The 130377-nt window shown below is 38.5% G+C and overlaps 1 protein-coding gene and 1 pseudogene across 5 annotated transcripts; one reads left to right on the plus strand and one right to left on the minus strand.

Annotated features, from left to right (window-relative positions):
- Positions 1–8577: 8577 nt before the first annotated feature.
- On the minus strand, positions 8578–118753 carry ELMOD1 (ELMO domain containing 1). Of its 5 annotated transcripts, XM_036859184.1 has the most exons (13): positions 118412–118753; positions 86143–86189; positions 72398–72499; positions 63983–64250; positions 55285–55430; positions 55119–55147; positions 54177–54274; positions 50953–51082; positions 29518–29651; positions 25462–25530; positions 21958–22008; positions 20723–20856; positions 8578–10987 (listed from the first exon to the last, which is right to left on the minus strand). In XM_036859184.1, the coding sequence occupies exons 5-13, from the start codon at positions 55427–55429 to the stop codon at positions 10815–10817; spliced, it is 963 nt and encodes a 320-aa protein (XP_036715079.1). In that variant the 5' UTR covers position 55430; positions 63983–64250; positions 72398–72499; positions 86143–86189; positions 118412–118753; the 3' UTR covers positions 8578–10814. The 5 variants fall into 5 exon arrangements, with proteins under 5 accessions (XP_036715079.1, XP_036715078.1, XP_036715075.1 ...); XM_036859183.1 differs by lacking the exon at positions 63983–64250 and having other exon boundaries at positions 55285–55468; XM_036859181.1 differs by lacking the exon at positions 63983–64250 and having other exon boundaries at positions 9785–10987; positions 118412–118752.
- Positions 109439–109946, plus strand: LOC118899056 (annotated as a pseudogene).
- Positions 118754–130377: the final 11624 nt, after the last annotated feature.

The following is a 130377-nucleotide window of genomic DNA, read 5'->3' on the forward strand; positions in this document are numbered from 1 at the left end:
ATTTGAGAGTGTTTCTCCCTCTGCAAATTTTTGGAAGAGTTTGAGAATAATCAGTGTTAACTATTCTCTAAATGTTTGATAGAATTTGCCTGCGAAGCCACCTGGTCCTGGCCTTTCATTTGTTGGAAGATTTTTAATTATGGTTTCAATTTCATTACTTGTGATAGGTCTGTTTATATTTTCTAATACTTCCTGGTTCAGTCTTGGAAAATTGTACCTTTCCAAGAATTTGCCCATTTCTTCGTAGTTGTCCATTTTATTGGCATATAGTTGTTAGTAGTAATGTCTTATAATCCTTTGTATTTCTACAGTGTCAGTTGTGATTTCTCCTTTTTCATTTCTAATTTTATTGATTTTCATCCTCTCCCTTTCTTTCTTGATGAGTCTGGCTAAGGGTTTAGCAATTTTGTTTATCTTCTCAAAGAAACAGATTTTAGTTTTATTGATCTTTGCTATTGTTTCTTCATTTCTACTTCATTTATTTCTGCTCTGATCTTTATGATTTATTTCCTTCTACTGACTTTGACTTTTCTTTGTTCTTCTTTCGTTGTTTTAAGTGTAGGGTTAGATAGTTTATTTGAGATTTTTCTTGTTCCTTGAGGTGAGATTGAATTGCTATAAACTTCCCTCTTAGAACTGCTTTTGCTGTGTCCCATAGGTTTTGGGTTGTCATGTTTTCATTGTCATTGGTTTCTATGTATTTTTAAATTTCTTCTTTGATTTCTTCAGTGATCTCTTGGTTATTTAGTAGCACACTGTTTAGCCTCCATGTATTTGTGTTTTTTACAGGTTTTTTTCCTGTAATTGATTTCCAGTCTCATAGCATTGTGGTCAGAATAGATGCTTGATACGATTTCAATTTTCTTAAATTTTCCAAGGCTTGATTTGTGACCCAAGATATGATCTATCCTAGAGAATGTTCCATGAGCACTTGAGAAGAAAGTGTATTCTGTTGTTTTTGGATGGAAGGTTCTATAAATATCAATTAAGTCCATCTTGTGTAATGTATAATTTAAAGCTTGTTTTTCCTTATTTATTTTCTGTTTGGATGATCTGTCCAGTGGTGAAAGTGGGGTGTTAAAATCCCCAACTATTATTGTGTAACTGTCGATTTCTCCTTTCCTTGTTGTTAGCATTTGCCTTATGTATTGAGGTGCTCCTATGTTGGGTGTATAAGCATTTATAATTGTTATATCTTCTTCTTGGATTGATCCTTTGATCATTATGTAGCGTCCGTCTTTTTCACTTGTAACAGTCTTTATTTTAAAGTCTATTTTATCTGATAGGAGTATTGCTACTCCAGCTTTCTTTTGATTTCCATTTGCATGGAATATCTTTTTCCATCCCTTCACTTTCAGTCTGTATGTGTCCCTAGGTCTGAATTGGGTCTCTTTTAGACAGCATATATATGGGTCTTATTTTTGTATCCATTCAGCCAGTCTGTGTCTTTTGGTTGGGGCCTTTAATCCATTTACATTCAAGATTATTATCGATATGTATGTTCCTATTACCATTTTCTCAATTGTTTTGGGTTTGTTTTTGTGGGTCTTTTTCTTCTCTTGTGTTTCCCATTTAGAGAAGCTTCTTTAGCATTTGTTGTAAAGCTGGTTTGGTGGTGCTGTATTCTCTTAGCTTTTGCTAGTCTGAAAAGCTTTTGACTTCTCCATCGAATCTGAATGAGATCCTTGCTGGGTAGAGTAATCTTGGTTGTAGGTTTTTCTCTTTCATAATTTTAAGTATATCCTGCCACTCGCTTATGGCCTGCAGAGTTTCTGCTGAAACACCAGCTGATAACCTTATTGCGATTCCTTTGTATTTTATGTTTTGTTTTTCCCTTTTTGCTTTTAATATTTTTTCTTTAATTTAATTTTTGTTAGTTTGATTAATATATGTCTTATTGTGTATCTCCTAGGGTTTATCCTGTATGGGACTTTGTGCTTCCTGGACTTGGGTGACTCCTTTCCCATATTAGGGAAGTTTTCAACTATAATTCTCTTCAAATATTTTCTCAGACTCTTTTTCTCTTCTCTTTCTGGGACCCTATAATTCAAATGTTGGTGTGTGTAGTGCTGTCCCAGAGGTCTCTGAGATTGTCTTCAAATCTTTTCATTCTTTTTCTTTATTCTGCTCCTCGGCAGTTATTTCCACCATTTTGTCTTCCACCTCACGTATTCATTCTTCTGCCTCAATTATTCTGTTATTGATTGCTTCTAGTGTATTTTTCATTTCATTTATTGTGTTATTCACCTTTCTGTTTGTTTTTTACTTCTTCTAGATCTTTGTTAAACATTTCTTATGTTTTCTCAGTCCATGCCTCCATTCTGTTTCCGAGATTCTAGATCATGTTTACTATCATTACTCTGAATTCTGTTTCATGTAGATTGCCTATTTCCTCTTCGTTTATTTGGTCTTGTAGGTTTTTACCTTGTTCCTTCATCTGTGACATATTTTTTTGCCGTCTCATTTTTTTTTTTTTTTTTTTATGAGTGGGATTGTATTCTTGTCTTACTGGTTGTTTGGTCTGAGGCTTCCAACACTGGAGTTTGTAGGCTATTGGGTAGAGTTGGGTGCTGGTGCTGAGATGATGAACTCCATGAGACCTCACTCTGATGAATATTCCCTGGGGTCTGAGGTTCTCTGTTAGTCCAGTGGTTCAGATTCGTATCTCCCACTGCAGGAGCTTCTGCCTGACCCTGGGCTCATGAACCAAGATCCCACAAGCCACCTGAAGTGGCAAAAAAAAAGAAAAGAAAAGAAAAGTAAAATAACAAAGTAAAAAATAAAATTAGACTAGGAAACTAACAGACATGTTAGAAAGAATAGACCCCATGCCCATAGGTGGGGAGGGCCTATGCTTAGGACCCACAGGGCTAGAAAAGGCCCTGGGGACTGTGTGGGTGGGGGTGGGGCTTAGGCTCAAGGAACAGAAGGGACCCAGGCGTCCCCCCACCTCTGGTCTCATAGGGCAGGGGACCTCACCTGGGAGCCCAGCAGGCTTCCTGGGCTTGAGTGGGCAGGGCAATCGCACTCCTCTCCTCTCCTGCTCCTCCTGGATGACTCGTCCTGCCTGCCTCTCCTGATCTCCCCAGCCTCCCTCCTATGCCCCCAGCACCCACACGGCCTGGATGGGGCTTTGGAAGAGGGGTACCGGCTTGGGAGCTCAGCGGGCTCCCTGGCTCAAGTGGGCCAGGCAATCGCCCTATGCTCCTCTCCTGCTCTTCCCAGAGAGTCCCTCCCACCTGCCTCTCCTGATCTCCCTGGCCTCAGGGGCACCGATCTTGTCTGGCCTCCAATTCTCTCCCCCCTCAGTCCCCCTACATTCTACCGGTTCACTCTGGGGTTCCTCCCATCTCCTTGGGCATCAGAGTCTCCCACCAGTGGCTGACAAGTGCCCTAGTTGTGGGGAGACACTGACTCCACATCTTCCCACACTGCCATCTTGACTCCACTTCCCCTGCATTATTTTGATTGTCATCCTCTTGGTGCTTTCAAGCTCCTGGGTTCGTTCTAGGCTCAGACTTCAAATAACTTCTCTGATAGTTGCCAAGTTGCAACTAGGTGGTTTCTATTCAGGTAAGAAGTTTGGTTAGTAAGTGAAGACTTTATTTGTTTTCTCCATCATGTAGGAGGTTGGCCACCCTGACTGACACCTTGAGAGAAGAAAACTCTTTGAGAATGGCCATCAGTGGGAGTGTGCTTCTGGGGCAGCACCAGCTTTGGCTACTGTAGGAAGCTTCTCAAGAAGCATTTGGGGTGGGAGGGCAGGCCATCCACCTGGGACTTGTGTCCATATTGATGTCAATTTTGGGGGGCTGCTATAACAAAAATACTATGGAATGAGTGGCTTAAACAACAAACATTTGTTTTTCACATCTCTGGAGGTTGAAAAGTCCAAGATCAAGGTGCATCTTTGGTGTCTGGAGAAGACACTCTTCTAGGTTTGTAGATGGCCATCTTCTCACTGTATCCTCACAGGGCAGAGAATGAGAGAGAAAGGGAGAGGGTATGAAGACAGAGACAGAGAGAGCGAGAGAGAGAAAGCTCTATCCTGTCTTTTCTTATAAGGATAAGAATCGGCTCTAAGGGCTTCCCTGGTGGTGCAGTGGTTGAGAATCTGCCTGCTAATGCAGGGGACACGGGTTCAAGCCCTGGTCTGGGAGGATCCCACATGCCACGGAGCAACTGGGCCCGTGAGCCACAGTTACTGAGCCTGCGCGTCTGGAGCCTGTGCTCCGCAACAAGAGAGGCCGCGATAGTGAGAGGCCCGCACACCGCGATGAAGAGTGGCCCCCGCTTGCCGCAACTAGAGAAAGCTCTCGCACAGAAACGAAGACCCAACACAGCCATGAATAAATAAAAAATAAATAAATTTAAATTACTTAAAAAAAAAAAAAAAGAATGGGCTCTAATAAGGGCTTTCTTATAAGGGCTCTAATCTCATTCATGAGGGTTTTACCCCCAAAGGCCCCACCTCCTAATTCCATCACATTGGGGGTTAGGATTTCAACACATGAATTTGGGGGGACACAAACATCCAGTCCATAACAGCCCTCCACCTTCTCCATACTAACTCCTGTTTGTTCCTCTGGGTGGATGACAACAAAACATGTAGTCCTTTGTTAGAGGTGGGCACAGGGTCAAGTTATATTGACAAAGTAAGTTGAGGGAAAACAAAGGAAGTGTTTGATTTACTTCTAAACTATTAAAAATTGAGACTAAACCTCAATATCCTCTAGAGCAGTGCTTCTCATTCAGTAGGTCTGGGAGGGGGCTTCAATGATTCATTTCTAACAGTGCTCATGCTGGTGGTCTAAAGACCAGGCTTCAAGAAGCAAGACAGTAGATTTTGACTCTGAGGTCCATGAGACCAAGGGCACCATATTCTTTTCCATTTTTTCCCCAGACTTGCCATGGTGCCTGGCACAAAAGTAAGTTCTCAATAAATGCTTGCTGAATCAAATTAATGGGGGACACGAGCTACAGGGATAAATTTTATAGCTTAATTTTCTGTTAGAATAAGCTCACAGCCAAAAACCAAATAGATAAAAGCCAACCATAATTAGACATGTGTTTAACTAGTACTTTGGAGTTTCCCAAGCACTTTAATTAATGATAGCTTATTTGATTTTTACTCTTACAATAATCTTCTGAAAGTGAGCTGTCATTATTATTTTTCCATTGCAGATGGTAAAAGCTAAGTCGGAGAGGGTAAGTAATTGGCCTAAGGAAGCTAGCAGCACATACACTGGAATATGGGTCTTCTGCTTGCTAGTTTTTTCCTGCTGTACTCTGCATAAATAGTAAAAACCCTTGTTATCATACTGCTTGAGGCTGTTGATGTTCCTGTTCCACAGTAATTCCTACATATTTGACACAGAAGAGCTAATACATCTCGAATTAAGTGTATGTGTGTGATATGAGATTTGGCAAAAAATAACTCACAAGCTCTCTCTGGGCTTCTGGGACAAACCAGATGCTCCTGAAGGCTCTTATCTCTCCCAGCAAAAGGGGTTACATCCAAGCTCAGCTTCTCTGAGGACCAGAGATTTCCTTCTTCAAGGTAGTATCCCATAGACCCCAAAGTCTACAGGACAGGGCAGCTGGCAACCAGATCCAGACTGTGTGGCTAGAGTGTACCGATCAGATCATTCCCTCTGCCAAGGTTGCTTTCTGGTTTGCCCCCAAAGAAATGAGAACAGTAAGGGGCAGGAGCTCTCCACCTGAACCCAGACCAGCAGTGTGTCACAGCACACTGGCCCTGGTGGCCTTGGGACAATGGGAAGCATTCACACCTTTTATTCTCTTACTAATCCTTGCTTTAGAAACTTTCCTAGTAAAATCTATTCCAAACCCATGTCTTGGGATGATGTGGAATTCACTCGAGCCCTTGTATGGTAGGTGGCAATCATGAAGGGACTCCCCCCCACCCTCAACCCCGCCTTAACTCACCTTGCATGACAGAGGGGGTTTAACTGTTGTTTTACAAATTTAATCTCACCTTTCTCTTCTCTTTGCCACACTTTCCTAGTTGCCATCAACTTTCTTCTATAGCCTCTTTTGCAAGGCAGACCACAGTGCTAGGTACATAATAGATAAAATAATAGAAAAGTACCAAGTCAACATTTTATTTTTTGCTACTCTACCCTGGTTTCCGTGAAGCATCCCAGGGATGTTAACAGATGACATCACACATGTTAGTGTGCCTATGAGTAATAGCATTCTGGAGGCTAAGTCAGGTCAATGGGGCACAAGAATCTTGGCAGTGAAAGGAATGTTTTATTTACAAAGAGTTCACATGTTTGAAGTTCTATGAGTTTCTCTTTCCACAGATATGCCCTGAGTATATCGCAGCCAGGCCCTGCAAGGCCCACCTTGCTGAGGTTTCCCACAGTGGGGGCAGAAGGAGTTATGCAGGCTTCCATTGCTCTTGGGGGGAGATAAGGATCAGGAATTCAGAGCTCACAGTCTTGTCGGAATTGTTCTTTCTGTATCAAGGAAGAAATTCTGACCAAAAATGTGGGAAGTCCTGAGGGACAGTATGGCAAGTATGAATTCATCCTACAGACATCTGAGCAAGAAATGTTATTTACATATAGAATATTATCACTTGGGGGGGTAGTTGTGTACATGTGTTTATAATCTACACTGGACAGTAGAAAATAATTCCAATTAGGTAGATAGCATAATGATTAAGTCAAGGCTTAAGGACCTGGGTTTAAGATCTTGCTATGCTGTCTTATCTATCTCTATTATCTATCTATATCTATCATCTATCTATCTATCTATCTATCTATATCTATAATCTATCTATCTATCTAACATCTATCTATCTATATCTATTACCTTTTGACCACCTTCACCCATTTGGCCCACCCCACACCTCATGCCTCTGGCAACTACCAATCTGTTCTCTGTATCTAAAAGTTTTTTTTAAGATTTCACATATAAGTGAGATCATATGGTATTTGTCTTTCTCTGACTTATTTCACTGAGCATAATGCCCTCAAGATCCATCCTTGTTGTTACAAATGGCAGGATTTCCTTCTTTCTCATGGTTGAATAATATTCCACTGTGTATATAAATATATCATGTTTTATCCATTCATCCATCAGTGGACATTTAGGTTACTCCCATGCCTTGACTATTATAAATAATGCTGCAATGAACATGGAGGTGCATGTATCTTTTTGAGTTAGTTTTTCTTTCCTTTGGATAAATGTCCAGAAGTGGAATTTCTGGATCTTATGGTAGTTCTTTTATTTTTTTTAGGAACCTCTGTACTGTTTTCCATAGTGGCTGCACCAATTTACATTCCCACTGACAGCGTACAAGAGCTCCCTTTTCTCCACATCCTCGCCAACACTTGTTATTTCTTGTCTTTTTGATAATAGCCATTCTAACAGGTGTGAGATAATACCTCATTGAAGTTTTCTTTCTCTTGAGACCTTTGGTAATATATTTTAAATCTCTAAGCCTGTTTGTCTAGAAAAGCAAGCATGCAATCTCATTTTGTATGTTGTTGAGGAGATGAAATAATGCAAGGAAACGGCTAGCACAGTCCTGGCACATGGCATGAGAACTCACTAAATGTTAGCTCTTGAAAAGGAATCCATACCAGTATCTCTTTCATCTTCTAGGACTTGATGTTATACTTTGTTCTGCTTTTCTGCCATTTTGTTTCTAGATTAGAGCAGTTACTTCTGTCAAGCTCCCTGAAGAGTCAGAGGCACTGCTTTGTTGGAGTACGTGTCACTACAGCTCAAAGTTTCCTAGATGTTGTTATGGGCCTAGCTGACACTTTCCATTTTGTCTGTCTCTTTTTTTCTTCTCTCCATCTCCCATCCCCTAGCCCCACACTCCACCAACCCTGATCCCCTCCTCATTCCTGTTCAGTTTGGATGGCCCCCTATGTTTATGGATCAAGATAATTTGTGGCCATGGAGTTTGATGGCCAGGTTTTATTTCCCCATTGCTGACTTCCTATAAGCCCAGCCTGTTCAGCTGACCTTCCATCTCAGACCAAGCCCATAACTCTGATGGGTCTTTAAGATTTTGGGTAGTATACATCAAAATGTCTATGTCCCTATGATGTATTTCTCCTGCCAGAAGTTAGAAAGTGAAGAAATTAGGTTGCATTTGTCTAATTGAGTGGTGGGTGGATGATCCCTACTTATGTCTGTCTCTTTGTCTCTCAGTCACCTAACATCTCAGTTTCCTCAAACTGTCCCAGTTCACCCTATTGTCCTAAAGAAATTATTAACAACATCTTCTTTTTCTCTCAAAAGTGTCCTGGTTTGGAAGATATATCTTCCAGACCTATCTTTTAGGTCTGGTATATATTTAAGCTTCATTTCAAATAGAAAAGATGGTACGTTACCAAGCAAAAAATATTTTTTTCTGTACAATAACAAGAACTGTGAGAAGGAAAGTCAGATTGAAGTCATAATTTTCAGAAATGGTGCTTCAAAGAGTTTTCTTTCTGTAGTGCAAACTGGAATGTGTTTTTATCATAGCAAGTAGTATTTTGAAAAACTTGGTAGAAGCATGCTACATAATTTACATTTTAGGTGGTCAACTCTTGTTCAATGAAGTATAAGCAAACTAAAAATGCTCAAGGGAAAAACACAAAGACATCACACTTTTTTTAATGGCTTGAAAGCTTCTCCTCTTTTTTTTTCTCACCTCACTTCATATTACAGGATATAATGCATCTTCCACAAAGAGATGCAAACAAGAAATCTAATAATACTCAGAACTAGAAGGAGCTGGCAGAGTTTGTTCATCCTAAAATTGTGCAGCCATGTTAAGATACAATAGAGAGAAATCATTCAAGGAGCTGGGAGGGAAAGCTCCTAGCTTTGTTACCATCAACTATCTCTACTTGAACAGAAGAGACATGAGCTGGTATAGATGCCACATATTATCAAGCCATGTCAGTGACACAGGACCATAGTGGATAGGAAGAGGCAATGCATACATGCGGCTTCAAAGGCTGTACTGAACATGGAAGAACACCTTCATATATAGCAGCTACAGCAAATTCAGGGCTCTCAAGACAGGCCATTTACTGGGTTCACAAATTCTCACTTACTCTGGAGAGGAATATATATTCTTGTCACTACTCATGGTATATATCATGCTTTAACCAACTCCTTCCTTTCCCCATTCTAAGAAAGGACACAGGGCTATAAAAGATGCAATGCAAAATCCTGCCACCTGGCATACAGCTGAAAGGGAAAGAACAGCAAAATCCCAGAGGAGCTAGAATGGACCAGGAAACAACAGGCACCTTAATGTTTTCTACATCAGCTGTCTAGCAGTAGACAAATCAGGCTTCAGAGGAAGATGCAAAGAAAAAGCTTGATCTTATTCTTTCATTAAAGCAACACCAGGCCTCAAGATTAGTTAAATAAAAGCAGTCTCTCAGACATGACATACTGTAATTCACACCTGATTACTCTGAACGATGGCATGATTTATATACAGCTTCAGGTTGTCTGTCTTTGACATTCTACCCACTCACATATCTGCATGTTCAGAAGCTGTACAAGCACAAAAATATTAAAATGAAATCCACTATACATTATAGTAGAATGACATGTAATTTATTCATAACTGAGTTAGGCAGTACTCAAAATTCACTTAAATAAGCAAGTGAGTACACAAACATCTAATAATACTAAAACTGATAGCCTGAAGGTATAAAACACCATGGGTATGAAATGCCATGGTAAATACTATTCAACAGACTACAATCATAATTAATTCCAAACTAAATCTTGGTTTTTAAAATGATTTTAAGCAGTTTTGAAATGACTTGATTTTGTTCTCCTTCCAAGCAATTTATTTCTTCCACTGATAAAAGACAAGGTCATTAGTTTCAAGAAATATTACAGAATGACATAGCTCAGGTTCTTCTCTTGCAACATATTTTCTTGCAAATTGTTTTTTATTATTACCTCTTGACATAGACAACAAACCAGACAGCACTCAGTGCCCCAAGCAAAGATGCCTAGATCAGAACAGTGCCAGGATGTAACTCTGAGTTCAGCAAGAGGCAGACAGTGAAAAAGCTTTTGGAGCTTTTGCAGTGTGCATGCTTCTTTTCTGAGGCTCCAAGCATCATAAACATATTTAGGCATCCAAGCCAGTAAAATTATGGGAATAAAATAATTTGATGTCCAGATGACTATGCCACAATTACAACTGGGGGTAAATTACAATATAATTCTGTGGTACTTCAAAAAAAACAGCACCTACCTAAATTTGCTTCTTGTTAGCCTCGTTACATTTTCATGAAGTGCAGCAGTATTTGCAAGAATGATTTGTCTTATCATGTGTCTGTTTGTATTATTTTCAAGTCATACTTTATTGGAATGAGGTCCAAGCCTGGCTTGAAGAGCTAGCAGCTATAGTCATGAAACATATCAATAAATTAAAAGGCTTTCACAGAACAAAATTCAGCTAAATCTTTTACATATAAAATACAGCTAGAGAAATACAATTCTTCAACACTAAATTATGAGGGAGAGGAAGCCAATTTAAAAAAATAGAAAACTCTCTCCATACCAGGTGTCAAGGCAAGATGTAACACTGCATGATGCCACAATATGAGCAGTCACTGGGTGACAGATACTGCAGAAATTGTGGTATTTGGGGATCTGGTAATTATGACGAAGATATGAAAACACTGTACCAACAGGCATGCATACAATCACTGTGTGCATTCAGTGTGTGAGCTGGGACCTAAGCAGAGATCTAACACAATAATGAGGCACTGTCCTGGGGTATCCATTAAAACCAGTGTGGGTGATTATATGTTGATTAAACCTTCTGAGGCAGCAAAGTGTGGGCACAATGCCATGTCTGGATTCTGCAGCTGTTTTATGATCCTCTTGCGGAATTTCTCCCGCACACGATTAAATTCCATTATGTCCATGGGGTCCTCTTCAATCCAAAACTTATGAAACTCGTGCATCAAATAGCCTGTTAGAGATAAGACAATGACAAGAATGCAAGGGAAAAAATCTTTAATCATATTCAAAATCACCCTGAATGCTGAAAAAGATGTCAGACCAACTAACAGCAACCATGTTACTCAAAGACAAGATCAAAATACAGCAAATACTACTGTTAAAATTACTTTTTAAAACCAGTGCAGTAGAAGTTACCAACCTGCAAGATTTTTGCAATTGGTCCTAGAATTATTCTCACTCTGCTCAAGCAGGAAGAAAAATCAATTCTGCCATTTCTAGAATATGAATAACAACTGGAACATATTTTGAAAGGTTGACAGTAACTACTTCATTCTTCACCGCCTGATTAAATTAACACAATGGTGTGATTTTTCAAAAGTACTCCACTCAGCCTTTTTTCTCTTGATATTTGATTTGAGTAAAGTTTTAAATTACCCTGACAAATCAAAAGAATGCATTCTGACAATCTATTCTGAGACAATAAAAACTGTAAATCAACTCTGAACAATAGAGTGGTCATTAAACTATATGCAATTGTTAATAAGACATCTTTGCTCTGAAGCATAATTTCATATTCAAATACTTCTTTGTCTCAAAAATGTTATGTGGATTGGGAACATTTTTGGAATAAATGTTAAATATTTGATATGAGAACCTACTTATCGTATTGTTTCCCCACTGTACCCCTCCCGCCTCATTTAGAATTGAAATGTGAATAGCTTTTTAAAAGACAATAATAGGTATTTGCATGTAGTAAAGCAAAAGCAAGCTCAAGTGTCTCTATAATAAGAAAAAAAGTATTTAAGGAAATAATACTAGTTAGAAAAATGGAAACCAAACATTACATAAGCTTTACTTTGTCTTAACATTAGAAGGCAGTAGAAGATAGTTCAGAGGAAGGATTCTGGAGCCAGAAACCTGGTTTAAATCCTAGCCCTTCACCTTCATGGGAAGGAGTAAGCAGCAGAGATGACAGAGGGCAGGGGAAGAAAACTTTGGAACAAATATACTCAATTCTAATAGTAAAAAGAAATTCAATAGCTGTTGTTTTTCTGTTAACTAGCTACTTATGGGATAACCTTTAACATAGTTCCACACGCAGATTTTTTAAAGCCTGTATTCATATCTCACTGTAATACAAAATTAGAAATGAACTTCCTTCCTACCCCCAACACACACTGCCAGATGTGAGTCTAATTCCACAGACTTACCTGGTTACTCATTCATTACATTGTTAAGTATGCTTGTACATCTTTAAGTATACGGTCTTTCTCTTCAACTATAGGAGGAAGGGTAGTAAGGAGAGAGAGAATTTATTTTATTTTTTCTTTGGGTTGACTCATTTCCTCTAGGCTTGGACTGCCTCTGGGCTCTCTACACACATTAACACATTTTGTTAATCTGTGTTAACACAAGTTAACATATTGACTGCTTTTAACATCTCAGATGGGAACACATACCAACCCTCACCCAAATGCCTCTGGGCTACACCAGCCAGGGCCCACTGCCACTGTAGTGAGAACGTGACCATATCAGAGAAGCCCCAGATCAGAGGTATCAGCAATCCCAGGAGCCATCCATCTGTCTCTGATCCATCTGATGCTTGGATTCCCTGTGGCAGCACCCAGTCTTGAACGTTTCTGATGACAACACTGACATTAGCCTGGTCCGTGAATGAAGAACCTGATTCTTTAGAGGTGCTTTCTCACACTGGGCCAAAATTTCTTGCCCCATATTTCTTGGAACAAATTCAATCCTTCTCCAACTCAAGTATCTGAAGTGCCCTTTATGCCATGAGGTTAAGCATCCTCATTTCTTCTTACCATTTCTCATATGCCATGACTTGGAGTCTGTTTATCATCCTGGTTGCTTCAGCACACACCAACAGAAATTCTTTCCTCTCATCTCAGTATATTATTCAACCAAAAGAATTCAATCATCTATCTATCCTAAAGTATCCCAAGAATGGCATGAAGTACTTGTAAAAAATGAAGACCCTCCCAGATTCAACCAGACATCGCAGTTCAGTAAGATGAATCTCATGTCACTGAAGTTTGAGATCCATTGGTTTAGAAGATGCTCTCTTTTTAAGTTCCCTTGGTTTCTTTCTAAATGTTATAATTTTTATGGTTCTAAATAAAATCTATGATCATTTATAATTTCTTCTTCCTTGCTATATAAAATACACACATAATTTTCCTGACTTTGCTTCTGAGCTCAAATAAACATACCTGACCTCTTTTGTATATAGAGTCAGGTTTCCAATACTGATGAATTAAAAGCATCTCATTGGTATCTCATGATTAATAAGTTATTTACCCCTATTGACAATAATATGTAGGCACTGTGAAAAATACTTTAATGAGAAATTCACTTTCCACAATGTACATACTCACTCTAGAGGTGATCTAGGGTAGCATAGTTTTAGAAGAATACAGATCCCTTTGGTTTCACCATTTTTCTACCTTACATGCAACTACAGGAAAACATTTTGAAAGGTTTAAAAGACAGGCTATGAGAAGAGTAGAAGGGAGAGGCGTGGTTAATAATCTAACACCATTCTCCTTCCTCTCAAGACTACAAAAGTCAAGGTGTAAATCTTGCAAACTGATTCCCTAGGACTCTCTCTATCCCACCAGAAAAATAATTAGACACTGTATAACATGATTTTAACCAAAATGTAGAAGTGGTGGCTTGGCTTCCAGGGTACATATCATAATCATAAAACTCCACTCATTTATATAACATTACAGAGTGTTCATAAATTCATTTGGCCAATTGATCAGTTGGCCCATGTGCCAATTAACAAATATGTAACAGGTACAAGAAAAAGGTAGAGTTCTTATGCCCCCCAATTCTCAGTTTCTTGGAGAGGGACCAGGGTAGACAATTTCAGATGATGATTTGCTAGCTAAGGAAGCTAACAAAATGGCATGAAGAGCAGAGGGAGGAAAGAGGGGTCAGGGTATTGCTTATAGTCTCTTATTCTTACAGCAGCTTTATGGAATAGGTAATGCAGATGAGGACATTGGGTTTAGAAGAGATATTTGAATGGTGTACAATCACACAATTATAGCTGGAAGCTGGAAGCCAGTACCTGAAATCAGCTGCCTTTTCCAGTGTACTCTCTTTTTCTGGTTCTTATTCCTACTGAATAGTTCCTTCTTTTGAAGGTCAAAGAAAAACTAATTCTTTTTTCTCTTCTTGCTATTGTACTTCCTTCTGCTCACTACACCTAACCTTACTTTATTTCAGTGCAGCTGCCTGTTCAGTGGAGCTTTAGATTGAATGTGATTTTCATAGCATACTGACTTGGCAGGGCAGTGCTCACTGAATAATACTGTAAAGTCAAAATGATAGACCTATTATATTCTTATATTCTTTCACCTAGATGAAATACCTGTTTGGAATAATAATTTGGCTTTCCAACCCAAGACTGCAGCATATTTGTTGTTGCTTGAATGTGTCTTGGTTTTGCTTCACTGCATTCGGTTAGTAGACTGCAGAGACACAAGGACACAGGTAATTGCAAGAATATTACAGAGAAGAGGTGCAAAACTGATCATGTCTGATAGATGAACAACGAATTCAGGGCACAGTTTGCTTCTTCTAGAGAGGCCTGAGTCCCTCTGCCTCACCCCAATCCACAGCGGGATTGCTGCTGTTTCTAAAACCTGGTGAGGGCCTTAAAAAAAAGTAATCCCACTGCTTGCTTACTCACCCAGGTTAAGATTCTCTTGGAAGCCTATCAATTCAGGTCAATGCCAAATTTTTCCAGAGTAACTAGACTTCCTTTCTCCTGAAAAGGACACCAGCCAATATTTTTGCCTCCCATCCATCCATCCATCCATCCATCCAACAAATATTTACTGAGCACTTATTCTGTACCAGGTTCTGTGCTGTGGATATAGTCGTGAACAAAACAAACATTCCTGTTCTTATATGTCAATTCCTATGATTCTAACTTTGAGTCTCTCCTGCAAGAGCTCCCCACTGTAGGCTCTGATTTTCTCCTTAATGCTAATGAATCCCAAATCTGCCCTTGTAATTCTTCAGAGCTCCACAACCTTATATTATAATGCTCACTATTCATTAGAATGCCCACTATTTCCAAAAAGGAACCCACCCCTGGTATACCTAAAACTAAACTCATTCTATTTTCCCTCAGAATTGCTTCCCTGGCTTCCCTAAGGAGCATGGTAACTATAGAATAGGCTAAGTATGAGGGGTAGAGAAACAAAGCAAGGGATCCTATTTATCTACGTTTATGCTCTTTCAAATGGCTTACAAAACTCTTTCAAGATATCCCCCTTCCCCATTCCTGCTCTTACTACTGTCATCTCTAGACACCCCTCCTCCCACCCCAAATCCTATGCTCTATTCCTTGAATCCACCACACTGTTTGTCTTGTGGCCTTTGCCTGTGCCACTCCCTCTCTCTGGACCACTAGGCCACCACTGCTATATTTCCTGCTACCTATTTTTCAGTTCTCATGGAAAGTGGAATTTGCTTTAGGAAGCTTTCCCTGACCCCCAGACTGAGTGAGATTTTACTTCTTCAATAACAAAATTCTCCCCCACCGTGTTTTAATTATTTGTTTAGATGTCTGTCTTCCTCAACACAGCATCTGATCTGTAGTAAAACCTCAATATTATTTGCTGGAAATGGTCAGAATTGTTACAGGAGTAAATATAATCATCTAGTTGTCAAAGTAGGAGCTGTAATCACAAATGTAGGGGACTTACATTTTCCATTAACAAGTCATAAAGATGTATATATTTTAAAATTTGCTTTTTCATTCAACTTAAACATAATTTATTTTATTTAATTTTTATTGACGTATAGTTGATTTACAATGTTAATTTCAGGTGTACAGCATGATTCAGTTATACATATGTATGCCTATTCTATTTCATATTCTTTTCCCTTATAGGTTATTACAAAATACTGATTATAGTTCTCTGTGCTATACAGTAGGTCCTTCTTGGTTATCTATTTTATTTATAGTAATGTGTATATGTTAGTCCCAACCTCCTTATTTATCCCTCCCCACCTTTCCCCTTTGGTAACCATAAGTGTGTTTTCCATGTCTGTCGTCAGTCTATCTCTGTTTTGTAAAAAAGTTTGTTTGTATTTTTTTGTTGTTGTTAGATTCCACATATAAGCAATATCATATGATATTTGTCTTTCTCTGGCTTACTTCATTTAGTATGATAATATCTAGGTCCATCCATGTTGCTGCAAATGGCATTATTTCCTTCTCTTTTTATGACTGAGTAATATTCCATTGTGTGTGTGTGTGTGTGTGTGTGTGCGTGTGTACATATATACATATATATCACATCTTCTTTATCCATTCATCTGCTGATGGACATTTAGGTTGCTTCCATGTCTTGGCTATTGTAAATAGTGCTGCAATGAACATTGGGGTGCATGTATCTTTTCAAATTATAGTTTTCTCTGGATATATACCCAGGAGTGGGATTGCTGGGTCATATGGCAGCCCTATTTTTAGTTTCTTAAGCAACCTCCATACTATTCTCCACAGTGGCTGTACCAACTTACATTCCCACCAGCAGTGAAGGAGGGTTCCCTTTTCTTCACACCCTCTCCAACATTTATTATTTGTAGAGTTTTTGATGATGGCCATTCTGACCAGAGTGAGGTGATACCTCATTGTAGTTTGATTTGTATTTCGCTAATAATTAATTATGTTGAGCATCAAATTATACATAGAGTCAAATAGTTTAATAAGTCTTGTTACAAAGAGCAAACGAAAACCCAGCAACACTTCCTGTCCTAATTCCTGCTTCCTTAAAACAGCATTTCAACTCTTCCAGCTGATTCTTTGATTATTGACCTCCATAGCTCTAAATAACATATTTTCCATTGCTTGATTTTTTGACTTCCCTCATCTTGAAGATTCTCTTCTCTTTCCTCTCCTATCCTCTCCCCTCCCCTCTTCTCCTCTCCCCTCCCCTCCCTTCCCCTCTTCTCTTCTCTTTTCTTTTTTCTCTGATAGATTTCCTGCTTTCTGTACCTCACTTATTCCTCTTAGGATTACTCTCTTATTTTATGGAAAAATATATTTCAGGAGCTTCCTTATAAAGGTACAAGAAGGTAAAATGTTTAAGACCTTGCACTCAAAAAAATGTGTTTATTCTACTCCACACTTAATTGGTAAGTTGGACTGGGTATAGAATTCAGAATTGGAAATCATATTCCCTTAGATTTTAAATAATATTTGGTTAAATTTTTGAAGACATTATTCCACTCTCTTCTAGAATACAGTGTTGTTGTTGAGAAATCCAATGTCATCTTGACTCCCAATTCTTTATGTGACAGATTTGGACATTTTTAGAATCATCTCTTTCCTATGTATTAAAATTTCACAATGATATGGACCTGAGTGTGAATCCATTTTAATCTATTATCCTGGTGCTTACTAGTTTAAATATGAAAAGTCATCTTTCAGTTCTGAAAATTTTTCTTCATTTATTTGTTTGATTCCCTCCCCTTAGTTTCACTGTTCTTTTTTCTGGCACTCCTTTTATAAGACTTCCAAGAATGGTCCTTTAATTTCTCAACCTTTATTTTCTATTTTTCATCTATACTTACTGGAAGTTTTCAACTTTATCTTCTAATCCTTCTTGGAGATTTCATTTCTGTTATCTGATTTTTAATTTCTAAGAACACTCTTTTATTCTCTGAATGCTCTTTCTATGGCACCTTGTTCTTGCTTCATAGTAGCAATTTCTTCTCTTATCTCTTGGGGATATTAATGATACATATTTTTGAAGTTTTCTTCTCTCTGCATGGTTTCTGTTTCTTTATAGTGGCTTTATTTCTGCCTGTTTTAGACTCTCTTTCATGTCTGAGGCTTTCTTTACTGTCAGTCAGATTACCTACGTATGATTGCTCTGTATGTCCTGGACTTTTTCACAACACAGAGGCATCAGATACCTTACATGGTGGCTCATGCTTCCAAAGGCAGTTCAATCCCTGATCTCTACATCAAAGCCTTTTCTTTAAAAAAACTTTTTTATTGATGTATAATTGTTTTACAATGTGTTAATTTCTGCTGTACAGCGAAGTGATTCAGTTACATATATATATATATATATATATATATATATATATATATATATATATATATATATATATACACACACTTTTAAAAAATATTCTTTTCCATTATGGTTTATCATAAGATATTGAATATAGTTCCCCATGCTATACAGTAGGACCTTGTTGTTTAACATTCTATATATAATAGCTAACATCTGCTAACCCCAACCTCCCACTCTATTCCTCCCCCAACCCCCTCTTCCTTGGCAACCACAAGTCTGTTCTCTATGTCCATGAGTTTGTTTCTGTTTCATAAGTAGGTTCATTTGTGTCATATTTTAGATTCCACATATAAGTGATATCATATGGTATTTGTCTTTCTCTTTCTGACTTCACTTAGTATGATAATCTCTAGTTGCATACATGTTGCTGCAAATGGCATTATTTCATTCTTTTTTATGGCTGAGTAGTATTTCATTGTATACATGTACCACATCTTCATTATCCACAGATGAAAGACTTTTCTAATGTAGCTCTAAAAGTCACATAGTGTCAAATCTGCTTATTCTCTTGGTCAACCAACTGGTCAGCCCAGTTGGGCTGGGTGAGAGGAACAAAAAACCTACCTTTTAATGGGAGGAGTATCAAAGAATTTGAGGACATGTTTTTAACCATCACACTCAAACATCTGGTAATACTTGGCTACCTGTAAATATTTTTTACTAAATAAAAAGCCAACTGGATTAAAAGCTGATTGGAAGCTCTGAGCACGTAGGTAGGGTTTGTTGATGGTGAGCATGACTGTAGAGTGATATGACTGGGCTGCTTCACTGAGGAGACCCAGAGGTCAGCATCTTCAGCTATTTTCTCTTGGGATGTTCAGATTTCAGAGAAGGCCCTTGTCAGTCTCTTGCCAAAGTGATAGGAATTGGGTAGGAGAAGGAGCCTGGGTCTCAGTCTTCATCATCACTTTCAGTATGGTTTGCCATCAGCTGTACCTGATTCTCATCAGACCAGAGACTCTATTTTTCTCTCCCTGTAAAGTACACCAGCCTCTGCTGAGGAGGGGGAAGGACAGAAGCTGTCTCCTGGGGAAGGGGATTTAAACCTCTAAGAGCTTCTTAACGTATTTTCAAGCAATCTTGCTATTTTTGGTCTTATTATGTTAACCCTCATTTCTGAAATATCTAATGCTGCCAATTCTTGAACCTTTTGGGGAGTCCTGTGGAATAAATCAGGTTGCTTCTTACCTTTCCATGCCACCTGTTAGGGATTTGCTCTCTCAAGACTACTAAATCATTTACCACTTAATCTGTTTTCCAGCTTTAAAAATGAGATTTTCTTGCTTTGTTTCTGATTTTTATCCTTGTGGGTTTATGCTTTCTTAGGAAAATCCCTTTCTATTAACTTTAGTGGAATTTCAGAAGGGAGCATAATGCATACACTAATTATGTCATCTTTAACTGGAAGTCCTGCTTAAGCAGATGTAAAAGAAGACAGAATCCTAGATAACATAATCACTATTAATTTAGGAATTTAGATAAAGTAAATGGCTGTTAACTTGTGACTTTATCACATTTTAAAATTGAACTGGGGAACAACACTCTCCTGTGGTAGATTTGGGGTGGAATGATTGTGTTTTAACCATACTTAGAAAGAGTGGCAGACCTGTTTAGCAACATAACAGCAGAAAAAAGGCTGAAAGAAACATAAGGAGAAGAATTTTGAAATTTTCTTGCTAAGAAAGCTCAGGTACGAGGCCCTCAGTGCAGTAAGCATGGTTTAAATGGTTTAAAAGACATTTCTCCTTTAAATTGCTTAGGTTGCTTGAAGACTTGGTAGACTATCATTCTATGTTCCTCCAAACCAGTTTGTGTCTGACCAGCAAGGATCATAATGACACACAGCTACATTTTAGAATTCTGCCTCTAAAATTAGAGAATAGCATCTGAGGGCTCTACTAAACGGTCTTGGTCTTTATCTTCTGAAACCTCAGCACAACAGCAACCCCAAAGGATACCCCTCAGGCAAGGACAACATAAGGCTCTGGTTCAGGGTCAACAATACTTCCCTCTACTAGCACCTACACTTAGAAAGGGCTGCAAACACTACCCTCTGTAGCACTAGTAGTGGTAGCAGTAAAAGTAATACCAATGACAACTCTACCACCATCTATATCACCCATTAAACCACCACCTTCTCTTTCTAATGTTCACTGAGCAGTAACTATGGGACTAGCTAATAAAAAACTTTTTATCCTCATCTCATTTTACCTCCATAGCAGCTCTATGAGGAAAGGACTCCTTTTATAGATGAGATAGCTGAGGCTTAGAGATGGTAGTTAACGTAGATCTGGGAGTCAACTCAGGCTGTCTTCAGAGCCTGCACTCTTAAGTGTTATGCCATGTTGGATCAGAGGAAGAAAGACATCTCTGATGTCTTTAAGTTAGATGGGAAGTTGATACATTGAATATTTATTAGGCAAGAGCTGGGAACGAGGAAAGATTCATGATGCCTGAAAATATGTGTAGGTTGTGAATGAGAAAACAAAATCAAAACCAAAGGAGGAAGTTCAAAGGCTCCAATGCAGCCAAATCACAAAGATCTCTCAGCTTCAACCCTTGTCTAGAGTGTTCTATAGAAACCTATATCAATAATTAAGCAACAGGACACTTACAGAATGTTTGCTGGAAGTGAGATAATGTTGGAGCTTCTGGAGCGATGTTGTAGAAATGAGTTTTTAGAGCTCCACTCACCAGTAGATTATATGCCAGATCAGTTATATTGATGCCCACAATTGCAAACGAGTACCTGTAAAGTGCAAGCCACACCACTTGTTTATCACATATGAGAAGTTAAGCATTTCAAAAAATGATAATTTGATATTTAAATTGCTATTATCAGAGTGTTAGATTTCCCTTCTCTCCCCAACTTATCAAAACCCTGAATCTTATAAATTACCAGAAAATTTTAATAATGTATGCCAAAAGAATTGAGAGTTCATATGCTTTGACTTGGTAATGCCATTCCCAAATATATGAGAGAAAAAAACAGAAAATGACAAAGCTTTATATGCAATGATAGTCATTACAGCATTATTTATATGACAAAGACATGTAAACTATTCATATATCCTAAGGAAGATGATTGGTGAAATAAATTATGGTAATCTCATATAACATATTACAACTAGTAAAAACCATACTCCTAAAGATTATTTAAGCAGGATATAAAACATTATGTATAGAACAAGCCAAGTTTTATTTTACACACAAATGTGCAGAAAAACTAGAGTGAAATTCCACAAAATATTAATATGGGTATATTAGAGTAATATGATTAGGGTGATTGTTTGGTTTACTTTCCTATATTATTGAAATTTTCTATAATAAACCTTATATTACCTTTAAAATGAGGAAAAATTTAACCAGTATCTTAACACTCAGGGTATATTTTCTAGTCCATTTTCTACATGTCTATCTAAAATTAAGTGAAACTGAGTTCTTAAGTCCTCTCTGGTATTATAAATCCAGCACATAAAAAAAAAGGAGTTCTCTGCTCAGAACTATTTTTGGATGAAAAGGGGCATTATAAAAAAAGACCTTCTAAAGTAAACTTTTAACTAATAGCCTGATACTTGATAGAAATCCTTAAAAGAAGACTAGCAAATACAATTCCAAATTATGATTTTTGAAAATCATTTCCATACAGTTATAACTTTCTAAACTTCATCACTTGGTCACAGGCAAAGTAGTATCATATAATCATACAAGTTAATACAAAAACATATAAACAGGTCCTTTCCAAAATTCAACTGGATTATGTATTTCCATCAGGACAAGTGCATTTTCATCCTTGTCATTTTTTGCAGTGCTCTTCTGACAACCTTTATATATGAAGTCCCACACTCACCCAATTGCTTTATCCATCCTTTTCTTCTCCCATTCTGCTTTGCTGAATTTGCTGAATAAATGAATGAATGAATGAATGAGTAAATAAATAAATAAGACTTCTCTAATTGATACCTGTTCTCTTTTAATGTTTTTGTTAAAACTGTTGACTAGATGTGGGGATGTCTGTAACTCAGTTATCAAACACTAATCAATTTAAATGTTATTAACTAAAAAGCCACAATACAATTTATATGGAGCTCAGGAATGGAATTATTTAAAGCCATGCTACTTATCCTTTATTCACTATCGTACAGCAGTGAGAGACAGACCTAAAGGCCAAACATACTCTTTCATATTATCCATTAATTATCAAATAATACTTCCTCCTCTAGCAAGATGCTACCTCAGTCATGATTCCCCACTGCATTTCGTTTGGTTTTCCCTCATGGAAATTATCCTACTCAGCCTTATTTGTGATGTCTGGCACACAGCAGATGCCAAATAAATGTTTACTGTTAAATAATTGAGTTAGTGAAAAAAAGAAAGAAGGAAAGAATAAAAGGGAGAGAGGGAGGGAGGGAAGAAGGGAAGGAGGAACTTATAGGTTTTAAAAATTCTGTTCCAACAGGTGCTGTGGCATTTCCTCTGGCTCAGCTAAGACAGCTAAATCATAGTAGCTCCATTTTAATCCATTTTTATAATTTGAGTTTCTGAATAAGACTGAAGAAAGGGTTCTATAATAAAAGCATTCTGAAAATACTGACTTGCATTCTATTACTTCGTGTACTTTCTTATTCCCCCTATTCTCACCTACTTCCATACTGCCAATATCTTGTAGGCAGGAACCATGTTGCACTCTTCTTTGTGGCCAATGTGAACTTTCCTTCAGTGTTCTACACTAAAAATTGTGGTTAGCCTTGGAATTAAATAAAATTTTAAAACTAGAGTTATTATGAACATTTAGCTTCCATCTAAGTAGGAGAAAGGAGAGTTCTTTATAAAACAATGCAAACACTACATTAAAAGACACACATGTAACACACACACAGCACAGGCCCACAAAAACATGATGCAAAACTGTTATTTTACTATACTTACTTTCTACTCTGTAAATGACTGGCTCTAATTCAAAGTAACTGTCTTTAATTCATGTTAAAATAAGCCACTTCTTTTTAAAGTGCAACTGCCAATTAACAAACCAACAAGTCAGCCAAAGAGGCATCAGGAGATTTTTACCTTAAAAGACTCATTCCAAACTAAAATGAGTTAGGTGTGAAATTTAGAAATTTTATATAAACAAATTTATAAGCACCTATTTTCTCTTCAACAAAGCTTTGTAAATACATAGTATCTCTGTATTTTGTTAAATTAAATCTATCTGCATTGGAAATATAAGAAAAGGCCAAATGACCTCCACTCATTTGATTACTTATAGGATATCCTGGTCCAAACAGAAGGAATTCCTCTCTTCAGGAAACACACACACAACAAACAAACAAAAATACAAACTCTCAAAATTCTTCTCTTAAACTTAAACCTACTTTTATCTCTCAAGTTACTTCAGAATTCAATAGATTGATCTTCACAAGAGCAATAACGTATAATGCTTGCTGAAGGGTAGACAGGAAAGAACTTTCCTTAGTATGTATGGCTTCTCCCTATTCAACACCTGAAATATTCAGGGCCTGAAAGAACCTATGTTGATATCACTATGGGTTAATATATATTTCTTTCAGACATTTGTGAAGGACAGTACCGTTTTCAAAACATTCTGATTTGTATTCAATGACATTTACCATCAATTTGAAGTGATTAATACTTGAACTTCATCTAGTCAATTTTATTGTAGCTTGAGGGACAAAGTGTGTGCGTGCCCACACAGACACACACATACACACACACACACACAAATACCAGTCTCTTCTTAAATAAGAGTAATCACACCCTCAAATAATTCCTCTCTGGTGGCCAACACAGGATATAAAATTATAAAGCCTTTCTTTGAGAATGGCTCATAGACAAAATCAATCCCTCTCCAATGGTTAATAAAAAATATATATTTTAAGCTTATTGTCACTTCCTAAGGACCATGGAGGATTCATGTCTTTTAACTGATGCTTCTCCAAGGAATGTCAGTGCACACAGACTCCCCAGCCAATTTTAATCAGAGAGGTTTCAGAGTTTCTACATTACAGAAACATGTAATTCAGACAATGTAGTTAAAAAATTAAAACAGTTTGATTTTAACCATGTGATATATGAAGAAAGAGTTATGATTTTAGTGCTTTTCTCAAAGTAAATAAAATGTAAAGAAAATGAAAATTTAAACTTATAAAAAGATTATAATTATAAATTTGGGAAGTATAGGATAATTTAATGAATCTTAGCCAATTGAAGCTAGAATAAGTATAATAGTAAGATGGGAGGGGAGCCACAAAGTCAACCTGTTTATAGATTTTGAGAGTGGTATGATGAAATTTGGGACTTATTTAGCAAACATGAACACTAACAAGATAACCTGTCATGCTGAGGAGAAAAAAGTGATACAAAACTATGAGTACAAAATAGAAGAACTCCTTATAATAAGAGTAACTAAAGCATGTATACACTCTTTATAGTAATACAATTAGAAATACATTAATAGAAGAGGAGATTTGCTCTGTGCAGCATAATTCCCAGATGAAATGTCCCTCTCTTGGAGTAGATGGGGGCAGAAATGTGTGGTAATGTGTTCAGCCTTTAGGTGAAGTTTCAAAATGTTTCTCCAACAGACATGGCTGTAGAAAGGCTCTTTGACATTTTCTATCAGGTCAGTCTAATCTGGTTTTTCCTTCATCAAAACACAGTCCAAACGTAACGAACTATACTACATAAAAAGTTGGGAAATGTTTGCTTTTTGAAAATTTTTCATGAATTTATATTACTTTAAATATTCTTACCCATACTTATTCTAAAATAACATAAAAGCAAGAAAAAACAAAAGCAAAGAAAAATACCTTATTTCCTCTTTAGTGATATCCCTAATGTAATCAGTTAAAGACAAAAATTTAGAAAGGTAAATGAAAATGCAAACAATTTAAAATCTAGAATTTTATTAAGAAAAACAAAAAAGAGCCTCAGCAATTTTAGACTTTCTCACTTGGTCCCTGACTTCAAGACTTCCATTCTTCCCTCTATTCCCCCACTGTGGTACCTTGTCTCTGAACTCTTTCTTCCATACTCTGCTTTCTCCTTCTTCTATGCCCACCTCCTCAATCTTCCTAGACACCAGGGATGTTATCAACCCCTCAAGTGCACATCTCACTTGAACAGTGCCACTTTACATCCTAAACCCTGTAACAAGTACCTGACATTATAACCTTCCTATTCAGCATTTGTCAAAAGGGCTTGTTTGAAAGAGCTTTAAGCCTCACTTCTGGTGGGTTGACTCTCTTGAGAATCTCATCAATAGAGCCATATAGGAGATGAAATTAATTCTACCTAATCCAAAAAGCCTAATCCACCTTTCCTTTTCAACAATTACCTGCATTTTGGATGAAGAGAATCAGATAGGACCTGCTGAGCTGCTGCAGCATCCCTTTCTGCAAAATACCTGCAGTTGGAGGGAAAGAAAACCATAACTCCATACCTTTTGAATACATTCATTTCAATCCAATTTGAGGCCATTTTGGATTCAGAGATGGACACCAGCATAAGCATACAACCTGTGTCAGCTCCTCCAGAGAATGAACAGCTTTTCATAATAGAGTTTTCCAAATATAATGACAGTATATAGGGTAGTTGTAAAACCCACAAAGATTTAGGAATGATTCTAGTAGGTTTGAAAATTTAATTATGAACTTTACCATTCCCTAGCGAGCCAAAGATATTCTTATTAATGAGGGTTATAGATTCTTATTAGGAAGGCTGGATGAGGCCCCTCAGAAGGCAGAAAAAACTTGGATGAAGGGACATGGTAAGAGGCTGTGACAGCCAAAGGGCAGAGAAAGGATGAGACTAGAGGAGGTGATAAAAGTTCAAATGTACTTTCTTGGAGAATATTCACGGGGTGTTGTTAGAATTATGAAGGAAAATATCTTATGGAGCTTAGAGATGTTTAAAAAATTCTGTTCTGGGAAGAAAGGGGCAATAAAGTTTCCCTTCCCACATACAAAAATCTTACATACCCTCAAAAATATATCATAAAAAATACTTCATAGAGACAATTATAAAATACAACTACATATAGCATGTATTATTTAATTTGATGTGGATTTCCTGCATATATCTAAAGGATAAAACAACCTCTTAAATTTTCTCTCAGAAAAGTTCAAAGCTAGTCAGCAAATTTAGTAAACATGTTTATGATTATTAATGAAATTGAGTCTCTTCATACTTTTGTTGGTCATTTAGGTTTCTTCTTTTATAGCTTTTCTGTTCACATTTCTTGGTCCAGTATATCTAAAAATGTCCTCAAATAAATAAGATAAATAAGCCTACAGATAATAATATACTGGATACGGATCCTTTATCAGTTATGTGAGTGTCAGTCTTGGCTTTCTTTTCATTTTATTTATGGTGGCTTATAGAAGGTTTTGATGTTAATGTGTGAGATTTATTGATTTTTCTTTTACAGTTTGTGCTTTTTTGGTTTTTATCTTTAAGACATCCCTCCTTACTCACATATCTTAAAGATGTTCTCCTAAAAGTTGTAAATATTTGTTTCTGACATTCAATTTGTAAACTGAGGCAAGGTAGAGATTTAATTTAATTTAATTTTCAAATGGAAGGTCAATTGCCCCAGCTCTACTTATTTAAAAGCTCATCCTTTACCCACTTATTTGTAACACCACCTTTGTCATCAAAATTTACCTTTTTATTCATTCACATTACATAATAGTGTAACATTTAAAACATTTACCAGTGGGGAGGGGGAGCAGGGAAAAAATAAGAGTGCGGGAGTGGGAGGTACAAACTATAGGTATAAGATAGGCTACAAGGATGTATTGTACAACACGGGGAATATAGCTAATATTTTGTAATAACTGTAAATGGAGTGTAACATTTAAAAATTGTATAAAAAATTTACCATCTTAAAAAAAAAGCATGGGCGATTATTAAACTTTCTAAATTTAAAATAAAAGATCTTAGGGGGAAATGGGTGCCATTAAAAATGCCATTTTTTCTTTTAAAAATATATCACTATCCTCACTAGTAGGGTAGTGTCAAAGGACACAACAACCAACCTAAAAGGACTCCTTTTTTCTTGAAAAATAATGGCTACAAATGACCCAATTTAAGCATGAAAAAAATAATGAGCACAATTATTAAATCACATAAACATACAAAAACCAGGAGTTAAAGTGATAATTTAAAAATATAAAGCAAAAAAAAAAAGTTTGATCACTAACAAGGGGACTAGGGCATCAATTCCTCACTCTGAAAATTGGCAACTTATTTACTTGAGCAGCTGTCCTGCCTATATTTTAATTTATTTATTTTATTTATTTAAAAAAAATTTTTTTTTGGCTGTGCTGTGCCTTTGTTGCTGCGTGTGGGCTTTCTCTAGTTGGCGGTGAGCACGGGGCTACTCTTCATTGCAGTGCGCAGGCTTCTCATTGCGGTGGCTTCTCTTGTTCAGGAGCATGGGCTCTAGGCATGCGGGCTTCAGTAGTTATGGCACCCGGGCTCAGTAGCTGTGACTCGCGGGCCCTAGAGCACAGGCTCAGTAGTTGTGGCACATGGGCTTAGTTGCTCTGCAGCATGTGGGATCTCCCTGAACCAGGGTTTGAACCCATGTCCCCTGCATTGGCAGGCGGATTCTTTTTTTTTTTTTAAAGATTGATTGATTGATTGATTGATTGCTATGTTGGGTCTTCGTTTCTGTGCTAGGGCTTTCTCTAGTTGTGGCAAGTGGGGGCCACTCTTCATCACGGTGTGCAGGCCTCTCACTATCGTGGCCTCTCTTGTTGCGGAGCACAGGCTCCAGACGTGCAGGCTCAGTAGTTGTGGCTCACGGGCCTAGTTGCTCCACAGCATGTGGGATCCTCCCAGACCAGGGCTCGAACCCGTGTCCCCTGCATAGCAAGCAGACTCTCAAACACTGCGCCACCAGGGAAGCACTGGCAGGCGGATTCTTAACCACTGTGCCACCAAGGAAACCCCCTGCCTATATTTTAGAGAAACCAAATAACTGTATTTAATAAAGGAAACTGTCTTTACAGAATTTTAGGCAACAACTGTGGGAAGAATAACAGAATTAGAAAAGCACTCTTTGCACAATTAATTGGTTCAGTGAAGATAACTGGAGGAAATGGTTAGATAAAGGGCTGATGGGGACTTTATAACGGAGCCATCAGGCTGTGATTCCTCTGATCCATCTCAGCATAAGACTGAGAGTGGGGATGCTGCAGGCCTCCCACCAAGATGTTAGCATGAACCTATTCAAGCCTTTCCAAGTACCTCTGATTTTCAGGGCATACCGGGGATGGGTACAAATGAAAACAGACAAATACAGATTGTGGGATATTTTATAGGACAGTTGACCTAGAATCTTGCATGAATTAATGACATGATGGAGGGGCAAAAGGAGAGGACAGAGGGGGAGAGACTGACTTAATTAAAAAGGACCAGAGAGCAAAGTAGAAATAGAGACTCAGAGGTAGAGAACAAACGTATGTCTACCAAGAGGGCAAGGTGGGGGGTGAATTGGGAGATTGGGATTGACATATATACTCTATTGATACTATGTATAAAATAGATAACAAACGAGAACCTACTGTATAGCTCAGGGAACTCTATGCTCTGTGGTAACCTAAATGGGAAGGAAATCCAAAAACGAGGGGATATATGTATACATATAGCTGATTCACTTTGCTGTACAACAGAAACTAACAGAACATTGTAAAACAACTATACTCCAATATAAATTAATTAAAGAAAAATAAGATGACAAAAAAAACCAAAAAAACGAGAGAGATATAATCACTAAGTGCAATGCATAGATCTTACATGGAACTGGATCAGATCAAGCCAGCTGTAACAAGACATATTTGAGAGAATTGGGAAATTTGAATATGGTCAGGATATAGATGATACCAAAGAATCATTGTTAATTTTGTTAGGTGTAATAATGTCATTGGGGTTAATGTAAGGTAATATTGATGTCTTTTAGAGCTATATATTGAAATATTAGGGTGAAACAACAAACAGTATAGGATTTTCATTAACACACTTCTACCAAAAAAACAAGTGTTGCAAGTATTTCAAAATCGCAATAGTTACTGAATCTGGGTGATCAGTGTAAAGGGAGTTCTTTATAATCGTTCCTCTGTTTTTGAATATAATTGAAATTTTTCATAATAAAAAATTAAAAATAAATTTGAGATTTGTTTAAAAGAATCCATGAAGTTTGCCAGATAAAAGGAAGATGGTAGTAGCTTTTTAAATTTTATGAACCTGAGTTCAAGTCAGAGGACTTGAATGTTTTCCTAGAGTCTCCTGGTAAGTGGCTTTTGGGACTAATAAATCAACTTTGACATTTCAGTATGAGGAGACCAGGACATCACTTTAAAACTCAAACATTCTTCATTTTACTTACTGCAAATTGTACAGTCCCAAAAGTCCCATTCCTCGAAAATCTGTTTTAGGATCATCACCTTGGAAACCAATTTCACACCACTGCTTAGAAATCCGGGATTCCAGCGGAGTATTGGGCTTCAAGAATTTCCATAACTGAAGAAAAGAAAAAAATTAGCCTGTTGATATACACAAATATAATACTCTTCCTTATTGACTGAAATTTAGTAAACTACATTATTAAGAGGAACTTTGGAAATCAGAATATATGCAAATACATTACAATTGAAGATTTGAGCATCTTTCAATTATCTATGACAGCAGCTCTCAAAGTATGATCAAAAGACTCCTAGGAGGGACCCTAAGACCTTTTCAGAGAGCCTGGGAGGTTAAAAACTATTTTGCAATAAAACTAAGAGGTTACTTGTCTTTCACTCTCATCTTCTCATAAGAATACAGTGGAATTTTCCAGAGGCTGAATGATATGTGATGATCTCATTGCTCTGAAGGCAATGGAATGTACACTTGTATATTTTGGTGTTTTTAATCTTTCTGTTTTAGCTCGTAAACAGAAATGTGTGTGTGTGTGTATGTATATATGTGTGCGTGTGTGTGTGTTTGTGTGTGTATATATATATATATATACACACACACACATACATATGTATGTATGTATAAATATATACACATACACACAATCTTCTACAAAAGCTCTTTGGAGTCTTCAAAAATATTTAAGAGAATAAAGGGAAGGGGAGAAGAGGAAAAAATTTGAGGGTATGCATTATTCAAATCCTCAGATGATTATCTCACTTTATAAACAAAATTTTTAGCAGCATTGTTAATAAAAAGAAAAGTGAACTGATGAGTTTCATTTCTCATCTATAACAAGGATAAGAGTAAACAATCATCATATAGCTGAATAAAGAAAGATCAGTAGGGAGACCTTCAAGAGGGCAGAAGAGTAAGACGCGGAGATCACCTTCCTCCCCACAAATACATCAGAAATACATCTACATGTGGAACAACTCCTACAGAACATCTACTGAACGCTGGCAGAAGACCTCAGACCTCCCCAAAAGCAAAAAACTCCCCACGTACCTGGGTAGGGCAAAAGAAAAAAGAAAAAACAGAAACAAAAGAATAGGGACGGAACCTGCACCAGTGGGAGGGAGCTGGGAAGGTGGGAAAGTTTCCACACACTAGGAAGCCGCTTCACTGGCAGAGACAGTGGGTGGTGGGGTGGGGGGGTGGAGCTTCAGAGCCATGGAGGAGAGCACAGCAACAGGGGTGCAGAGGGCAAAGCGGGGAGATTCCCGCACAGAGGATCAGTGCCAACCAGCACTCACCAGCCTGAGAGGCTTGTCTGCTCACCTGCAGGGGCGGGCGGGGGCTGGGAGCTGAGGCTCCAGCTTCTGAGGTCAGATCACAGTGAGAGGACAGGGGTTGGCTGTGTGAACACAGCCTGAAGGGGGCTAGTGTGCTACAGGTAGCCAGGAGTGTGTCCGGGAAAAAGTCTGGAACTGCTGAAGAGGCAAGAGACTTTTTCTTGCCTCTTTGTTTCCTGGTGCGCGAGGAGAGGGGATTAAGAGCACAGCCTAAACGAGCTCCAGAGATGGGTGTGAACCGCGGGCTAGAAGCGCAGACCCCAGAGACGGGCATGAGATGCTAAGGCTGCTGCTGCAGCCACCAAGAAGCCTGTGTGCAAGCACAGGTCACTATCCACACCTCCACTCCCGGGAGCCTGTGCAGCCCACCACTGCCAGAGTCCTGTGATCCAGGGACAACTTCCCCGGGAAAGCACATGGCGCAGCTCAGGCTCTTGCAACGTTATGCTGGCCTCTGCCGCCACAGGCTCGCCCCACATTCCATACCCCTCCCTTCCCCCTGCACCCCCCCGCCTGAGTGAGCCAGAACCCCCTAATCAGCTGCTACTTTAACCCTGTCCTGCCTGAGTGAAGAACAGATGCCCTCAGGTGTCCTACACGCAAAGGCGGAGCCAAATCCAAAGCTGAACCCCAGGAGCTGTGCGAACAAAGAAGAGAAAGGGAAATCTCTCTCAGCAGCCTCAGGATCAGCAGATTAAATCTCTACGATCAACTTGATGTACCCTGCATCTGTGGGATGCCTGAATAGACAATGAATCATCCCAAATTGAGGTGGTGGACTTTGGGAGCAATGATATATATATTTTTTTCCTTTTTCTCTTTTTGTGAGTGTGTATGTGTATACTTCTATGTGTGATTTTGTCTGTATAGCTTTGCTTTTACTGTTTGTCCTAGGGTTATGACTGTCCTTTTTTCTTTTAGTATAGTTTTTAGCACTTGATATCATTGGTGGGTTTGTTTTTTGGTTTGGTTGCTCACTTCTTTCCTTCTTTCCTTCTTTTTTTATTTTTAATAATTATTTTTTATTTTAATAACTTTATTTTATTTTATTTATTTATTTTTCCTTTCTTTCTTTCTTTTTTTCTCCCTTTTATTCTGAGCCGTGAGGCTGACAGGGTCTTGGTGCTCCGGCTGGGTGTCAGCCCTGTGCCTCTGATGTGGGAGAACTGAGTTCAGGACATTGGTACACCAGAGACCCCCCCAGCTCCATGTAATATCAAATGTCAAAAATCTCCCAGAGATCTCCATCTCAACGCCAAGACCCAGCTCCACTCAATGACCAGCAAGCTGCAATGCTGAACACCCTATGCCAAACAACTAGCAAGACAGGAACACAACCCTACCCACTAGCACAAAGGCTGCCTAAAATCATAATAAGGTCACAGACACCCCAAAACACACCACCAGACGTGGATCTGCCCACCAGGAAGACAAGATCCAGCCTTATCCAACAGAACACACGCACTAGTCCCCTCCACCAGGAAGCTGACACAACCCATTGAACCAACCTTAGCCCCTGGGGGAACTACAAACCTGCAGCCTGTGAAAAGGACACCCCAGACACAGTAAGTTAAGCAAAATGAGAAGATGGAGAAACACACAGCAGGTGAAGGAAAAAGGTAAAAACCCACCAGAGCAAAACAATGAAGAGGAAATAAGCAGTCTACCTGAAAAAGATTTCAGAGTAATGATAGTAAAGATGATCCCAAACCCTGGAAATAGAATGGAGAAAGTACAAGAAACGTTTAACAAGGACCTAGAAGAACTAAAGAGCAAACAAACAATGCTGAACAACACAGTAAATGAAATTAAAAATGATCTACAAGGAATCAATATCAGAAAAACTGAGGCAGAAGAAAAGATAAGTGACCTGGAAGATAAAATAGTGGAAATAACTACTGCAGAGCAGAATAAAGAAAAAAGAATGAAAAGAATTGAGGACAGTCTCAGAGACCTCTGGGACAACATTAAACGCACCAACATTTGAATTGTAGGGGTCACAGAAGAAGAAGAGAAAAAGAAAGGGACTGAGAAGATATTTGAAGAGATTATAGTTGAAAACTTCCCTAATATGGGGAAGGAAATAGTTAAGTCAAGGAAGTGCACAGAGTCCCATACAGGATAAATCCAAGGAGAAACACGTCAAGACACATATTAATCAAACTATCAAAAATTCAATACCACGAAAAAATATTAAAAGCAGCAAGGGAAAACAACAAATAACATACAAGGGAATCCCCATAAGGTTAACAGCTGAACTTTCAGCAGAAACTCTGCAAGCCAGAAGGGAGTGGCAGGACACATTTAAAGTGATGAAAGGGAAAAACCTACAACCAAGATTACTCTGCCCAGCAAGGATCTCATTCAGATTTGACAGAGAAATTAAAACCTTTACAGACAAGCAAAAGCTAAGAGAATTCAGTACCACAAAACCAGCTTTACAACAAATGCTAAGGGAACTTCTCTAGGCAGGAAACATGACAAAAGGAAAAGACCTACAATACGAAACCTAAAACAATTAAGAAAATGGTCATAGAAACATACATATCAATAATTACCTTAAATGTAAATGAATTAAATGTTCGAACCAAAAGACATAGACTGGCTGAATGGATACAAAAACAAGATCCATATATATGCTGTCTACAAGAGACCCACTCCAGACCTAGGCACACATACAGACTGAAAGTGAGGGGATGGGAAAAGATATTCCATGCAAATGGAAATCAAAAGAAAGCTGGAGTAGCAATTTTCATATCAGACAAAATAGACTTTAAAACAAAGACTATTACAAGAGACAAAGAAGGACGTGACATAATGATCAAGGGATCAATCCAAGAAGAAGATATAACAATTGTAAATATTTATGCACCAAACATAGGAGCACCTCAATACATAAGGCAAATGTTAACAGCCATAAAAAGGGAAATCGACAGTAACACAATCATACTAGGGGACTTTAACAACCCATTTTCACCAATGGACAGATCATCCAAAATGAAAATAAATAAGGAAACACAGGCTTTAAATGATACATTAAACAAGATGGACTTAATCGATATTTATAGGACCTCCATCCAAAAACAACAGAATACACTTTCTTCTCAAGTGCTCATGGAACATTCTCCAGGATAGATCATATCTTGGGTCACAAATCAAGCCTTGTAAAATTTAAGAAAATTGAAATCATATCAAGTATCTTTTCTGACCACAACGCTATGAGACTAGATATCAATTACAGGAAAAATCTGTAAAAAATACAAACACATGGAGGCTAAACAATACACTACTTAATAACCAAGAGATCACTGAAGAAATCAAAGAGGAAATCAAAAAATACCTAGAAACAAATGACAATGAAAATACGACGACCCAAAACCTATGGGAAGCAGCAAAAGCAGTTCTAAGGGGGAAGTTTAGAGCAATACAATTCTACCTCTAGAAACAAGAAACACCTGAAATAAACAACCTAACCTTACACCTAAAGCAATTAGAGAAAGAAGAATAACAAAACTCCAAAGTTAGCCGAAGGAAAGAAATCATAAAGATCAGGCCAGAAATAAATGAAAAAGAAATGAAGGAAACAATAGCAAAGATCAATAAAACTAAAAGCTGGTTCTTTGAGAAGATAAACAAAATTGATAAACCATTAGCCAGACTCATCAAGATAAAAAGGGAGAAGACTCAAATCAACAGAATTAGAAATGAAAAAGGAGAACTAACATCTGACACTATAGAGATACAAAGGATCATGAGAGATTACTACAAGCAACTATATGCCAATAAAATGGACAACCTGGAAGAAATGGACAAATTCTTAAAAAAGCACAACATTCCAAGACTGAACCAGGAAGAAACAGAAAATATAAACAGAACAATCACAATCACTGAAATTGAAACTGTGATTAAAAATCTTCCAACAAACAAAAGCCCAGGACCAGATGGCTTCACAGGTGAATTGTACCAAACATTTAGAGCAGAGCTAACACCTATCCTTCTCAAACTCTTCCAAAATATAGCAGAGGGAGAGCACTCCCAAACTCATTCTACGAGGCCACCATCACCCTGATACCAAAACCAGACAAAGATGTCACAAAGAAAGAAAACTACAGGCCAATATCACTGATGAACATAGATGCAAAAATCCTCAACAAAATACTAGCAAACAAAATCCAACAGCACATTAAAAGGATCATACACCATGATCAAGCGGGGTTTATCCCAGGAATGCAAGGATTCTTCAATATATGCAAATCAACCAATGTGATACACCATATTAACAAATTGAAGAATAAAAACCATATCATCCTCTCAGTAGATGCTGAAAAACTTTTGACAAAATTCAACACCCATTTATGATAAAAACCCTCCAGAAAGTAGCCATAGAAGGAACTTACTTCAACATAATAAAGGTCATATATGACAAACCCACAGCCAACATCTTCCTCAATAGTGAAAAACTGAAACCATTTCCACTAAGATCAGGAACAAGACAAGGTTGCCCACTCTCACCACTATTATTCAACATTGTTTTGGAAGATTTAGCCACAGAAATCAGAGAAGAAAAAGAAATAAAAGGAATCCAAATCGGAAAAGAAGAAGTAAAGCTGTCACTGTTTGCAGATGACATGATACTATACATAGAGAATCCTAAAGATGCTACCAGGAAACTACTAGAGCTCATCAATGAATTTGGTAAAGTAGCAGGATACAAAATTAGTGCACAGAAATCTCTTGCATTCCTATACACTAATGATGAAAAATCTGATAAGGAAATTAAGGAAACACTCCCATTTACCATTGCAACAAAAAGAATAAAATACCTAGGAATAAACCTATCTAAGGAGACCAAAGGCCTGTATGCAGAAAACTAAAGACACTGATGAATAAAATCAAAGATGATACAAACAGATGGAGAGATATACCATGTTCTTGGATGGGAAGAATCAACATTGTGAAAATGACTGTATTACCCAATGCAATCTACAGATTCAGTGCAATCCCTACCAAACTACCAATGGCATTTTTCACAGAACTAGAACAAAAAATTTCACAATTTGTATGGAAACACAAAAGACCACAAACAGCCAAAGCAATCTTGAGAGAGGAAAATGGAGTTGGAGGAATCAGGTTCCCTGACTTCAGACTATACTACAAAGCTACAGTAATCAAGACAATATGGTACTGGCACAAAAACAGAAATATCCTGTTCAATGGAACAGGATAGAAAGCCCAGAGATAAACCCATGCATATATGGTCACCTTATTTTTGATAAAGGAGGCAAGAATATTCAATAGAGAAAGGACAGCCTCGTCCATAAATGGTGCTGGGAAAACTGGACAGCTACATGTAAAAGAATGAAATTAGAACACTCCGTAACACCATACACAAAAATAAACTCAAAATGGATTAAAGACCTAAATGTAAGGTGTATAAAGCTATAAATCTCTTAGAGGAAAACATAGGCAGAACACTCTATGACATAAATCACAGCAAGATCGTTTTTGACCCACCTCCTAGAGAAATGGAAATAAAAACAAAAGTAGACAAATGGGACCTAATGAAACTTAAAAGCTTTTGCACAGCAAAGGAAAACATAAACAAGAAGAAAAGACAACCCTCAGAATGGGAGAAAATATTTGCAAATGGAGCAATTGACAAAGAATTAATCTCCAAAATTTACAAGCAGCTCATGCAGCTCAATACCAAAAAAACAAACAACCCAATCCAAAAATGGGCAGAAGACCTAAATAGACATTTCTCCAAAGAAGATATACAGATTGCCAACGAACACATGAAAGAATGCTCAACATCATTAATCCTTAGAGAAATGCAAATGAAAACTATAATGAGGTACCACCTCACACCAGTCAGAATGGCCATCATCAAAAAATCTACAAACAATAAATGCTGGAGAGGGTGTGGAGAAAAGGGAACCCTCTTGCACTGTTGGTGGGAATATAAATTGATACAGCCACTATGGAGAACAGTATGGAGGTTCCTTAAAAAACTAAAAATAGAAGTACCATATGACCCAGCAATCCCACTACTGGGCATATACCCTGAGAAAACCATAGTTCAAAAAGAGTCATGTACCACAATGTTCATTGCAGCACTATTTACAATAGCCAGGGCATGGAAGCACCTAAGTGTCCATCAACAGATGAATGGATAAAGAAGATGTGGCACATATATACAATGGAATACTACTCAGCCATAAAAAGAAACAAAACTGAGTTATTTGTAGTGAGGTGGATGGGCCTAGAGTCTGTCATACAGAATGAAGTAAGTCAGAAAGAGAAAAACAAATACCATATGCTAAAACATATATATGGAATCTAAAAAAAAAAAAATGGTCATGAAGAACCTAGGGGCAGGATGGGAATAAAGATGCAGACCTACTAGAGAATGGACTTGAGGATACGGGGAGGGGGAAGGGTAAGCTGGGACAAACTGAGAGAGTGGCATGGACATATACACTACCAAACGTAAAATTGATATCTAGTGGGAAGCAGCTGCATAGCACAGGGAGATCAGCTCGGTGCTTTGTGACCACCTAGACAGGTGGGATAGGGAGGGTGGGAGGGAGAGAGACACAAGAGGGAGGAGATATGGGGATATATGTATATGTATAGCTGATTCACTTTGCTATAAAGCAGAAACTAACACACCATTGTAAAGCAATTATACTCCAATACAGATGTTAAAAAATAAATAAATAAGTAAATAAACAAACTAAAAAAGTAGAAAAAAAAAGAAAAATCAGTCATGTTCATGAATAAACCTCCAAAGTTATTATCATCTTTAAGAGTTACCTAAAATAATTTTAATTATGATCAATTATATTTTAATGGACAAATAGAAATTCTAAACAATATGCTCTTCACTGCTTAAGAAACTGATTGTACTTTTTAAACTTTGTATAGAAAGATAGACTCAGCACATATCATTACTTGAGAGAGGGAGAAAGTCTGAGACCCACAACTGTATAAACATGTAATTTCAAAACATAAGTTCTTTCTAGTAAATAAAGACAGGCATGTAAACAAATTTACTTTTTAGACTATTAATAATATTTTATATTATATCTTCATTATCAACAGGGACATATATAAAATTTCCTATTACTACTTAAGACATAATTCATCTTTTTTTTAAATTTTATTCTTTTATTTTTTTTATACAGCAGGTTCTTATTAGTTATCTATTTTACACATATTAATGTATATATGTCAATCCCAATCTCCCAATTCATACCACCACCACCACCCTCTCCCCACACCGCTTTCCCCCCTTGGTGTCCATACGTTTGTTGTCTACATCTGTGTCTCTATTTCTGTCTTGCAAAATGGTTCATCTGTACCATTTTTCTAGATTCCACATATATGCGTTCATATACGATATTTATTTTTCTCTTTCTGGCTTACTTCACTCTGTATGACAGTCTCTAGGTCCATCCATGTCTCTACAAATGACCCAATTTCGTTCCTTTTTATGGCTGAGTAATATTCCATTGTATACATGTACCACATCTTCTTTATCCATTTGTCTGTTGATGGGCATTTAACTTGTTTCCATGCCCTGGCTATTGTAAATAGTGCTGCAGTGAACATTGGGGTGCATGTCTCTTTTTGAATTATGGTTTTCTCAGGGTATATGCCCAGTAGTGGGATTGCTGGGTCATATGGTACTTCTATTTTTAGTTTTTTAAGGAACCTCCATACTGTTCTCCATAGTGGCTGTATCAATTTACGTTCCCACCAATAGTGAAATAGGGTTCTTTTTTCTCCACACCCTCTCCAGCATTTGTTGTTTGTAGACTTTCTGATGATGCCCATTCTAACTGGTGTGCGGTGATACCTCTTTGCAGTTTTGATTTGCATTTTTCTAATAATTAGTGATGTTGAGCAGCTTTTCATGTGCCTCTTGGCCATCTGTATGTCTTCTTTCGAGAAATGTCTATTTAGGTCTTCTGCCCATTTTTTGATTGGGTTGTTTGTTTTTTTAATATTGAGCTGCATGACACAATTCATCTTTTAAATTGCTAATTCTACGTTATATGGATTTTAAAGCTTAAACAGAACAGTAATACACAAACATCTTGCTTTATAGTGAACTGTCACATTTGACATAGTATAAAGCAATGTCCAAGACAGGAAATACTAACCAAAAAAAAGTTGTAATTCATCAAAGTTATTTTAGGCAGTAATCCAAAATTACTTATTATTCAAATGATACAATATTTTATGTTTTAGCACAATAGGTAAATTCAATCTAAAGGATGAGAGAAAAATTTCAGAGGAAAGAAAGTAAATCTATCATGCTTGAAAGCAAAACATTGGTATAAGAAATCTCTTTTTATATTGTACATATAAGAATTTGCCAGTGCTCTGTATTCTTCAAAACAGAAAAAGTTTTAATTCATCAGAAGAGTACTAAAAACTGAGAAAAAATGTCTCCTTTAAAAAATCCTTTGGGAACTGATTTGGTTACTGCCACAATGAAAACAAAACAAAACAAAAGGAAACAGATTGCAAAGCTCATCACATTCACCTGAACAATGATTGGAAGTAATCTCAGGGCCCTACACAGTTTAAAAATATCTGGTCTCATCAAGTGAGTGGAGTAAAATGGCAACAGCAAGCATTTCATGTCTACAACTAAGTTATAAACCTCCTTCATTCAGGGAATACTTTGGGAGAGTAAAAGGTTTGAATAATAAAATACTTCAAAAATAAATTACAAAAAAGAAATTCTATTTTAATAATTTCATGTACCACAACAAACTAGATGAATGGCTAAAAAGTGTTCTTAATAAGTTCTTAATACTGTCTGCTTTAACACAGGTCACTTTCATGGAAAATGAAAGTCGATTATGCTAAACCACTTATATGAAATACTACCAAGTATTACATTTCCTGTAAGAATTCTTGAGTTACTGGATTCTCTTCTGATAGATAAGTTCTTCCTTGAAAAATGAAGGGAGGAGGGAGGGTAGCTCTGAAAGGTAAGGTCATTTCTTGTACCTAGGAAGCTGACTGGAAATCTGAACTAAGGTGGTGGGCCTCTGGTGGGGGGATCTGAGGAGTCTAGCCATCTAAAGCTGTACTACTGGGAGTAGAGTTATTACCAAGCCACCTGCCAAGTGCAGGAGATGAGAGCTAGGAAGGGTGATTCCCATGGCAGGTGACAAGCTACAGATGTGGAGGCTGCACGCTGAGTCAGCCCATCATCCGTCATGGCCTGTGCTCTGTTTAATTCTCTTCTCTTTTCATTCAGTGTTTATCTCAAGCTTATTTAAACACTTCTGCCCTGTCTCAGGTCTGCTGCAGAACAGAAAGAGCAAGGGCATTTGTCCTTCCATTCATTCTAGGAGAAGCAGCTCTACCCATCAGGAGATCTTTTAATTCTGGATTATATTTTTTTCTATTAAGTACTTGAATCCACCTAAATTTTTACCTTTACTATTAATTTGGTTAGAAAACATTTAATAGAAATGTCCATTTGAATAAATCATATGGACAGTGCTACATGAATATAAAGTGATGTAATCAGTTTTATCCCAGCCTATGTTTAAACGACCATAAAATCCAGGTTTCTTTTTCATAGTTTGTAAGTAGAAACACTGATAATGGTCTCCTATGTTTATATAAATGAAAGCAATTAAACAATATGGCAATATATCACCCAAGCCTCTAAACCAGGGGTCAGCAAACTTTGCCTATAAAGAGCTAGATAGTAAATATTTTAGGCTTTGTTGGCCATAAGGTCACTGCCACAACTACTTAATTTTGCCAATGGAGTACAAAAGCAGCCAAAGACAACATATAACTGAATGAGCGTGGATGTGTTCCTATAAAACCTTACTTAGAAAAATGGATGGCAGGTCAGATTTGACCTACAGGCCTTCATTTGCTTACCCTAGCTCTAAACAATTTTATGAAGTAGATAACAAGGGTATAATTACCCATTTTAAAGATGAAGAAGCCTAAGCTCAAGAAGTTAAATACAAACCATGGGCCAGCCTCTGGAAATACAAATGTGAACAAGACATGGTTTTTCCCTCAAGAGATAGTGTAGTGCAGGAATTAAGAGCCCTTTCTAACTATGTGAAAAATGAGGATAATACCAATATCTCACTGCAAGGTTATTGTGACAATTAAATGAAATAATGCTATAAAACACTTACTTTAACAATTGGCACATACTAAACACTCAATGAATGTGTTATTATTATTGATTTTATTATCAGATGTGGAATTTGAATTAACAGAAGAGAATAAAGATCTCACTCCTGAGTTTGCTAGAGAAGATTTCAAAACTCAATGAGTAACAATTTTTTAAAAAGAGCCAGATTCTACTGTGAGAATAATGGGTAACAGGGAACCGCATGAGCAAATACCTGGGTATATAGGATGGCATGGGTCATGGTGAATGACAGAGCATGGAGGAAACAGACTGTACATAATGGGATAGAGGAGAAATAGCTTAAAGAAATAAACTGGAAAGGGTCCAAAATGCATGCTAAGATGCATGGGTTTTCTACGATCAGACATAGAGAACCTGAAGTTTGTAACCTAGAGAATAACATGACTAGATAATCCCTCCGGTGGTACTTTAGAAGATGGAAGGGAGGAGGCTAATGGTTAGTGGCAGAATTAAAAGGCTATTTTAATAGTTCAGGTTGGAGATTATGGCTAGAATAAGGCAGTGGGAACAGAAAACATTTGAGAGGTATTTTGGAGAAGCTCTATGGATAAGATTTAGTGATTTTTGTAGATGCAGAGTACCTCCCCAATTAGACTGCAAGCCACTTGAGGGTAGAAAAGATGCCTTCCCTCAAAGTGCCTATTGTAGGGGTGAAGAGTCCTGGCTTTATAATATACTAGCTGTGTGACTCAGAGCCTGGACTGAAATGCTTGTAATTTGCTTATCTCTAAAGTAAACATACCCAAGGTTGACCAAGATGGCAGAGTAGAAAGACCTTGATCTCACTTCCTCTTACAGGCACACCAAAATCACAACTATCAGCATAACAACCATTGATGAAAAGGATCAAAACCTACCAGAAAAGATCTTCTACAACTAAAGATAAACAGAAGGAACAACAAAAAGATGGTAGGAGTGGGTGGAGTTGCAATATAGTCAAGTCCCATACCCCAGGTGGGTGATCCACAAATGGGAGAATAATTACAAATGCAGAGGTTCTCTCAAAGGAGTGAGAGGCCCAAGCCCCACATCAGACTCCCTAGCCTGGGGGTCTTGCACTGGGAAGATGAGCCCCCAGAGCATTGACTTTGAAGGCCAGCGGGTCTTTCTTTCTGAAGTCCCAAGGGGCTGGGGGAAATAGAGACTTCACTCTTAAAGGGCACACACAAAATCTCACATGCTGCAGGACCCAGGGAAGAAACAGTAATTTGATAGGTGCCTGCTGATCTTGGAGAGTCTTCCAGAGAGGAAGAGGCAACTGCAGCTCACCCTGAGAACACAGACACTTATGTTGATCTTGGAGAGTCTCCCAGAGAGGCAGGAGACAACTGCAGCTCACCCTGAGAACATAGACATTTATGGCTGCAATTTTGGGGAGTTCATTCTACCACATGGACAATGGTGCTGGCAAGCACCATTGTAGAATCCTCCCTCGAGCTAATTAGACCCAGGAACAAGCCTTGCCTTGGCCCAACAGTCTGTAGGCACCAGCACTGGGGTACCTCAGGCCAAGGAACTGACTGGATGGAGACACAGCCCCACCCACCAGCAGATAGGCTGCCTTAAGACATCCTAAACCAGCAGCTGCTTCTGGATATGGTCATGCCCACCAGAGAGCCAAGGATCCAGCTCCACCAACCACTGGGCAGGCACCAGTCCAAAAATCACCTGGACCCTGGCCCTGCTCTCCAGGGTACCTGTTCTAGCTTCCAGAGAAGCCTCACCCACCAGGGGAGCAGACAACAGCCACAAGAAAACCACAGTTCCTCAGCCTGCGTACCTGGCCTGCCTACCAGTAGGCCAGGCCCCACACTGGGATCAGCTATGAGCAGGCCAATACAAGCTTCAGGATGCCCCAGACCCTGCACCCAACTGTATCAGGAACTGGCCCCATCCACCAGCAATCTGACACCAGCTCTAGGACCCCTGGGCCCTGCAACCAGACTCTTGGACCTTGACTCCACTCAGCAGTGTGCCAGCACGAGCCTCAGGGCCACCCAGGATTCTGCAGCCAGCTGCCTTCTGATCTAGTCCCACCAACCAGCAGCCAACAGCCCCCACACAAGGCAGAGTCTGGCAACCAACCAGATCAGTGGCCAACCAAGCCTACCAGATTGCCCATATAGTCAGCTCACCACAACAGAAAGACCCAGGCAGTCCTCAAAGGGGGAACCCCTAGAGCATATATAGCTCAGGTAAAGAGAGGGAAGTTTGCTGCTGGGATACATAGGACATCGCCTACAAAAAGCCATGACTCCAAGGTTGGGAAATGTAACTAACCTATCAGATTCATAAAAATAAAAACAGCAACCAAGTCACAATGAGGTGACAAAGGAACATGTTCCTAATGAAGGAACAAGACATAGCTCCAGAAGAAGAAATAAGCAAAGTGGAAATAGCCAATCTACTTGAGAAGATATGCAGGCTAGTGATTGTAAAGATGATCAAAGAACTTGGGAGAAGAATGGCTGCACACAGCAAGAAGTTAGAAGTTTTTAACAGAGAGTTGTTAGGAAATATAAAGAAAAACTAGAGGTGAAGAATATAGTAGCTGAAATGAAAAATACACTAGAAGAAATAAACAGCAGAGTAAATGATACAGAGGAATGGATCAGCAAGCTGGAATACAGAGTGTGTAAATCACTGATGTTGAAAAGACAAAAAAAAAGCATGAAAAGAAATGAAGACAGTTTAATGAGGACCTCTGGGACCTCATCAGGCACACTAATATTTGCATTATAGGGGTCCCAGAAGGAGAACAGAGAGAGAAAGGGGTTGGCTGAGGATATATTTGAAGACATAATAGATGAAAACTTCCCTAACCTGGGAAAGGAAACAGTCACCCAAGTTCAGGAAGCACAGAGAGTTCCATACAGGATTAAATATTAAAAGCAGCAGGGGAAAAGCAACACATTACATACAAGGGAACTCCCATAAGTCTGTCAGCTGATGTTTCAGCAGTAACTCTGCAGGCCAGAAGGGACTGGCATGATATATTTAAAGTGATGAAAGGGAAGAACCTGTAACCAAGAATACTGTATCTGGCAAGGCTCTCATTCAGATTTGATGGAGAAATCAAAAGCTTTATAGACAAGGAAAAGCTAAAAGAGTTCAGCAGCATCAAACCAGCTTTGCAAAAAATGTTAAAAGGACTTCTGTAAGTGAAAAAGAAAGGGCTACAACTAGAAACATGAAAATTACAAGAGGAAAAAGCTCATTGGTAAAGGCAAATGTACAGTAAAGATGGGAAATCTACACACAAAGACAGTGGGAAGGTTAAAAGGCAAAAGTAGTAAAATCATCTACATCCACAATAAGCAGTTAAGGGATACAAAAACAATTAGATGTAAAATATGATTTCAAAAACGGTAATCATGAGGGGAGGAGAGTACAAATGCAGGGTTGTTAAAATGCATTTGAAATTAAGAGATCAGCAACTTAAAACAATCAAGTGCATATATATAATACATAAAATATAAAAACCTCATGGGGACTTCCTTGGTGGTGCAGTGGTTAAGAATCCACCTGCCAGTGCAGGGAACGCGGGTTCAATCCCTGGTCCGGGAAGATCCCACGTGCCGCGGAGCAACTAAGCCCATGTGCCATAACTACTGAGCCGGCACTCTAGAGCCTGCGAGCCACAACTACTGTGCCCATGTGCCACAACTACTGAAGCCCGCATGTCTAGAGCCCGTGCTCTGCAACAGGAGAAGCAACCACAATGAGAAGCCCACGCAAGCAATGAAGAGTAGCTCCCCCTCACTGCAACTAGAGAAAGCCCGCACACAGCAACGAAGACCCAACGCAGCCAAAATAAAATTAAAAAAAAAAAAACAACAACTAAAAAACAAACAAAAAACCTCATGGTAACCACAAACCAAAACTCTATAATAGATACACACAAAAAAGAAAAAGGAATCCAAACATAACACTAAAAATCGTCATCAAATCACAAAAGAAGAGATCAAAGAAGAAAGGAACAAAAAAGAACTACAAAACAACCCTCAAACAATTAACAAAATGGCAAAAAGAACACACTTATCAACAATTACTTTAAATGTAAATGGAATAAGTGCTCTAATCAAAAGATATAGAATGGCTTGGGCTTCCCTGGTGGCGCAGTGGTTGGGAATCTGCCTGTCAGTGCAGGGGACATGGGTTCGAGCCCTGGTCTGGGAAGATCCCACATGCCGCAGAGCAACTAAGCCCGTGAGCCACAACTACTGAGCCTGCGCGTCTGGAGCCTGTGCTCCGCAACAAGAAAGGCTGCGATAGTGAGAGGCCCGTGCACCACGATGAAGAGTGGCCCCCACTTCCACAACTAGAGAAAGCCCTTGCACAGAAACGAAGACTCAACACAGCCAAAAATAAATAAATTAATTAATTAATTAAAAAAAAAAAGAAATTAACAAAACCAGTCACAAAATAAAATTAAAACTCCATTATAAATTGTAACAATTGTGGCAGTATTTACCATAATTCAAAATATGCATACTTAAAAAAAAAAGATATAGAATGGCTGAATAGGTACAAAAACAAGACCTGTATATATATTGCCTACAAGAGACTCACTTCAGATCTAAAGACACACACAGACTGAATGTGAGGGGTGGAAAAAGGTATTCCATGCAAATGGAAATCAAAAGAAAGCTGGGGTAGCAATACTTATATCAGACAAAATAGGCTTTAAAATACTGGTATAGGATACAAGGAAGGACATTACGTAATGATAAAGAGATCAATCCAAGAATAAGATATAACAACTGTAAATATATTTGCACCCAACATAAGAGCACCTAGATACATAAAGTAAATATTAACAATGTAAAGGGAGAAATTGACAGTAACACAATAATAGTAGGGGACTTTAACACCCCATTTACATCAATGGACAGATCCCAGACAGAAAATCAATAAGGAAACACTGGCCTTAAAAGACACATTAGACACATGGACTTTATATATATGCATATATATATATATATATATATATATATATACGTATGTATGTATATATACATCCACATATGTGTATGTATGTGTATACACACACACACACACACACACACACACACACAATGCATTCCATCCAAAAGTAGCAGAATACACATTCCTTTTGAGCGCACATGGAACATTCTCTAGGATAGATCACATGCTGAGCACACAACAAGCCCCAGTAAATTTCAGAAAATTGAAATCATATCAAGCATCTTTTCCAACCACAATGCTATGAGACTAGAAATCAACTACAAGAAAAAAACTGCAAAAAACACAAACACAGGGAGACTAAACAAAATGCTACTGAACAACCAATGGATCACTGAAGAAATAGAGGAGGAAATTAAAAAGTACCTGGAGACAAATGAAAATGAAAACCCAATGAACCAAAATCTACAGGATGCAGCAAAAGCAGTTCTAAGAGGAAAGTTTATAGCAATACAAGTTTACCTCAGGAAACAAGAAAAATCTCAAATAAACAACCTTATACCAAAAGAACTAGAGAAAGAACAAATAAAATCCAAAGTTAGTAGGAGGGAAAAAAATTATAATGATCAGAGCAGAAATAAATGAAATAGAGTCTAAAGAAACAATAGAAAAGATCAATTAAACTAAGAGCTGGATTTTTGAAAAGATAAACAAATAGATAAACCTTTAGCCAGATTCACCAAGAAAAAAAGAGAAGGAGCCCAAATCAATAAAATCAGAAATGAAGTAGGAGTAATTAAAACTGACACCACAGAAATATAAAGGATCATAAGAGACTACTATGAATAACTATATGCCAATAAAATGAACAACCTAGAAGAAATGGACAAATTCTTAGAAATGTACGATCTCCCAGGACTGAATGAGGAAGAAATAGAAAATGTGAACAGATCAATTGCCAGTAATGAAATTGAATCAGTAATAAAAAAAACTCTCAACAAACATAAGTCCAGCACCAGCAGTCTCCCAAGGCAATAAAAGTAAAAGCAAAAATAAATAAATGGGGATAATCAAACTTATAAGCTTTGCCCAAAAAAGGAAACCATAAACAAAATGAAAAGACAACCTATGTACTGGAAGAAAATATTTTCAAACAATGTGACTGACAAGGGCTCAATTTCCAAAATATACAAACAGCTCATACAACTCAATGACAAAACAACAAACATTCCAACCAAAAAATGAGCAGAAGATCTAAACAGACATTTCTCCAAGGAAGACATACAGATGGGCAATAGGCACATGAAAAGATGCTCAACATCACTAATTACTAGAGAAATGCAAATCAAAACTACAATGAGGTATCACCTTACACCAGTCAGAATGGCCATCATTAAAACCTTTACAAATAACAAATGCTGGAGAGGGTGTGGAGGAAAGGGAACCCTCCTACACTGTTGCCGGGAACGTAAACTGGTGCAGCCACCTTGGAAAACAGTGTGGAGGTTCCTCAAAAAACTAAAAATAGAGTTGCCATATGATCCAGTAATCCCACTCCTGGGCATATATCTGGACAAAATTATAATTCAAAAAGATACATGAACCCCAATGTTCATAGCAATATTTACAACAGCCAAGCAATAGCAATAGCAATAGCAATATTTACAACAGCCAAGATACAGAAGCAACCTAAATGTCCATTGACAGATGAGTGGATAATGACAGAATACAACTCAGCCATAAAAAAGAATGAAATAATGCTATTTGCAGCAACATGGATGCACCTAGAGATTATCATACTAAGTGAAGTAAGTCAGACAGAGAAAGACAAATACCATATGATATCACTTATATGTGGAATCTAAAATATGACACAAATGAACTTATTTATAAAACAGAAACAGATTCACAGACATAGAGAACAGATTGTGGTAGGGGAGGGATTGATTGGGAGTTTGGGATTAGCAGATGCAAACTATCATATATGGAATGGATAAACAAGTTCTTTCTGCTATATTCAATACCCTGTAATAAACCACAATGGAAAAGAATATATATATACGTGTGTGTGTATACATATATATATGAAACTGAATCACTTTGCTGTACACCAGAAACTAACACAACATTGTAAATCACCTATACTTCAATAAAAATAAAACATTAAAAAAAAACCCAATTAAAAAATAGGCAGAAGACCTGAATAGACATTTTTCCTAAGAGGACATAAATTTGGCCAACAGGCACTGAAAAGATGCTCAACATCATTAATCATCAGAGTAATGCAAGTCAAAACCACAATGAGATATCACCTCATGCCTGTCAAAATGGCTATCATCAGAAAGACCACAAATAACAAATGTTGATGAGGATGTGGAGAAAAGGGAGCCTTTGTACACTGTTGGTGGTAATATAAATTGGTGCAGTCACTGTGGAGAATAGTATGGCAGCTTCAGAAAACTAAAAATAAAGCTACTATATGACCCAGCAATTCCACTCCTGGGTATATATTTGAAAAACTTGAAAACACTATTTTGAAAGGATACATGCACCCCAATGTTCATAGCAGCATTATTTACAGTTGCCAGGATATGGAAGCAACCTAAGTGTCCATCAGCAGATAAATGGATAAAGAATATGTGGTTATAGGGACATCCCTGGTGGTGCAGTAGTTAAGAATCTGCCTGCCAATGCAGGGGACAAGGGTTCGAGCCTTGGTCGGGGAAGATCCCACATGCTGCGGAGCACCTAAGCCCATGTGCCACAGCTACTGAACCTGTGCTCTAGAGCCCATGAGCCACAACTACTGACCCCGTGTGCCACAACTACTGAAGCCCATGCACCTAGAACCCATGCCCCACAACAAGAGAAGCCACTGCAATGAGACACCCATGCACCACAATGAAGAGTAGCCCCTGCTCGCTGCAACTAGAGAAAGCCCGCACGCAGCAACGAAGACCCAATGCAGCCAAAAATAAATAAATGAATAAATTTATTTTTATAAAAAAGAATATGTGGTGTATATATATAAAATGGTGGTATATATATTCAGCCCTAAAAAGAATAAAATTTTACCATTTGCAGCAACATGGATGGACTTGGAGGTATTATGCTAAGTGAAATAAGTCAGACAGATAAAGACAAATACTGCATGATATCACTTATATATGGAACCTAAAAAAATAAAACAAACTAGTAAATAAAACAAAAAAGAAATAGACTCACAGATATAGAGAACAAACTAGTGGTTAGCAATTGGGAGAGGGAAGCATGGAGGGTCAAGACAGGGGTAGGGGATTAAGAGGTACAAACAACTATGTATAAAATAAGCTACAAGGATAATTTGTATAGCACAGGAAATATATCCAATATTTTATAAGTATAAATGGAGTATAATCTTTAAAAATTATGTATCACTATGTTGTATAACCTGAAACATATAATATTGTACACCAACTGTACCTCAATAAAAAATGTTTTTTAAATAAAGTTAATGATGAAAAAATAAAGATAACTGTCACCTTGCCTACCTCTTATAGCTGTGACTATAAAAAATAATACCTACATACTCAAATTGTGACCACAGGTAAAAGTCATATCATAAAAGTTCTTGACCTGTATCTAATGACTTCAATAATTCATGCATTCAATCATATTTGTTGAAAACCTATGTACCAGCACACATACAACAGATCAACTAAGATGACATATAGCGGGTACCCAAATGTCATTGATTCAGAGGGCATTTCAGCCATTTTAATGAATTGTTCAGGAGCTGTGGCCAGTCTGTTAATTATAACACCTCTTTTCTCTTTCATCACCTCTTATTTCCCACCTTGAGTTCGTTTTATTAAACTTGACTATCTCTATCAGAACATAAAGAAAAAAGCAATCAAAGAGATGAAGCTCAGCCAGTAGGTTGGCTAAAATTAAGCAGAGGAGAAAGGGAAGAAGAAACCATTGGTAAGAATGAGGCCTCTTTAATTTTAATGATTGACATCAGGTCTAGCACTAATTAGTAGAGACAAATGAATCATCTGCTTAACTACCTACATACACAAAAATACACACTCCACACAAAAACACAACAGGATACATTTTTTAAATGGCAGCTTCTATTTACATCTTTCAATAAAATAAAATTAAGGCAGCTAAACAAATGTATTACTTCAATTTCATTACTGCCTTTTTGAATTCTAGGAAAGGACAAAGAAGCATTCCATCCTAAGAAGCATCTATTTTCAGAAATGAATTTATAAAACATTTCAAATGAGTAGTTCTAAAGGTTTGTCTTAATATTTTTTGTCTTAATTTTTTAAAGTTTTATTGATGTGTCATAATACACTATCAGATCAGATCAGATTTTTAAGGTTTGGTTTGATAGCCAAGAAGGAGTATTTATAACTGCATATTATTCTTCAAACAGCTTTAATACGCCATATGTAAACCCTTACTCTTCTAATACTCAAGTTACATGAATAAATAATCAGCATTAAGATCTTCGGTAATTTCCCCAGGGAGCTATTGTGGAAGCAGAAACCAACTTCATCTTCTTTGATGTCTATTAAAAGTCATAAATGGAAATCCGAGGTCACTCTTTGACAAATTCTATTTCTCCTATTGGCTTTCAACACAGTTAAACAATCTAAACTTGAGCCAAATGTGAGAGGCCATAGAAATCACCTCTGATGCTTTCTCAGATTCCAAATGAAAATTGGCTTTATATTTAACTTCTCACATGAATTTTCTATTGAACAATTTACCTCCAACATCTGAACCAGCAAGAAAATGTAGGCTTTACCAATTAGTTCAGTGTCCATGTCGTATTCACCTTTGTGCCCCGCCATGTCCAGAGCAGTGCCTAGCACATAGCAGGAGCTTGGCAAACATTAGCTGACCTAAGCGAAGAACTGAAATGTGTTCAAGGACTAACCTTCAAAAGCATTTCTTCATGTTGGGGATTATCAGAGTCATAGGGTTCTCTGCGCAGTTTTTCCACATCTGCAATAAGGTTTCTGTACCCAACAATTTGCAGAAGGCAAGCTTGAAGAGAGATTCCCAACCTAACGTGTTAAAAAATAGAAGAAACACACATGAGGGGAAAAAAACCACATTCTCTGGCATTTGTTCACTTGATGTATGCACAATAGGACTTTTCATATTTATATAATATTTGGAAATTGCTCATATAGGATCTATCTAATAGAAGCACAATTTTTAACTGAAGCTCCACATGGACAGTTGTGGAACTTGGCTAAAATTTACCTCTCATTCCAGCCTTTTCTTAAGCCAAATTGCAATAATATGGCTTAAAAACAAGGGAGCTGTTTATGCAAGTGACTTGAAAGATGTAGAAAATATAGGTGATCATGGTTTCTTAGGGATCATTTAGCTCCCTTAGGTAGATATATCAGAAACACTTCAGAAGGGTGTGTGGGGGGAGGTGTCAGTGAGAGAAAGATAAATAGCCCTCAGGGGCTTAGGGGTAAGAAAAATTTTGAAACAAATAAAAACAACAACAATAAAAATACCTCTGCTTGCAGAGCACCCCTGACAGATAAGGCAATGGCAAGAGAAAGAACTCAGTACTTTACAAAATTTCCCATTCCATTCTGACTGCTCTACTTGTCTGAATGCCTATTCTTATGCTGAAACAGAATCTGCTTTCTTTATTACCAAGTGGTTCAAACGCTGTTCTCAGAGCAAATTCATTTCCACTTTTCCCTGCCATGCCTATTCATTTTAAGACAGGAAGAATTCTTTCTTCTAGTCTCATCTCCAGGGTTAAAAAAAAAAACAACCAAAAAAAAAAAAAAAACTCCACTCTTCCTTCAATTCCTTCTCATGGGACATGGTTTTCAGATGTTTTACTATCTTGCTCAGTCTTCTTGAATGCACAGTTTGTATGATTAACAGTCCCCTTAAAACGTATCACTGGAACAAAAAAGAATCTGGCAAGCATGACATAGAGAGGATCATTACTTCCTGTGATCTGAATGCTGTTTTTCTCTCCTACAACGCAGAAAGTAAAATAGGGTCTCTTTAAGCAATCACATAACATTACAAGTTTATTAAACAGGTGGCTAAATAATCACCAAGATCCTTTTTTCCTATAAACTACTGTTACATAAATTATCTTCCTGTACTCATTTAATGGCATTTTTAAATCTAAAGGTAGTATTTCATGTTTATTTTTTCCTGCTAATTTCTTTATAGTTATTCACTTTTGTGATTCAACAATAGCAATTTCATATGATTCAGCCTAAGAGTTACTGTTCAATATACTCCAACTTCTAATTCACTCACTAAATTTAAGCATTTTTTGTTGGAGTTGGGGGATCACCATAATCACAATGACAGTGTCATAATCATCTTTTTTTGGGGGGATGAGATGTATAGAGGTTAAGTCTAAAGTTGTGGACAATAGAAAAATTTAAGTTTTAGGATTGTATGCTTACTCCAAACATAGAAGGCAGTGTCAGATAACCCAGAATACTAAACTTAAATAAAATTGAATGTTCAATTAAAAAAAAACTAAATCAGATATTTAGGAAAAAAGCACAGTGGTACTCGTCACCCAAAAAATCAACACAGGACTGAGAAGAGAGTTAATTTTGAGGGAAAGAAGGGAGTGGGAGAAATAAAAAAGAAGAAAACAAAAGACCCAATTCAATTTGACTGTAGTAATTCTTACCACCACTGTAAGTGGCACCTGAAAAATATGTATAAAACAAAGTAAGGTTAATAGTGGTAATGGCTTGATAAATTACAAGGTATTTCCCCCAGCCCTCTCTATCTCTTGATTTTTTTCCAGAAAATTATTCAATTAAAAAAAAATCACATTTTGTCAATGTCAACCTGGAAAAAAACCACACTAAAATCCATATTGAGCTTTAAAAAACATAATCTACTACCTATAAGTGTTTTTTTCTCCCTAAAGGAAATCAAAAGAATAGATGGTAAGGAAACACTTTTGAATGAAATATATAACTTTCATAAAAGAGACAGAAAAGATTTGCTATTAAATCTAACCCAATCTCTAAATATGATTATAGGTCTAATATATCTCTCATGCCTAATTGTAATCATAAATTTTTGGTTCAACTTAATTTAAAATGAATTTCATTCTTACCAGCTTCCCAGAGAAATAAAATATGTCAGAAGATTTCAAAAAGACATTTACTGTATAATTAAATCACATTTAATGGCTGAATAAAGAAAAGGCAGCTAATTAGCTGAAGTTTCTACAGAAGAATACTATGGAGACTACATGGAAATGGAGTTTTGTGATGAGCCTCAAACAGCTAGTACTAGAATCCCTTCAAGATACAGACCTATGCAAAGTGCACTCTGAAATTCCCTTTGACTACAGCTTCTCATCTTTGGCAATTAAAAGCTTTCTTTAGTGATAACATCTGAAGTTCTTAAGTATGCACATCTAAAAGACAGTTTGTTACTTACCTAAACTTTATCTGAATATATCTGCAAACAGAATTTATTCTACCCAATATCCTTAGCCTAAAATTTTACAGAAAAATTCCTGTACACAATGGAAAATATAAAGCTAATTTTAAATGTCATGTACATCACCAAATGCATTTTATTACTTCCAAGATGAGATGACTAAATTACAAAGTTCTAAAGTCTTCATATAAAAACCATTTCTCTCTCCCACACATGCCTGTCTTCTTCACAAGCAGGTAGAAACTGTCTCCAAGATTATCAGCCTGTCATGAACTGAAGAAATATTCTTCATGGAGCAGAATCAGCTCAGGCACATTTACAATTTGAACATTTACTGTTAATGTAAAACACAGGCATCATATGGAGAGACTGTTGATGAATGGGCTCCCTTTATTTCACCTTCTGATATCAGAGGCATCCACCAGATTTCTTACATTCATTGCATCTCAGAAGCATAAGCATAAATCACAACAGAAGTACAAAGCTGCTGCTATTTACAAATATGAAAAAGGTATCTTTTTTCTTTATTTTTCATCTGAAAGTCACAACATGCAGATGATTATTTGGGTCAGGGAAGAGAGAGAGAGAGAAAGAGCGTGTGAGACCGTAGTTAGAGAGAGAGTATTTAGAAATACTAAATATGTGGCATGTGACTTCTGTTTTATATTTACAACATAATAAACATATTCTTACTGTGGATTTATGTCAGCGTTAATTTTTTTCAGTTCCATAATGTCTTCTATAGTTTTTTCAATAGCATCAGGATGAACACTCACTGAAGTCTGCAGTAGCTGGAAAACATGTTTTAATCAGTTGTTTTGTCATGAACACTGGTGTCTTAAGTGGGGTATATTTAAATAGGGGCCTCAAATATTTGTTTAAAGCTTCTATATGAAGATAAGAAACTAAACTAGAGGCAAAAATTGATGTAGTATTTGAATTCTAGTAAGTTTGATATTTTCACAGTGGGGGTAGTACAATTTTTCTGATTAAGGTAATTAACATAAAACAAAAATATGTAAGTTTTTTTTACCATCTTCATCTGTTTTAAACTACTTACCTAGAAATATTATATTTTCATTTTCTCACTCACCACACATGGCTTCCATTGTTAATGGGCATTATGTCTATGACTGTGTGAAGTACATGGGGGATATAGTCCTAAGGATGCCAAAATTAAATTAAATATTCAAGAATCTTGAGAAGCAGATTTTTCTTTCTTATGTGGATGCTTAACTATGTGCTATAAATGCTAGCATAGTGGCTTCTTTGATTTTCTTGGAAAATCTTGAGTATAAAGTTAAATGATTTGGATATTGATGAAATACCAGAGAGTTACCACTGATCTTATTTTCAAGGAATATTTATTTTATGATTTGGAAAGAGGTATAAAAAAGGATTAATTCATCAATGAAATAATATGTGCGTCATAAATCTGCCTAGAAATTCTTGAGTGGCTGCTCTCATGTAAAAAGCACAGTGGTTTGTGATGGGAAAACAATTCATTCTTCTCAGTTTGCATTAGTATTCGTAGCCAAAAGTATATTTTTGTTTCTTAAAATTTTTACTTTTTGATGATGGAGGTAAGTCTTCAATTGAAAAGTTGCTGAAAAATATAGGAACAATTTTACTTACCTTACTTTTTGAATCCCTCAGTGATGTTTCTGGAAAAGAGATGATTTAAAAAGCCATTCAAAAATTATCTTTTACAAGTGGTTTACAATTACTATACTGAAAAATAACAGTGTATCCTCAATCCCAGAAAGCCTACATTTTGCTTACTGCTTTGTTTCGTGCTTACCGATTTTCATAGTTCTAGAAGCTCCAGGCTTGGTATTGTAACAGATCCGTTGCAGTTCACATCTTCCAGTCAGCTTTCTCATTACAAATTTCAGGCAACGCCACAAAAATTTACAGTAAAAATACAGGCACACCTGGATCAGCATTCTGTCAAAAACAAAAGATAACACTCTTCCAATAGAACTCTGTAAGAGAATAGAAAGCAGACACCACCAGCAAGCAAACAAGCCCTTAAGAAAATCAACCATTAGACTTCTGGGTTTACAAGCATATTTCATTATTCTAACCCCATGTTATTTTATTTGAGGTAGCTACAAAGCCCATCATTGGGAGGGAAGCCCAAGGTCTGTAAGCACACACTTACTATGACTGCAAGCTCCAGAATGCCCAATTCTAGTAAATTTGACACACCAACAAATTGAGAGTGAAGCACAGGGATCCTTTCTTTTTCAAAGCAAATCAGTACCTCGAAAACAGAACCCTTGTGTTTTAGAAGCTGTCCCCCATAGACACAGGGAAAGGGCATGCTGTGGCATCTCCCATCTTCTGCCCCCACGAACAGCCTCTCAGCCAGCCCCAATTCACTTCCAGCTTCTCCTTAGTGTCTTATTTTTGGCTTCTGTGTTATTTCTTCCCCTGCTCCCATTTTTTTCCCCCTTCCCTCTGCTTTCCTTTCAGTACTGTTGTCCTCTTTGAGGACGTTGTTTTGTGGCCACCTATCTTCTCTGCTGACCAATCCCAGTACTTCTTGGATGTGCCAGAATGTCTCCACAACAGTTCGCTGAACAAGCATGTTGACCTTTGGTTCTTCAACATTCTCTGATTTAAACCTTCCAAAAACTCCACCTCTTGACAAGTTTGTTCTTGACTCCTGCTAAACAAAGTTTTCTTGATTGCACACCCTATCTCACTCCAATAATACCTTAACAAACTATAAAGTATATGGTCACCAATCATGCACTTATTTACAATGCCTCTGGCACATGTGAATTTGTGTTTTATGCCAACTTTTAGTTTTTAATATGTGAGTGTCTACTACTTCATGGGATTGCTCAGCATCTCAAAATGACTCAAGCTATAGAAGTAAAGAGGACTTATCATCCAGGAACTTATATTCAACCCATCTTCTCTGAATACTAGAGTTTTCCTAGAAGGCAGAATTATTTTCCTAGAAGGCAGAATTATTTATATTACTTCCTATTGGTGTCATTTCTAAAAGATATTTCTTTTTCTCATATGTTCACTAATTCCCCCCAGCTCTAACATAAGGTGATCCAGGGTCATTAAAATGAATTTGTGTAGTTAACTAATATCCTCAATGATGTGATTAATCCCTGAATTTGAACCAAAACCTTGATTGTGTTCCTTTGTTCAATTGCTCTGGCTCCAATATCTTGAACAGCCTGTGTTAAAAATAACAATTCCAACTGACTTATACAAAAGTATGGTCTATATCATATAAATGCACTGGGACAGAGACCTTCAAGATGGCAGAGGAGTAAGACATGGAGATCACCTTCCTCCCCACAAATAGAGCAGGAAAACATCTACATGTGGACCAACTCCTACAGAACACCTACTGAATGCTGGCAGAAGATCTCAAACTTCCCAAAAGGCAAGAAACTCCCAACATACCTGGGTAGGGCAAAAGAAAAAAGGAAAAACAGAGACAAAGAATAGGGATGGGACCTGCACCTCTGGGAGGGAGCTGTGAAGGAGGAAAAGATTCCACACAGTAGGAAGACCCTTCACTGGTGGAGATGGGGAGGGGGGGAAGCTTCAGAGCCGCAGAGGAGAGCACAACAACAGGGGTGCAGAGGGCAAAGCAGAGAGATTCCTGCACAGAGGATCAGTGCTGACCAGCACTCACCAGCCTGAGAGGCTTGTCTGCTCAGCTGCCAGGGCGGGTGGGGGCTGGGAGCTGAGGCTCCAGCTTCGGAGGTCAGATCCCAGGGAGAGGACTGGGGTTGGCTGTGTGAACACAGCCTGAAGGGAGCCAGTGCACCACAGCTAGCCGGGAGGGAGTCTGGGAAAAAGTCTGGAACTGCCTAAGAGGCAAGAGACCATTGTTTCGGGTTGCATGAGGAGAGGGGATTCAGAGCACCACCTAAACAAGCTCCAGAAATGGGTGTGTGCCGTGGCTATCAGTGAGGACACAAGAGATGGGCATGAAACACTAAGGCTGCTGCTGCAGCCACCAAGAAGCCTGTGTGCAAGCACAGGTCACTATCCACATCTCCCCTCCTGAGAGCCAGTGCAGCCCACCACTGCCAGAGTCCTGTGATCCAGGAACAACTTCCCTGGGAGAACACATGGCGTGTCTCAGGCTGGTGCAACGTCACGCCGGCCACTGCCACCACAGGCTCACCCCACATTGTATACCCTTCCCTCCTCCCCGGCCTGAGTGAGCCAGAGCACCCTAATCAGCTGCTACTTTAACCCTGTCCTGCCTGAGCGAAGAACAGACGCCCTCAGGTGTCCTACACACAAAGGTCAAGCCAAATCCAAAGCTGAACCCCAGGAGTTGTGTGAACAAAGAAGAGAAAGGGAAATCTCTCCCAGCAGCCTCAGGAGCAGCAGATTAAATCTCCATAATCAATTTGATGTACCCTGTGTCTCTGGAATACCTGAGTAGACAATGAATCATCCCAGAATTGAGGTGGTGGACGTTGGGAGCAACTGTAGACTTGGAGTTTGCTTTCTGTATCTAATTTGTTTCTGGTTTTATGTTTATCTTAGTTTAGTATTTAGAGTTTATTATTATTGGTAGATCTGCTTATTGATTTGGTTGCTCTCTCCCCTTTTTCTTTTTAATATATATATATATATATATTTTTTCCTTTTTCTCTTTTTGTGTGTATGTGTATGCTTCTTTGTGTGATTTTGTCTGTATAGCTTTGCTTTTACCATTTGTTCTAGGGTTCTGTCTGTCCGTTTATTTTTTGTTTTTTAAAAAATTTTTTTTAGTATACTTTTTAGTGCTTGTTATCATTGGTGGATTTGTTTATTCGTTTGGTTGCTCTCTTCTTTCTTTTATTACTTTTTAATTTTTTTATTTTTAGTATTTTTTATTTTAATAACTTTATTTTATCTTTTTCTTTCTTTTTTTTTTTCTCCCTTTTCTTCTGAGCAGTGTGGCTGACAGGTTCTTGGTGCTCCAGCCAGGTGTCAGGTCTGTGCCTCTGAGGTGGGAGACCCGAGTTCAGGACACTGGTCCACCAGAGACCTACCAGCTCCACGTAATATCAAACAGTGAAAGCTCTCCCAGAGATGTCCATCTCAACGCTAAGACCCAGCTCCACTCAACAACCAACAAACTACAGTGCTGGACACCCTATGCCTAACAATGAGCAGGACAGGAACACACCCCCACCCACTAACAGAGAGGCTGCCTAAAATATAATAAGGTCACAGACACCCCAAAACACACCATCAGATGCAGTCTTGCCCACCAGAAAGACAAGATCCAGCCTCATCCACCAGAACACAGGCACCAGTCCCCTCCACCAGGAAGCCTACACAAGCCACTGAACCAACTTTAGCCACTGGGGGCAGACACCAAAATCAATGGGAACTATGAACCTGCAGCCTGTGAAAAGGAGACCCCAAACACAGTAAGTTAAGCAAAATGAGAAGACAGAGAGACACACAGCAGATGAAAGAAAAAGGTAAAAACCCACCAGACCAAAAAAATGAAGAAGAAATAGGCAGTCTACCTGAAAAAGATTTCAGAGTAATGATAGCAAAGATATCCAAAATCTTGGAAATAGGATGGAGAAAATACAAGAAATGTTTAACAAAGACCTAGAAGAACTAAAGAGCAAACAAACAATGATGAACAACACAATAAATGGAATTAAAAATTCTCTAGAAGGAATCAATAGCAGAATAACTGAGGAGGAAGAACAGGTAAGTGATCTGGAAGATAAAATAGTGGAAATAACTACCACAGAGCAGAATAAAGAAAAAAGAATGAAAAGAATTGAGGACAGTCTCAGAGACCTCTGGGGCAACATTAAATGCACCAACATTAGAATTATAGGGGTCCCAGAAGAAGAAGAGATAAAGAAAGGGACTGAGAAAATATTTGAAGAGATTATAGTTGAAAACTTCCCTAATATGGGGAAGGAAATAGTCAGTCAAGTCCAGGAAGCACAGAGAGTCCCATACAGGATGAATCCAAGGAGAAACATGCTAAGACAGATATTAATCAAACTATCAAAAGTTAAATACAAAGAAAAAATATTAAAAGCAGCAAAGGAAAAACGACAAATAAATGGATTAAAGACCTAAATGTAAGACCAGACACTGTAAAACTCTTAGAGGAAAACATAGACAGAACACTCTATGACATAAATCACAGCAAGATCCTTTTTGACCCACCTCCTACAGAAATGGAAATAAAAACAAATGGGACCTAATGAAACTTAAAAGCTTTTGCACAACAAAGGAAAACATAAACAAGAAGAAAAGACAACCCTCAGAATGGGAGAAAATATTTGCAAATGAAGCAACTGACAAGGGATTAATCTCCAAAATTTACAAGCAGCTCATGCAGCTCAATATCAAAAAAACAAACAACCCAATCCAAAAATGGGCAGAAGACCTAAATAGACATTTCTCCAAAGAAGATATACAGATTGCCAACAAATACATGAAAGAATGCTCAACATCACTAATCATTAGAGAAATGCAAATCAAAACTACAATGAGGTATCACCTCACACCAGTCAGAACGGCCATCATCAAAAAATCTACAAACAATAAATGCTAGAGAGGGTGTGGAGAAAATTTACATTGTACTGTTGGTGGGAATATAAATTGATACAGCCACTGTGGAGAACACTATGGAGGTTCCTTAAAAAAACTAGAAATAGAAATACCATATGACCCAGCAATCCCACTACTGGGCATACACCCTGAGAAAACCATAATTCAAAAAGAGTCATGTACCACAGTGTTCACTACAGCTCTATTTACAATAGCCAGGACATGGAAGCAACCTAAGTGTCCATGTGGCACATATATACAATGGATTATTACTCAGCCATAAAAAGAAACAAAATTGTGTTACTTTTAGTGAGGTGGATGGACGTAGAGTCTGTCATACAGAGTGAAGTAAGTCAGAAAGAGAAAAAAAAACACTGTATGCTAACACATATATATGGAATCTTAAAAAAATGGTTCTGAAGAACCTAGGGGCAGGACAGGAATAAAGATGCAGATGTAGAGAATGGACTTGGGGACATGGGAGGAGGAAGGGTAAGCTGGGATGAAGTGAGAGAGTGGCATGGACTTATATACACTACCAAATGTAAAACAGATAGCTAGTGGGAAGCAGCCACATAGTGCAGAGAGATCAGCTTGGTGCTTTGTGACCACCTAGAGGAGTGGGATAGGGAGGGTGGGAGGGAGATGTAAGAGGGAGGAGATATGGGGATATATGTATATGTATAGCTGATTCACTTTGTTATAAAGCAGCAACTAACACACTACTGTAAAGCAATTATACTCCAATAAAGATGTTAAAAAAAAAAATAAAGATGTTTAAAAAAAATTTTTTAAATGCACAGGGAATGGAGGAAACATATAAGTAACTAAATTTTTACACTAAAATGTGGTAGAATCCTTTGTAGGCATTAGAATTGTATTCTGGAGTAATAACATAAAATGCCCATAATATGCTTATCAAATAGAAAAATGTTCAAAAAGAACATGTGTGGAATAATAAATTTTTTTCTTTAGTAAATAAAACAAAAAATTTAATGATGATATATAAACAAGGAGAAAAAGACTGGCAGGATATACAACAAAAAGATTAACAGTGGTTTTTCTGCGTAATGGAATTGTGAGTAATTTTAATTTTCTTTTCTGGTTAAGTATATTTTCTTTTTTTAATATGTATATATTATTTTATTTAAGAAGAAAGTTATAACTACAATTAAAATGTATAAAATGATCACCAAAAATCATTACAAAAGTACATATGAAGTTTCTATGTGAAGTCATATTCTGCTGAAAGACAAAAAATGGATATACTGTGTTGTGAACTCTGAAATTCAACTATTTTAGTCAAATATGTTCTAAGATCTGTTAGGATTTAGATTATCAGCTTCCAAAAAAAAGTAACCCAGAAGATAATTAATGGAACGTTTTAATTAGATGAGTGAGAAATTTTACAAAACCACAACATAGTCTCATGGAAAAAGTTTTCCGTTCTTCCAACTATTGGATAGCTATGACAGAAGAAAAGATTGAGCAATATCCTTGTTAACTTGTTATCAGCCAAATGGTAATGATATTAATAACTGGTTGGCATTAATCCTATACAAGTCAGGGGTAAATCTTTCCATGACATCTGCCCTTATGGTACCCATGTGCAAATTCCAGTAAAGTTTGCCCAGTATGTGGGCCAGCTTCTCAAATGAAGCCTCTTTTAAGTCTATGCATTAGGACTCCATAATAATCAGGTTCTTGTAGTACTAAATCGTCCTAGAGAAAAAGGTTCTAATTACTGTTTAAGGAGTATTTTTGTATTCAGCCTACTTAGGGTACAAGCCAATTAAATTAAACTACAGGAAGTTTCCCCTATGCAACTTCTTCATCAGATCTATACAAAGATGTGGCTTGAGACCTAGAGGTGTCATCCTAGATGTCAGGAAGCATCCAGATGTAGAGTGACTTATAGCCCATCTAAAATTTCTCCCACTGGCCTCCTTGCATATGAGAAGAAAATGCCTGGGGAATTGTTTTGCATCAAGACAGTCTTATATAAAAGGAGAGAAAAGACATCATGTTCTATGCTTTTCTTTTTTCTTTTCTTCAGTTCCCCTGAGGATATTCACAATGTCAAAGACAGGGAAACCCAGTGGAAATCCACAGTGAGGGGTTAGAGATGATGTATCATTTCTTAGGGCTCACTGCTCTGTGAGGTGTATCACAACCCTCTCACATAATCACAGAAACAATAACACAAATCATGAAAGAGAAATGCTCATTTCAATTGTGAACTGACATTTATACACTGCTTCCTTACCCTTTCATAATTTCTGGGCGAGTGTCCTGATAATGTTATTTATTATCCAGGATATATTTTGATTTTTTCCTTGTTTTTGTAATGGGCCAAAATGCCCACAAATATTTCATTAAAAACCAGCTTGTTATGCTAGGCACTGTACTTTCTTTCTATGCTATGTATTATATTTTTTCAAGCCAGATCATCAGATCAAACAATGCCTTGACAGATACAATTTATTTTGCACTTAGATCGTAAATGTAAGGCATGGTCAGAGATGGAAATACCAACACTACCCCTTACTTTGGAAGCCTGATTTTGATGAGAGAACAAGTACCCAATTTGCTTTCTCATGAAAGGACCAGATCAGCAAAACCTCCATATAAGCATCTCAGGATGGCTGTTCTTCACCATCAGGTGCTACCAAGAGATCACTTCTTAAATGTTTGGACCTATTTAAGTGCCTCAATTTGTGGGAAAACTGCTTAAGGTCCAGAGAACAATCAAAATGATTAAATATTTGGGGAGAATGTTAAATTGGTTTGGCATGTTTACCCTTAAAGGAAGAAATTAAGAAATGAATCTTTAAAGATTTAAAGCTAATCAGTAGTTGGTTTAGGAAAAAAGAAAGAAAGGAAGGAAGGAAGGGAAGGAGGGAGAAAGGGAGGAAAAGTGTGTCCCTTTCCAATCTGAGTTTAGGAATAGGAACTTTTGGATTTATAGTACTTTTCCTCCTTTTAATTTCCTTTATCTCCTTTATGTTTCTGACCACATGCCTGGAGTGAAGGCATCTCAGATGTACCTGTGTAGCAGATCCCATTTGCTTTCTTTAATCCTATCCTTCTGTTCCTATTCTTAGAAGAAGAATTACTGCCACACTCTCTCCACCATCTGAACCCTATGTTCAGAGGGTTTATAGCTGTGCTTGTTTTGTTTTTATCTCCTAGCCTGAATCATCAAACCAATAATCTTAGTTTTATTTAGAGGAATATTTTGCTTTTATTCATCATAACACTAGACTTAGTTTTCTTTTTTCTGATGGAAGATTCGCAAATCACTATTGAAAAGATTTGCTACATTTTGTAGGAACAACAATCAAATTCTCAAGACTACAATGAGAAAATACTGATCACCATCTCTTATTTTTTTACATGTGTGTTTTTTGTTCATTTGGTTGGTTTTGGGTTTTTTTGTTTGTTTTTTTGCTGTGCTGCGTGGCTTGCTGGATCTTAGTTCCCCAAATCAGGGATTGAACCAGGGCCCTCCACAGTGAAAGTGTGGAGTCCTAACCACTGGACCACCAAGGAATCCCCACCATCTCCTATTTTAAATAACTATATGCATAGACGGCAGCTTTTTGTGTTTGTTTCTGTTTTTTCAATCATAGCTTTTTGATTGTGTTCCAAAAGGAGCCACTGTAGTTTCCAAAGATGAATGCCTTGCTTAAGCACTGAAAGAATCTGATTTAATAAAAAGAGCTACTTACACACATTCTATTTCCAACATTTTCTGTTACTGCCATTTACTGATATGCTGCAGAGTGAAGTTTATGCTGAGTTCACAGCAGTGTCCTTCCATAAGGCAATTATGATCACTTTTATCATTTAACATTCATCCTCTAGCTGGCGCAAGAATAGCCACCCAATATAAATAAATTATTCAAAATGAATCATATTTCTGCTACCAAATAAAAGTGAGCTCCTGTCTTGTGCTTCTTTGTTAGAGGAATCCATTCAGCAGGGATGAGGCCTCTGAAACAGGAGATGCACCTAGGACCATGTAGTCTCCTGCCTCTGGGGTGAGGGGGTGTGGGTACCTGTAGTACAACACTACTCCATCATCTTAAATTTGTGACTCTGACATCTTCTTTTGGAATAGTAAGAGAAAAGTGGCTTATTTTGAACAGTTTCAATGAATTTGTTAATGAAAGTTAATTCTTGCTTGAAGAAATCCTGTAATAAACAAGAAGTACACTATTGGTGAGGAAGGATACATACAAAATAATCACAATTCTTGGATCAAATCAACTTTCCTAAACAGAACACTTTTCATCTAAACGGCCATAAAGAACAGCAGACTGCTCAATGTTTCCAGCATTTCATGTACTTTCTAAAATGACATTTTAAAAAATTTTAGCTGCTCTATTGAAGTTCCTAATTAGGGGCACTGGCAGTCAATTGGAAATTAACTTGTCAACAGGTATTTGGCCTAGTAAATGGGCCCCTCTAAATAATGAACATCCTACTAGGAAAAGAGGCCACAGAGGACTTGATACATGAACTGGAAATGTGAAATCATACAAAGAAACCATTTGCGGGCCTCTAGAAAAACAAGATTATTTCCCCACGTTGAGCAGTGATGAGGCAGTGTGGAGCCCCTGGTCTTTTCCATCTTTTTTTTTTTTTTTTTTTTTGGTCGCGTGGCATGTGGGATCTTAGTTCCCCGACCAGGGATCGAATCCACGCCTCCTGCAGTGGAAGCACGGAGTCCCAACAGCTGGATCACTTAGGAAGTCCCCCCTTTTCCATCATTCTTTATCTGAAGAGATCATGCTGCTTTTCAAAGGTAGTGCGTATAAATCTATCATGGATAGATATTATTCCAAATTCTATTGCTATAGTAAAGGGCACTATTTTTAATTCCAGGGAAATTTCATATGAGGGATTAGAGAGCAATAGCTGACTGTGGTACAACTAAAATAATAAATAAATTAATGGTTTATCCTTTTCCTTTCAAAGAATAGGAGACAAGTTTCTCTTAAATTACTAATGACATCACTATTCAAATAAAAATTTAATGATTAAATACATATACTTTCCAAGATTTATTTTTAAAATTCAGGTTTTTTCTACTTGGATAATACATTAACTTATTTATAAGGGAAGCAGCAAACACATTATGCTTTGACATTTAAGAAGCATTTAGACAGGGGCAATGACCAAGATGGTAGAGTAGGAAGACCCTGAGCTCACCTCCTCCCACAGCACACCAAAATTACAACTCTTTACAGAGCAACAACTGATAAGAAAGACCAGACGACTAGCAGAAAAAATCTTCTACAACTAAAGATATAAAGAAGGAACCACAGCAAGACGGGTAGGAGGGGCGGAGATGAGGTACAGTCAAGACTCCTGGGCAGGTGACCCACAAATGACAGAATAATCACAATTGCAGAGGTTCTCCCCAAGGAGCAAAGGGTCCAAGCACAGCATCAGGCTCCCCAGTCCAGGGGATCTGCACTGGGAAGATGAGCCTCCAGAAGGTTTAGGTTTGAAGACCAGTCGGGAGACTCAGAGTGTTGTGGGAAATAGAGACTTCACTCTTAAAGGGTGCACACAAAATCTCACACACTCTGGGAACCAGGGCAGAAATAGTTATTTGAAAGGAGCCTAGGTCAGACCCACCTGCCGGTCTTGGAGAGCCTCCTGGATAGGCAGGAGGCAACTAGAGCTCAACCTGGGGACACAGACACTGGCAGCAACAATTTTGGGGAGCGTGTTCTACCACAGGGACATTTGTGCTGACAAGTGCCATTTTGGAATCCTCCCTGGAGCTTATTAGCTCTGAGACCTGGCCCCACCCACAGGCCTGTCAGCACCAGTACTGGGACGCCTCAGGCCAAGCAACTAGCTGGGCAGGAACACAGTCCCACCTACCAACAGGACTACTGCCTTAAGACCCCCTAAGCCCACAGGCACCCTGAGATATGGCCCTGTCCACCAGAGGGCCCAGGACCTGGTCTCATACACCAGGGCACCGGCACGAGCCCTGGGACCCCAGGGTCTCAGCTCTACCCACCAGCAGGCCGACACCAGCTCTAGGACCCCGGGTCCTGCAGCCTGAGACCCCAGGACCTGGCCTCAGCCACCCGAGGGCAGGCACCAGCCCTGGGATCCCCTGGGCCCTGGCCCCACCCACCAGTGGGTGGATACCACTCTCAGGACCACCACAGTCCCCCCACAGCCTGCCATGTCAGAACCCAGCTGACCCACAAACAGGCCAACAACAGTCTGTGACACCTTGGGCTCCTTAGCCAGCCACTCCAGGATCTAGCCCCACTCACCAGTGGGCCTATAATAGCTTTGGGATACCCCAGATCCTATAGCCAGCTGTGTCAGGAACCAGCCTCACCCAGTAGCATGGAGATACCACCCCAGGACCACCCCAGGCCCCAGATTTCCCCACCAGCGGGTCAACACCAGCTTCAGGACCCCAGGGCTGTGCAGCCAGAGAACCCAGGACCTGGCTCTGTCTACCTCAGGCTGACACCAGTTCTGAGACACCTTGGACCCCTCAGCCAGCTATCCTGGGATCCAGCCCCACTCACCAATGGGCTGAAAGCATTTGGGGACACTCCAGGACATTCAGTGAGATGCATCATGAACTGGCTCTGCCCACCAGCAAGCCAACACTCGATCCAAGACCCCCAGCCCCACAAACACTGGATCCCAGGTCCACCCACCAGTGGGCCAGTACTAGCCCCTGGACCCCCCAAGGCACTACACCCAGCTGCCTTGTGACCCAACCCTGTCCACCAGCTGCCAGCAGTTTCTGCACAAAGCAGGCCTGGCAACCAAATGACTGAGGCAGGGGAGGGGGTGGGAACAGCCATGCCTACCAGGCCATCCACAGTATTCAGCCCACCACAGTAGAAGGACCCACACAGTCCACATAGGGGGCACCCCAAGAGCATATAGCACTGGTGACGAGAGGTGAGTGTGCTGCTGGGACACATAAGACATTTTCTACAAAAGGCCACTTCTCCAAGGTTGGAAAACATAACCAACCTACCAAATATATAGAAATAAAAACAGCAAATTAGGCAAAATGAGGTGACAGAGAAATATCTTCCAAACAAAGGAACAAGATAAAACCCAAGAACTAAGTGAAGCAGAGATAAACAATCTACCTGATAAAGAGTTCAAGGTAACGACTGTAAAGATGTTCAAAGAATGTGGTAGAAGATTGGATGAACAGATTGAGAAATTAGAAGTTTTTAACAAAGATTTAGAAAATACTAAGAAGGACCAAACAGATATGAAGAATACAATAACTAAAATAAGAAATACACTAGAAGGAATCAATAGTAGCTTAGTTGATACACAGGAACAGATCAGCTAGCTGGAAACAGAGTAGTGGAAATCACTGAAGCTGAACAGAAAAAAAAGAAAAAAGAATAAAAAAATGAGGACAGTTTGAGACCTGTGTGACAACATCAAGCATACTAACATTCACATTATAGTGGTCCCAGAAGGAGAAAAGAGAGAGAAAGTGACAGAGAATATATTTGAAGATATAAGAGCTCAAAACTTCCCTAACCCAGGAAAGGAAATAGACATTCAGGTCAGAGGCAGGAGAGCTGGGAAGCCAATACTCAAGTTCCCAAAAAAATCTCTCATGGCAGGCTCTGGTGAGGTCACCTACAGGAAATTGCCTAGAAAACTATTCAGGTTAACATATTTCAACAAGGGTGTGGAAAAAATTTTTGTTTGTTTTTATGCAGGAAACAAAATAATTTAAAATACATGTATGTGTAAACATACATGTACATGTGTATGTGTGTATATATAGCGTGTATACATACACACACATATATGTATGTATACATATGTATATTTATCTATGTATATACATACGTGGTGTGTATGTGTGTGTCCTAAAAAAGAGAAAACTACGGCTAAAAGTACCAGTCTACAGTGAGAGAGGTATTAAAATGTACCATAAATCTATCCCTTTTCAGGACTTCGCTTCTACATCTTATAAATAAGCTCAGTCAATGTCTCAAGCAATGATAGTCAAATTCTGGAATAACTACATGACCCTGCACCTTCAGCCCTTCAAATGCAGTGGAAATTAGTTGGTGGTGAATGGAAATACTACTTGATTAAATAGGAAAGTGTCTGAAGTCTGACTTCAGGTCTAGCCTCAATTTGCCATTATGAGCTGTGTGACTGTGGACAAGCTACTTTGTTTCTCTGCGGCTCTGCCCTCTCATTTGTAAGCTGAAGGGAATGGACTAGATATCTGGCTCTAAGATAAGGCTAGACGCACGTTGTAAGGGAAAAAGATTTTTTGTCTGACTCACCCTTCTCTTTAAGGTCTACATTAGGTCGGGGTGAAAGTGTTACCATGCTTCTGGGCTGTTTTATGCCATGCTTGCAAACGTGTCCAAGAGCTGCCCCCAACTTTATCTTTGCAACTTATCTTCTACTCTCCCTAAACGGGGTCTACAGCCAACAAACCTGGACCACCTGCTGCTTGTGGCAGCTGGTCACACTTTCTCAGGCTTTGTTCTTAGGACCTTCTCCACCTGTTACATCCTCTGTCTCTTTCCTTCAACATCACCTCAGTGAAGCCTTCCCTGAATAGTCCCATCACAAAACAGCTGTAGCATGTCACCAATCACATTTCTTCTTACAACTTAATTTTGTATGCATGACTTCATCTCGTTGCCAAGTGGTATGTTACTTTGGAGCAAAGGCCACCTCATATTCACTTCTGTATCACCCAGAACACCTCACGACAGGTACACAGTACCATGATGCAAAAATTATGAGAAAAAAACTTTGAAGTCAGATAGGCCTGCATTCAAATATCTGTGTGCCCTTAGATGAGTTTCTTAACTTTGCTAAGCTTTCTTGCCCTGTGCTGTAAACGGGGTATTAATTCTTATTTTATTACAATTGTTATGAAGAGAAAATAAAAATTAAAATGTGGCATAGTACTGGAATTATCACTAGTACTAAACGCTTTCTAAATGAATCAGTGGACCAAGATATTAATCAAGTGTGAATGACTTATAAAACCCCATTTACATATTTTTTTGCTAATTGGAAGCTTTTATTTACCTAATCACAGTAGTAAAACATTGTTTTCCCCTTTACTGTTTCACAGCCAGGACTTGGGTACAAGTCTGCGTTATATCTCAGTTTCTCCCATGGAGGCTTGAGTTTGGCAGATGGTTTCATTTCCTGTCTTCTGCCTAAGGAAGGAAAGTATGCAGTGAAGTCCATGGCCAAGAAACTGAGATCTTGTGGCTGAAATAGTTGGAAGGAATTATTTATATGGGGTGACTTATCCCCTTTATTAGAAATATTCAAAATTAATAATGTTTTGATGACCTTAAAAGCATTTAATTTCAATAACTAAATCCTAGCAAAGGAAAAGATCTTAATACAACTGTTAGGTCCTCTCTGTTATAAACAATAATTGAGTTGAAATTAATGAAATACATTAAACAAGCTAAACTCTAAGCCTCAGTTATATTTAGGGCTCAAAAAGTGTCCCCTCTTTTTCTGATCACACATAGACACTTTCTTCTCAGTTTTATCCCTGTATTCTTTTAATGCAGATCATGGCTAAAGTCATATTGGGTGACTGTGGGGTACTTATCCAATATCCCATATCTACTGTCAACTTAAAACACACCCTTCAGCTGGGTGTACTAATCCTGTAGCATTTATTTCTAATATCTTACGTAATGTTTTTTCTACTCCCTTAAGCTCTGAGTAGTTACACCATTAATATATGTGATGGTAGCAGGGAGTTAGAAAGAGAAGAGTATGGGTTCCATGTATCTTAAATGTGGATTAAAATCCATTTTTCCCCACACCTGGTTTCTTTAAGATTAACTTCACTTCTTCTGAGGCTGTACATGGCCTCAGAAGTTGCTCATTCTAGAGCAACTCAGAAGTTGACAGATTAATCACTCTGTGGGCTTTTTAAATGATGTTGATTCTTCTCAGTGAAAGTCAACTCCTTATTCTACATAATGTATTTGCTGAGCTCAGGAATTAACACCTGATTTGTTCAAGTTATATTTATATAACCTCCTCTTTGGTTCAAATGAAAAGATTGCCAAATTGTGGGAATGGACTACAGAGAATAGAAGGCAACCTAAATTATCTGATAGTGCCTGTAATGCAGAATTATTACTCCTTGCCCTCCTATCCCTCCAATTACCACAAACATTAACATATAATGAATACACACAAGTTATAACAATAAAAAGCATTAAAAACAAAAATTAAAGCCAAAAGCAATAACCAACTAAGGAGAAACAATGATTGAATTTTGGGACTTCTCTGGTGGTCCAGTGGTAGAGAATTCGCCTTCCAATGCAGGGGACGCGGGTTCAATCCCTGGTTGGGGAACTAAGATCCCACATGCTGCTGGGCAACTAAGCCATGCACCACAACTACTGAGCTCACGCACCACAACGGAATGCCGCAACTAAGACCCGATGCAGCCAAAAAAATAATAATAATAATAATAAATAAATATTTTTTAAAAATGATTGAGTTTCCTGTTATTATTTCAAAACCAATGGTCAATGAAAATCCTCAAGTTTCTCTCTTGATGTGTAATTTATTATGCTAGCTTCAGTTTCACACAAATTATCAATGTTAAGTAATATTTATAAAACAAATGTGCCAAGTTAAAAGAGAAAAATTTGTATCAGAACATATAACTGATAGGGATATGCCAGTTCCATTACCCTTGGTGCTGCTCTGTGTGAAATTAGAGTGGTAGATTTTTCACTATATCAGTTTTAAATCATCAAATACAAATTCAATTAAAAATATAATCTCTATTAAACATAGTGTTGCACCTATTCAATTTAACAAAAACTAACAGAAACAAATGCTACTATTTCTCCTAAAATGGCTGGTTTTGAGCTCACTCAAGTTTTTCTAAAACAAAAACACTGAAGAAGAAATTCAGTAGTACAAGTCTTGGCACAAACTTCACCACTACCACCTCCCCTTTTACAAAAGGAGCTCCTGACTTCTAAGCTTCAGCTAACACTAAAGCTCTCTGTTAACACGATTCTACAGATAAAAAACACCACGTTTACACTCAAGGGGGATTTATAGATACCAATTTTTCATGAGTGTGTAAACAGATAGGTTAATGTCATGGCAACCAAAAGTGTATCAAGTTAAATACTTTGCTGGTAAATGACCTAGTGATTTTTCAAATACTATCTTTTTACACATCTGAGATAAACAGGCTGAGGGGTATTCTGTATAATAAAACAAATGTTAATGCCTGTAAATGGTTTAATAGTGACCTTCTGAGAGGTTTTCACAATTCTAAGATTGAATTGTAAAACACCAGTAGCTACACCAAAACATAGTGAATCCCACCCAAAATGACCTAGATGCTCCAGAAATAACAATGCAATGAAAACCAGTGGGAAAAAGAAAATCTTAAATTGCAGCCACTGAAAGAATTAAATCACTTCCTAAAAGAAGTAAACCCACTAATTATTTTCTTAGAGAAAATAGCCAGAACAAGGGACGAGAATATGCAATATAGGTAGGCCACCATCTTGCAGGAAAGAAACTCAATATTCTAGAAAGTGTGTCTTATTTTCTAACTTTCAGGACCAAATTAACTTTATTTTGTCATGTTTTAATATAATGTAAAATTTCTCTGAGAATTTTATTTATAGAATTGTGAATGACAGTCAATACTCTTGAAAATAATTATAACTATAGGTCCAGCTAAATGGCTTTCAAAACAAAAAATGATCACTCTAAAACACACAAACATATATGGTACCCTATACAGCACAATCTTCAGGGAACCAAAAATTAATGCAGATTTAAGAGGCATCACTGAGGCAGGAAAAGCAAAACCTGAGAACATATATTTTTCACCAAAAATGAACATTTGAAAATGCCTGTATGGGTTGGCCAGCCAACCAAAATCTATATTTAAAATTACTTTTTTTAGGAAAATGATTCTACACAAATTATATTGATTCCTTGACTACTAACGCCTCAAACCTGAACCTTAGGGCTTTAGAAACACAAGGCATCAAAGTGTGTCTGCCCCATAGTTTTGTGCCTATATTCTTTTATAATCTCTTGTAATCTCCTACTTGTAAGTGCTCTCTCTTAGCATCAGTATGGGTATAGAGTTGGCAGAGGAACCTTATGGCCAAATTGTTCTTAGCCAAAATACAATGCTATTTTATGCAGTCCTAGAGAACTGGTTATAGGATCACAAATAGTGAACAGAAATATTATACTAATTGTTAAGGAAGTTTCTCCATTTCAGAGTGCTCGTCCAGGAAGCCATAAATACTTACCTCAGGAAGTGCTTCATTGTGCCTGTTTTGATTATCCAGGTGTTATACAAATGGTTCTCAAGTAATTGCTTCCAAATTTGCCTTTGTCAAAGTAAATGTAAGCTGTGGAAGAAATTAGATATATTTACTGTTAATGGGGCTGGAAACCCCAACCCCCAAATTTCTGCTTACCTTAGTAAGCAGATAAGGTGCTATGCACCCAGAACTTTACCAGCTGAACTGCCCACACAGCAATACAATTCAATGGATGGCAATTATAGCTAAAGCCTTTCACTTTATAATTACACAATTAGTCTCTCATTTTAAGTCACTTGCTGGAGAAATTGTTAGTTTCACGAGCAATCCCTTCAATAGTAAACTTTTCCCCTATTTTGGATACTGTTCCTATATTTTGAAGAACAGTATTTGTATGAAAGATAAAAATGAAGAACCATTAAATTAACTATTCTGATTTCCAGATAGCAAATTGCCTTAAATCTGGCAGCCTCAACCTTCCAGAAGTACAACTCAAAAAATAACTAAAAGCAACTGGTAATGTCTCTAAGCTAAAAAATAACTGATAAAGAGCAAGTACTCCAAACAAATGAATGATATGCCCCCGGCCCCATTTTGGGGGGCTCCGTGAATAAAACAGTGAAATTATATAATTGTTTAGCACATTTCAGTTTACAATATACTTTCACAAAATCCACTATATCAAGTTATTGATCTTCCAACAAGGAAGGACACCAGAAGCTGCCTACAAAGCAGCAAATTGGTATGAGATGTGAAGAAACAGACAAGAGAAGAGAGAGTGGCTGGAAGCAATAGCAGAATGAAGTTACCTCATGAGAGAGAGACAAACGGAATGCTAGCTGCAACAACAAGGTAAGGTACTAAATGTGTGGACAAATGGCTTACAGCAGAGACACAATTACCCACTAGAACAGCCCAGGGAATACAGAAACTCGGCCTAAACAAAAGCCAGTCTTTTTGCTTTTTTAAAAAATTGAGGTATAGGTGATTTACAATATTACATAAGTTTCAGATGTACAACATAGTGATTCACAATTTTTAAAGGTTATACTCCATTTATACTTATTGTAAAATATTGGATATATTCCCTGTTCTATACAATATATCCTTGTAGCTTATTTATTATATATATAGTAGTTTGTATCTCTTAATCCCCTACTTGTCTCTTGCCCCTCCCCCATCCCTCACCCCACTGGTAACCACTAGCTTGTTCTCTATATCTGTGAGTCTGTTTCTTTTTGCTATACTTACTAGATTTCTTTTTTAGCTTCCATATATAAGTGATATCATGCATTATGTTATTCTCTGACTTATTTCACTTAGCATAATACCCTTCAAGTCCATCCATGTTGTTGCAAATAGCAAAATCTTGTTCTTTTTTTATGGCTGAGTAGTATTCCATTGTGTATATACACCACATCCTTTTTACCCACTCATCTGTTGATGGACACTTTAGTTGCTTCCATATCTTGGCAACTGTAAATAATGCTGCTATGATATTGGAGTGCATGTATCTTTTAGTGTTTTCATTTTTTTTTTGGAAACATACCCAGGAGTGGAATTGCTGGCTCATATGGTAGTAATATTTTTATTTTTTTGAGAAAGTGCTATACTGTTTTCCACACTGGATACACCAATTTACATTCCCAACAGTGGACAAGATTTACCTTTTTTCCACACTCTCACCAGCATTTATTGTTTGTCAACTTTTTGATGATGGCCATTCTGACCAGTCTGAGGTGATACCTCATTGTAGTTTTGTATTTCATTAATAATTAGTGATGTTGAGCATCTTTTCATGTGCCTTTTGGACATCTGTATGTCTTCTACAGAGAAATGTCTATTTAGATCTTCTGCCCATTTTTGATTGGGCTGTTTGTTTTTTTGATATTGAGCTGCATGAGCATATTTTGGAGATTAATCCCTTGTCAGTCGCTTCATTTGCAAATATTTTCTCCAATTCTGTGGGATGTCTTTTGATTTTGTTTTTGCTTTCCTTTGCTGTGCAAAATTAGTTCCCCATTTGTTTATTTTTGTTTTTATTTTCATTTTTCTAGGAGGTGGATACAAAAAGATATTGCTGCAATTTGTGTCGTAAAGTGTTTTGCCTATGTTTTCCTCTAAGAGTTTTATAGTATCTGGCCTTACATTTAGGTCTTTAATCCATTTTGAGTTTATTTTTGTGTATGGTGTCAGAGAATGTCCTAACATTCTTTTTCATTCTTTTGCATGTAGCTGTCCAGTTTTCCCAACACCACTTATTGAAGAGGCTGCCTTTTCTCCACTATATATTCTTACCTCCTTTGTCAATAGATTAATTGACCATAGGTGAGTGGGTTTATTTCTGGGCTTTCTATCCTGTTCCATTGATCTACATTTCTGTTTTTCTGCCAGTACCATACTGTCTTGATGACTGTAGCTTTGTAGTATAGTCTGAAGTCAGGGAGCCTGATTCTCCAGCTCTGTTTTTCTTTCTCAAGATTACTTTGGCTATTTGGGGTCTTTTGTGTTTCCCTATAAATTAAAAACTCTTTTGTTCCAGTCCTGTGAAAAATGCCATTGGTAATTGAATAGGGATTGCATTAAATCTGTAGATTGCCTTGGGTAGTATAGTCATTTTGACAATATTCATTCTTCTAATCCAAGAACATGGTATGTCTTTCCATCTGTTTGTGTCATTTTTCATTTCTTTTTTTAAAAAATTAATTTATTTATTTTTGACTGTGTTGGGTCTTTGTTGCTGTGCACAGGCTTTCCCTAGTTGCAGCGAGCGGGGGCTACTCTTCGTTGTGGTGCACGGGTTTCTCATTGTGGTGGCTTTTCTTGCTGCAGACCACAGACTCTAGGCATGCAGGCTTCAGTAGTTGTGGCACACAAGCTCAGTAGTTGTGGCTTGTAGGCTTAGTTTCTCTGTGGACTGTGGGATCTTCCCAGACCAGGGATCGAACCCATGTTCCCTGCATTGGCCACTGCACCACCAGGGAAGTCCTCATCTTCAATTTCTTTCATCAGCATCTTATAGTTTTCAGAGTACAGGCTTTTTGCCTCCTTGGGTAGATTTATATCTAGGTATTTTATTCTTTTTGATGTGATGGTAAATGGGATTATTTCCTTAATTTCTCTTTCTTATCTTTCATTGTTAGTGTACAGAAATGCAACAGATTTCTGTGTATTAAGTTTGTATTCTGCAAATTTACTGAATTCATTCATGAGCGCTAGTAGTTTTCTGGTAGCATCTTTAGGATTTTCTGTGTATAATATCATGTCATCTGCAAACCAAGTTGGTTTTATTTCTTCTTTTCCAATTTGGATTCCTTTTATTTTTTTTCTTCTCTGATTGCCCTGGCTCGGACTTCCAAAACTATGTTGAATAAAAGTGGTGAGAGTGGACATCCTTGTCTTGTTCCTGATCTTAGAGGAAATACTTTCAGCTTTTCACTGTTGAGTATGATGTTAGCTGTGGGTTTGTCATATACAGCCTTTATTATGTTGAGGTATGTTCCCTATATGCCCACTTTCTGGAGAGTTTTTATCATAAATGGGTGTTGAATATATACTGTTCATCTCTGTTTGTTTGTTCTTTAAAGCTTTTAGCTCTTTATTAAACATTTCCTGTATCCTTTCAGTCTGTGCCTCCATTCCTTTTCCGAGATCTTGGATCATCTTACTATCATTACTCTGAATTCTTTTTCAGGTAGATTGCATATCTCTACTTAAATTAGCTGTTCTTCTGAGTTTTTTTTATCTTGTTCCTTCATCTGGAACATCTTTCTCTGCCATCTCATTTTGTCTAACTTTCTCTGTTTGTGGTCTCTGTTCCTCAGGCTGCAGGACTGTAGTTCCTTTTTCTTTTGGTGTCTGCCCCCTGGTGAGTGACACTGGTCTAGAAGGTGTGCAGGCTTCCTGGTGGGAGGAACTGGTGCCTGCCCACTGGTGGGTGGAGCTGGGTCTTATCCCTTTGGTGGGAAGGGCTGTGTCAAGGGGTGTGTTGAGAGCTGGCAGTGGGCTCAGAATGACTTTAGGCAGCCTGTCTGCTGATGGATGGGGCTGTGTTCCCACCCTGTTGGTTGTTTGGCCTGAGCATGGTTGTTTGGTACTGGAGCCTGCAGGCTGTTGCATGGGGCCAGATCTCGTGCCAAAATGGTGTCCTCCAGGAGAGCCCACACCAATGAATATTCCCTGGGGCCTCTACCACTAGTGCCCTTGCCCCCACAGTGAGCCATGACCACTCCTCATATGTCAGAAGACCCTCCAAGAAATGCAGATATGTCTGGCCCAGGCTTCTATGGAGTCACTGCTTTGCTCTGGGTCCCAATGTATGTGAAGCCTTGTGTGTGACCTCCAAGAGTGGAGTCTCTGTTTCCCCCAGTTCTGTGGAGCTCCTGCATTCAAGCTCCACTGGCCTTCAACAGCAGATGTTTTGGAGGCTCCTCCACCTGATGCCAGACCCCCAGGGTGAGGAGCATAATGTGGGGCTCACAACTCTCACTCCTGTGGGAGAACCTCTGCAATATAATTATTTTCTAGTTTGTGGGTCACCCATCTGGCAGGTATGGGATTTGATTATATTGCAAAAGCACCCCTCCTATCATCTCATTGTGGCTTCTTCTTTGTCTTTGGGTGTAGAATATCTTTTTCGGTAGGTTCAAGTCTTTTTTGTTGATGGTTGTTCAGTAGTTAGTTGTGATTTTGTTTTTTTCATGAGAGGAGATGAACTCAATTTCTTCTGCTCTGCCATCTTGTCTCTTGCCCCTCTCAATCATATGGTTTTTATTCTTCAACTTGTTAATGTGGTATATCGCACTGATTGGTTTGTGGATACTGAACCATCCTTGCATCCCTGGGATAAACTCCACTTGAGTATGGTAAATGATCCTTTTAGTGTACTGTTGGCTTCAATTTGCTAATATTTCATTGAGGTTTTTGCATCTATGTTCATCAGTGATATTGGCCTGTAATTTTCTTTTTGTGTGATATCTTTGTCTAGTTTTGGTATCAGAGTGATGCTGGCCTCATCAAATGAGTGCAGAAGCATTTTTTCCTCTGCAATTTTTTGGAATAGTTTGAGAAGGATAGGTGTCAACTCTTCTCTAAATGTTTGGTAGAATTCACCTCTAAAGCCATCTGGTGGCTGGACTTTTGTTTGTTGGGAGTTTTGCCAGTATTTTCTTTAATACATAGCTATTTCTGTAAATATTTCATGCATGCTTGAAAAAAATTTCTACATGTCAACTTAAGATTGTGGTTGTTTCTGGGAAAAGAGGGAGTGTTTTAGGATCGGGGAGTGGGAAAATGGCCTTCACTTTTATGAATGTTTTATTTATTAAAAAGCAAAATAAAGAGGAAAAATGTGTTCATTTTGAGTGGTGGGAATGTATATTATTCTTTGTACATTTGGGTCTTTTAAAAACAAACCCAAATTTCAATTAAAAACTCTTAGTGCCCACCCAGAGCCCAGATCATGGTTTCAAATACATTCTCCAGTTAAAGGAACCAGTGCTCCTTGGAAAAATGGCTGATTCTAGTGTTTGGGCAGGAAATATACAAGGTAAGCCTGCTCTGTCTTCTTGTGCCAGAAAGTAAGGAAGTGCTCAAAAGACAAACAACTGGGGATATATCAAATAAACACAGGAGCTCCTGATGGTCAAAGCAGAACAATTTGAGTAACAAAATAAATAAAGTATTATTGGATAATAACTCAAAGTATAAAATAAATATCCATGACTCCATACTGATATAAATAAATGACTGAATACATGAATAAGTGTACATAAATCTTTCACACAAAAGAATTCCAAATAATTTCTGTAGATACTCTGCCCTCAAGGAGGTGGAGCATAACTCTTTACCCCTTAAATACAGGCTGGACATACAAGCATACCTTGTTTTATTGTGCTTCACTTTATTGTGAAGGTAGTAAAAGCTTCCACATGCTGGGAAGCCTCCTCACTGGCGGGGACAGGGGGAGCTTTGGAGCCTCAGAGGAAAGTGCAGCAACAGGGGTACGGAGGGCAAAGCAGAGAGAATCCTGTCCAGAGGATCAGTGTCGACCAGCACTCCCCGGCCTGAGATTCTTTTTTTTTTTTTTTTTTTTTTATTTATTTATTTTTGGCTGTGTTGGGTCTTCGTTTCTGTGCGAGGGCTTTCTCTAGTTGTGGCAAGCGGGGGCCACTCTTCATCGCGGTGCGCGGGCCTCTCACTATCGCGGCCTCTCTTGTTGCGGAGCACAGGCTCCAGACACGCAGGCTCAGTAATTGTGGCTCACGGGTCCAGTTGCTCCGCGGCATGTGGGACCTTCCCAGACCAGGGCTCGAACCCGTGTCCCCTGCATTGGCAGGCAGACTCTCAACCACTGCGCCACCAGGGAAGCCCCGGCCTGAGATTCTTGTTTGCACACCAGGGTGGGTGGGGGCTGGGTGCTGAGGCTCAGGCTTCGGAAGTCAGACCCCAGGGAGAGGACTGGGATTGGCTGCATGAAGACAGCCTGAGGCGGCTAGTGTGCCACAGCTGAGGGAGTTTGGGAAGAAGTCTGGGCCTACCAGAGAGTAAGTGACCATTGTTGTGGGGTGCTCAAATAGAAGGATGGGCCCACCATAGGAATTTCTTTCTCTGTGTGCTCACAGACAGCAGGGCACTGCCTAAATGAGCTCCAGGTGGGTGCGAGCCACGGCTGCTACCTCGGACCCCAGAGGTGGGCGCGATGCCTACCACTGCCACCACTGCAACCAAGCATCCTGAGACCAAGCACAGGTCACTGCCCACACCTTCCTGGGAGCCTCTGCAGCCCTCCATTGCCAAGGGTCCTGCAATCTGGGACCAACTTCCCTAGGAGAGTGCACAGCATGCCTCAGGCTGTTATAACTTCCTGCTGGCCTCTGCCATTGCAGGCACTCACTGCAGAACGCAGTTGTGACTGCAATCCCTCCTTCTCCCCAGCCTGAGTGAGCCAGTGAACCCAAATCAGCTGCTGCTTTCTCACCCTCTTGCCTGAGGGGAGAACAGACGCCTGAGGGTGGCCCACATACCAAAACCACATGCTTTGGTTTTGGTGGGGCCAGAACAAAAGCTGAACTCCAGGGGTGGTGTGACCAAAGAAGAGGAAGGGAAATCTCTCTATGCAGCCGCAGGGGGGGCTGATTAAATCCCCACAATCAGCTTGGTAAACCCTGCATCTGTGGAATATCTGAAAAGATGAGCTTTCCCACAATTGAGGCTGTGGACGTTGGGGGCAAGTACACACAGGAGTTGGGCCAGGTCAGAGTCTGAGCTGGCCCCACAATGCCCACAGCAGGTCCAGAGACCTACCTAGAGTTTGCTTTCTGCTTCTGATTTGTTTTTGTTTTTTATTTTTGTTAGTTTAGTTTTTAGTGTTTGTTTTCATTTTTCGGTTCGTTTATTTGTTCAGTTGCTCTCTTCTTTTTTGTTTTCTCTCTTTGTGTGTGTGTGTATGTGTGTGTGTGTGTCTGTGTTTGGTTTTGCTTTTACCATTAGTCTTGGGGTTTTGTTTGTTCAGTTTTTTTTTTTTTCCTTTCCTTCTGTGCCATGTGGCTTGCAGGGTCTTTGTGCTCTGGACAAGGTTTGGGCCTGAGTCTCTGAGGTGGGAGAGCTGAGTCCAGGATGTTGGACCAACAGAGAACTACCAGTCCCAGGGAATATTAATCAGCAAGAGCTCTCCTAGAGGTCCCCATCTCAACATCAAGACCCAGCTCCACCCAACGCCCAGCAAACTCCAGTGCTGGAGGCCTCACAGCAAACAAATAGCAAGACAGGAACACAACTCCACCCATTAGCAGAAAGGCTGCCTAAAGTCATACTAAGCTCACAAACACCACAAAACACACCACCAGACATGGCCCTGCCCATCAGAGGGACAAGATCCAGCTCCACCCACCAGAACACAGGTACCAGTCCCCCGCTCCAGGAAGCCTACACAAGCTACTGGACCAAGCTCACCCACTGGGGGCAGACACCAGAAGAGGAACTACGATCCTGCAGCCTGCAGAAAGGAGACCCCAAACACAGTAAGCTAAACAAAATGACAATACAGAGAAATATGCTGCAGATGATGGAGCAAAGTAAAAAACCATAAGCCCAAACAAATGACGAGGAAATAAGCAGTCTACCTGAGTAATGATAGTAAAGGTGATCTAAAATCTCAGAAACAGAAGGGAGAAAATACAAGAAACGTTTAACAAAGACCTAGAAGAACTAAAGAACAAACAGTGATGAACAACAGAATAACTGAAAATAAAAATACTCTAGAAGGAATCAATAGCAGAATAACTGAGGCAGAAGAATGGATCAGTGAGCTGCAAGATAGAATGGTGGAAATAACTGCTGCAGAGCAGAATAAAGAATGAAAAGAATTGAGAACACTCTGAGAGACTTCTGGGACAACATTAAACGCACCAACATTCGAATTATAGGGGTCCCAGAAGAAGAAGAGAAAGAGAAAGGGACTGAGAAAATATTTGAAGAGATTATAGTTGAAAACTTCCCTAACATGGGAAAGGAAATAGTCAATCAAGTTCAGGAAGTGCAGAGAGTCCCATACAGGATAAAACCGAGGAGAAACATGCTGAAACACATGTTAATCAAACAATCAAAAACTAAATACAAAGAAAATATATTAAAAGCAGCAAGGGAAAGCAACAAATAACATACAAGGGAATCCCCATAAGGTTATCAGCTGATTTTTCAGCAGAAACCCTGCAGGCCAGAAGGGAGTGGCAGGACACATTTAAAGTGATGAAAGGGAAAAACCTACAACTAAGATTACTCTACCCAGCAAGGATCTCATTCAGATTCAACAGAGTAATCAAAAGCTTTACAGACAAGCGAAAGCTAAGAGAATTCAGCACCACCAAACCAGCTCTACAACAAATGCTAAAGGAACTTCTCTAAGTGGAAAACACAAAAGAAGAAAAAGACCTACAAAAACAAATCCAAAAAAATTAAGAAAATGGTAATAGGAACATACATATTGATAATTACCTTAAATGTAAATGGGTTAAATGCTCCAACCAAAAGGCACAGACTGGCTGAATGGATACAAAAACAAGAACCATATATATGCTGTCTACAAGAGACCCATTTCAGACCTAGGGACACATACAGACTGAAAGTGAGGGGATGGAAAAGGATATTCCATGCAAACATAAATCAAAAGAAAGCTGGAGTAGCAATACTCATATCAGATAAAATAGACTTTAAGATAAAGGCTGTTACAAAAGACAATGAAGGACACTACATAATGATTAAGAGATCAATCCAAGAAGATATAACAATTATAAATATATGTGCACCCAACATAGGAGCACCTCAATACATAAGGCAAATGTTAACAGTTATAAAAGGAGATATCGACAGTAACACAATAATAGTGGGGGACTTTAACACCTCATTTACACCAATGGACAGATCATCCAGACAGAAAATCAATAAGGAAACACAAGCTTTAAATGACACAATAAACCAGATAGATTTAATTGATATTTATAAGACATTCCATCTGAAAACAGAAGAATACACTTTCTTCTCAAGTGCACATGTAATATTCTTCAGGGTAGATCACACCTTGGGTCACAAATCAAGCCTTGGTAAATTTAAGAAATAGGAAATTGTACCAAGCATCTTTTCCGACCACAGTGCTATGAGATTAGAAATCAATTACAGGAAAAAAACTGTAAAAAACACAAACACATGGAGGCTAAACAATGTGCAACTAAATAACCAAGAGATCACTGAAGAAATCAAAGAGGAAATCAAAAACTACCTAGAGACAAATGACAACTAAAACACAACAACATAAAACCTATGGGATGCAGCAAAAGCAGTCCTAAGAGGGAAGTTTAAAGCAATACAATCCTACCTCAAGAAACAAGAAAAATCTCAAATAAACAATCTAACCCTACACTTAAAACAACTAGAGAAAGAAGAAGAACAACAACAAAACCCCCAAATTTAGTAGAAATAAAGAAATCATAAAGATTAGAGCAGAAATAAATGAAATAGAAAAAAAGAAAACAACAGCAAAGATCAATAAAACTAAAATCTTGTTCTTTGAGAAGATAAACAAAATTGATAAACCTTTAGCCAGACTTATTAAGAAAAAGAGGGAGAGGACTCAAATCAATAAAGTTACAAATGAAAACAGAGAACTTACAATGGACACCACAGAAATACATAGCATCATAAGAGACTACTACAAGCAACTATATGCCAATAAAATGGACAACCTGGAAGAAATGGACAAATTCTTAGAAAGGTATAATCTTCCAAGACTGAACCAGGAAGAAATAGTAAATATGAACAGACCAATCACAAGTAAGGAAATTGAAACAGTGATTAAAAATCTTCCCACAAACAAAAGTCCAGGACCACATGGCTTCACAGGTGAATTCTATCAAACATTTAGAGAGGAGCTGACACCCATCCTTCTCAAACTATTCCAAAAAATTGCAGAGGAAAAAATGATTCTGCACTCATTCGATGAGGTCAGCATCACCCTGAAACCAAAAGATATCAAAGATATCACAAAAAACGAAAATTACAGAGCAGTATCACTGATGAATATAGACACAAAAATTCTCAACAAAATACTAGCAAACAGAATCCAACAGCACATTAAAACGATCATACACCATGATCAAGTGGGATTTATCCCAGGGATGCAAGGATTCTTCAATATATGCAAATCAATCAATGTGATACACTACATTAACAAACTGAAGAATAAAAACCATGTGATCATCTCAATAGATGCATAAAAAGCTTTTGACAAAATTCAACACCAATTTATGATACAAACTCTCCAGAAAGTGGGCATAGAGGGACACTACCTCAACATAATAAAGGCCATATACGAGAGACCCACAGCAAACATCATTCTCAATGGTGAAAAACTGACAGCATTTCCTCTAAGATCAGGAACAAGACAAGGATGACCATTCTTTTTTTTTTTTTTAATAAATTTAGTTATTTATTTATTTATGGCTGTGTTGGGTGTTTGCTTCTGTGCGAGGGCTTTCTCTAGTTGTGGCAAGTGGGGGCCACTCTTCATCGCTGTGCATGGGCCTCTCACTGTCACGGCCTCTCTTGCTGCGGAGCACAGGCTCCAGACACGCAGGCTCAGTAGTTGTGGCTCACGGGACCAGTTGCTCCGCGGCATGTGGGATCCTCCCAGACCAGGGCTCGAACCCGTGTCCCCTGCATTGGCAGGTGGATTCTCAACCACTGCGCCACCAGGGAAGCCCAAGGATGACCATTCTTGCCACCATTACTCAACACAGTTTTGGAAGTCTTAGCCATGGCAATCAGGGGAGAAAAAGTAGGAAAAGGAAAACAAATTGGAAAAGAAGAAGTGAAACTGTCACTGTTTGCAGATGACCTGATACTATACATAGAAAATCTTAAAGATGACACCAGAAAACTACTAGAACTAATCAATGAATTTGGTAAAGTTGCAGGATGCAAAATTAATGCACAGAAATCTCTTGCATTCCTATAAACTAACAACGAAAGATCAGAAAGAGAAATTAAGGAAATATTCCCATTTACCATTGCAACAAAAAGAATGAAATACCTAGGAATAAACCTACCCAAGGAGGTAAAAGACCTGTACTCAGAAAACTATGAAACACTGATGAAAGAAATCAAAGATGACATAAACAGATGGAGAGATATACCATGTTATTGGATTGGAAGAATCAATACTGTGAAAATAACTATACTACCTAAAGCAATCTATAGATTCAGTGCAATTCCTATCAAATTACCAATGGCATTTTTCACAGAAATAGAACAAAAATTCTTAAAATGTGTATGGAGACACAAAAGACCCCGAATAGCCAAAGCAATCTTGAGAAAAAAAGCAGAGTTGGAGGAATCAGGCTCCCTGACTTCAGACTATACTACAAAGCTACCGTAATCAAGACAATATGGTACTGGCACCAAAACAGAAATATAGATCAATGGAACAGGATAGAAAGCCCAGAGATAAACCCATGCACCTATGGTCATCTAATCTATGACAAAGGAGGCAAGAATATACAATGGAGAAAAGACGGTCTCTTCAATAAATTGTGTGGGGAAAACTGGAGAGCTACAGGTAAAAGAATGAAATTAGAACACTCCCTAACACCACACACAGAAATAAACTCAAAATGGATTAAAGACCTAGATGTAAGACTGGACACTATAAAACTCTTAGAGGAAAACAGGCAAAACAGTCTTTGACATAAATCACAGCAAGATCTTTTTTGACCCACCTTCTAGAGTAATGTAAATAAAACAAAAATAAATGGGACCTAATGAAACGTGAAAGCTTTTGTACAGCAAAGGAAACCATAAACAAGATGAAAAGACAACCCACAGATTGGGAGAAAATATTTGCAAATGAATCAATGGACAAAGGATTAATCTCCAAAATATATAAACAGCTCATGCAGCTCAATATCAAAAAACAAACAACCCAATCCAAAAATGGGTGAAGACCTAAATAGGCATTTCTCCAAAGAAGACATACAGATGACCAAGAGGCACATGAAAAAATGCTCAACATCACTAAGTTTTAGAGAAATGAATATCAAAACTACACTAAGGTATCACCTTCCACTGGTCAGAATGGCGTCATCAAAAAATCTACAAACAATAAATGCTGGAGCGGGTGTAGAGAAAAGGGAACCCTCTTGCACTGTTGGTGGGAATGTAAATTGATACAACCACTATGGAGAACAGTATGGAGGTTCCTTAAAAAAATAAAAATAGATTTACCATATGACACAGCAATCCCACTACTGGGCATATACCCAGAGAAAACCATAATTCAAAAAGACACATACACCCCAATGTTCACTGAAGCACTATTTACAACAGCCAAGTAATGGAAGCTACCTCAATGCCCATCGACAGATGAATGGATAAAGAAGATGTGGTACATATATACAATGGAATATTAGCCCTAAAAAGGAATGAAATTGAGTCATTTGTAGAGATGTGGATGGACCTAGAGACTGTCATACAGAGTGAAATAAGTCAGAAAGGGAAAAACAAATATCATATATTAATGCATATATGTGGAATCTAGAAAAATGGTACCTGTCTGCAAGGCAGAAATAGAGACACAAACGTAGAGAACAAATGTATGGACACCAAGGGGTAATGGGGAGTGGGATGAATTGGGAGATTGGGATTGACATATATACACTAAAACGTATAAAATAGATAACTAATGAGAACTTGCTGTATACCACAGGGAACTCCATTTCGCTGTACAGTAGAAACTAACACAACATTGTAAAACAATTATACCCCAATTTAAAAAGATAGGGAAATCTGAATAAGCATAGATTTTAGTTAAAAATTTGGTATCAATATCAGTCCATTAATTGTGACAAATGTATCATATTAATGTAAGATGTTAACAATAGAGGAGACTGTGTGCTAGTATAAGGAAACTTTCTGTAGTATCTTTGTAATGTTGCTGTAAACCTAAAACTATTCTAAAATTTAAAAAAATTATTACAATATGTTAGTGCCTACTATGCTCTAGACACAGAGTTAGGCACTAGGGATACAGGGTGAACAAGAGGGGCATGAATTCCATCCTCCAGACCCAACAGTCTTGAGGAAGACAGAGGAGAAGATGATACACAAAAACAAATAGGTACTTAACCACAATATTACAAGTAGAAATAGGTGCTGTGACAGTGAATGTGAGAGATGCTTACCTTAGATGTAGGGTTCTGGGGGTTCCCCAAGTAGCACATGCAAATTCCTAGAAGCAAGAAAATACATGATGTACAGAGGGGGAAACATTCAATATGACCTAGTGTGGTGCTCAATGAGAGGAACAGGTAAAAACAGGGATGGCAAAATACAGAAGGGCAAGAAGGGGTCAGATCATCAAAGGCTTTATGTAATATTAAAGACCTTTGAACCTTATCCCATGAGCAGTGAAGAACTATTGAAAATTATAGACCGGGATGTGACATAATCAGAGTTCTAGTTTTAAAAATGTAATCTCACTCTAGTATAGAGAATAAATTAGATTGTGGTGAAATTATAGGTAGGGGCATCATTTATAAGGTTACAATCATCTAGGCAAACATAATAATGGCAGGATAAAGCAAAAGACAGAGACAGAATGTTTTGGATTGGCGAGATATATAGAAGACAAAATCAATAGGACTTTTGTTGATTGATTGATTGGGGGGGTAGTTAAGGAAGGAAAAGGAAGAGTCAAACATTATGCCCATGTTTATGGCTAGCAACTAGGTAGACAGTGTAATCTTTCACTAAGATATGGAATTCTGGAGATACAGATTTGGGGGTCTAGGTGTATTTGGGGATCTTTGGTTCATTATGAATTTTCAGGGTAAGTGGGAGTGTGGATATATAATACATGGATCTGAAGATCAGGAGAGAAATCCCAGTTAGAGACAAAGATTTGGGCTTCCTCAGCATATAGATGGTAATTAAAACCATAGCCCAGATGAAATACTAAATAAACAGCATATGCAACATTTGTTGGTCAAAACAATATTTTTTGTCATTAGGATAATATTAAATTAGAACTGTCATACTACTGAGGCAAAAAAGTAATGGAATACATTTCAGAAAGATTTTATCAAAATTTAAAAAAATTATCCTTAAATAGTTTAATTTCAGTTAGCTAGAAAACTGGTTTACCTAAAAAAAACTCTTTCATAATGATGTGGAATAAATGAAGTATTATAATACTCCAGCTTCCAGTCCTGTACATAGGGGTTCCTGAGTCTGTCCATTAAAACAAAACAAAACAAAAAATTTCTTGAATGTTTATGTGCCCAGCACTGTTCTGGTAATGCAACATAGTTTAATATGGCAAAGGATCTTTATTATTTAAGGGAAATTTGGGCAAATATGGCAGAGAGTGTGTATGGTAGTTAAGAGCACAAGTTTTGGAGACAGAGGATTCATGTCTGAGGCTCTACCAATAGCCAAATGGCTTTAGACAAATTGCTTAATCTCTCTGGGGTTCAGTTTTCTTCTCCTTAGATGGGGAGAGAAATCACAACTGCCTCGTACGACTGTTCTAAGGATTGAATGAACCAAAGCATGTAAGGTGCTTAGCATAGTTAGATGTATATAATATGCAATCAATGAGTTGCTACTCATTTCTGGTATTATTATTTTCTCATTCTTATTATATCCTCCTCTAAAGTAAAAGATCATTTTGTCAAGTTAAGAATCACTTAGGAGACTGTTTAGATAAATTCTGGCAAATTGTGACCTGAACTGGGACACCAACAGTGGTGATGAAGAAGGTAGAATCAATTGGACTTGCTGGTTGGGTGGGACAGGTGAAGGGAACTAATAATTAGTTCTAATTATCTGTCCCCCAAACAGGAAACAAAGACAACAATTAGTTCTAATTATTTGCCCCCAAAGAGGAAACACCAAAAATGGCTTTGGGTGGTAGAAGAAAGCCTTTTGCAAATGCTATTTAACTCACTGCTCGTTGGGTGCTCATTAAATAACTTCTCTGAACGTTTTCCATAGGAAAGCAAAAAGAATTACTGCTTACTTTATTTTTAAATCTAGCTTTGTTTTAAAGGAGGCACACTTGTTAATGTCCTAATTACAGTTAACTAGAAAATCTATGTAAAAGACAGGAACAAATCATAATTGGTGTGCCATGTACGATACTCTGAGCCACTATTGATGAGCAAAGTCCTTTGAACTGTTTTTCCACGAGTGGTGCTGAGTTAATCTACTCCTTTGTAGCCAAAACAGCATTTCTCAAGTGGCTGGGCAAGGCCTAAACTCAGGAAGCATTTGAGTTTACTTTTTGTTTGCTCAGCCCTCTAATAAAACGGTAGCCCTGATAGACTTCTCAAGTATTTTACACACCAGCCTGTTTTATGCACCAGACTTTAACTTGATGAAATATAAGTTACTTGTCTTGTTTATATCTGTCTCACTAATTGAAAAACACTTATATTAACTTTTTGTTTAATTCAGACTTATTGAGGTATTATTTACATAAATTTCAGCCTTTTTTGGTCAGACATTAGCTCCAAAGCCACCTGTTTCACAGCACACAAGGAGAACACGGAAACAGCTCTGGGTGCTATCCCTTCCCTGTAACACCGTTTCTAAAGAGGTTTTTAACCCAGGGTGGATATCAGAATTACCTGCTATATTTTAAATATCTCCTATTGTTCTGAAATGATCTATTTCATGTTTCTTTTCCCTCTGGACTACATGCTCCTCCAGGGCATGAGGGAAGCCCCAGGGCCTCATACAGTGCCTGGTACATTCAGTGCTCAATACATATTTATTGAAATGAACTCTGCATCTTTCTCGAGAAATTCACTTCTTTAACAGCACTGTTCAATAACAGCACTAATAAAACAAACAAAAAAATCTCCCCATTGGAAGAAAAAAAACCCTGTATTTTTTTTAAACCAAAGTAAAGAATATAATCATAATCCTGGTTTCCTGACCCTTTCCCCTTATCTGCAGTAATTTCTCTCCATGTGTACAGGGATATTGTCCTGCCCTATTCTGAAGGGAAGGATCAAATGATTGTGCTCTGGACATCGACTGACACTTCAGTGCTGTGTGCGGGGTTACATGACCCTTGGGGCACAAGGAATGGTCTGTTGCTTCTGAAAATTCATCCTCTTACCTGGCATCAAGGAACTTGCCTTGCTTCTTATGAGCAAGAAGCCACCGAGGCTCTTTGTAAAGTACCACAGGCTGACCCTACCTCTTAGAAGCCAATCCATCTATTGAGCATTGCAGGGAATGAGAGACTCAACTACAGGGAAAAGAATTCCTTTCTTTAAATCTGAATCCCTACATGAGATGGAAAAGGTTATTCGGTGGGCCAGAAAGTTTGTTCGGGATTTTCTGAACGAACGTTTTGCCCAATACAATACTGTCTATGTAGTCCTTCAGATTCTAACTACTGTATGCCCTGTAACAACCAAAATGCTTGTGGACTCATAATGTTTATACATAAATAAAAGACAATCCACAAAGCAAATACTGTTCCATTGTTATAATTTGCCTAATTTGAAATGATAATGTTTTTATAAATTTTGTATACAGTACATTTAAAAATAAAATTTAATTTAAAAAATTTAATCTCAGCTTAAGATTTTGTGAATAACAGCCAATATTTTCAAACTGCTTACCATATGCCAGGCAATATTCTTTTTTTTCTTTAAGTTTATTTCCAGTTTACCATCATGGGCTGATGCTTTTTTTTTTTTTAACATCTTTATTGGAGTATAATTGCTTTACAATGGTGTGTTAGTTTCTGCTTTATAAAAAAGTGAATCAGCTATACATATACATATATCCCCATAACTCCTCCCTCTTGCATCTGCCTCCCACCCTCTCTATCCCACGCCTCTAGGTGGAGACAAAGCACCAAGCTGATCTCCCTGTGCCATGTGGCTGCGTCCCACTAGCTATCTATTTTACATTTGTAAAATGTAAATATCTATTTTACATTTTACATATAATCATTTTCACAATGTTGATTCTTCCAATCCAAGAACATGATATACCTTTCCATCTGTTTGTAACGTCTTTGATTTCTTTCATCAGTGTCTATAGTTTTCTGCATACAGGTCTTTTGTCTCCTTAGGTAGGTTTATTCCTAGGTATTTTATTCTTGTTGCTGCAATGGTAAATGGGAGTGTTTCCTTAATTTCCTTTCCAGATTTTTCATCATTAGTGTAAAGGAATGCAAGAGATTTCTGTGCATTAATTTTTTTTTTATAAATTTATTTATTCATTTATTTAATTTTTGGCTGCATTGGGTCTTCGCTGCTGCACGCGGGCTTTCTCTAGTTGCAGTGAGCAGGGGCTACTCTTTGTTGCGGGGCGCAGGCTCTAGGCACGCGGGCTTCAGTAGTTGTGGCTCGTGGGCTCTAGAGTGCAGGCTCAGTAGTTGTGGCGAATGGGCTTAGCTGCTCCGCGGCATGTGGGATCCTCCCGGACCAGGGCTCGAACCCGTGTCCCCTGCATTGGCAGGCGGATTCTTAACCACTGCACCACCAGGGAAGCCCTCTGTGCATTAATTTTGTATCCTGCTACTTTACCAAATTCATTTATTAGCTCTAGTAGTTTTCTGGTAGCATCTTTAGGATTCTCTATGTATAGTATCATGTCATCTGCAAACAGTGACAGTTTTACTTCTTTTCTGAATTGGATTCCTTTTATTTCTTTTTCTTCTCTGATTGCTGTGGCTAAAACTTTCAAAACTATGTTGAATAACAGTGGTGAGAGTGGACAACCTTGTCTTGTTCCTGATCTTAGAGGAAATGGTTTCAGTTTCTCACCATTGAGAATGATGTTGGCTGTGAGTTTGTCATATATGACCTTTATTATGTTGAGGTAACTTCCCTCTATGCCTACTTTCTGGAGGGTTTTTATCACAAATGGGTGTTGAATTTTGTTGAAAGCTTTTTCTGTGTCTATTGACATGATCATATGGTTTTTATCCTTCAATTTGTTAATATGGTGTATCACATTGATTGATTTGCGTATATTGAAGAATCCTTGCAATCTGGGATAAACCCCACTTGAACATGGTGTATGATCCTTTTAATGTGCTGTTGGATTTTGTTTGCTAGTATTTTGTTGAGGATTTTTGCATCTATGTTCATCAGTGATATTGGCCTGTAGTATTCTTTCTTTGTGACATCTTTGTCTGGTTTTGGTATCAGGGTGATGGTGGCCTCATAGAATGAGTTTGGGAGTGTTCCCCCCTCTGCTATATTTTGGAAGAGTTTGAGAAGGATGGGTGTTAGCTCCTCTCTAAATGTTTGATAGAATTCACCTGTGAAGCCATCTGGTCCTCAGCTTTCGTTTGTTGGAAAATTTTTAGTTACAGTTTCAATTTCAGTGTTTGTGATTGGTCTGTTTATATTTTCTATTTCTTCCTGGTTCAGTCTCAGAAGGTTGTGCTTTTCTAAGAATTTGTCCGTTTCTTCCAGGTTGTCCATTTTATTGGCATATAGTTGCTTGTAGTAATCTCTCATGATCCTTTGTATTTCTGCAGTGTCAGTTGTTACTTCTCCTCTTTCATTTCTAATTCTATTGATTTGAGTCTTCTCCTTTTCTTGATGAGTCTGGCTAATGGGTTATCAATTTTGTTTATCTTCTCAAAGAACCAGCATTTAGTTTCCTTGATCTTTGCTATTATTTCCTTCATTTCTTTTTCATTTATTTCTGATCTGAACTTTATGATTTCTTTCCTTTTGCTAACTTTGGGGGTTTTTTTGTTCTTCTTAGTCTAATTGCTTTAGGTGTAAGGTTAGGTTGTTTTATTTAAGATGTTTCTTGTACTTGAGGTAGGATTGTATTGCTATAAACTTCCCTCTTAGAACTGCTTTTGCTGCATCCCATAGGTTTTGGGTCATCGTGTTTTCATTGTCATTTGTTTTTAGGTATTTTTTGATTTCCTCTTTGACTTCTTCAGTGATCACTTGGTTATTCAGTAATGTATTGTTTAGCATCCATGTGTTTCTACTTTTTACAGATTTTTTCCTGTAATTGATATCTAGTCTCATAGTGTTGTGGTTGGAAAAGATACTTGATATGATTTCAATTTTCTTAAATTTACCACGGCTTGATTTGTGACCCAAGATATGATCTATCCTGGAGAATGTTCCATGGGCACTTGAGAAGAAAGTGTATTCTGTTGTTTTTGGATGGAAGGTCCTATAAATATCGATTAAGTCCATCTTGTTTAATGTATCATTTAAAGCTTGTGTTCCCTTATTTATTTTCATTTTGGATGATCTGTCCAGTGGTGAAAATGGGGTGTTACAGGCCCCTAGTATGATTGTGTTACTGTCAATTTCCCCTTTTATGGCTGTTAGCATTTGCCTTATGTATGGAGCTGCTCCTATGTTGGGTGCATAAGTATTTACAATTGTTATATCTTCTTCTTGGTTTGATCCTTTGATCATTATGTAGTGTCCTTCTTTGTCTCTTGTAATAGTCTTTATTTTGAAGTATATTTTGTGTGATATGAAAATTGCTACTTCAGCTTTCTTTTGATTTCCATTTGCATGGAATATCTTTTTCCATCCCCTCACTTTCAGTCTGTATGTGTCCCTTGGTCTGAAGTGGGTCTCTTGTAAACTGCATATATACGGGTCCTGTTTTTGTATCCATTCAGCCAGTCTATGTCTTTTGGTTGGAGCATTTAATCCATTTACTTTTAAGGTAGTTATTGATACGTGTGTTCCTATTACCATTTTCTTAATTGTTTTGGGTTTGTTATTGTAGGTCTTTTCCTTCTCTTGTGTTTCCTGCCTAGAGAAGTTCCTTTAGCATTTGTTGTAGAGCTGGTTTGGTGGTGCTGAATTCTCTTAGCTTTTGCTTGTCTGTAAAGGTTTTAATTTCTCCATCAAATCTGAATGAGATCCTTGCTGCGTAGAATAATTTTGGTTGTAGGTTCTTCCCTTTCATCAGTTTAAATATGTCCTGCCACTCCCTTCAGGCTTGCAGAGTTTCTGCTGAAAGTTCAGCTGTTAACCTTATGGGGATTCCCTTGTATGTTATTTGTTGTTTTCCCTTGCTGCTTTTAATATTTTTTGTGGTATTGAATTTTTGATAGTTTGATTAATATGTGTCTTGGCGTGTTTCTCCTTGGATTTATCTGGTATGGGACTCTCTGAGCTTCCTGGCGTTGATTGACTATTTCCTTTCCCATATTAGGGATGTTTTCAAGTATAATCTCTTCAAGTATTTTCTCAGTCCCTTTCTTTTTTTCTACTTCTTCTGGGACCCCTATAATTCGAATGTTGGTGCGTTTAATGTTGTCCCAGAGGTCTGAGACTGTCCTCAATTCTTTTCATTCTTTTTTCTTTATTCTGCTCTGTGGTAGTTATTTCCATTATTTTATCTTCCAGGTCAGTTATCCGTTCTTCTGCTTCACTTATTCTGCTATTGATTCCTTTTAGAGAATTTTAAGTTTCATTTATTGTGTTGTTTTTCATCATTGTTTTTTGGTCTTTAGTTCTTCTAGGTCCTTGTTAAATATTTTTTGTATTTTCTCCATTCTATTTCCAAGATTTTGGATCATCTTTACTATCACTACTCTGAATTCTTTTTCAGGTGGACTGCCTATTTCCTCTTCATTTGTTTGGTCTGGTGGGTTTTTACCTTGCTCCTTCATCTGCTGCATATTTCTCTGTCTTCTCATTTTGCTTAACTTACTGTTTTTGTGGTCTCCTTTGTGCAGGCTGCAAGTTCATAGTTCCCGTTGTTTTTGGTGTCTGTCCCCATTGGCTAAGTTTAGTTCAGTGGCTTGTGTAGGCTTCCTGGTTGAGGGGACTGGTGGATGACACTGGATCTTGTCTTTCTGGTGGGCAGGACTGCATGCAGTGCTGTGTTTTGGGGTGTCTGTGACCTTATGATTTTTGGCAGCCTCTCTGCTAATGGGTGGGGTTGTGCTCCTGTCTTGGCATAGGTTGTCCAGCACTGTAGCTTGCTGGTCATTGAGTGGAGCTGGGTCTTAGCATTGAGATGTAGATCTCTGGGAGAGCTTTTGCCATTTGATTTTATGTGGAGCTGGGAGGCCTCTGGTGGACCAATGTTCTGAACTTGGCTCTCCCACCTCAGAGGCACAGGCCTGACACCCGGCCAAAGCACCAAGACCCTGTCAGCCACACAGCTCAGAAGAAAAGGGAGAAAAAGAAAGAAAGAGAGAAAAAATAAATAAAATAAAATATAGTTATTAAAATTTTTAAAAATTATTAAAAATTAAAAAGTCATAAAAAAGAAAGAACGAGCAACCAAACCAAAAAACAAATCCACCAATGATAACAAGTGCTAAAAACTATAGTAAAAAAAGAAAAAATCAGACAGACAGAACCCTAGGACAAATGGTAAAAGCAAAGCTATACAGACAAAATCACACAAAGAAGCATACAGATACACACTCACAAAGAGAAAAAGGAAAAAATATATATATCTATATATAAAAAAAACAGGAAGAGAGCAACCAAATCAATAAACAAATCTACCAATGATAATTAACTCTAAGTACTAAACTAAGATAAACATAAAACCAGAAACAAATTAGATGCAGAAAGAAAACCCCAAGTCTACAGTTGCTCCCAAAGTCCACCGCCTCAATTTTGGGATGATTCGTTGTCTATTCAGATATTCCACAGATGCAGGGTACATCAAGTTGATTGTGGAGATTTAATCCACTGCTCCTGAGGCTGTTGGGAGAAATTTCCCTTTCTCTTCTTTGTTCACACAGTTCCTGGGGTTCAGCTTTGGATTTGGCCCCACCTCTGCATGTAGGTGGCCTGAGGCATCTCTTCTTCACCCAGACAGGATGGGGTTAAAGTATCAGCTGACTTGGCTCACTCAGGCTGGGGGAGGGAGGGGTACGGAATGCAGGGCGAGCCTGTGGCGGCAGTGGCTGGCATGACGTTGCACCAGACTGAGACGCGCCGTGTGTTCTCCCGGGAAGTTGTACCTGGATCACAGGACCCTGGCAGTGGTGGGCTGCACAGGCTCTCAGGAGGGGAGATGTGGATAGTGACCTGTGCTTGCACACAGGCTTCTTGGTGGCTGCAACAGCTGCCTTAGCTTTTCATGCTCGTCTGTGTTGTCCACGCTGATAGCTGTGGCTCACGCCCATCTCTGGAGCTCGTTTAGGTGGTGCTCTGAATCCCCTCTCCTCACACACCCTGAAACAATGGTCTCTTGACCCTTAGGCAGTTCCAGACTTTTTCCCAGACTCCCTTCCAGCTAGCTGTGGTGCACTAGCCCCTACAGGCTGTGTTCATGCAGCCAACCCCAGTCCTCTCCCTGGGATCCGACCTCCAAAGCAGAGCCTCAGCTCCCAGTCCCCACCCGCCCCAGCGGGTGAGCAGACAAGCCTCTCGGGCTGGTGAGTGCTGGTCAGCACCAATCTTCTGTGCAGGAATCTCTCTGCTTTGCCCTCTGCACCCCTGTTGCTACACTCTCCTCCATGGCTCTGAAGCTTACCCCCCGCCACCCGCCATCTCTGCCAGTGAAGGGGCTTCCTAGTGTGTGGAAACTTCTCCTCCTTCACAGCTCCCTCTCCAAGGTGCAGGTCCTGTCCCTATTCTTTTGTCTCTGTTTTTCCTTTTTTCTTTTACCCTACCCAGGTACATGGGGAGTTTCTTGCCTTTTGGGAAGTCTGAGGTCTTCTGCCAGTGTTCAGTAGGTGTTCTAGGAGTTGTTCCACATGTAGATATATTTCTGATGTATCTGTGGGGAGGAAGGTGATCTCCACGTCTTACTCCTCCACCATCTTGAGGGTCTGCCAGGCAATATTCTATGAGCTTTATTTATATTAACTTACTTAATAGTCATCCTACAAAGTGAATAATAGTCAGTATCTCCATTTTACAGCTGAGAAAATTGAGGTACAGAAAAGTTAAGCAACATTTCAAGGTCACCCTAGCAGCCTGGCTCCTAAAGCATTGCTATTAATCACTGTCCTGTGCTGCCTTTGGAAAACGCTGAGGTAAAATTCTGGATTGACGTAATTGTGTGTATTCAATTCAAATGAAAATGCTGAGCTGCAGATAATCAAGGCCTGGATGTATAGCTGCACCTCAAAACTTAAGCATTCCTTGGAAGCTAGCTGGGGGATTCTTAAATAATAAGCATTACTATGCCACTGAAAATTAACCTCTTTCCTGTCTCAAAGCAAATGTACTACTAATCTGAAAAGTTTCTAAAGCAAGTTTTATGGAAAGAAGTTATACAACAGAGCCAAAAAAGGATGGTTTTACATTCTTCCTTGAGGCCTAATTTCCAAGGGTATATGAATCCTTGGCAGTGTATTTCTGAAATAACTTAATAAAAACACCCCCTCCCCCAATGTAAATCTTCTGTTCCCTTGGGTTTAGAAAAATCCAATGAAATTCAAGCTCTTGATCCACACTGCTATTTGTGTGGTGATTTCATTCTCCTCAAATTATTCTTTGAGTCATTGGTCCATGTGACAGGGTCTTCAAATCAACTTTTTCCCTTGTTTTTCTTTCAGTCTACCTCTATATGTTTTAGTTTCTGTAATACATTACATCTTTCCCTTTGTAGATGACAGTATTTGTTTGCCTTTTTTTTTTTTTTACCATACATAAAATACATCTAATGGCTGGTAAAATATTCCAAATCTACCTAGAAGATATATACTAACTTGAATGAGTTTTCTTATATTCATCAAAAAGCAACATAAGTTCCATTCTCCTTTAGATTTCCCTAATTGCTTCTTGTTATTGTTTCCTTTTCATGCTGCAACACTTCTAGGAGAAAAAAAATCAATCAAGTGGGTCAACCTCAAAATATAACTTACTGTAATTAATGATAATCAAAAGATGAAAAAACGTTCTACTCCCCCTCCCCAGAATCTAGATTAAAAAGAGAAAGTTTGGGCAACATTTTTTAGCAGCAGTGAAAAAAATTCATTTAGTGGTTGAGAGAGGAGAGCACACACATAACTTTACACTGCAGATGATAAATTCAAGATCAGCAATATCAAAATTATTTGTCACTGATTTAATTTCTCAGTTTGAACTATTCTTCTCGTTTCAGGTGAAGGAAGAACAAAAGCAATGACATGTTAAAACATAAGATTCATAAATAATAACTTTTACAGTTTTCTTCCCTAAGAGTAAGATTGATCAAAAGCTGCTTTGGGTATCAGAAGAAAGCCTATGGCTAATTTGGTTCAGTTCCATTTATCTTGTGTCTTCATTATACTATGTCACTTTAAATATTTTCTAAAAGTAACTGAAAAAATTTCCTGATGACAATGATAAACTCCAAGTAAATGATCTTAACCTACATGGAAATTTTAGTTTTCCTACTAAATGGTCTCATAGTATGTACTTGTGCCCTGATAGAGTCTAATGAACTCATAATGGTGACATCTCTCAATTAGTCAGTCAGGTAGAGACTTGGAGAAACAGATATAGACTTCTTTTTTCCCACATTTTCTTCAGTAAAAGCTACACCTAGGTGGAAATGGTAAAATGGAAGAGAAAGGCCACTATTCTGATATAGGCCAAAACTTACAGATAATTGAAGTCAAGGTAGTATTAGGATATGATTAATTCAGCTCACAGTTCCCAGTAATTCTCTATTATGCTCTGCATGTATGAATGCCTGTGGATGGTGTTCAAGAAATTAGAGAAAGTTCTCCGAAACAAGCCAGACCTTTCGGCAGGAAGCACATCTCTGTGGGAACACCAGGCAAGGGCACAGGTGGTTTGTGGGTAAGAAGAAGCAGGTAAGTCACCTGTAATGTGAGTTGCTGGACTCTGGCTGAGCCAACCCCAAAAACAAAACAAGGAGATCAATCTTCTTAAATCAGGTGGGTCAAGTATCAGGTTCAAATTAGACAAATAAATAGGTTCTGAATTAACAAATTCAGATAATGACTAAGTTTGCATCATGCTCCCTATTTTGTCAAGTCCTAAGAAGCACAGTTTCAGTTCAAGGAAGACACAGACAGATGAGGAACTCAGTCTTCAAAAGATGTACTGCAATCAGACTTACCATGTGAAACAAGAAGGGAAGGGAACAGAATGGGAAGGGAGGAAGGAGAAGGGAAAGATTCTAAGGCTATTTATGAGCACCTGAAACATGTATAAATTGCAATTTTTTACTTAATATAGGTATGCATATGAGGAGAGAGGAGCAATATAAAAAATTACTATCACAGAGAAATAAAAAAATCTTTCATATTATGCATTTACATTTCACACATGTTATGCAGCATGTCATATTAGAGGTATAATGCTCATGCATAATAATCTGCCTAAGGCCACATTCCAGAACTCTCCTTTCCTCCTTCTCTGGTGATTCACTTGAAAAAATGTTCTGCTGATACTCACTAAAATGACAAGTAAGAAGTTTTTTTCCTTGTTCAGGAATTAAACACTCATCCAAAGTTTATTTTTGTGATTTATAACAATGGAGGCCATGCCAGTCACAGAATTCAGGATTGTCTGCAAATATGTTTATGATTTACTTTAAAAGTATAGTGATTTTCTGGCTTTCACTGTGGTCACCTACATCCATCTATTGTTTTCAGGGAGGGAGCAAAGAGAGGGAGAGCAGGATTGATGAAATTTGTCTTTAATCTACAAAAGAATAAGGAAATTTCTAAATCTAAATATTAATCCATTTTCTATAAAAATACTCAATCTAGAATTTGTACATTCTCAACTATATAATAGTTTTAGTTTTAAAACCTTTTTAGCTTTAAAAGTTAAATTTCTAAATTAAACCACAATAAATGGTAAACTTATGTTTGCATAAAAATTAAATGAATATGATTTTGCCAATCTAGACTGATGCTTTTTGCAAAATTTTCACTTTCATATAATGAGAACATAGAGAGGGCATCTACCTATAAACATCTGACAGAAAAGTCCAAACAAATTCGGATATTTCCAGGGGTCTGGAGGCAAACAGGGTATCTTGCTCTTAAGGCAACTGCTGACTCTGATCACACAGATGAGATAATAACATTCTTCTGAGAATGTTTCTGAGAAGTAGACCATTTAGATTGGGCTTCTGCAACAATTTGTGCTGTAAAACAAATTTTAAAAATAGTTTTAACCTCACTTTAGAGCTATGATTTGATATGCATGACTTGATAAATGTATGCTGAATGAGTATTGTTTGATTCTTTCCAGTGGAATTTCATCAGCACCATCAATGGTAAAGTGTACCATTATGTCATGTGCCTTTAAGGAAAAATAAAATGTTGCTAATTAAATTATGATGCATCCCAATTTCAGTGATGGGGGTGGGGGGAAGAATTGATGAAATACAGTAAGATTGAAGCCCATTTATTTCCAAATTCCAGGCTACAGTGTTTCTTCGAAGAATCCATTGGTTGATGAAAAAGAATACAAATGGCCTGCAGCAAATCACACAAGAAGCTTACTCTCTGACTCAAACATTTTTATTCAGGTTAAACCAGGTTAATTAAGTAATTCTACAATACGTTGATCTACAATACGTTGATCACACATGACTAACTCATGTCCTTCTTAGCCTCATAAAGAGCCTCCCAACTCCTTCCTGCATAGTCTTTCTGAGCTCTTGTTTCCTTCCCCTATCACAATCCCTCCATTCACATTCACACACATATGCATCCTCACACATACACAGGGCTCAAGACAACTTCCTTATACTACAAAGATCGCTCTGACCATAAACATCTCCGGAGTGATAAACATTTATCTACACAAAGAGTGAGTGAGTAGATAAATGTTTGGTTGAAGGCAGAGCATGGTCTAGTCCAAGCTCCATTTTCTTATCTTTATCTTAATTTGATGTGATTTCATGTGATGTTACTTCTTGAAAGGCCTGCTTTTGGCTTCCATGTTTCTATGTTCTCCTGGTTTTCCATCTATCTCACACTCTTCCTCTGCCTGCCTTTTAAGTGTAGGTATTCCCCAATGTTCCATTCTCGACCTTTCTGCCACCATACCTTTCCTAAGTGACCTCTTGGAGCCTCAAACAAATCCAACAAATGACTTATCCAAGGACAGACAGCCAATTGGTAGGAAAAGACCTCAGCTCTTAATTCTAGTCAGTAAGCTTCACCGTGCACTTATTATGTTCAGTTCTTTCTAAGCACTAGAAACACAAAATAAGTAAGACAGTCTTTGCCCACAGGGAATGGGAAATCTAGCAGTTCTCACGCATGGAATCTAGTGTCCTTTCTTTTTTTTTTTATCTCTAAATATTTCAGTGTGTATTTCTTACGAATAAGTACATTCTCTTATATAACCACAGTATAGACATCAACTTCAGGAAATTTAACATTAATAAATACACTTATTTATCTACAATCTATACCCCAATTTTTTTCAGTTGACTCAATCATGTCCAGTGGTGATCTGTTCTAGAATTACATATTGCATTTAGTTATCTTGTCTCTTTAGTTTCCTATAATCTGGAACAACTCCTTGGTTCTTCTTTGTCTTTTGTGACACTGACATTTTTGAAGGGCAGAAGTTCCTTTTTTGTGTGTGTGTGTGTGTGTTAGTTTCTGCTTTATAACAAAGTGTAGTTTCAGCTACAGATATACACACGTTCCCATATCTCCTCCCTCCCGCATCTCCCTCCCTCCCACCCTCCCCATCCCACCCCCCCAGGCGGTCACAAAGCACTGTGCTGATCTCCCTGTGTCATGCGGATGCTTCCCACTAGCTATCTATTTTACATTTGGTAGTGTATATATGTCCATTACACTCTCTCATCCTGTCACATCTCACCCCTCCCCCTCCCCATATCCTCAAGTCCATTCTTTAGTAGGTCTGTGTCTTTATTCCCATCTTGCCACTAGGTTCTTCATGACCTTTTTTTTTCCCTTAGATTCCATATATATGTGTTAGCATACTGTATTTGTTTTTCTCTTTCTGACTTACTTCACTCTGTATGACAGACTCTAACTCCATCCACCTCATTACAAATACCTCCATTTCATTTCTTTTTATGGCTGAGTAATATTCCATTGTATATATGTGCCACATCTTCTTTATCCATTCATCCGATGATGGACACTTAGGTTGCTTCCATGTCCTGGCTATTGTAAATAGAGCTGCAATGAACATTTTGGTACATGACTCTTTTTGAATTATGGTTTTCTCAGGGTATATGCCCAGTAGTGGGATTGCTGGGTCATATGGTAGACCTATTTTTAGTTTTTTAAGGAACCTCCATACTGTTCTCCATAGTGGCTTTATCAGTTTACATTCCCACCAACAGTGCAAGAGTGTTCCCTTTTCTCCACACCCTCTCCAGCATTTATTGTTTGTAGATGTTTTGATGATGGCCATTCTGACCGGTGTGAGATGATACATCATTGTAGTTTTGATTTGCATTTCTCTAATGATTAATGATGTTGAGCATTCTTTCATGTGTCTGTTGGCCATCTGTATATCTTCTTTGGAGAAATGTCTGTTTAGGTCTTCTGCCCATTTTTGGATTGGGTTGTTTGTTTTTTTGATATTGAGCTGCATGGGCTGCTTGTAAATCTTGGAGATTAATCCTTTGTCAGTTGCTTCATTTGCAAATATTTTCTCCCATTCTAAGGGTTATCTTTTGGTCTTGTTTATGGTTTCCTTTGCTGTGCAAAAGCTTTTAAGTTTCATTAGGTCCCATTTGTTTATTTGTGTTCTTATTTCCATTTCTCTAGGAGCTGGGTCAAAAAGGATCTTACTGTGATGTATGTCATAGAGTGTTCTGCCTATGTTTTCCTCTAAGAGTTTGATAGTGTCTGGCCTTACACTTAGGTCTTTAATCCATTTTGAGTTTATTTTTGTGTATGGTGTCAGGGAGTGTTCTAATTTCATACTTTTACATGTACCTGTCCAATTTTCCCAGCACCACTTATTGAAGAGGCTGTCTTTTCTCCACTGTATATGCTTGCCTCCTTTATCAAAGATAAGGTGACCATATGTGCGTGGGTTTATCTCTGGGCTTTCTATCCTGTTCCATTGATCTATATTTCTGTTTTTGTGCCAGTACCAAACTGTCTTGATTACTGTAGCTTTGTAATATAGTCTGAAGTCAGGGAGCCTGATTCCTCCAGCTCCATTTTTCGTTCTCAAGATTGCTTTGGCTATTCGGGGTCTTTTGTGTTTCCATACAAATTGTGAAATTTTTTGTTCTAGTTCTGTGAAAAATGCCAGTGGTAGTTTGATAGGGATTGCATTGAATCTGTAGATTGCTTTTGGTAGTAGAGTCATTTTCACAATGTTGATTCTTCCAATCCAGGAACATGGTATATCTCTCCATCTATTTGTATCATCTTTAATTTCTTTCATCAGTGTCCTATAATTTTCTGCATACAGGTCTTTTGTCTCCTTAGGTAGGTTTATTCCTAGATATTTTATTCTTTTTGTTGCAATGGTAAACGGGAGTGTTTTCTTAATTTCACTTTCAGATTTTTCATCATTAGTATATAGGAATGCAAGAGATTTCTGTGCATTAATTTTGTATCCTGCTACTTTACCAGATTCATTGATTAGCTCTAGTAGTTTTCTGGTGGCAGTTTTAGGATTCTCTATGTATAGTATCATGTCATCTGCAAACAGTGACAGCTTTACTTCTTCTTTTCCAATTTGGATTCCTTTTATTTCTTTTTCTTCTCTGATTGCTGTGGCTAACACTTCCAAAACTATGTTGAATAATAGTGGTGAGAGTGGGCAACCTTGTCTTGTTCCTGATCTTAGTGGAAATGGTTTCAGTTTTTCACCATTGAGGACAATGTTGGCTGTGGGTTTGTCATATATGGCCTTTATTATGTTGAGGAAAGTTCCCTCTATGCCTACTTTCTGCAGGGCTTTTATCATAAATGGGTGTTGAATTTTGTCGAAAGCTTTCTCTGCATCTATTGAGATGATCATATGGTTTTTCTCCTTCAGTTTGTTAATATGGTGTATCACATTGATTGATTTGCGTATATTGAAGAATCCTTGCATTCCTGGGATAAACCCCACTTGATCATGGTGTATAGTCCTTTTAATGTCCTGTTGGATTCTGTTTGCTAGTATTTTGTTGAGGATTTTTGCATCTATGTTCATCAGTGATATTGGCCTGTAGTTTTCTTTCTTTGTGACATCTTTATCTGGTTTTGGTATCAGGGTGATGGTGGCCTCGTAGAATGAGTTTGGGAGTGTTCCTCCCTCTGCAATATTTTGGAAGAGTTTGAGAAGGATAGGTGTTAGCTCTTCTCTAAATGTTTGATAGAATTCGCCTGTGAAGCCATCTGGTCCTCGGCTTTTCTTTGTTGGAAGGTTTTTAATCACAGTTTCAATTTCAGTGCTTGTGATTGGTGTGTTCATATTTTCTATTTCTTCCTGGTTCAGTCTCGGTAGGTTGTGCATTTCTAAGAATCTGTCCGTTTCTTCCAGGTTGTCCATTTTATTGGCATAGAGTTGCTTCTAGTAATCTCTCATGATCGTTTGTATTTCTGCAGTGTCAGTTGTTACGTCTCCCTTTTCATCTCTAATTCTATTGATTTGAGTCTTCTCCCTTTTTCTCTTGATGAGTCTGGCTAATGGTTTATCAATTTTGTTTATCTTCTCAAAGAACCAGCTTTTAGTTTGATTGATTTTTGCTATTGTTTCCTTCATTTCTTTTTCATTTATTTCTGATCTGATCTTTATGATTTCTTTCCTTTTGCTAGCTTAGGGGTTTTTTTGCTCTTCTTTCTCTAATTGCTTTAGGTGCAAGGTTAGGTTGTTTATTCCAGATGTTTCCTGTTTCTTGAGGTAGGCTTGTATTGCTATAAACTTCCCTCTTAGCACTGCTTTTGCTGCATCCCATAGGTTTTGGGTTGTCGTGTCTCCATTGTCATTTGTTTCTAGGTGTTTTTTGATTTCCCCTTTGATTTCTTCAGTGATCACTTCGTTACTAAGTAGTGTATTGTGTAGCCTCCATGTATTTGTATTTTTTACAGATCTTTTCCTGTAATTGATATCTAGTCTCATAGCGTTGTGGTCGGAAAAGATACTTGATACGATTTCAATTTTCTTAAATTTACCAAGGCTTGATTTGTGACCCAAGATATGATCTATCCTGGAGAATGTTCCATGAGCACTTGAGAAAAATGTGTATTCTGTTGTTTTTGGGTGGAATGTCCTATAAATATCAATTAAGTCCATCTTGTTTAATGTATCATTTAAAGCTTGTGTTTCCTTATTTATTTTCATTTTGGATGATCTGTCCATTGGTGAAAGTGGGGTGTTAAAGTCCCCTACTATGATTGTGTTACTGTCGATTTCCCCTTTTATGGCTGTTAGTATTTGCCTTATGTACTGAGGTGCTCCTATGTTGGGTGCATAAATATTTACAATTGTTATATCTTCTTCTTGGATCAATCCCTTGATCATTATGTAGTGTCCTTCTTTGTCTCTTGTAATAGTCTTTATTTTAAAGTCTATTTTGTCTGATATGAGAATTGCTACTCCAGCTTTCTTTTGATTTCCATTTGCATGGAATATATTTTTCCAAGCCCTCACTTTCAGTCTGTATGTGTCTCTAGGTCTGAAGTGGGTCTCTTGTAGACAGCATATATAGGGGTCTTGCTTTTGTATCCATTCAGCCAGTCTGTGTCTTTTGGTGGGAGCATTTAATCCATTTACATTTAAGGTAATTATCGATATGTATGTTCCTATTCCCATTTTCTTAAATATTTTATGTTTGTTATTGTAGGTGTTTTCCTTCTGTTGTTTCTTGCCTAGAGAAGTTCCTTTAGCATTTGTTGTAAAGCTGGTTTGGTGGTGCTGAACTCTCTCAGCTTTTGCTTGTCTGTAAAGGTTTTAATTTCTCCATCAAATCTGAATGAGATCCTTGCTGGGTAGAGTAACCTTGGTTGTAGGTTTTTCTCCTTCATGACTTTAAGTATATCCTGCCACTCCCTTCTGGCTTGCAGAGTTTCTGCTGAAAGTTCAGCTGTTAACCTTATGGGGATTCCCTTGTGTGTTATTTGTTGTTTTTCCCTTGCTGCTTTTAATATGTTTCCTTTATATTTAATTTTTGATAGTTTGATTAATATGTGTCTTGGCGTGTTTCTCCTTGGATTTATCCTGTATGGGACTCTCTGTGCTTCCAGGACTTGATTAACTATTTCCTTTTCCATATTAGGGAAGTTTTCAACTATAATCTCTTCAAATATTTTCTCAGTCCCTTTCTTTTTCTCTTCTTCTTCTGGGACCCCTATAATTCGAATGTTGGTGTGTTTAATGTTGTCCCAGAGGTCTCTGAGATTGTCCTCAGTTCTTTTCATTCTTTTTTCTTTATTCTGCTCTGCAGTAGTTATTTCCACTATTTTATCTTCCAGGTCACTTATCCGTTCTTCTGCCTCAGTTATTCTGCTATTGATCCCGTCTAGAGTATTTTTAATTTCATTTATTGTGTTTTTCATCGTTGCTTGGTTCCTCTTTAGTTCTTCTACATCCTTGTTAAATGTTTCTTGCATTTTGTCTATTCTATTTCCAAGATTTTGGATCATCTTTACTATCATTATTCTGAATTCTTTTTCAGGTAGACTGCCTATTTCCTCTTCATTTATTAAGTCTGGTGTGTTTTGACCCTGCTCTTTCACCTGCTGTGTGGTTTTTTGTCTTCTCATTTTGCTTATCTTACTGTGTTTAGGGTCTCCTTTTCACAGGCTGCAGGTTCGTAGTTCCCGTTGTTTTTGGTATCTGTCCCCAGTGGGTAAGGTTGGTTCAGTGGGTTGTGTAGGCTTCCTGGTGGAGGGGACTATTGCCTGTGTTCTGGTGGATGAGGTTGGATCTTGTCTTTCTGGTGGGCACGTCCACGTCTGGTGGTGTGTTTTGGGGTGTCTGTGGCCTTATTATGATTTTAGGCAGCCTCTCTGCTAATGGATGGGGCTGTGTTCCTGTCTTGCTAGTTGTTAGGCATAGGGTGTCCAGCGCTGTAGCTTGCTCGTCGTTGAGTGAAGCTGGGTCTTGATGTTGAGATGGAGACCTCTGAGAGATTTTCACCGTTTGGTATTACGTGGAGCTGGGAGGTCTCTTGTGGACCAGTGTCCTAAAGTTGGCTCTCCCACCTCAGAGGCACAGCCCTGATGCCTGGCTGGAGCACCAAGAGCCTTTCGTCCACACGGCTCAGAATAAAAGGGAGAAAAAAATAGAAAGAAAGAAAGAAAGAGGATAAAATAAAATAAAATAAAGCTATTATAATAAAAAATAAGAAAAAAATTATTAAGAAAAAAATTTATTAAGAAAAAAATTTTTAATTTTTTAAAATAAAAAATATGAAAAACTTATTAAATTTTTTTTTAATTTCTAAAAATAGAAAATAAGGAAAAAATTATTAAGAAAACAGTTATTAGGAAAAAAAATTTTTTTTGAGTTAAAAAAAAAAAATCACGGTAGGACCTAACCCTAGGACTAATGGTGAAAGCAAAGCTATACAGACAAAATCTCACCCAGAAGCATACACTCACAAAAAAAGGAAAAAGGGGGAAATTAATATATCCTGCTCCCAAAGTCCACCTCTTGAATTTGGGATGATTCGTTGTCTATTCAGGTATTCAACAGATGCAGGCACATCAAGTTGTTTGTGGAGCTCTAATCCGCTGCTTCTGAGGCTGCTGGGAGAGATTTCCCTTTCTCTTCTTTGTTCGCACAGCTCCCGGGGTTCAGCTTTGGATTTGGACCCGCCTCTGCGTGTAGGTCACCTGAGGGCATATGTTCCCCGCCCAGACAGAACGGGGTTAAAGGAGCAGCTGCTTCGGGGGCTCTGGCTCACTCAGGCGGGGGGAGCGAGGGGCACGGATGCGGGACGAGCCTGCGGCGGCAGAGGCCGGCGTGACATTGCAGCAGCCTGAGGCACGCCGTGCGTTCTCCCGGTGAAGTTGTCACTGGATCATGGGACCCTGGCAGTGGCGAGCTGCATAGGCTCCTGGGAGGGGCGGTGTGGAGAGTGACCTGTGTTCGCACAGAGGCTTCTTGGTGGTGGCAGCAGCAGCCCTAGCATCTCCTGCCCGTCTCTGGGGTCCGCGCTGATAACCGCGGCTCGCGCCCGCCTCTGGGGTCCGCGCTGATAGCCGCGGCTCGCGCCAGCCTCTGGAGTTTGTTTAGGCGGTGCTCTGAATCCCCTCTCCTTGCGCGCTGCGAAACAAAGAGGCAAGAAAAAGTCTCTTGCCTCTTCGTTCGGCAGCTGCAGACTTTTTCCCGGACTCCCTCCTGGCTAGCACCGAAGCCCGAGCCTCAGCTCCCAGCCCCCGCCCGTCCCAGCGGGTGAGCAGACAAGCCTCTCGGGCTGGTGAGTGCTGCTCGGCGCCGAGCCTCTGCGCGGGAATCTCTCCGTTTTTCCCTCTGCGCCCCTGTTGCTGTGGGATCCGCGCTGATAGCCGTGGCTCGCGCCCGCCTCTGGGGTCCACGCTGATAGCCACGGCTCGCGCCCATCTCTGGAGTTTGTTTAGGCGGTGCTCTGAATCCCCTCTCCTTGCGCACCGCGAAACAAAGAGGCAAGAAAAAGTCTCTTGCCTCTTCGGCAGCTGCAGACTTTTTCCCGGACTCCCTCCTGGCTAGCACCGAAGCCTGAACCTCAGCTCCCAGCCCCGCCCGCCCCGGCGGCTGAGCAGACAAGCCTCTTGGGCTGGTGAGTGTTGGTCGGCACTGCTCTTCTGTGCGGGAGTCTCTCCGCTTTGCCCTCCGCACCCCTGTGGCTGCGCTCTCCTCCGTGGCTCCGAAGCTTCCCCCCCCTGCCACCCACAGTCTCTGCCCACGAAGGGGCTTCCTAGTGTGTGGAAACCTTTCCTCCTTTACAGCTCCCTCCCACTGGTGCAGGTCCCGTCCCTATTCTTTTGTCTCTGTTATTTCTTTTTTCTTTTGCCCTACCCAAGTACGTGGGGATTTTCTTGCCTTTTGGGAGGTCTGACGTCTTCTGCCAGCGTCCAGTGGGTGTTCTGTAGGAGCAGTTCCACGTGTAGATGTATTTCTACTGTATCTGTGGGAAGGAAGGTGATCTCCGCATCTTACTCTTCGCCATCTTGCCCCTCCCCCCTCTAGTGTCCTTTCTGAAGTCAATATAGAAGCTCTGAGCTGTCGCCAATGAAAATTCATTTCAGTCATGTCAGGCTAAACTGGACTATACTCTAAGACAAGGGTACCTAACGAACATGTCACAGTTCTATGGACTCTTCACAGATGTGTGACAAAATTCTGATCACTAATTGTATGAAATTCTTCTTCTTTACAACTGGGGATACATATTATTTACAGTAGTATGTGTTAAGTAGGATATTTTGCTAAGAAGGTGGTATGACTAGGTTAAGAGGGTATTAAAATTTACTATGGGTAAGGAGAAAAGAGGAGTAAGCAAAACAAGTATGGTAATTGTGGAAGTTTACATAGGCAATGTGAGACACTTACTGAGCAGTAATTAATTCACTATAATTATTGCTGATTCATTTACATTATTTCACATCTTTAATTCCTTTTAAGTGTGCCCTTAAAACTTGTGTCATGGACTTCCATCTAAACATGACAAATAAAACACATGTAATCCCACCAACGTAAGAGTAAAGAAATCAAAAAGCATAAATCCATAAGGCTAAGGGTAACAGGAGTGCACATGAGATGTCAGCAGAATTTTGGAAGCTGAAAGAAGATGGGAAAATGGTAATTTACTTAGCTTAATTGACTAAACCTGCAGTGAGGGTAGTGACCCAAAGGCAATACAAGTTAGAGTACGTAATCTCAGTCATGTTCAGGAGTTAGGGATGCCTAGGTCTTCTGAAAGTGGAGTGTAAAATGAAGTCAACACAACTTGGCTGAAAGTTTTCATAAGAATTAGTTAGGGCTTAGATCTCTCCTCCACCTTATGAAAGTAGGCATAACCCCTCTCCATTCTAGAGGTTGAGCTAGAGAGGCTCTGAACTTTTGGAAACAAGAAAATGAGATTGAGCTGTCATACTGAACACTAGGAGGTTAAATGAAAGTCTACATGATAAACATGAGATTTATCCAGCCTCCTTCTCCCACTCAACTCCCAGAACAGAGGCAGCCAGAATACTAGTCCTCAGGAGATTTATCCCTCAGAAAACCATCCAAACCAAGACACATGTGAATCTCTCCTAGGCAAAAACAGTGATAATGGGAGAACTGTGGAAAGAGAAGTGAATGCATATAAGGGAGAGAAGTTAGGTATGAAAGTTAAATCTTCACTCCATTCACTTCATTTTTTAGTAGAAAATCAGTAGATCTGATACTTTTAAATATTGAGGAATAGCAATATTAGCAGATTATAAGGTGGAACACATCAGAAGAATCAGCTAAAAGAATTAAAGTGAGTATACCTGAGAAACAAAGCCAGGCAACAGGTCTATTTTTCATTATAATGTTGTATAATTATATGATGTTTTTAATGATATGTATTACTTTGATTAAAAACAAAAACTTAAATTTGAAAAAGGTGACACACATATGGTGGTGCTTCCAGCCTCCTGAGCCTCCATCAATGTCCTTTAACCCTGTGAACCCACACTTTAAAAAAACAAAAAAGAAGAAACTAAGGTTCAAGGAACTAGAAAGTCACCTGCATCAAGTAGATGGTTTCAGAAGCCCAAGTTACTTTAGAACAGTATCCCACCAGGCCACGGACTGAAGGTTGTTTGTTGAATTTGACACAGATGAAAATATTTAATAGAAAAGTGGAAGAGTTTGAGCTGACAAATGTTGACATGGTTCAAGTCATTTGATACAGTAATTATGAATCTTCCTTTTGGGACCAAAAATAATAAAGAGATAGATATGACTTTTCTGAAGATTGCTTTGGAAATGGCAAGAACAGCAGTATAGTCCTTAAACAAATCCTCAACTAGAGAACATATTCAAAAGAAAGTTCAGAGTGAAAAATCAAGATAGATATTATTTCAGGATTGTGATATGACCTACTAGCATCACATAAATTTCTTAAAAAGAAATCAGTGGACATTGAAGTATTCCTCATTTGGTTTTCTTTTTAAAAACCTCCCCCCAAAAGGTAGCTTAAAACCTAATTAAAATAAATACAAAATTTGTCTATTAAAAAAGGTGCTACAAACTATAGATTTTATTTCTAGGAATGTAGTAACAATATTTTGAGTATGTGTTTTAGAGATATATACTGAAGTATTTACAAATTGTATGGTATGGCATCTGAGATTTGCTTCAAAATAAAATTTTATGAATAGAGAGTAGGGCTAGAAATCAAACAGCATTGATCATGAGTTGAAAATTATTGAATACTAGGATCCATCATGTTATTATTCTGTCTACTTTTGTATATATTTGAAAATTTCCAAATAAAAAAGTTATCAAAAATAAATGTGCCATCCACAAAACTGAGAATCACTCTACCAGGCATAGTTTATAGCCAAGCAAGACTATAATGATTAGTACCTGAATTTGTTCACAACAGAAGTTAGAGGTGAATCTATTAGTCTTTAACAGCTTTGGGAGACTACTAGAACAATGAAAAGGAATTTGGTGTTTAACTCACAACATTTCCATGACTGACCTAATTCTCCTAGGTTCTCTTTAAATCTTCTACTCCAGAGCCCCCAGTATGATGTTAAGTATCATCATTTTTTAGTAATTACTTACTGAGCTTTTTTTCTTAATGGTAAAAAGTGTAATAGTATATATATCAATTACATCTTAGATTCAGTAAAATACGTTAGATGGACTGAGGAGAAAAAGTGGCAATTAAAACATAATACACTCTAATTTCATAAATGTTCCTAATTTCATAAATGTTAAGATGAAGAAAACAATTTGAGTCTTGGAATTGATGAAACACAATATTTTCCCCCAAGAGCATCCCTTCTTATCCCAACCCTTCATCCCCACACTAAATCAATCTTGAGAATCAGTAGATCCACATAATATCTGCCTCCATCGTAGTTTGACAGTGGTATCCCTACCTTCTCCTACTTGTCCTCATAGCACTAATTTGAAAATACCAATTTTGTTTGCCTCTCCTTCTATCAAATGCCAAGCAAGGTGCCTTGTTTCAGAAATACTCAGAGAATGAATAAATATTTCCCTTTGCACCTTTCAGAGTGCTTTGTACTCAGTAGGTCCCAGTGACTGACTAATATGCCAATGTAAGCATGGACTTGTGCCCTGTACCAGCAGGGATTATTATTACAAGGAACAGAAACTAGCTCTGCCTGTTTAAGCAGAAAAGGAATTTGTTCTGAAGGTAATTCCACAGAATCTCCAGGAGGGCTAGAGAACTGGGTTTAGAGGTTATGTAGTCAAAAATAATGCTTAAAATGATGACACAAAGACAGTCCAGTAAAGACATCTCTACTGCCACTACCAGGTCCAGACTCAGTAGCTGGCTCCACCGACCCCTCCCCAGCACTGGTCAAGGGTATTGCCAACCGAAACATCTGCCACTGGGGCAGCGTCTGAGTCCATGTCTATGATGCAAGGATGTCTGGGAGAGGAAGCATCTGGCACTTTTATCTCCTGTAGTGAGAAGTGGCGTCTGTCTCATAATGTGGGAGAGCCCCCCCAACATGGGAAAGGGGTTCAGATAGCAGTGTTCAAGAGGAATGACGGGTGTCCACTCTACACTATAAACAAACACCTTTGAAAGCCAAAATACAGTGCAGACTAATAGAGTACACACCGAATACAGAGTGAATACGTTTGCCTTTCATCTTTGTTTAATTTGTGTAATTTTATTTTAGAACCTGGACACGTGCCTACTTCGTGGCTATTCAAAGTACATATCATTTCATCTAAGAATTTCAAGTATGATCTTAGCTAAGTAAACCCAGTGGTGGTCACAAAGTAGATGCATTTATTTTAAGTGATGATTAATTATGTATGGAATAATCTTTAAGTAGAAAAGAATAAGGATATTCATTATTAATCAAGAAAAGGATGTACAATAGTTATATGCTACATAAATGTTACTAAGCTGAATTAGACATTGGCAGATTCATGTATAAGTGCCTGGGAACTCAATTTAAACTGCATAATCTGATTTAGGAGGTGCTTTTAAGGTCATGTGAGCCAACATCCTACCCAGGCTCACATGAGCCAGTCCCCCTTATTACATCCCTGACAGGTGGCCCAAAATGCATCACTTTCAGTACAGTGTGTTATAGTGTCTGTTTCTGATCTTTTCATATGGACTCTATGAATCCAACCAAAGAAAGTATTAATTTCTTCTGTACTGTTGGTTAATACTCAAGTGAACTAAAACTAATTTTTACAACTCAAACTGTTGTTAAAGTAGGACTTCCACTCCCTATCCTTAGGCTACTAATTTTAGAAACTAAATGAAGCCAACATTTATTCTTTCTGAATATAATCTTAGTTTCAGCCCTTGCTCTGGGCTAAGGGATATTAAGTTTAATCCTGATTGTCATTCAAATTCACTAGTTCTTGGAGCTTTGCATTATCAACAAACCTGATATTTGTATGGTCTAAGTATATCTGAGTCACTGATAAAATTGTAGAAATGTCAGGGTCAAGGGAAGAGCTCTGAAGGAGGCCAACAGAAACCACCTCCTATGTGGCTTTCACACCTGTAAACATTCTTTGGTTACAGCTGATGAATCCAGCTATTAGATCATATCCCAGACCTCATTTCTGCATCTCACCTACAAAGATTACTCGTCTAATTGATAGATGTGTCCCAGAAGGATAGAGTAGATGTAAAAATTTGATGAGTCTGGCTCTATTTTAAATATTGTAGGTTATCTATAATTTAAAGGAATAATAGAAGAAATATTTTATACAGCACAGAACTCTTTAGTGAAGCAAAAACTATAACCCAAACTTTTTATTTTATGTCTTGATTTTCATGTACTGGTTCACATATTGGGCTACATACACATTACACATGTATTTAGGTGGTCCTATGTTAGGTGAATATATATTTATAATTGTTTTGACTAATGATGTGCATAATATATATTTTAATTGAAACAGCTTTGATAAATGTTTACCATTTTAAAGAATGTATGATAAAACTTCTCAATTAAAAATAACTATTTTAAGATTTTTGCTAATTTAAATGGATTCTAAGACCAAAGAAAATCTGAAATTAAAATGTAAGTGTTCTGCTGGAATATAGACTCTTCAGAAAATCTGGCTTCCAAATACTGAAGGGTAGAGCATTCTGATTCTTCTTCTGAAGGAAAAGGAAGAAATGTACTTGTATAGTAAATTCATTCCAGAGACTGATTCATACTTAAAATATTTATAATGCCAAATGGTAATGTAAAAAACAATTAGGGAACAGAGATTATGATATCATTGATGATATCTGCTAAACCAAAAAGCAGCTGTGGGATAAATAAATTGTTAGTTTCATCATGAATGAAAGCTTCAAAACATATGGCGATCTACTTATACAAGGGATAGGACTGAGAGTTATAGCAGCTGAAATAAGCTCTTATACCACGCATTCTAATTAACGAAGTCCCAATCCCAATAATTAAAATGGAAACTATGTTTAAAAGCTATGTAAAGACCTTTGAATCTGCAGTCATTAGCTTGTTTGAAACTGATTTTTTAAAGAGGCTTAATGAGCTCTCCTTAAGCATTTACCACAATCATCTTGCTTTGTAACAAAAAAGCAAAAAATCAAACACAGCAAATTGTGAATTATTTTGATGGCATCTGAAACATTATAGAGAGTACATAGACAATATAGAAATTGTCTAATTACATTGAGAATGGAGTTATTTATCCTTTAGAACACAATGTTTATTTTATAGACATAGATGATTGGAGTTGACACAATATTCTCTTTTTAAATGTGCATATCTTCCATTTTATAGCACAGAAACTGATGTAAAATAAGACTTGCTCGTGGTCAGCATAAGTGAGCTGGAGGGTTAAAAACTCCTGGGATGCAAAAACATGCTGTCTTCAGATTCTTTAAATTCAAAGTATTTACTGAAGACTTAGAATGTGAATTGAGCACACAATTTCAGTTAAAGCTCTCTCTGGGTGACAGTCCACGTAAGTTGTCATTAGAGATCACTGAAGTAAGGCTTTTTTCAATAAGTCATATCCATATTAAACTTCGCTGAAAATAAAAACTATAGTCTAATTGCCTTGAGATTTTAGCAACTTCAATATGTCCTTGATCACTCTTTTTCTCATGTACTATCAGAATTATAAGGCAGGACATATTTGGCAGACACTACAAAAAAGGAAAAATACAAATACCTGAAATAGAAGTGTTTTCTGTTCTATTTTAAGGAATAATCATTTGATAAGAAAGTCGCAAATTAACTGCTTCACTATACATTTTAGCAGAGAGTTATTTTTATGATTTTAAAAACTTATTGTAAAATATGAAGTAGAAATTTAACCATACATATGATAAACATATGAGGCTCTTCTGAAGATGGTCCCTAGAGATAACTAGATCTGTTGACAGAAGTGCAATCTAGAATGGCACTCTATCATCATTTGCTTGAGATTGGCAAACTGGAATCTTCAGAAAATGAAGATTTTCTGTAGTGGTTTGATCTTCCACTTCCCTGGAAAATTCCTATAATGATCAATAGTGAAAATACCCACTGGGTCTTCAGAGACACAAATGTAAGTGGTGTGCTATTTTTTGGAATTAATTGCATTTGGAACATTCTCAGTAGGTACTCTCTGGTACTACAAGCATATGGTCATTTTCACATAGTGCTATTTCTGTAAAATCTACATTCTTTCCATCATCAGAATCTGCTTCCTTAAAGACAGCTGGACTAAATCAGAAAATGATTGCAATTTAGTATCTTTTCCTATTTGAAGCAACAGATTTGCTAAAGCCAAAACCTCTGCTTATATTTCAGGAATCTGTGCCAAAGCAACAGAATATTGATCAGCATCTCAAATATTACATTTAAATACCGTCTTTTATATAAAAGTAATAAAACTATTTGTTTGATGATGCTTTTTTCCTGAGGAAACCAGGATGGTAGCAGAATAGTGAAGGAGCCCTTTGGGTATTAGTCAAAGGGCAGACCAACTGTTTTTTTTTAAATGCAATGAGATGCATTCACCCAAGTACCAGTTACCAATCCTTGCACTTGTCCCTTTTCACCTCCCTCTTCCATTCCCATCAGCAACTATGTAACATCCTTTAGAATCCCCTTCTCTCTTCCCTCATCCTCAGCAGGCTTCTCTGTCCTCTAACTGAGGCCATCAACTTCCAGCTCCACTCCATTAGGTATAAAGCCATGGGTTTCTATCTTTCTTGCCTCCCAGGATAAGATCTTACTCTCTCATTCAAAGCCAGACCTGTCAAAACTGCCGGTCATCTCACTCCCTGACTGGAGCTGCTCAGCAGAACTCAGTGTCCTTCCCAGGCTCCTAGAGTGGACCCTGCAAGTCTTGTATCTTATGATGTAGATCCCTTCCTCCACCCCCACTTCCCCTACTCATCTTTGTATGTTTTGGCACTTCTCACTAAATCTAGCAAGCTGAGGTGTGTTGAACTGAAAGTACTCACTTTTAAGCATGAGTTGTTTTCAATAGCTAGAACCAGAACTGGGCTTGTCCCAGATTGCCTGCAGAACAGCATATGATCTCTGCCCCACTTTATTTTTTCAAACCATAGTGACCCCAAAAAGAGGAATGAGAAATTTCCAGTGACTATAGAGTTGCCAGATAAAATACAAGCTGCTCAGTCAAAACTGAATTTCAGATGAACAACAAATTTAAAAGTTTTTAGTGTAAGTATACCCCAAACAGTGCATGGGATATACTTATACTAAAAACAATTATTGGGCTTCCCTGGTGGCACAGTGGTTGAGAATCTGCCTGCCAGTGCAGGGGACACGGGTTCGAGCCCTGGTCTGGGAAGATCCCACGTGCCGCGGAGCAGCTGGGCCCATGAGCCACAATTACTGAGCCTGCGTGTCTGGAGCCTGTGCTCCACAACAAGAGAGGCCGCGATAGTCAGAGGCCCGCGCACCGCGATGAAGAGTGGTCCCCGCTTGCCACAACTAGAGAAAGCCCTCGCACAGAAACGAAGACCCAACACAGCCATAAATAAATAAATAAACAAATACTTAAAAAAAAAAAAAAAGTAAAAATCTATTAATTAAAAAAAAAAAAAGCAAAATTTGAAAACCATTGGTTTAAAGCACAATTGGGGAGGAGGTAAATTTGGCTTTAAAAAAAAAAAAGGCTTTAAAAACAATTATTCATTGCTTATCTGAAATTCGAATTTAACTGATGAACAGCCTGTATTTTTATTTGCTGAATCTGGCAGCTCTACCAATGACTCTTTAAAAATTCTCAGAGGACTCAAGGAATGCTTCTTTAGAGCACCTGGAGGTGTGTATCCAAGCTCTGCAAACTTCTCAATTGGCCATATTTTATGTCTGTTAATGCAGCTGGGTTACTTTCTGAGCATCTCAGTAACATACTTTAGGAAATGCTGTTTATTATATAAAATTTTTACTTATCTTGTTAATTTCATAGAATTCTAATACCATCTATCAATAATTTCAGCACAAAGAATACTGTAATGTTGCCCCAAATCTCTTGGAAAGCTGATATTCATGGAGTCATTACTATGCCTGAATTAAGTCCTTGTCTTTATGTATTAATAATTAAAATTTTTTGAAAATTTAATTTCGAAAACACAATATGGGAAATAAATGTCTTTCATTTTGGGATTCCTTTTCTTCATTAATCAAGCACAGTGAGACACACTGTCCTCACTAACAGGCTGGGGAGAAGCAGCCTGGCAGGTGGAGGTGGAGCCTGTGGTGTAACTGTAGTGGGTCTTTTTTGGAAGAGTCTTCTCTAAATGTGGAACATCTGTAAACTGAATTGCTTCAGCTTCACTGTGTATGGGCTGACAAGAGAAGAGAGATGCCTCTTTCAGCATCATGTAAATCTTGAAGGCTCGAAATCTTGGTCAACAGAGGAATTCCTCACAGGTCATTTAGAGACATACCTTGTCTCATTAAGGGAGGAAAAAGCAGGTTTCTTCTGCAAAGGAGCACTATTTTAGAGTATTAACTGTTGTGTGTGTCGGTTTACTGATTAATGGTGATGGTGCAATGGAAGTTATAACCTAAAGTGTAAGGAAAGTTGCCCTACAGCTTGCTCCAATCCTGAAAGTTCCTTACATTAATGTGTTCTTTCAGTGTTCTTGACAGTGATTACAGAAAAGACGTTCATTTCTTATTTCCATGAAAGAATTTAGGAAAGATAGATGCCCCCCAGTATAGAGGGATACAAATTTTGCCTTCTTCAAAATTTCAACTAGATCTCAGATTCAACTTTAAGGGAGAGAATGACTAAGTCTGTGTAACTACCTGGTGTCGTAAGATGATAATGAATTAAGACGTTTATTCCAACATAAGCACATTACCTGCTTTCCACCATATTGGCAGCTCCGGTTTGTCAAGCTCCAGGCACAACACGCACACTGCAGAAATGCAGAACAATGCCTGGATATCTGCCCAAGACTCTTCTCTCCAAAGGACAGACTTAATTTATGGTACCCATCTAAAGCTCACTGGGGTTATTAGCGTCTTTTTCCTAGTTGGTACAGGGAAGGGATGAGATTTGGAAAGCTGAGACACGGGGCTTCCACCTGCCTGTGCAGAGCAGAAAAGCTGACAAACATATTCATTAAACTTGATCTGAAGCAACCGAGCCTGCGAGGTCGTTCCTGAAATATTCATAAGGTGTGTTACCGGACTCGCTACTTAGAGGTGGAGTAGAAACACGGTGAATAGGGGCACTCTGTACTCACACTTGGGGAAAAAAAGGCACTCACAACAGCACGCCTCACCACCACACTTCACTGTTTTGCTTTTAATAGCTCTGTGAGCCGTGGCGCCCCACTCGCCTGTTCAATTCTACCTGCCTGGGAAAGAAGGTGCCCCAATAAGTGAGGGGAACCTGGCAGTAGGAGGAGGCACCGCGCGCCAGCCCCTCAGTTCCTCCCGGTTCGCAGCGCTGATGACCCCCCAGCTCTGCGGTCCGCCAATCCGAAGTCCTGCACTGCCCCAGAGGCCTAAGGCCGTGGGGCAGGGGACCCTAGGACCTGGACAGGCCACTCGCCCGGGCCAGGCCTACCTTCGTCCCCACCTCCCATTTTGGCCTCTGCCAGGCATGCCTCCTCCAGAGCCCTCGGCGTTCAGTTACTACGTGACCCGCGCCCCGGCCAAGATGCAGCCTCTCGCGCAGACCTGTATCCCCCGGGTGTTCATTTTGGGGGTCAAGATGGGAGAACAGATGACGGTCTTGAGTGACCACGAAGCCCCTGAACCGAAGTAGTATGCACGTTCATTCCTGCCCCCTCTGCCCACAATCTTGGCATTTCTGCTGCGCCCCATACACAGCGCAGCTCTCACGGTGCCAAAAGTCCTCGCCGCCACCTCTCTCCTGTTCAAGGGCATTCGCCCCTCTCCCCTCCGCTCCTGTTGGGTCGCCCCTGGACGCAGCTACTCACATGGACTCAGCGGCGGCAGAAGCTCAGCAGGTCCTGGCGTGCGGCAGTCGGGTCTCCATCTCCGCGTTCCGCAAGGGCTCCAGCTGCAAGTTCCACCGCGGCGATCGACGAGGTCGGTCCCCGGCGCAGAGCCTGGACCAGGGTGGCCGCGGCTGCAGCACCGGATGCGGGCGCGGGAGGGGCGGAGGCGGGGCAGGAATCTGGGTCGCTAGGAGCAGAGCAAGCTGGGATGGACCCCAGGAGGCCGGCGGCAAGGAGGCAACAGAGAGCAGCCCGGGTAGGGAGTGCGGAGGTTTCCCTGGAAGCACACCGCGGGCGGCGACTGAGCATGCCCAGTCGCCAAGCCGCCCACACGGTGCGGGGGAGGGAGCGCGGGAGTCTGGAGGGAAAGGGTTAAATCTGCGGACCCTGCTTCTTAGGCAGAGAGCGGGGAGTAGGCTGCACAGGCAGAGTTTAATTGCTCCTGGGTCTACCCCCGGGAGGAGCCGTGGGCTAGAAGATGGTGAACCTCGGAAGACTGTCTATGGGATTCCCAAAAGTCCTGGAATAAGAAGGCAAGGTGTATTCCTCGCTCCCTCTCCAGAGAATTGTTCAGAGGGCCAAGTTTGTTTTTTAGCTTAGCTCCAACCTCTGCTATCTCACCGAGTGACACCCCCAATCCAGACATCCACCCCTCACCTGCTTTCCTGTGCCAGGGGACCCTCTCCTGCAGGGATGCCCGGGCAATCCCCGCCTTTCCCGACTACTGGACTAGTCGGGTCAAGTTCTCAAAGAGCCAGCTCCTAGGTTTGTAATTGAGAGATGGCGTCAGTCCTCTCAGGTTACATATTTGCATTTTAATCAGGTTTTAGAAACAATACCTTAACCCTGGGGTTAATTATAATGGATGGATTATAGACACCAAAGCCTGGGGCTATTTGGGGAACATTGCTTCACAGTGCAATAGGACTTGGACCAGAACTCACTTCACATACACACACACACACACACACACACACACACACACACACGGAGACCTATGCCTTTCTTTCGTATTATGTTTCATATTAATAACGAACGTTTCTCTCTAATTAAAAAGTTTCTTAAGTTAGAGGCAGCATAGGGTAGGGGAAAGACAATAACCTTCACGGTCGGCCTTGATTTCAGTTGCATTTACCACCACAGTAGTTTACCCAGCTATTCTGCCCCTCTCTTACCTCATCTATAAAATGGAGAGTGGTAATCCCTGTCTCTCTGGACTGTTGCGAGGATTAAATAAGGCAATGAATGCAAAGCACCTGTTCCATAGTAGATGTTCACTAAAAGTCTCTGCAGGTTCCACCTCCACTATACTGTTTTTATGAAAGGTTAGATTAGTGATAGTCCTTAAATGCTGAACATTTATTGTGTTCCTTCCTCATGTTAAATAATAATAAACCTTTGATCCTTCTAGTATTTTATTGTTTTTAGAAGCATTAGCCTCTATTACCTTTTCTTTCAACTCTCCAGTTTCTTCATACTTCCTGAATAAACCTCTTGGAAAAAGTTACACCAAGGCCATATATGAGTCCTCTTTGGAAGGAAAAGCTTTTCAGGAGCGATTCACTGTGGGCAGGTTTATCCACATGACAGAAGAATTTCACTCCAAATTCTTTTTAAAGTAATTTAATTTTCTTACATTTCCCTGTGGTCCTTCTTTCATAACTATTCCATAAAGTAAGGTATACTTGTAGGGAAGGAAATTCACTTTCCACTGACACTAAGTACATTTTAAAGTATCCGTGTTCAAAAAATAAACTTTTCAATATCTCCCAAACATACCATGTGTTTCATAATGCTTTGCCTTTATTTATGGTGTTCCAACCTTTCTGGAAGACTCTTCTCTTTCCATTCCACTTCACAAAGTCCTACCCATTCTTCAAGCTCAAATGCCACCTTCTTTCTGAAAGCTTCCCCAACACCCAAAGCAGAGTTAATGCTCTGCTGCCAAAGCACCAGTGCATACTGGTATCACAGCAATTATCACAGTCTACTGCTATTGTTTAATCAATGTAAAACAATTTACTGAGCAACTATTATGTACAGGCACAGTTCTGGGTGCTGGGAAAACAACAATGAACAAGACTGACAAGGTCCCTGCCCTCATGGAACTTAGAATCTAGTTTGAAGAAAATAGGCAATAAACACCTAAAAAGTGAATAATCTCCAAGGACACAAGTCAAGTATTTTTCATCTTTGTGTTGTTCATCAAATTAATCTATAGGCCTTGATTCATTCTCTCAAAAACATCAATAAAAATATTAATATTGACCCTAGGTCGACCAAACTACATGGACATGGATCCCTGCCATTGATTTTTACTCCTTTCATTTGACTCCCTCAGCTAATTTCTCTAGGTAGGTACCTGCAATTCATATGATGAATGAAAGGGGATGGAGGAAGCCCAGAGAGTTTAATCCCCATACCAAATTATATCTTTTTTCTAACCTCAAGGAATGACATTTCTCCAATGGCCAGATTCAACCTGGACTCCCATATCTCCTACATCTCAAACATCTCCTTCAGGATCATATACCACTCACAAACCCTCACCTTCTCACCACCTTTGTCCTCTATTTATGTCAATACTTATTCTCTGTTGTATACCATTTGACTGTTTGGATCTACCTACTGTCTGAATAACTTAAGCTTTTCTCTCTGTTTCTCTTATTGTCTGAATGTGAGACAGACTTGGCACCACTTAGAACCAACTTTTCCAAAGTATATTTGTACACATGTATTCCATAGCAGTTAGTGACAGCCTTGCCACCTGTTAACATTTAACTCAGGGCAGGATCTTATTCATCCTTGTATTAAAGAAGTTAACAGACAATTAATATGTGACAGATCCTCAATAAAAGATTGTAAAATGAATGAATGAATGTATACAGGTTCTCAACCCTTCTTGATTCCTCAGACCGTAGGTCTTTTCTAATTGGTCTTCCTAATAAACCTAGTATTGGGGTCAGTTTTTCCCTTTCCTAGTCTACTAATTTCCCTCCCGTCACAAATTCACAGATTTCTACAATTCAGGGTCCACATAGCATTGTGAAAGAAAATCCTAGCCATAATTCATTACAAATTTGTGTGTTTTAGCTAAAGCCACAACCTATCATCTATAAATCAGTATCACTATTGCTTCCTCCAATCCACAGCAACTATCTTTAAATTTTTTCTCTTTCCACCTCCTCAACCCACCATGTTTTTAACAATGTACATCCAGCTCTCCCCACTGCACCAGAGAAGAGAGACCATTGAGTACCATCACCCTAGGAATTACCTTATTTTTGTAAGTATTTCCTACATACCCTTTCTTTCCTCTTCCTAATCAATCTCAGCAGAGTAGGTATTCTCTTCATTCTTGAGCTAGTCTGTACCAATAGGCTATCCTCTTCTATCTTTATTCCCTTTCTTCTGGCTATCACCAACTTTTCTCTTTCTCTCGTCTCTCTCAACTATCTTCCATCTTCTAATAAACATATCCAGAGTTTGTTAAGAAAACTGACTTGACCATAGTGCCCTTTTAAGATATCTAAAAATAAACTACCTATTATAAAGCTCCCAGGGTTTTAAAGAATGAGTTTTAAAGAAAACTCCTTGGCCCATTCCCATTTCTAGGCATTTCTTTTCTGCTTCATCATGGCTACAGTTACACCTGCCAAGCCTATAAGTACACAAAGATGCAAGACCTTGTGCTCTGCTAATTGAAGCAGCTTTCCTAAATATCCCCATCCTCAAACATCTTTTATCTTTTAGTTGACTACTAGGTACTCTTCAAGGAAAACTACTGTGATATGCAGCTTTGTCACAGGCAAACAAATAAAGCATTTCTCATCAGTTAATAAACATTGGAAAAATACAGCTAATAGATAATCTAGTAGGACGTCATACAGAGAGGTTTATAGAATTTCAGGTAATAGACTTGTTGGAGACTAATATATCTTTGAATTAATCCAGGAAGTTCTCATGGGCTGCCAAACTGGCAGGGACCCATGCCCAGGTAATTTGAAGGAAATTGATATCAACCAGGGTTCTTGGCCTTCCCCCAGTGAATAGAAATTGACTAAATGCCAGACCAGAAATTCAGGGAAGGCTTTACTGGGGCTCCTGCAGCTGCAGGAGGGAGTGAAAACAAGTAATGGTTTCCCTTGCTTGCTCCCCGAGGTGGGGGCAAGCTGGTTCCTTATATGGAGTGAGGGTAGGTACTGGTGAGTCTATGGGTCGGGCTGAATGAGTAGCTTAGGAGTTTTGTCCACCCCTTTGGTGGTGTTGAGTGCAGGGGGCATTCCCAGTACCCTGCTTTTGCTACTGACACCCTGTTTTTGCTCCCAGCTCTTCAGAAGTGGCAGTTGGGTTTTTTGGTCTTTTTATATCTTCTTGTCCTTAATTTGCCCCAACTGCATATGCATACAATTATTTTTAGTCTCTTATAGTTTCTTTGGATTTTGTTGCTCAAGGAGACGTTTGTCAAAGTGCAAGTATTGCAGCACTGTATCAAAGGGTCCCAGGTCCCAGCCTGTCTCACGATTAATTGTTTGAAGGAAGGCTGTAAAGTGTTTGGTGACATTTGCTACAACAGTGTTACATAATGTTCAAGCACCAGCCTGGAAGTTAAGGGACCTGGACTTAACTTCTTTCAGCTTTATCTCTAAAGTGAGGATGATAATAATAAAGAATATTTACCTCGTATTGTTGCTGGCAGGATTAAATTAGTAAATGATTTGTAAAGTGCTTAGCATAGTGGCTGGCCCATAATGGTCCATAAATGATAGCCATGAATCCAGCTGCATTATTTCTGGATAAAAAGCGTATTTGACAGAGTACCATGAGATCAACAGATAGGTAGTTGAAGAAACTGAGATCACCTGATGTAGTATTTAGAACTGATGAGTAGAGAATCCATGGAGGAGGAAGTTGTGCCTCTAAAGTCTGCCCAAATTACAGCAGTGGGGCTGAGGAGGAAGGGAAGACCTAGGAGATGCTGTGCTCTGTCATCTATTTGGACTCCACATTGGTCCATTACGAGTGACACAGAGTTTGGGTCTTTTCTAGACAGGTGGATCTCTTACTGAGCACCATCCTTAGGAATTCATTTGAATAAGAACTTACCCACCCAAAGGTCTCTTTCTTTAGCAAGGTTAGATTGAGCAATGGGCAAGTAGGAATTTCCTGCCTGGATTATTTTGTGGGTGGAGTGGGAGTCCTGGCCCATTTATTTATTTTTAATCTAGCTCTGGTCTTAAGTGTTGTGACTTGAAGAACTGGTAGTAGAAGATGTATGTATTGTATGTATTGTCTTCACAATGAAAGTAGAAATGAAACCTCTGAGCTTAAAACGTATTAGGCCTTGTCTCAATTTTACTTAATTGTGTAAAATTTAAAAATTAATTTAAGATCACTCTGTTTTCCAATAGAATAAATTGTATAGACCTATGGAGTTCTATGTACAAAACTGAAGTAACAGTTGGACCCAGTATGGTTGTTAATATCTATATTGATAAAATTGTGACTGAGATTATGTGAGTTATTCATTCTGCCAGAGAATGCTTTAAACAAAATAAACTAAGATTCTTAGACACGCTGCTATGGCAGTAGTTCTCAAAACATGATCTAGAGAAGGCTTTCCAGTGGCCTAAAGACTGGTCCAAAATGATTTTTTTTAATTAATTAATTAATTTTTATTTTTGGCTGCATTGGGTCTTCATTGCTGCGAGTAGGTTTTCTTTAGTTGTGGCGAGCAGGGGCTACTCTTCATTGTGGTGGCTTCTTTTGTTGCAGAGCACGGGCTCTAGATGTGCAGGCTTCAGTAGGTGTGACATGCAGGCTCAGTAGTTGTGGCTCGTGGGCTCTAGAGCTCAGGTTCAGTAGTTGTGGTGCACAGGCTCAGTTGTTTCACAGCATGTGGGATCTTCCAGGACCAGGGCTCGAACCTATGTCCCCTGCATTGCCAGGCGGATCTTTAACCACTGTGCCACCAGGGAAGTTCCCAAAATGATTATTAATTCACTTAATAATTCATTTAATAGTCAGTTATTGAGTACCTAGTATATATAATACACTATCTTAGATACTGGAGATACAAAGATGAATAAAACACTGTCCATGATCTTGAAGAACTCATAAGCAAGAGAGAGCCACAACCATTTCTTCAAGGTCAGGAAACATAACCAACCTACCAAATACATAGAAATAAAAATAACAAATTAAGCAAAATGAGGTGACAGAGAAACATGTTCCAAATGAAGGAATAAGATGGAACAAAACCTCAGAAGAAGAACTAAATAAAGTGAAGATTAGGTAATCTACCTGATAAAGAGTTCAAGGTAATGATCATAAAAATGATCAAAGGACTTTTGGGAGAAGAATGGATGAACAGAGTGAGAAGTCAGAATTTTAATAAGGAGTTGGAAAATATAAAGATGAACCAAACAGATGAAGAACACAATAACTGAAATGAAAAACATGCTAGAAGGAATCACTAGTAGATTAGATGACACAGAGGAACCAATCAGTGAGCTGGATGACAGAGTAGTGGAAATCACTGAAGCTGAACAGAAAAAAGAAAAAAAAGAGATGAAGACAGTCTAAAAGACCTCTGAGACAACATCAAGCAGACTAGCATTCACATTATAGTGGTCCTTGAAGGAGAAGAGAGAGAGAAAAAAGGGACAGAGAACATATTTGAAAATATAAGAGCTAAAAACTTCCCTAACCTGGGAAAGGAAACAGACATTCAGGTGCAGGAAGCACAGAGTCCCAGACAGGATCAACACAAAGAGGACACATTGTAATTAAAATGGCAAAAATTAAAGATAGAGAATATTAAAAGCAGCAAGGGAAAAGCAACAAGTTATGTACAAGGGAACTCCCATAAGGCTATCAGCTGACTTTTCAGCAGAACCTCTGCAGGCCAGAAGGGAGTGGCATGATATGTTTAAAGTGATGAAAGGGGAAAACCTGCAACCAAGAATACCTGGCAAGGCTTTCATTCAGATTTGAAGGAGAGATCAAAATTTTATGGACAATTTGTCTGCTGATGGACATTTAGGTTGCTTCCATGACCTGGCTATTGTAAATAGTGCTGCAATGAACATTGCGGTGCATGTGTCTTTTTGATTTATGGTTTTCTCTGGGTATATGCCCAGGAGTGGGATTGCTGGGTCATATGGTAATTCTATTTTTAGTTTTTTAAGGACCCTCTATGCTGTTCTCCATAGTGGTTGTATCAATTTACATTCCCACCAACAGTGCAAGAGGGTTCCCTTTCCTCCACACCCTCTCCAGCATTTATTGTTTGTAGATTTTCTGATGATGCCCATTGTAACTGGTGTGAGGTGATAACTCACTGTAGTTTTGATTTGCATTTCTCTAATACTTAGTGATGTTGAGCAGCTTTTCATGTGCTTCTTGGCCATCTGTATGTCTTCTTTGGTGAAATGTCTATTTAGGTCTTCCACCCATTTTTGAATTGGGCTCTTTGTTCTTTTGATATTGAGCTGCATGAGCCATTTATATATTTTGGAGAGTAATCCTTTGTCCATTGATTCGTTTGCAAATATTTTCTCCCATTCTGAGGGTTGTCTTTTCGTCTTGTTTGTGGTTTCCTTTGCTGTGCAAAAGCTTTTAAGTTTCATTAGGTCCCATTTGTTTATTTTTGTTTTTATTTCCATTACTCTAGGAGATGAGTCAAAAAAGATCTTTCTTGTCAAAGAGTGTTCTTCCTATGTTTTTCTCTAAGAGTTTTATAGTGTCAGGTCTTATATTTAGGTCTTTAATCCATTTTGAGTTTATTTTTGTGTATGGTGTTAGGGAGTGTTCTACTTTTATTCTTTTACATGTAGCTGTCTAGTTTTCCCAGCACCACTTATTGAAGAGGATACATTTTCTCCATTGTATATCCTTGACTCCTTTGTCATAGATTAGTTGACCATAGGTGCATGGGTTTATCTCTGGGCTTTCTACCCTGTTCCATTGATCTATATTTCTGTTTTTGTGCCAGTACCATATTGTCTTGATTACTGTAGCTTTGTTGTATAGTCAGGGAGTCTGATTCCTGCAGCTCCATTTTTTTTTTTTCTCAAGATTGCTTTGGCTATTCAGGGTCTTTTGTGTCTCCATACACATTTTAAGATTTTTTTGTTTTAGTTCTGTAAAAAATGCCATTGGTAATTTGATAGGGATTGCAGTAATCTGTAGATTGCTTTGGGTAGTATAGTCATTTCACAATTTTGATTCTTCCAGTCCAAGAACATGGTATATCTCTCCATCTGTTTGTGTCATCTTTGATTTCTTTCGTCAGTGTCTTATAGTTTTCTGAGTACAGGTCTTTCTTTTACCTCCTTGAGTAGGTTTATTCCTAGGTATTTTATTTTTTTGTTTCAATGGTGAATGGGATTGTTTCTTTAATTTCTCTTTCTGATCTTTCGTTTTCAGTGTATAGGAATGCAAGAGATTTCTGTGCATTAATTTTGTATCCTGCAACTTTACCAAATGCATCAATTAGCTCTAGTAGTTTTCTGGTGGCATCTTTAGGATTTTGTATATATAGTATCATGTCATCTGCAAACAGTGACAGTTTGAATGGTTAAAGAAGATGTGGTACATATATACAGTGGAATATTAGCTATAAAATGGAATGAAATTGGGTCATTTGCAGAGATGTAGATGGACCTAGAGCCTGTGATACAGAGTGAAGTAAGTCAGAAGGAGAAAAACAAATATCGTATATTAATACATATATGTGGAATCTAGAAAAATGGTACAGATGAACTGGTTTGCAAGGCAGAAATAGAGACACAGATGTAGAGAACAAACATGGACACCAAGGGGGTAAAGCATGGGAGGGATGAATTGGGAGATTGGGATTGACATATATACACTAATATGTATAAAATAGATAACTAATGAGAACCTGATGTATAGCATGGGGAACTCTACTTCACTTCACTGTACAGTAGAAACTATCACAACATTGTAAAATAACTATACCCCAATAAAAAAATTTTTTAATGTTTTACGGACAAGCAGAGCTAACAGAGTTCAGTCCCATGAAACCAGCTTTACAAGAAATGTTAAAGAAACTTCTCTAAGTGAACAAGAAAAGGCCACAACTAGAAATATGAAAATTATGAAAGGAAAAAGCTCATTGCTAACGGCAAATATACAGTAAAGGTAGTAAATCAACCACGTGCAAAGATAGAAGGAAGGTTAAAAGACAAAAGTGGTAAAATCATCTATATCCTCAATAAGCAGCTAAGGAATACACAAAACAAAAAGATGTAGATATGATGTCAAAAGCAGTAAATGTGGTGGGTGGAGTAAAAACGCAGGGTTGTTAAACTGCATTTGAAATTAAGAGATCAGCAACTTAAATTAATTATGTATATATTTAGATTGCTATATATAAACCTTATAATAACCACAAATTAAAAATCTATATTAGACACAGACACAAAGAGAAAGGAATCCAAACATAACACTAAAGAGTCATCAAGTCACAAGGGAAGAGAACAAAAGAAGAAAGGAACAAAAAGAACTACAAAAACAACCCCAAAACAATGAACAAAATGGCAGTAAGTACATACCTATCAATAATTACTTTAAGTGTAAATGGACAAAATGCTCTAGTCAAAAGACATACAGTGGCTGAATGGATACAAAAACAAGACTCATGTATTTGCTGCCTACAAAAGTCTCACTTCAGACCTAAAGACACACACAGGTGGAAAGTGAGGGGATGGAAAAAGGTACTCCAGGCAAATGGAAATTTTCTAAAAATCTGGAGTAGCAAAACATATGTCAGACAAAATAGACTTTAAAACAAAGACTGTAACAAGAAACAAAGAAGGATAATACATAATGATCAAGGGATCAATCCAACATAAAGATATAACAATTGTAAATATATATGCACCCAACATAAGAGCACCTAAATACCTAACGCAAATACTTACAGAAACAAAGGGAGAAACTGACAGGATGTTAAAATAGGAGACTTTAACATCCTACTTATTGATACATCAATGGAAGATCATTCAGACAGAAGACCAATAGGAAAACACTGGCCTGAAAAGACACATTAGACAAAATGGACATAATAGATATGTATAGAACATTCCATCAAAAAGCTGCAGAATACACATTCTTTTCAAGTGCACATGGGACATTCTCCAAGATAGATCACATGCTAGGTCACAAAATAAGTCTCAGTAAAATTTAAGAAAACTGAAATCATATCAAGTATCTTTTCCAACCACAATGCTATGAGACTAGAAATCAACTACAAGAAAAAAGAAAACTGCAAAAAAACCAGCCACAAACATGTGTGCACATTCACACACACACACACACACAACTGGGTGTTTTCTTCAGGTTTGTTTCCAATAAAGAATTAAATCTCTACTAAGCCTCCTTCTCCTCTCATCTCAATCACCCAGTCAGACTCCTTTGTGCTTGGTATTTGTTTAAGATGTCATTCCCCCATGGCAATGCAGGTCCAAAACATCTGTGAGTCTTGGTGCCCTCACTCTGTCAGCCAAGTCCAAGAAAATGTAATTAATCTCTAAAAGATGGCTGATCCTGCAGGAATCCAAGAATAAGAAAATAATGTTACACAACAAGACAATAGTTCAAATATATTGTGACTGACACTGTGTATGATGCTCCTACTTGGAAAAAATTTTGAAACAAATAGACTTTCTTTTCAGATTTATTTATTTATTTATTTATTTATGGCTGTGTTGGGTCTTAGTTGTGGCACATGGGATCTTTGTTGAGGCATGCAGGATCTTTTGTTGTGGCATGCAGGATTCTCTCTAATTGTGGCGTGCAGGCTCTAGGGTGCATGCGTTCTGTAGTTGTGGCATGCAGGCTCCAGAGCACGTGGGCTCTGTAGTTTGCAGCATGCAGTCTCCTTAGTTGAGGCGCACAAGCTCAGTAGGTGTACGTGCAGACATAATTGCCCCGCAGCATGTGGGATCTTAGTTCCCTGACCAGGGATTGAATCTGCGTCCTCTGCATTGTACGGCAGATTCTTTACCACTGGACCACCAGGGAAGTCCCTTCTTGGAAATTTTAATGGGCGCATACTGCAATGGCTTTTGCTGATGCGCAGCCTCAGGCAGGGGCATTGACATTTAATCAGTGGCTGCTTCTATACCAGAATATATTTTTAAGGAACAAATTTACATTTTTGAAGACAGTTTTGACGAACAGTCAAGTTTAGTGGACAGGAGAAAATTTAGGCTTCTATGGGGTCTATGAAAATTAGGCTGTGAATCAAATTAAGAAGTCATGGAATTCCTCCCTAGAAATTTATGCTACTTAGGTTGAACTGAAACTCTTTGGTGAAATTCCAGAAAGACAAGTTGTCTGTTTTGATGTCAAGATACACTTTGAGGACAATTCAAGATATCTACAAAAAGATATATTTGCCATGGACAACAAATAAAAAATGCATCTACTCAAAATTAAGTCAGTAGATATGACCTAAAATACATAAAACTAAATGGGAATACCAACTGTTTGTGAGTGGTGCTGGACTAGACATAGCTCCATATGACGTCATTTCTCTTCATGTTCAAAGTCCAACCAACTTCTTGCATCTCAGTGCTAGGGAAGCTCAGTGTATTAAATATTTTATTTGCTCGTTGCTGATCCTAAGGTAAATAGTGAAATTTGCTATCATTGCTGATGATATCATCAAAGACTGCTGAACACTAGAACTCATAGCTCTGGTGGTTAGGCTTGAAGGAATCAATGTCCAAGAGTCTCAGAACATATTCAACAATATCCAGCTCCCTGTAACTTCTGGCATTGACTTGGAAGATGCAGTCAGGAAAGCTGTGGCCAGCATGGCAAGGAAGTTGTTCCTTTTTTTCTAATCCATTGTGTGGATAGAAGTCTCCATTCCTAGAAAAAGAGACATTTCTCGTCACTAGGAAGAAAAT

This window comes from Balaenoptera musculus, chromosome 8 (assembly GCF_009873245.2).
Source record: "Balaenoptera musculus isolate JJ_BM4_2016_0621 chromosome 8, mBalMus1.pri.v3, whole genome shotgun sequence".
NCBI classification, from domain to species: Eukaryota; Metazoa; Chordata; class Mammalia; order Artiodactyla; family Balaenopteridae; genus Balaenoptera; species Balaenoptera musculus.

Bases quoted from the DNA above. Each gene is read 5' to 3' on its own strand.
- ELMOD1 (XM_036859180.1), bottom strand. From the start codon at position 63,804: ATGTTGGAAATAGAATGTGT. The intron at 55,431-63,784 runs GTAAGTAGCTCT...TGTTTTTGACAG, and splicing joins ATGTTGGAAATAGAATGTGT to AATGCTGATCCAGGTGTGCC. The intron at 20,857-21,957 runs GTGAGTGTGGGA...TGCACTTTACAG, and splicing joins AGGATGGATAAAGCAATTGG to GTACTCGTTTGCAATTGTGG.